The sequence below is a fragment of the Neopelma chrysocephalum genome, unplaced genomic scaffold (assembly GCF_003984885.1).
Source record: "Neopelma chrysocephalum unplaced genomic scaffold, ASM398488v2 Primary Assembly neopelma1_91, whole genome shotgun sequence".
NCBI lineage: Eukaryota > Metazoa > Chordata > Aves > Passeriformes > Pipridae > Neopelma > Neopelma chrysocephalum.
In genome coordinates, this window is record NW_020897753.1 from 3,858,702 (window position 1) to 4,002,880 (window position 144,179).

Consider the following 144,179-nt stretch of genomic DNA (forward strand, 5'->3'; position numbering starts at 1 on the left):
TTTAACTACTGGATAGAAAACCCATATCCTGGTGGCTCGACTGTCCAGATCATGTTAAATTTCAGTGGAAGAAAATAAGTAAATGCAAAGAAGAAAATGCCAAAGAAAATGCAACGAGGGAAGAAAAAGTGATGTAAGTTGGCCAAGAAGTCAGTTCCACGTCTTGGCCCAGGCTCTGCGGTGGTGTAAATCATTGGGGTGGCCATTCCACTTCACCACAGCTTTCAGCTTGACCTGTTGTCAACTTCCAGCAACAATGATAACAGTCCAAAGCACAGCAGTCCCACAGCAATTTTGTCCATTTCTGTGTGCTGATCTTCACCCTCGGGCGCTGTTTTTGTGCCAGTCCTCAGCACTGGGGTGACTGTCAATGCAAACTGAGGTCATGGGAGTGATGCCATTGCTGAAGGTTGGGCTGGGGAGGAAGGCACACCTGGGGCGGGTCTTGTCCCGCTAAGTATCAACTGAGCTAAGTATCAACTCCTCTGCTGGAGAAGGATTTCTTGAGGACAGCTAGCAAGGAGAGGTTTAAGGGGTAGTCAGCAGGCTGTTCTTGTTGCTTTGGAATACTCCAGCTGGGCCTCTGGAGATGTTTTGGGGAGCCGCTCTTTGGAGCTTGTGCAGCTCACCTGAGTTCAGGCCAGCGCATGCAACCCCTGGCTAGAGTAGGCTGGAAAGGCAACCTGCTATGGGTCAGCCTTGACACTACCTTTTGCTTTATTGTGCTCTTTTATGGCCGTTTTGGGTTTGGCTTCAGGTGACAATGGCACCATTTACCACCCAGCACCTCATGCTGCTGCTCACCCTCCAAACATCTCAAGTGTTCTCTGGTCAGTGGCACAAGAAACTGTGTTTACATCTTCTCTGAGAGACATCCAGAGCTGAGCGGGAAAAAAATGGCCAGAACAGCTCAGTGCTTTTGGCTTATTGTTTGAATATTTAAAGACATTGCATCTGGAAAGTATTCCATTAATTTGTGGCTAGCACCCATATATCAAATTCATGAGCTTCCAAGTAAACAGCTGTCACTGGAGCTGCCACGGAGGGAAATTGGCACTGGTGGCTTGTGGTGAGCAGAGAGGGAACACGCTGGTACAGACTAATCCAAGGAGGAAACATTAACCCAGATGTGTAGAGGACAATGAATGAATTGTTCCTCAGAGCTCCTCAACTTCTCAGCTGTAGTAACACGAGACACAATTAAGGCTTCGCACTGTTATATCCACTCCCACACATCCACAGAACTGTGCCCACCATCACAGCCAGAAGGATGGGGCTGCATCCCATAGCTGTGCACCGTAAAGCAGCCTCCGAGTCATCCCCACGCACGTGGGAAGGGGCACTTGTGTTTGAGGGAGAGAGGAGGAGACTGTCATGTTGGTGGCCAGTCTGTCTTCGGGCTGGCTGGGTCGTGTGGCTGTCATTTGATGTTTGCCCAGCTGGAAACACCAATGTCCATGGCATCCTCAAGGAAGACGCCGTAGAGCCGGACCCATCCAGGCCTTGGTGCAGCAGGGAGTGCATGAGGTGCTTGCCACAAAACTTCAGATACTTTGGGACTGTTGGCGGTGCTGGGGGCCTCAGCTGGAGCTGTGATTTCCCATACAAGCAACTCAGAGCAATGCAGGAAGTTCCACCTGACTCCAGGTGAAGTGCCGAGGTGAGGGCTCGGCCTCGGTTCCCGACGCTGCAGGTGTTGGCAGAGCTGTTTGTTGTGCGGCTCAGGGCAGGGGGTGGGGGCCTGGTGTCCTCAACTGCTTATTTGACCCGTCTGGTTTCCATGTGGTGCTCAGGTAAATGAACCAATTTAATTGTGTACGTGGAAGTGGGACAGAGATGATATCACTATTTATGTTTTCTTGGGAGGGGCGTTATGGAAGTGCTGAAAAACCCCGTGGCGAGATCGGGGTCTCTGGGGTGGGTGTGATGGGGCATCTGGGGAGGTTCCAGCTGAAATGGAGGAAGGGCAGCTTCCCATCCTCTTTCCAGAAGGGAGAATCTGAGGCTTAGGGAGATGAGGTGAGTCCCCTGAGGAGTTGGCCACGTCAATCCCAGGGGACGCATGGATGACACAGGAAGGAAGAGAAAGCACTTTCCCCCTGCTGCTCTGGCATGTGCTGTCAGTGCTCTGGCACTCCACTGGGCTCGGGATTTACCTTCTGTTTACTAACCAACCCAAAGTGGGTTTGAACTGGTGACCTAAAGGTGAAAGGCTCTGGATCTTATTAGAATTACTGTGAGCTGCTCGATGAGTCCCCCATGGCAGTTAAGATTTGATTATGGTTCTAGAAAATGTTCAGCTTTTACAATTAGTGTCAAAGCAGTGGTAAGCCCCTCTTTGATTCCTGGGTGTAGGCTCGTGCTTTTCTTAACCTCACACATATGCTGGCATATTTACAGTAAGTGCTCAGGGGTTTGTTTTTTTTAATTATTATTTTTTTTTATTTTTGAATTAAAAATGAAAGTCCCCCAGGGAAATTATGCAATGGGAAATAGCTACTTCAATAAACTCGACTCACACATTTTATTGATTATGGTAAATTTAATTATTCCATTTAAACTTTGCTTACACACACACACAAAAAAAAACCTTATCCTTTTCTTCCTGCATGTTTTTTCCTGGTTTTGTATCCCTCTCTACAGACCAAAACTGTACTATATGTTGTTTTAAACTTTTTAGAGAAGAAATACTCAAGGCTAAGCTTCTTCCCCTAATTAGAAATTAAAAATTAGAAAACATACCATAAATCTTATTCAAAACATCTTCAAATAGAACTACTAATTGTTAAACTGCAGTAATTATGGCTTTTAATACAGCTCTTTTGCCTCTGCCATAAATGACGTGCACCGTTTTTGCTAAGGGAGACAATTATTCAAGTGCAAAGGATGTTAAAAAAACCAAACCAACAACAAAGCATGGGCTAAAATAGGCATTTCTCTTATTCAGGACTTCATTAGGTGATACTGTTCATTTTCTTGATACTCAGATATTACCCAGAGGTTTTGATCTTGTTTGGAGACCTTTGCACTGAGGTTTTTAGAGGCTGCTGCCACAAGGCAGTGAAAGAGCTTCTGGTCCCTGGGTCATCCCTGGGTCTGGAACCTTATTTCCATAGAAACCACTGCTAGTGGAGTTTTTTTCTTTCTCTTTCAGGGAGCTGCTGCTGCTGCTTCTGACCTACTGAACTACATTCAACCCAGGTAATCACCTTTTCTCTTCTTAAACTTACTTCCTGGGGAAATGCATTGATTCGCTACCTTGTGACTCCTCCCATGAACTGAGAATGTTCCTGTGGATACAAGTCTGTGGGACTGAGGTCAAAACAACTCACCATGGCTAGAAATTAGGATGTGGGAAGCAGAATTGTCACTAGAGATGAAGAATCAGCAGTAATTCCCAAAGTCTGTGCTCCCTCTTGCGTGGGGGTCTATTCAGAGCCAGCCCATCCCTGCACTGAGGTAAATCATGGTTGGGCTTCCTCCTTGAAGCTGCAAAATTCAATCTGGTAAAAGGCTATTTGGGGTTCTGGAAGCTGAGGCTGACCACTTTTGAAAGGTGAGGAAGGACCCAGGGTTTGTTCAAAGCTTTGTTGCTTCCAGATGCATCTTTCATCCAAGTTCTTTCGTGAGACTGTCAGAGCAGGGCTTGTCCGAATACCACAGCCAAATCCTCATCTGGAAAAATCTGAAAGGGCTCCATTGCTTTCAAGGGAGCTGCACCCCTTCGGTCAGTGGGGGGAGCCTGGAAGAAGCCTAGCACCCTTCTGGATATCCCTTCTTGGAACAGGATGGACTGGGCAATACTCCGCTGAGACCTTGACACTGTTTTTCACATCTTTGGGTTTCCTGCATTACAATGTAAGTGATTCAGCATGGGGGATACCTGTCCTATGGCTTCAAAAAAAAACCAAACCAAAACTCTGGGATACTCTGTGTCCTGGTAGGTTTCGTATTTATTTGCTTTACTCAAGAAGTATAGCTGGAAATAAGTATTTACGTATTTCTAAATGACCTACAGTTAAATATAACCACAATCTGATGTAAACTGGCAAGGCTCCCTTGAATTAAATGGATTCACTCCAGCTTGCACCAGATGAGGATTAGGCCCCAAGATTCATGCAAGCCCAGTTGTGATGACTGTGAAAAGAACTCAGATTAAAGATGGGTTTGGAAGCAATCAAACCAAATCGTGAGCCTGGCTGATTTCATTTGTTTCCCTGTCAAGTCCTAGATTTCTGAGAATGCCACCTTGCTGCAATATGTATTACACCAAATCCTTCCCTCAGTGAGCCCATCGCCACAGCTGTCACTGTCTGTGCCGTACCTCCCCAGAACATTCCAGTTCCCGCCCCAGAACTGTCACCACACTTACTCTGGCTGCTGGGGCGAGGGAACTTCGCCATGTAGCTGATCCCAGACTCAGCTTTTGGCCCGGAGAATTATTCTGCAGATAGGCCAACCTAGGACACGTGTTCCCGCCTGGATCGGCCTCCGCTCCCCCCTCGCTGCCTCCTTAATGAGAGAGAGCGCTTGGACCAACAAACAGCTCCTCACATGGCAACAAAAGACTCCTTGTCATTACCCAGGCTGGCTCCAAACCGAGTAGAAAAGGGGATTTTTTTGGCAGGGCTGCGGATCACAGAGTCACAATATACAGCTCATCAGTGGTGCTGCCAGTGATGCTCTTTGGTAGGTTATAAAAATCACTTCCTTGCTCCTTGCCTCAGTTCCCAGAGCTGTGGGCCGTGGGCTCTGGGAGGATTGGCACACCAGGAGATGTGATGGGTGTTGATATGAGCAGTGCTCCAAATGGAACCCCTGACAAGAAGGAATTTGGAAATCTGACTTAGGAGTGTAAGAATCACCCCAGAAGAAAAATTCCTCATCCACCTTTCCTCCTGAAAAGTGAGCCCGAGTCTGTTGTCTCCATTCCTGCTTTTCGCGGTCTTGCATAACAATCTACATGAAGACTTGAGGGTGGCAAAGCCAAATGCCTCATGTTGTAAATTTTGAAATGGCACAACTGGAGTGCTCTTGGCATTTTTGTTTTTCCGCTGGATGTTTTCCTCTCAAAGCAAAGTGCACTCTAAAAGGATTCTGCCTTTGCTAAGTGATCCCCTTTTGGTAAAACAGCATGTTTCAAAGGAAGAGATGTGTATTCCTTATATTTAGCCCGTTAACCACATACATATATGGTTGTTCTGAAGTTTTACCAACCATCTCTATTTACTGCTGCTTCAAAGAAAGCAGAATCCAAGTGCCCTGTGGATTCCTTGCTGTCCCAACACACACAGACCTCATGGTTGGAAGGAAGTTGCAGTATTATTTCTTCCCTGCCCTATTATTATTATCCCCATTACGAGTGGCAATGACAAGTGCTGATCCAGTGAGGTGCTGCACACCTTGAGCTCCCATGGAGTCTCTGACAGGAACAAGAATTTCCGTAAAAGGGTGGATGTACAGGCACCGTGGTCAATCCTGGCTGCCTTCCAGCCCATCTCCAAACACAGGAGGAGGAAGGGTATTGCCACAGAGGGAGACCCCGGAGGTTAAGGTGCTCCTGCCAGGGTGCTTTGGGAGCAGGCTTGAGTGGAACATTTTTTGTAGTGCCTTAATCCTGGTTGGTGCTGAAGATGCCCAGGCACAGTGTGCTGATCACCTGCTTCTTTTCACAGCATCACTCTTGCATTTCTCTGACAATAAGTAATTCCTTCCCCTCTCTTTACAAGACTCCCATGATTTCATGGGGGTATAAAAGTCTTGATTTTTGCGCACCTATTCCTCTTCCTTTAGCCTGTTTGATTCACTGGTTCATTTTGTACACTGGAAAATGCATTCAATTTTTAAGTTGTATGTATTTCCCTTTCTCTGTTTCTTTTTGTTGCTATTAGTTACCTCCAGAAGGAGCTGCCTGGGTGCCTTATCTGCCCAAAGGCACGGGCGTGTGGGTTTCTTGCTTTGCCACCCCTCCACAAGATTTCCTTACATTTGCCTAGAATTTAATCTGTAACACGCGCTGCCAAGGAAAAAAGGCTCAACACATGACATCCTCTCTCTTCAGATCCTGTTTCCTTCTGCGCAGCCCCCACGTGCTGGGCTGGCAGGATGGGTCCCCCCGCTGTGCTGGTTTGACATCATCGCTGTGGTGCCACGGAGCAACATGTGGCAGACAGCTTTGTCACCCAGGACAGCCCAGCAAGCTGGGATGAGCAAACAGCAGCTTCCAGCAGGAATGCTCCTCCTCTTTCTAAGCTGGTCTTTCTTGGAGAGTTGGAAAATAGGAGATTGGGGTGTTTTTTTCCCCTCCGTGTGATTTGTGATGTTTGCTGTGGCACAGAGGGACACCAGAAATACGATTTAAAAAGGGTCCTCCAGGGGTATCCTGATGATTTTTTATGACTGAAAAGGCCCAAGGAAGCTTCAGAGTCCAGCATCAGTGGCTGATCTGCAGCAAACCCGGTGAGGACAACCCCATGCCCCGAGAGCTCTCACCCAGCCCCCTTGGCCACGGAGCCATCGCGGCTCATTTTTCGCTTGGCCAGAAGCCCCGTCCGTGTCGCTGCAGAGCCCAGGCTTGCCCTGAGACAGGACCAACTAGTCATGCCCCATCTATCTTACATGCTCTTCCTGAGCACCTCCCAGACTGTACTACATTTATCCTCTTAGCACCTCTGTAATTATCTCCCTTGTAACAGATGAGAAACAGGAGAACATGGAGGTTTTGCAATTTGAGCGGAGCCACGCGGGAGCTCTTTGGCAGAAGAGTCGGCCTCCCGAGGGGTGAGTAATGTCCTTTTGACAATCCCATTAGACTCCTGTTTGTATCCTTACATCCCGACCCACAGGCACAAAGTCACTGCTTGAACCTGACCCTCCTGGGGCTGATGGCAGCCGTTTCCCACTGTCCTTCCCAGTCCCCAGCACAATTCCCAGACAACAGATCCGCAAAGCAGTTCCACTCTGATTCAGTTCGAAGGCTCAAGTCTCATTTATGCCAGCAATGTAAACATAATTTTAGCTTGGTAAATATACAGAAAATTCTCAACAGCTGCAGTGTCCTGCAGAATCATTTTGCCCCAAAGCACGAATGCACTTACAGCTATATGTGAAGCAGTGTGACTGGAAAAGTGAATCAGGTGGCACTTGGCTTTGAATATATGTGTATGGTCAGCTCTGCTAACCAGATAAATGGTTGAGAACTTTACCAGGAACCTGACTATGGCTTTAAACCCTGAATGGGCAGCAGCAGTTGAGTGGAAGCAGACAGACAGGGTAAATTCAGGGAGGCACATGCTGAGCTGAGCAGAGGACTCTGTAAAACAGAGCAGAGCAGTGGAAGCAGATCAGCCAGACTTTGTCTGGCTGCTGAACATCCTTCCTGGGGAGTGAGTCAGCAGCAGGTTAATTAGGCATAGCTAGGCAGGGAGCAGCACTTCTGACAGGAGAGGCTTTAATTGATAGGATCATTTTCAGCACAATAATATTAATTAGTAATTGCGATAGGGAACATGAAGGCAGGTGGAGCACTTTCTGTCAAGGTATTTTTATAAGGAATTAGGCTGTATAAACACCCATTGTAAATACATTGTCCTTGTCAGGTGTAATAACTGCCTTGGCACATAGAGTCTCTGCTCACAATGGAGAGATAATTAAAGACACAACTGCACACTACGGTGCTTCTCCCAGCTGCTAATTGTGTCACCAGAGAGATCTAAACAATTATATTAGGAAAACACTTGGGCTCTGTTAATAGCAATTTCCAAAATGAGGACAATAAATAGATTGAGAAAATGCTATGAGCATGGAGACAGCCTTGGAAAAAGCTAGAGGAAAAACTCTATTTCTGATGCGAACATGGAAATTTGAAATGGGAGTAAGGTGCCTAAACATCTTGGAGGAACTTAGTCCCTGAGCTTTCTGGATCCAAATCCCACCCTAGCCTACAAATAATTTCATATTTCACAGCCTTCACACTTTCCTCAGATGTATGTTCTTGTACAAGGAGGGCCGAATCCCAAAGACATTACTTAAGGGAAATTTCGATTCATGTCGCTGAACAGTCACAACTGATAATCCCGGTAATAATTCCCACGAAAAACTGTGTTATATTACATGCTGTAATTTATGATGTATAGCAAGTATAATATGTTGTATAACTCTGTATTACAGGTCTACATTACATACCTGTAATGTTATGTTCTGGTAATTAAACCAATTAAAGTGCAGTTATGAGCTCATTAAGCCCAAGAAATATGAGATGTCAATCAGTTCGGGTTTTATCAAGATAAAATCTTATCAAAGTCAAGTGAGTCACTCCTTCAAACCAAGTGTTCATTTGTGTCTGCATTTATGACACATGGACAACATGATCCAGAAAATGCCTGTATGGACAGATGTGACCTGCACTCCCAGTCCCTATTGCTGAGCAAACTGCTCCTGGACATTTTTACCCCTTTGGTTTCCCATGATTCATCTGAGTGGGATATTCTTTTGCAGTTGTAGCATTTTAAATATTTAATACCATCACACGGTTCTTTACAGGTCTGATATAAGCAACGCACAGCCCCCAGTCAGGTATGTGGGTTTTATCCCTCAGAGAATGCCAGAATGACTTAGACACTCCAAATTGTCCTGCTGTGGTCAAATGCCTTTTCCCGGGTGCTGCAGTTCCTAAACTGGTCCTTGCAGAGTCAGCAGGTCCAGCTCTCCCTCTCGGCTCAGCGGTGATCCTGACTTAGCTCTTTTGAAGTCACCTGGGACTGGTGCCTGCCTGCCTGGAGCAGAACATTACACTCTGGAATAAATATACTCGGGGCAGAAATCTTCTTCCCACTCACGTTCTCCCATGGCTTTTATGGTGGGGACAAGATTTTGGGCAGAACCTCAGTGCCATCCTAGTCAGTTGCTGGGAGCTGAGCTATGGTAATCGTGGACTTTGTGCCATGGAAGAGGGATTTGGGACAGCCATGCTGGTGATCAGCAGAGGCTGCAGAAGGGAGAGTTCAAATCCTGCAGAAAGGCAGCAGAGGAATGGCAGTGACACAGGGTTAATGGAACTGGGTCCTGGCTCTCACGCTGCCTGCACTGCTCAGATCCATCTCAGGCTGTTGAGGGCAAGGACTGCCTTCATGTTATGTTTGTACAGCATCTGAACAGTCATCAGGCCTTGATCCTGACTGTCATCCCTGAGGGGGCTCTGACATCAGCAACAGTAACACTGATGATGGTGCTAATGAAAGCCTGATGGTAGTTACTTTTTCACATGGTCCAGAAAAGCCCCACACCTCAGGTTCAGCTCCTCCAGAGCAGAGAAGCTGTTTATGTTTGTATTGTTTTTCTGGTGGGAGGAGAGTGTTTGTGCCCAGAAATCAAGTCCGCGGGGAGAAAAGAGAATTATGGAATGATTTTTCTATTGTGCCTGACGAGATTATGATCAGAAAAAGGAGGAGGGAGAGAGGAAAATGTGGATGATGTTGTTATTACCAAAATGAAAGAATTTGGATATAATCATAGCTGTTAGGGAAATGTGTTTTTAAAGACCTTGAGAGAGGTCATAATGAGAGTTTACTTTGTAGATCTAATCACAGTTTACAAGACCATATGCCAGTTCCCAGTGGTGTCCATAGTGAACAGCAGGACACCAGTAGTTTTCCAGATGTGGCTTCCCCCCTAGAAGGAGAACAAAACCAGTGAGAAGAACTGGAGTGACCCAGCACTGGGGGAGCCTCTGAACTCCTTTTGACTGGGACGCCCTCACGAGTAGTTTGGTTGTTGCCTGGTAACATTGGCCTAAATTCTTCTACAGAGCAACTGAGCCCACAAGAGTAAAGGACAAACTCGGAGAGGGATCAGAGGTTCTAATTTTATGGAAATATCCTCATAAAACAGAGCTGAAGCACAACGTCTGTCCCAGGTACCTGATGAGCGTTTGGAGTCACGTCAGTAGTGCGGGAGACGGAAGGAGGTTTGGTGCCAGCAGGGCATTACTACCTTGTGAAATGTGCTAGTACGGGGAAGGTCACAATCTCAGCTTCTGCCCTAAGCAAACACTTGCAAACACTCACTTATTTGACCCCCTTTGGTCAGATCCTTCCATCACCCACCCCTGGGTCTCGGCATTGCCCCAGTGCCACTGCAGCACAAGCACTTTCCAGGTCACAGCAGTGGGAGAGCTCACGGGGGACTGTGACATCACTGGATCTTCTCCCGTTTTTGCTTGGAGAGAGTCATGTTTGTGGATGCCTTGCTTTTGGAGGAGTGGACCTGGAAAAGATACCTCAACGGAGGAGAAAAAATGATGTTCCACAGGACAGGAATGTGGAAGCATTTGATCTCTTCTGGAGGTTGTTCTTGCAGCCTGGCACCCTTGCTCCAGGTTGCTCTTCACCTCTGCCTTGTGTGCATTGTCCCCCTGTTCTGTGACTGACATGAGCTCAGGGAAAGGAGTTGTCATGAGACAGCGGTTTCTGATGTCACCCCTAACTCATTCATAGCTTTCTCTGGAAGATTAGGGAACAGTCAGAGATCCACAGGAAGCAGCCAAGTGCCTGCACAGTACCTTCAGCTACATAAGTTCTTGCTGAGGTCTGGGCATTGCTTGCACTCTTGGTCACAGTGAACACACTGTCGTTTCCAAAGAAAAACGACGGATTTTGATTCTCACACCATTCTGTGGGAGGAAGGAGGGGAGTTTCCTAAGGAGCTGGAGATGGAAGGAGGGAATTGCAGTCAGCAGCTGTTCATCTCAGGGCAGTGGCACATCAGAAGGTGCTTGGCCAAGTGAGCACTGTGTGCCCTCGCTGCCGGCACGGCAGGAGCTGCTGAGCCGAACGGGAGAGAGGCTCCAGCCAGGGCTGTGCCAAGGAGCAGTGTGCTGCTCTCCACGTTGCTGAGGATTGGTCCAAAGACTTGGAGAAGAAAGGGAAAAAGCTCTCGTGGGAGATGGTCTGTTTTAATGAGCCCAAACCTCTTCCACAAATTAAGTGAAATATTTTAAAAGGAAACAATATTACTTTGGTTTTATTTGTTTCAGCTACTTAGTTACAGCTCCACGTGGACACAATTAATGGAGGAAATAGAGTATTTTATAAGCCCAGGACTCTGAGATAGATATTTTGTGACCATGTGAAATTCTTTGCCCTAATCACCACACATTCCTTGGGAGAAGGTTGTATATTGCTGAAGATTATTAACCTTGGTTCCAAAAATGTGTCTAGTCATTGAATGGCAAAGGTCAAGAAATTGTCATGGCATTACTCAGTGACAAATTTTGGCCTCCACTTTTCGTTAAAGTCCCTGCTGTCCCTCTCTGGCCCAGGTCTGTCCTAATTCTGTTCGAAGTATTCCCCAGCAAGAAGGAGAAAAATGACCTTTCCACTGGAGCTAGTTTTATTTCCCAGATCCCTTTCAGACTCCCTCTGGGACTTCATGTAAACCACTTGGACCTTCAGCACCTCTTTTCTCCGTGTTTCTTATTAATAGAAAGAATATGATTTCCCCTTTATATTTTCATGGCAGTGATTCATCTTGTTTTGGTGGTATTTAGCACCAGCCTCTCTGTTCTTTGCTGGTCAGAGAATAAAAACGGATTGAGGTAAAACATGGGGGTGAATGTTGTTTAGATGAAGAGTTTCATTTTTGCTTTACTCTGCTTTCTTGACAATAGGCAACAACCAAGAAGTCACCCTTAGGAAAAAAAATATTGTTTTTTGATTATTCTGGGGCTGACAAACATCAGAGATGGGACCCCTAAAATACCAGGACTTTCTAGCAGGAGCGAGTGTGGCAGCAAGGTGTGATTTCTGGATGGGCACAACTGGTCAGTTCCTCACATGATACAGGTGATACAGGTCTGTGTACCCCATTGATCAGCCAGATTCCACTTCTCCCAGACAGACCTGAATATTCTCCTTTTTAGCTGGCAGAGCAGTACTGCTGAGCAGATCTCACAGCAACAGGCCCTACACGGAGGTAAACAACGCCTCGTTGGTTCAGTAATCTGTGCAGATGTCCCAGCAGTGGAGTAAATAAACAAACAGCCCCACTGCCCCTTCCCCTCTGCCACAACAGTAAATTTGGTTTACTGTACACATCACTCCGGGCCGTGCAGGGATGGTGTGAATCCATTAGTAGGGCAAGGGTGAGTGACTTCTGACTTCAGCGACCCTTAAAGTTAATCCAGCATTGTAGGGGCAGAATTAAATGTGATGAGCTCAGAAAGTGTGATAAAACCAGATTTAAGTGCACAGCTGGGCAGCAACCTATAAAGGCAGAATTTAAAACTGTAATAAAAACTTTGTAATCTAATTACGACGGTGGAGTTAAAGGTGAGGTATTTGCAGCATGATTCACATGCACCACAGCTAACCTCTGACATCTTGAATATATTATGTGGTTTCTTCTCTACAGGAGTAATTTTTGAGCTACTCTCTCACACTACGTGGTTCCCTATGTTTTATTCTCGTGCACTGTCTTTGGAGGTTGCAGGACAGGTCAAAACTGCACATCAAAAAGGACGTTGCAAAGCAGCTGCTTTCCTGTACTTCTTGCTTGAGGTGTCTCAGAGCTGCTCCTCTCCCTGTTCTGGACACTCAGCACCCGGGTACAAGGCAGGGCTTGGGGCAGGTGCACAACACTTCCAAAAAATTGCAGCTTCTAAGAGAGTCTGAGGAGAAACCACAGCAGGAGTAGCCGTGTCTCGAGCTGGTTTTAGCCTAACTAGTCTTAATACTAGCAGGAGGGAGGATGCAAGGCAGGTTATAGCTTGGATGCAGGATACAATCCCAGCCAGCTCCTGCTGAAGCCCACTTTATCCTGTGTTCATTGCAGTTGGCACCTAATTAACACCACCTCTGATAGCAGTGATCTCTCTGATTTCAGTGCTGGCTTGTCCAAGCACCAAAGTGATGGGAAAAACCAGCCCATGAACCCTGACTTTCCTGGACTGCTCGGCTTTCCTGGCTGGTGGGGTTGGGAGTGCTCTCACCGGGATGGACACTGTCAAGTGTGACAACAACCTCAGATACAAGTCTGACATCTTCCAGAAGGGCCACAGAGGGGTTATACACTAAGCAGAGCTCTTTTTCCTGTGTCCCCTTAAGTATTGTCCAAGATCCCTGCATGTATGGGGGGTGTAGTGGTGGGATCTGAACAAGTTTGCTCAGCTTGGTAACAGCTGGGCAGTTCTCTATAGGAAAAGCAGCTGAAGAGATCTCCCTTCCTTCAGCCAGCCTATGTCAAGACAGAAATTTCAATTAGAAATCTACCTCGTGATAGTTCTGATTTTTTTCTGCATTTCAGCAATTCAAAAAATGGAGCAGAAACATGAGAAGAAAATCCTTCTATATGAAGTCTGTAAACTTCTATTTGTTATTTTTTTGACCTGAAATAACTTTGTGGCATTTCTGAAATCAAATTGCATTTTCATTTCCTTCCGTTGGAATTTAGCCAGAAAGCTTCCTTTTAAGTCTGATTGACACAAGGTATATACCTATGGCATAATGCTCATGGGAGAGGCTGAGGACAGCCTTGCTTGTGGAACCAGCATCCCAAAATAAACTACATCCTCCCTCAAAGCAGTGTGTACCCAGCTGATCGATCTCCACAAGTGTTGTTCTTAAACTGATGAAATATTTACGTGCTTGGGAAATCAAACTGAAACAGATCTGTTGCTTAGGTTTTCCCAGGGGGTAATCCAGTAATGTTTTTCCTCAAGGAAATTAATAATTTTTAAGATGCTGTGTTATAGAATATGTCTCTTTTATGAAGCTTGGAGGGGAACAGCAGAGCCATGAAGGACACCCTGTGATGTTCTCTCATGGGAAGAGAAGGGTGTGAGAGCCATGGGCTAAAATGGGTGATGGATATCAGCAGTGGGTGGGAAGGAGGTGGGGGTGTTCTTGGAAAGGGATTGCTCAGTTTCCAAGGGGAGTTTGCCTTTGTGACCACGGGCCTCTCTCAGTATTGATATTTAGAGAGACAGAGATCTGCTTTTTATTTTATTGAGAAAAAAGTCATGTGCATGTATTGAGATGCCATAGACACTTCTGCTATTGCTGAGATAACTCCATCCCAAACTGTCCTCCTCTTCCTAGAGCTGAACAACAGCTACAGCAGGAGAGAACCCTGCACAGGAGACAAGAACTTCTAAAATGCCATCAGGGACTACCAGAAAGCACCACAACAAACACCCCAAAACACAGGAAGGAGCTGCAGAAAGCCAGTGTGAGGATCAAAAGAACAACATCCCAGGTACAAACAGGGTGAGATCCCACAGAGCTCAGGCCAGCAGCCACCCACTGTGTGCTCCAGTGGGTTTAGAATCCCATCCTGTAGGGCAGCTCCCACATACTCCAGCTGCCTGTACTGCAGGGAGAAGAGGGGAGCATTTAACACCCTGAGTCTGCAAGGCACAGACAGGAGGTGGTAAATACCTTGATAAGGAAACTGGAGTGAAAATACCAGCTTTAGGCAATCCAGATTTTATCAGGGAAGTATGCAGGAATGAGTAAGTACCTGACATGCAGATGTGCCTCTGCACAGTGCCAGCAGCCTGCCAGTCCCCACAGCTGGCCTCAGGCAACAGTCCTGTTTCCAAACTCATGATTTCAGGGGTACATTGGCAAGGTATTTTTGCATGGGATTCTCACTTTTGCAGTGGCAGTGCCCACAATGAATCTGCAGCTCTATGCTTGGAACAATCTCTAGATTTAGCACCGGGGGCTTGTTTTTCTGCTGTAAGAAGCTGCTTGGCTTCTCAGCAAAGGCTGTTGCTCGGCTTAGCGATGACATGCATGTCACAGCATGGGAATCCATGTGTGCCAGTTGGAAAAAAGATCCTGGAATCCAAGGGCTTGGCAGAGTCATAAAGAAATGAATGTCATGTATTGCTCGGTGATTGGATGGCGTCTCATGGACCATTGCTCTGTCTGTCACTGGGGGACCTAGAGAGGGCTTGTGCCTGGTCCTGTCTTAGTCTCTGCAAAGTGAATCACGGATTTGGTGAGAGTGGAGATGGAAGTGCTGTGAACTGGCACAGTGTCTGCATTTACACTTGAGAAGATACAGGGATGGTGGGAGAAGAACCTCAGGGAAGTGGTAACAGCACCAAGCCTGTCAGAGATCAAGGAGTGTCTGGACGATGCTTGTAGTCATATGGTTCAGTTTTAAGTAGTCCTGTGAGGAGCTGGAGAGTTGGACTCAATGAACCTTCTGGGTCTCACCCAACTGAAGATATTCTATGGTCTTACATAGACAGTTTGAAGAATGAATCTCTTACTCTAGCTCTGGACTCCAGTATGAGATGAAGGAGCTGCTTTTGGCTATTCTCCCTCGTACTCTGGATCTCCAGGGAAGTCATTGCCTGAACTGTCATTAGCCAAGGTGGGAGATGCCTGTTCAGAGAGCTCTTGGACCTTGCTGTCTAGATTTGGCATTGATTCTTCACCAGGTTTACAATAGAAGAGAAGGCACAACCTGCCCTCTACTTGGTGAGGAGGGGAGAGTAGGAAGAGCTTGGCAGCTCCAAGGGATGTCTTGGAAACCTGAACAAAGAGAGAGGAGAGTCCTTGCTGGGATGATAAGGGGTTGGGGCAGCACTCATTGCTATGCCATGCCAAGGGATTGGCTGCCATGGGGCACAGATGGTCTCTCTGGGGGTGGTGCTTAGTGTGGTTAATGACAACCATAAGTAGGAAAAATATGGATGCTATTGGAGAGAGAGGCCCAGGAATGGATAAAGAATAAATTGGCTGTGCTGTGTACAGAGAGGGCCAAACAGATGTTGGGCCTGATCCAGAGCCCATTGAGTTAATGGAAAGGCTCCCTTTGGTTTCGTTGGATGCTGTCTCAGACCCATTACAGCTTCACAGGAAGCAGTGGAGACCAAGAGTAATAACTTGTGGTGACTGGAGTGCTGTGTGTTGCATAGGTGTGGGCTGTGAGGTTTTTATGGTGAAAACAGATGGGTCTTGCAGATCCATTCGTTTGGCCTGGGTAACCCCCCTGTCCCACTTCCCCCACCTGACAGTAAGCAGCCTCGTGTGGTTCTGGCCCTCTGGCCAACATTTTGGCATGATTCTGCACAAAAGTGCCCTTCTGCCTTCTGATTTGCCCTCTTACTCAACGAGATTCTAGTGTGATCTCGTGGTGGCCCAGGATTCAGAAACCAGTGGTTTGAGGCATCCACACAGAAGGAAGAAAGGTCTGCTGAGAACTGTTGACCAGGGAGGAATTTTGTTGTGGACCAGCAAGAAAATTAATGTAAAGCAGGTGTTTCTGCAATCGTGAGGCATTTGTAAAGCCAGCGGTGTCCAACAAGTCTCCCACTCACATTCCCATCCCCGTGACATGGCAGGGTCTGACCGAAGGACCGCAAACAGAAAACATCTCTCTGTACCAGTTGGCGTCTGACCTGCACTAGGGCCTCTCTCCCCTTCTGCTCCCTGTGCTGCTCTGTTTATTTAGGTGTGTGTCTTTGTTTCTGTTTTTACACTTAGCACAAGTGGAGAGGAAATGGGATTTCATATGGCTTGGGAGGCTGGAGCTCGCCGTGCTTTGGAGCACGGGCCTTTGCTTGTCCTCACACCACAGGTACAGGTGTTCACAGGCCAGGTCCTCATGGTACAAACTGCCCCGGGCTCCAGGAGCTTCCTCCTTTTAGCTGGCCCGTTTGAGGAGGCCTCTGATATTCAGAGATGCAGGCACAGGCCATGCTCAGGCCAAGCTTCTCTCATGTTTAGGACTGAGAACTGGAAGCTGAGGATCATCCATTTTCTCTAGGTGATGGCATCGGAAGGAATGGATCAACCATTGCATGACAAGATGCATCAACAAACAGCAGATGCTGTTTCGCTCAGGGTCATGGATTTTTTGGCAATGTAATTTGAGGAGTAGTTTAACTTAGTTGTATTTAGGCCAACTTGGGGAGGGACAAGGTAGTAAGTTATAAGGGTAAGGTCAAGGCTCTTCTCAGACTCCCTTTGCAGATATTCCCCTATCCACGCATGTACACACATCAGGGCCAGTCGTGGCTTGGGTTGAGCTGGATTTTAGGTACTTAATGGGTTTAATTCAGGACCCTACAACACCCAATCTCCAAAATATAATCGCTTGCTCTTATTAACAGCAGTGCACTTCTAGCCCTGTGTGAAAAGAGCCGATACTGGGAGAAGCCGCTGAACTTTCCGAGTGAGGTGAGAGTCAGTTTACGGTGGATGAACTGCCCGGCAGACAGGTTGGGTGGCAGCTTGGCAATCCCACCGGAACACAGCTGGAGGAGAACAGCCGAGCCCTGACTTCCAGCCCTCCTTTTAACCATGCTGGCTTGTTTACATTTGGGTGGTAGATGGGTGGAGCCGTTATTCCAATTTTTGGCTCGTATCCGTCCACTTGGATGTCAATGCAAACTGCTGCAATTATATCGTAATCCTGTCCCGCTATTGGAAATGATTAGTCCACTCATTTTCCATAAATATTGGCTGGCTGGCTTCACCTGGCAGCGGCTGGGAATTGTCATGAAAGAGAGATGAAAGCCCAGAGAATATTAGGATTCATAACTCCATGAGAGCTACGGTGTTTTCCAGGTGGCAAAATCTAACAAGACTATTGGATTTGGACATAACCGGGACACTGGAGGAGAAGTTCTGGCTTTCAGACTGGGGTTCGGGCAGCAGTAGAGAGAGCACAGGTATTTCAAAGCAAGGGCACTCTTGCTGTGCTATTTTACTCAGAAAGTGAATTTCTTATTAAAATAAGTCCCAAACTAGTGGGGGGAACTTCTATATTTCAGGGGAAAGTTCAAAAATATCCAGGCTTTATAATTAAGTAGCACTTCCCATTCCTACATCTCCACTATGGCAGCCCTTTCTCTTCCATACCCACCAGTTCCAGTGTGCAGAACCACATGTAAAATGTAGCCATGTATTAACTTCAAGGCTAGTTATTCTACAGATGAGCTCCAATTCCAAATAACACCGATGCCAACCAGGTTTTTTTCCCCCCAGCACTTGGGCATCCAACACACTTTCCACTTTTGGAGCTCATCATTCCGTAACTCCAGAAATTGCAATATAAACCTTGGCTACTATGCACACTTCAACTTGAAAACACAGCAGTGATCTGGGATTTTAATTCGAGCAAATTTGAAAGTGGATTAGAAATAGGATCCAGATGAATCTCTAATAGTAAAAAGAAAAATTAGCAGAACATTGGAGCAGAAATGAACTCTGTCTCTCTTTGAGCTTTTTTCCTGCCTTCTGCTTTACAAGAGGAATTACATAGACCTAAAGCACCATAATTAAATTGTCATTTGTTCCTTGCCTTGGTAGCAGCTCTGCCCAGCTGAACACATCTCAGTTTCCATCCTGAGCATTTACCTACAGCACAGGGCTGGGGGAGGGGGGCGGTTTATTACTTGTTTTAAGAAATTAGAAATCAGAGGCATGCACAGTGTGTCTGGTAGAGTCTTCAGCGAGGGAGCTGCCAGGCTCTGCAGGTTATACATCATTAGCACACGGAGTGTCCAGGAGAGAGCCCAGAGCTTGTGCAGGTGTGTTGGCAAAGCTCACACCACTTCCCTCCCTCCTCCCTCTCCGTGGCACTTCCAGCAAGCTGATACTTGAAACTCCAGATCACGGAGAGCTCCTCTCGAGGCTGTCAGCTCCCAGCTCACCCAGCAGACGTGACTATGGGATGGCGCGTGGAACCTGGAAGGGACTCTCTGGAAAAACAAAACCATTGAGTCAAAAGCTTAGTGTGTTTTTCCATGATTGTATGAAAAAAACTTTGTGTGTGTTTTTTTAAGCACTTTCAGATATTAGAAGTTTAGTGAACACAGAGACAGCTGTTTTGGGTTTTTTTCCCCCCCTCTTTTTCCCCTGCCCTTGAACTTTCGGAATGACTATAGGGAATATATTCCAGGCTGTTTTCAATGACCCATTCACATGGTGGGTTTATTTCAGCTTTTCCCAAAAGGGAGCGAGCTTCATTTGACCTCTGCTCTGGCATTAGCTGCCAGTATTTGTGCATCCTACTCAGCTAATCAATAAAGTGGATGGCATCTGAAAATAATTATACACACAGCTCTTCCCCAGCTTCCAGAACGAAGACAGAAGCTGGGAAAGGAGCCTTTGCATATTCAGCACTTGTTAAAGGAATGAAATATAGAGCTGTCTGTTATTCGTGTTGAATCCTGAATCCTGGGCACTCAGCAGCAGTTCCTTTTGGCATTGTGTAACACTCTGGCCACATGCACCTGATCACAAAACTCATCAGCTTTCCCACCTTTCCTGACTTTGCTGGAAAAGTTGTCCTTTCTGCTCATGTGGCATGCCAGAGGACAAGAACTGCCTTTGGGAGGAAGGATCAGGCTGGTTCAGTGCCCTCTTTTCTTTAGGGCACACCAGCACAGTTGCATTCTTACAGCCAGATGTCCTGGTCCCAAGCTAATGTGTGGTGACAAGTGAGTGGCCAGTGCAAGGCGTGGTGTCTCTGTAGCATGGGATGAGTTTTTCCAGCCAAAATCATGTTAAAATGGCAAGGCTCTGTCTCTGTACAGCTCACGGCAAAGTCCCCTTTGGATGTCCATGAGGCTGTCACTGCCTACTGGAGAACCTGATTCAGGTTCTCCATCACCTGACAAAGTCCTACCAGCCAGGAAAGTGTGTGAGTCATCTTGTATTAGGAGGAGACATTTAATGTCTATTTTAGGAGGTTTGCAGCCTCAGCCTCCCTTCAGGCAATGGCCACGATGAGCCGTTGGCGTGAACCTGAACATTCCCACTGCAGCCTCCCGGAACAGCAGCACCAGGTGCCAGTGTGGGGCCTCTGAACTGAGCAGGTGGTAGGAAAAGGAGAGGCACGGAGTTTGCCAGGACAAGCTGTAACTGCAGAGTAAGGCTTGGTCCTGTTCCCCCTGCAGCTCTGGAAAGCTTCGTGCAGCACTGTCACAGTGGGGACTGGATCAGAGGGATGGTCTTCCCTCAGAGTCTGTTCATGGTCTCCATTGAAGACAGGAAGGGAGGTGAGGTGGAGCAGTTGTATGACCCAGTGTGGCCATTCCCGCGTGTTTCATTTATACCTTTGTCACTTGAACTGCAGAACCAGGAGGAATTCCATGGCTGTACAGACTGGAAAGTCCTGTGATGCCTGCAAAGAGCTGGACACTGAGGACATCCAGAGCTGCCTCCCTGGAAAGAGCTAAGGACACTAAACAACCTGTTGCTCCCAGTGGGTGTCCCAGGGCTATTTCACATATCTGGACAGCAACAGTTACAGGGGAGCAATTATTTTGGGCCACTGCTATGGGGTCTCTGCTATCTCCTGATCTAAGGCAGCAAGCGGGAGTGTTTGCTGATGGCCTGCTCCATTGTCCATCCCCAGCTTTTCTCCGTGGTGGTACATTGTTTGCAGTGCTCTTTAAATCCTCCTGCCAGCCCCAACAATGCCTCCCCACAACCCTGGCGTGTCAGGAGCTTCCAGGACTCGGAAAAAGCGATCCCGCTCAGCCCAGCTCTGTTTGTGGCAAAGTGTTTGCTTAGCGATTACCTCCTGCGCGGACACACACAGCCACAAATCTCTAGGTTGTCTCACAGCCCTTTCATTCAATTAAGTCTGTTGACTTAGTCTCATTTTGAGCAGTAACTGGATTTAGATAAGGCAGTGGAAACCCAAACATCAATTGTGTGATTCCTGGCCCAGCTGGTATGTTGATCCGAAGGGAATGTTTGTGCGGGCAATAACTGAGGCAGTGCAGTGATTAAGACAAAGTCATTTGGTGCAAAGACTTCTGTGGACTAAAAATGCTCTGTGTTAAGTGCAAGCCCTGGCCAGAGGAAGCAAAGGGAGCTGCCTGACTCCGCATACTCCCTCTTGGCCTCACTTACATGTCGTGCTGTGAACAGCAGCTGGTGATGGAGAGGTCCTGGTCCCTCTGGAGGAGGAATCACAGTGGGACTGGAGCTGGGAGATCCCACCAGGTGCTGGAGCCCAACTGCTAGAACCATAACTGCTGCTCTGAAGCCAGCAAAGCTATTCAGGGTTGTAATCATCTGGGATTTAGCCAGTCAGCAACAAAATTATTCTGGGATAGTTTCTCCCCACGAGCTCTAGGGCATGAATTTACAGTCAGTTCCTCAGGGCCTTGATTTGCCCAACATCCCTGGGAAGAAGAGATGCAGGTGACACACCCTCAGCATTCACTCCTTAGAATACAGGTGGCCCAGGTGGAAAAACCCTCACTAGTACAATAAATGTTGTCTCCCTGTGTAAGCAAGACAAAAGAAAGCTCTCTTATTTGCAAGCAAACTTTTTTGTGATGCGCTCCTGTGTCTGCTACTGCTTTCACTTTGTAATCAGAAAACATATCAGGGAGACATAGATTGTTACATATTTGTCAGAATTGCATTTCAGTGCATGACTTGTTTGGTCACCTTGTTTTCCAGGTTAGGCTAATAGGGAGCATTCCTGACATCCTGCAAATCTTCAGCATGGAAGAAGAGTACAGGAAAAGACAGCGACAAGACATTACATCCTACATTAACTCATGATAAGGTACATCATTGGAAGATAGCAGATGTATCACTGACTTTTCCTTTTTTCTCATACTAGGCGAGATTTCTTCGTCCAATTATAATTTGTTTTCTTCTGTGACATGAAATGTATGACATAGAGAGGTTGCTATAGCCGGTTGCCATTTGAGAACTGCTGGTGGACAGTGAAAGAGGTCAAGTATGTTGTGGGTGGTTTGCCACGATGGGCCACGTGCAGCCCCAGGAACAGAGGGCTTCACCTCTGGAGGAAAAGGGAAAGTGTTACCTCAAAGGACTTTTCTTCCCATCTCCTCCCACCTGGTTGTTTCCCTTTTGGGCCGTGCAGTGCTTGTTATGGAGGTGACACTGGCAGCAGTGTAAATGTGGTGTTTATCAAGTGCCCACGGGGTGGTGATGGGGATTCACCATCGTGTTTCACATCGCCCTTCACATCATCACTCCTGGTCTGGAATGGGAATGACACCAACCAGCCCAAGCAGTAATACACTGCCCTGTGCACTTACAGCTCTGCTCCTCAAGGGACCTTTGTCTCTGGAGCACGCCAGTGGGGACAGTGTTTTTGAGCTCACTCAGACACTCAGCATTCCGTCAGTGGCTTGGACAGGGGGGAGTTTATGGCTTCCTTGCCCCAGGACATTGCAGGAGTGGTGGAAGGGCCCCACACACTGCAGACTCCCAGCTGAACCCGGGGCAGCAGAGCTGTGCCCAGCACTGCCCCGGCACAGTGTGCAGCTCCTGGGACAGGAGCAGTGGCTGTGCTGTCTGTACACACACAAACACTTAACTGTTGGCACCTTAACATGTATTAAACGCTTCTGGTGGCGATGAAAGGTGGCATCCTCCCAGAGGTTTGCATACCTGTGAGCTAATCGGCCCTTTGTGTGAGCGTAGGTGGGGACTCTTCTAACAATACGAGGTTCATTAGCTCATCATCTTGGCTGTAGGGCCATACTGATGTGCCCATCCTGCTTTCAGAGCTGTGAATAATCCAGCTTTGCTGCTGTCCTCTTACAAAGAAGGAGAGTGTAGTTTCAGGTACTCAAGCCTGTTTCTGGGTACAGGTGGTGAGTAGGGATTCACCAGTGTATTATTCACTCGTATCGCTCTTGGCTTCAGGTCTCCTTCGGGCAGCCCTTGGTATCAGACATGATACCTACCAGAAATAATTGCTATTTTTCAGCCATCAGTTGTAATAACACCCTTGAAGATTAGGCAGGTGTGATTCACTGTCAGAGTGAGAGGACCATCAACAGAAGGCTGTGCTGCTCGTGGTTCATTTAAATCTCTGTTAACAGTCTGCATGGTGCAGCAGACAGGGCTCTTACAGTAGGTTAAACCAACAAAATAGTCTGGGAAACCCGAAATTTGGGAGGAGAATTGATTTTAAATGTTCTGAATGCACTTTAGAAATAGCCTTAGGTGAAAAAAGGGAAATGCTTAATTAAAATACACCTAAGGAACCAGGTCAGGGTCCTGGCAATGTGCCAGGGGAGCTGGTGGAGGACAAGCACCAATCTAAGTCTAGCATGTGATGCTGTGGCCAGAAGGATACTTGTTATTAGAAGAGGTAACAAGAGCACTCTTTGCAAGGACGTCATTGTGGTGCTGGAGAGGCCCAGGCCTCAGATCCGCACTCCACACTTCAAATAGAGATGTAAACTCTGGAGGAAGTCTGGAGGAGAGCAACAGCACTGATAAGGGATTTCAAAAAGCATGACCTGTAAGGAATTTTCTTTTTAAATTAGATTGTTTAGTCTAGAAAAGACAGAGGAGAGCTATGACACACTTGACACGTGAAGACAGTAGCTGAAAGGGGTGTGGTAAGAGAGTACAGTGATCACTGGGTCTGTTTGCATGGGGAAGGACAAGACCTACTTGGGTTTATTTTCAGCAAAACAAAGGAGGTGGGAGTTTAGGAAAGCTCCATCAGTAATAGGAGGGAGATGCTGGAAGTGATGACGCAGAGAGGCTTTGGATCTCCATCCCTGGGTGTTTCTAAGAGTTTAAACTAATGCACCACATGAGTGGCATAGGCACGGGCACAGAAAGGTGCAGGAGGGTCTCTCCATGTCTACCTGGGCTTGCTTAAATCAGTTCTGTGGGGCTTATTGCTTTGTTGGCATGTGGGACTTCAGTTTGGTGCCTAAAACGGAAAACACGCTGTTAGGTGGGTATGTTTGCACAGAAAATGTTGATAAGACAGGAAAAATGATATCGCTGTCAGAAACAATCGCCAAAAGTCTTAGAAGTTCTGCTTCAGAAAAGTGTATTTAAGGAAAGCAGGTCCTTTGGCAAAACGGTCTTTCGTTAAACAAAAGATTGAGATGGAAAGTTTTGCAATGAGCTCTGCAGATCAGGAGCCCAGCACAACCCCAGGATATCTGAAGTGTAATTACTGATCCTGCAAACGGTTCTCTTCCCCATTTGACATTCAGCAGAGATGACATAAGACCTCTCTGTGCAGTGGGAAGGTGGGCAGAGAGACTGTCAGGGAAGCCAGAGAGGAGCTTCACCTGCAGAAAAGGCTGTGCAGGAATAAGGATCCAGAAAGACTCGGCGCAGTAACTTGCCAAACGAGGAGGGAAATGGTATCTGTCCCAGAATCGAGGAAGGGCTGCGGTTCAGGGATGAGAGTCAGAAACTCAGCGCTCAGAAACTGCTGGTTCTCACAAAGCCTGCACTTATGTGTGTTCAGTCCAGGAAACTGGTTAGTGGGATGTGAAACTACCATATGTTTTTGCAGATGCTCCAAGTATGTGTGCTCCCCTTATGTATATATGCTTTAGGCCCAGTTTGGAAAATGGGTCAAAGTCTTCCAGAGCTCCGGGAGGAAAACTCTTGAGAATTTACAGATCTGAGATGCTGCGATTAATGTTTCTGGACAGCAATTGCACTTTCCCCTGTTGAGGCTTGGAAAAACAGAGGAGAGTGCAAGAGGAGATCCACACCAAAGATCAAGGCAGACACATCTGCCTGGCTGTCAGATTCCATGCCAGCAAATTGGAAGAAAATTAAAAAATCCAAAATCAGATCTGGTCCTTGCTCTGGGAATGCAAAGAGGTCTGAAAGGCTCCTACACAGATATTTATACCTGGCATAAAACCACCACAGAAACTCCTGTGTTTCTCTGGTTTTGCCATCCCTTTAAGAGGAATATGTCAAGGGAATATGAAGGAATGAGATTTTCTTGTTAAAATAGTCATGAATTGGTGTCACTTCACTTAAGAGGAGGGTGGAGTGTGCAACCTCTGCCCACCACAGCTCAACAGCTGCCCTTCCAAACACTTCGAGTTGCAGGCTTACATCTTAAAGGAAGAGTCCTGCAAGTGTGGGAGACAGGGGACCATGAACTCTCAAAAGAGTGGATTTTTGCCTCCAAAGTTCTTGGTAGATCTGTACCCTGAGACACCATCCTTCTGCCAGGCATGGAGGGTGATCACCCTTCATCATCGAGTTGCTCTTAAGCTTTAATTTCCTGCACAAATAGCCCCAAACCCCTCTGGAGTGGGGGCAGTATGACACTGCCAGATGATTACACATTGCCTCTTAATACAAAGCCGATTGTGTTCATACTCCATTACTCAGTTCCAAATTACAAGCCTTATCTCAGGGGAAGCTTGGGATGGCTCTGTAGTTTCAGAAACCTCATGGTAAAAGGGCCATTTTTTAAATACAGTGTTTTCCAGAAAGACCATCTTAAAAATATAGTGCTGTTCAAATCCTCTGCTTCCTTTAATGCTATTTTCAGGTTGTTGGTTGTTTTTTTTTTTCAAATTAGGTTTAGCAACACGCAGGAGATGTTAGATTAAAGGGACAAGGCTGGGGTTTTCCGTGTCTATACAGAAATAGCTATTCCCTGGGTGGGCCAGGTGAAGTTAAGCAAAGTTATTGTTGCATGACTTCCCCCAGCTTTCTGGGTGGAGGAGACAGAGATGTGACTGGCTGCTTGCAGAAAAGTCTGGCCAAAAGCATTGGGCCACATCCTTTGTGGAGGTAAATCAACATCGTCTGGGTGGCGTTTCTGGAACCATGACTATTTTCATCAGGATCAGGCCTCTTCCATATGGTGAGGAAGTGGTAAAGATCACAAAGGGAGGGAAAGCTATCCATGCATGGCAATAATTGCAAAGATCTATGGGGTTTTCCTATGTAGGTGGTGTCATTTTCTCTAAAGAATTAAAGGGTGGCTTTCCCGGCGCGCTTCCCCTTTAAGGAGACAGGCTGAGCAGCGATAAGACAACAAGCCCAGATGCCCAGAGGAAGAGCAGCGTTGTTGTGAAGACACAGCCCCAAAAGGCAAAATGTCTGGATTTTATTTGCAGCTCTGCCACAAACTTCCTGGATGATCGTGGCCAAGTCAAGCAGGTCCGTTTTCCAGCAGCGTCTGTGCCCTCGTGCATATGCATGAACGGTGCTTTCGCTCGGGGCTCTGCGTTGAGGTCCAACAAATGCAGAGCTGTGAAGAACCAGCCGCCCACACGCTGCCCTGCTTTCCCCAGGCGAAGCGGGGTAAGCTGGGGAAGCCACTGGATCCCCGCCAGCAGGGATTCAGATCCACAAACAGGGGCTGTGCTGCTCCGGATCAAAGCCCACCTTGCCCGATGGCCCGTTGGAAGTGGGCGCCCGGGGAGGAAAACAAAATCAGGGTGAGCAGAGCTGGACTTCCAGAGCTGGGAGTGGTTCGTGCGAACTTAGCAACCCTCAAAGGATTTCTAAACCTGGGAGCATGAGTAGTCCAGGATGAGGTCTCAGGGCACCTGGGGATTTTTGGCTTCCTTGGAGCAGGACTCATCTCTCCAGCCCTACGTCAGACTGGCTGGGTCACACAGGGCTTTTGTAGCTCCTACAAAGGACGGCCTTCCCATGGCTGTGTCAGCTCCCACGAGGAAGTGATGCTGCCTGCCAGGGAATTGAGGCTAAATGCACTGGTGTTTCCTCATGCCTTGGAAGGGAAGAGAAGTCTGGAGAGAATGATTGTTGTGACGTATAGGAGCTTTGCCAGTACAGTGCCCTGTAATAACAGCTAGTCTGCCTTCAGGTCATTAACTTACCCATTTTTTAGTACTCTTGCTCATGACAAATAGGTCTTGAGTTTAGAGATGCGTTCCTTCTCTTTCCTTTTTCCTGACTTACTACGTATATTTTGGATATTTTCTTTTTTTTTTTTTTTATGGTGGTGTATCCAAATATCCCTGTTTAAGCGTCATCTTCCAAAGCTCTCCTCCAGGGATCCATAAGGCTGTAACCAGATAACCAACACATTTTTTCAGCTATGCCTCCATGGCTCAGTGAGAACTAAAGCATGAGGAAAATACTCTCAGGGGCACTACAGATGATGAAAATGGATTTAGAACAAAAAAAGTCTCTCTGCTCTCAGAGACAGTCTCACATCTGCTTTGTCGGCGCCTCGTGACCAAGCTACACCCTGAAAGCCACAGGGTTGAGTTAGAGGGGTGGTGGGTTGAGCTTTCAGCCCAGCTTGTGGTGGGGTTCCTACGCCTGGGCTCAGGATGGTGTGAACATGGCTACACACCTTCCACCTGGAGATGGCTTTTGTCCAGTTGGCTGCGAAGGGGGCTGGAGTGACAGGCAGCTGTTTGTCGGCCAGTGTAGACATGCCCAAATTCTCCTGATGCACTACTGGAGGGTACTCAGATATTACAGAGATGAGGGCAGTCTGGGAACCTGTTTAGACCAGAATATGGGTTTCAGTGGCAGTTTTCTGGCTGATTAATTGGGTGACTTTGTGCGAGTCTCAACTTGCCGTTGCCCTATCCAATAAATGGGAATAGCAGCATTTGTCTTCCTTTGTAAAACACTTTGAGGTCTACGGATAATCCTCCTCCTTTTTCCCACCCATCATTATGGGACCAAGTGGAATCTTACGACACATTGAGTTTCTGTGGTCTGGCGTTTGCCAAGCATTTGAGAATGACTCTTTGGCTTGAGTTTGCAACGTCTGTGACTGCCACGTGATTTGTCATGGCAGCTCCTCGTTGAAATCAGGTCACCATTCCACTGGGAATGCAGGAGATGAGGAGAGAAGCTGCAGTGAGGAGTGTACAGACCCTGGGGCAGCCTGTGAGCAGTCGCCACACACATCATAATCCATCAATAACCTACCACACTCTGTGGTTCAGGGGTCTGCAGATATTTAGGAGTGGAAAACTCTATAAACAAGATTCCTCTGGACCACCACGCTCTTTCTGGTGCCCTGGAAAGCAGTAGGCAGCGCTAGGGAAAGACAGTCACTGGGCATTCAGAGGTGTTCCCACAACACAATGAGCACCAGTTTGAATTCAAGGACCTTGTGCTGCTGTGGACAACTGATAGCTTAGGACACAGCCTCTTCTTTCCCTGGATTGTCCTGAGAATCATAGAATCATAGAATGGTTTGGGCTGGAAGGGACCTTAAGGATCATCTAGTTCCAACCCACCTGCTATGGGCAGGGATGCCACCCACTAGGTCAGGTTGCTCAGGGCCCCATCCAGCCTGGCATTGGCCAGGGATGTTTTCTCCTGGGCTGGAATGTAAGTCCATTCTGAGATTCATCCCTAACAGGTACCAAAGGGATGTTACTGAGGTTGTGCTCTTTCTTACAGTGACCTGAAAGAAAACCTAAATCACTGCAAGTAAACCTTTAGAATTGACTTGGGAACTGAATAAGGGAGTGAATAGTTAAGAAATCAGGTCACTGATGCACAGAGATCTTCCCAAAGAACATTGCAAGGCTGTAGGAGTCTTGAAGAGCCAGGAAATCAGCAGAGATCGGTATCGGGCAGCAATGAGCTTACAGGAGAGAGGTTTGGAGAGAGGCTTGATCGCAATCTCCAAGTACTCACAAGAGGAAGAGAAATGTGGAAATGAGGCAGATGTATCCAGAAATCTTATGGCTGAAACTTGAGGGTGAACATTTTTTCCTTTCTGTGATAGTGGGGATGAAGCAGGAGCCATGTGTGACTGCAGAGCAGTGCTCCAAGGCTCCTCTCATAACTCCTGAAGTCCCCGGCTGGCTGGGGGCAGGTGTTTAGAAAAATAAGCTGTAGTTCCAAAAGGAATGAGCTGGGGGGTGTCTGATGGCCTTTGCTGTGTAAGGGAGCAGATTAGGTGATCCTCCTGAGTCCTTCAGATCAGGAACCACTGTTTTGGATTTCTTCAGCCACAGTAACAAAAAAGACAGCTCCATCTTCTCTTCTTGTCAAGCACTGAGCAGGATCAGTGAGGGTAAAGCATTGGAGAGGGAATAAAACATCATTTGAAACTCAACTCCAAACAGCATGAGCTGTTTGGACCAGCTTGAGCTACCTCTTTTCTTGTCCTTGGCCTCCACCGTTTCATGACAGGATGACAACATCAGAATTACCTGCTAGCATTTCTCCCTTTAAATCAGGAAAAAAACCCCAACCAAGCAATAGACAGGGAGCCCATCAGTGATGCAAATAAAAGGCTGCAGTTTCCCAGAGGAGCACTTGGGGTCTGCTCCTCAGACCGAGGTGTGAGGGACTCAACACCTGGCTGGGCTGGACCCAGTGGCTGTGTGTTTCATGGGGCCCATCAGATATGGTCTGTCCGTACACAAACCGTGTTTTACTTATAAAGTAAATTGCATTACATGGGCTATAATGTACATTTTCAAAGGGGACCCACCTTAAAAACATTTTGTTTAATAAAATAACTTAATTAGAAGAGAGCTTCTGGCTGATGTGGTTGAGGCTGTGATAATTTTTCCTTCTCAAATCATTTTCTCTGTTTATTATACTTAATTATAGTGTAATTATGTATTCATCCTCTAGGCAAATTATGCAATCAGAAAATGTGAGTGGTTCATTTGCCACTGCTGTTGGGACCAGTGTTTACATCCCTGCTATAAAATACGAGCATAATTTCTATTATTTATGGTATTACGTATATACATATATATAAAAGCTGTTTCACACAGAATGAAGAATTGGTGTAAATATTTTATTGGCACTCATTTTTGCATCATCCACTCCATTCATTTGTGGCCTGCTAATAATGAAACCATCCAAAGCTCAGATAGGTAAAATCTTTACACCCTACCAGGATTTTCTCAAACACAAAACATACAGGGCTGAGGAACGTGGAAGCTCCACAGCTGAGCTTTAATTTTGGAAGGAGGATTATTATTACTTTTAAGAGCTTTTTTTTTTTTCATTTTTCTTCCTAATATTCTGCCCAGAATTTCTTAGCACAACAAGAGAGAAAGGAACCCCCCAATATCCAGTTATGGAGCGTGGATTTGTGTTCATGTCATGGGTTCAAACTAACCTATTTTTATCCATGTGCTTCATGTACTTTTTAGCCATGGCAGCCCTGACTTCTAAAGACTGGGCTGTTTTTTCTTCCTCTTGTTTTTCCTGATGGGAGTAGACAGATTGTGTTTGAACATACCGAAACATGAAGCCAAATCTTGAAAACCCTTCTGAGACGGATGTTTTCTCCTTCTTTGGCCAGCTCTGGGTGTGAATACAAACTGAATTCCCACTTGGCAGTTCCAGCTTCTCTGTGTGTGCTTCCTCTGCAGAGCTGAAGCCACTTGCAGCAGCAGAGCCAGTGGGGCAGACGACGCCTGTCCTGGTGGAACTCGGCCGCAGCTGCTGAGGAGGTGAGCCATCCATGCACAATGACAAGCTTACCTCAGTGTCCCCTGGCCAGCCCCACAGCTGCTGGAAACCTGGGTAACTGTTCCTCTAACCCATTTTTCCCTCACTGAGGAGCTGGCCCTGCCCTTCACTGTCCCTCAGCTGCCTGGTGCTCCCCACGAGTGCCTTGCAAACACGCCTTTGCAGGAAATGAGAGGCCCCAGTGTGGTCTAGCTCCCACCCTGCTCCCTGCAGGCAGGACAGTATTTGTATGAAGAGCCCACACTTCTCATCCACATGGACAAAACTGAATTTTGCCACACCACAGCTGAAGGGACTCGCCTGGGGAGCAGTAGAGGGGTTGGTGGAGAGCTGGGGTGGCACGGCGGCATAGGGAGAGCCAGGAATGTGGGATCTGGGGAGGGAGGCAGTGGAAGAACCAGCAGTGTGGTCCCCCAGATGGAGTTAGCCACCCAGGGAAGGAGAAAGAAGATGATTGCTGATCATCCTCGCCACTCCTGCAGCTGCCCCATGCAAAGAGTGGCCTCAAACAGCCTTTCCCTCTCCCCACCCTCAAAACGCAACCGCTGCCCCATCCCTCCCTCTCCCTGAGAGGAGAGCTGTCAGTTGTGGTCTCTGAGGGAAAGGCACTGCCCCAGCCAGCCTGGGATAAAGCTACAGAGTGGAGAATCAAAGCCCAGATCCAGGCAGATACTTTGTGGTAACCTAAGATCCAATGGAAATCTGGGGAGATTTTTCAAAGGAGCCAGAGAATACTCCCAGGTAGGTGCTGTTGCTCCATCCTGACCTGCTGACCCACGGGGGAGGCTGCTGCTGTGTTCACACACACACAGGTGGGCCAAACCAGCCGAAACAGGGTGGAAATAGCCAAGCCACTGGTTCCCAGCGCTGGCTCCAAAGTCCTCACGCGCAGCAGGTAGGACGGGACGTGCCAACAGCCCCAAGCCTGCGAGCACAGAGCAGCTCCACGGAGAGCTGAAGGACCACAAGACCAGGAGCTGACTCAGAGCACAGCAAGGAGGCATCTGCCCAGAGTGGGATGAGATGGGAGCAGTAGGTACGTAAGATGTTTTTGTTTTTTCCTGATGTTATCCCCATTTTCCCAGGTCCCAGCTTCAGACAGCCGTCTGCCACCCGCTTTGGCCAGACACTGAGACGCTGCGAGTTGGCTAGTGTTGCTGTCATGAGCAAAGGTACAGTGCCATGGATTGTCTGGGCTGTGCCAGCCTGTTCCCGCAGTGATTTTGCATGGTGGGAAGTAGGTTGGGACTGGGCAAAGGGTGCTCTGACTCTGGCCCACTGCCAGAGGAGGAATTGTCCATTATAGTCTCACTTGCTCTTGGGGTGTGGCCTGAAAGGGAGCGTTGGAGCCAATGTTTATTGGGGGTTTTCCACACTTTGTTATGAAACCCTTGGTTTTTCCATGCCTTGAATTTGGGAGTAGATACCTTAGTAAAGAGTATTACAAGTGCCTGGCTCCAGGGGGATGCGTCTCTCCTGTTGGTCTGTAAATGCTGTAGAAAGAATGGTGTATGTAACTGTATTTGAGCAGTGGTGCAGTTTACCTGAGGTCAGGCAGCAGTCTGAAGGAAGGGCTTGGAGCAGGAGTCAGACTGCCAAGTCCCTGAGCAGTGTACCAGGCTGGAGCAGGGCTCCTCCATCCCTTCTATCCTTTCCTGGTTTTGTTCCCCCTTGCATTCCTAGGAAAAATGAAAGAGAGGAAAATTAAATACAAATTATAAGCTCCAGCATCTTTGCTAGGGGAATCTGCAAGTGGATGAGTTGGATTCAGTATTGGCCACTGATTCTTAAAGAGCTACTTCTGCCAGAGGGAGCTGGTTCAGAAACCAGCCCAGGAGCTGATACCCACAGCTCTGAGTGAGAACAAGGGCCACCCTTCCTAATCCGAGACTTAATCAGTTGAATTTCAGTTATCAAGAAGCCATAAGGGAAGCCTGACCTATTTTTATATCCTGGAGCCTCCCTGGAAGAGCCAGCCCCAGCAATGTGGTGCAGCACTGCACAATGGTGCCGGGGCAGCATTGCACCCATATCTGAACTGTCGGGAGCTAAAGCCAGCAGAAGGAGCTTTCCTTTCACACCTTCAGTTTCCATGTCTACATGCCAGAATGACATGAGGCAGCAGATGGATGCAGACCAGGAAGAATATTTGGACATATTAGGCAATGGGGATCGGGTCCCTTTAGCTCACACATCTCCAGCTGAGAGATCACGAGGCAGCGGCCGCAGCTGCAAAGGACCAAACCGAAAGCTTCTCGTAAGTGAGAAGTAAAATGGGCTTTACCCAGGTTTATTGAACATTTTTTTAAGCCACCACCTCCTGTCCCAGTCTGCAAAACCTAAACCCTGCCCTTATAAATTGCTAACAGAATTACCTAATTCCGATTGGGTTCACAGCCTTTCTGCTCCCTCCCTGAGCTGATACCCTTTCCTTCTGGGGAGGGGTTGAACAACAGGCATTCAGATAAAATCCTATGTCACCAAACACACTTTTTAGTCACCAGTGCTTCCCAAATGCTCTGGTATCTCCAGTCCCCTCTACTGTGTCTATGGAACTGTTACTTTGCATAATAGAAGGGATCCACCCTGCGACCATCTGGAAGGAACGCCATGTGTTATTTAGGTGCTTCACTTGCTCTCCCATCAGTAACAGGAATGTGGCTTCCTCCTCATTTCCCTTCATCTCTTAGCCGTGTGCTAGAGAGGTCAGGTTAGAAGCAGCCATGGGGGAGTGAACTGTACCCTGAACTGTGTTTCAGAGTTTTGAAGGAAGTGGAAGTCTCTGCTTCACAACCAGATCATTTCCCAATTCAGTGTGAGCAAAGGGATAAAGAAGTTGAGAGAGAACACTGGGTGTCATCATATATGCAGATGCCCCATTCACCTCCCAGAGGAACCTGGATCCCCTTCAGCAAAGCCTGGAGACAGGGATCACATCAGCTGGGCGTTGTGCTCTGGAGAATCACCACCAAAGGTCAGTGTCTCTGCAGCCAGCTAAGCAGCCCCACACGTGCATCCAATGGGATGATCCTGAGGGAGGTGGCTCAGCCCACTCACATCCAGCATGGAGAGAGCTCCTGGGGGAGGGCAGAGGAGCTCCATCATCCCTGAGGGACCCCTCATCTTGAGGACCAAGCCACGTTTCCATCCCCATTGCTGCTTCTCTTGGACGGAAACCGGGGAAACTACCATTTGCTGCTATTCCTTTATGTCCAGAGGAGTATCTTGTGTCCATCCAGACCTGTACTCCTGTCTGTCTGCTCTTGGTGAGCACAGACAGATGGTTAAGGCCTCGATGCTGAAGTTTATGACTTAAATCAATGGGATTATTCATGAGTGGAGAGATAACCATGTGCTTTTATGCTTGGCTGGAGTGGCGTCCCAAGCTCCCAGCTGGGAATCAAAGCTCTGAGTCACCAGGTCCCTCCTCTCCTTCCTGTGTGACCAGTCTCCCTGTGTCTGCTTCCTTGCCTGCCGCATAAGGAGGATGACAATCGCTTTTATCTGATGGTTACTTTCAAATGGCCCTAAAGGCCTCTTCTGGTCTGATGAAAATTCAGTAGAAGCTGGACTAGCGTGGAAAGACGGGAGGACATTTAACTAATGAAAGCGCTGGAACTCGGGAAGGCAATTACATCCTTTCTTCCGCCCCACATTCCCACACAGGCTGTTTGGCTGTGGCTGCAAAATCTTTCAGGCCAGAGAGGAGTGGGAGGCCATGAAAAGGCTGAGACAAGGGGGAAGGTGGTGGTTGGGGTGACCAGCACAGCAGGTTCCCAGCAGTAGTCGCACCTTAAAAGACCCCCCTTTCAGTTAAAAACTGTGACCTCGATTCTGCAAGTCTCTGCTTTACATATGGACTTTGTAAAACAAAAACTAGAGAGAAGGAAAGATACATGGGCCAGTTGCATATGTTTTATGCCCCAATATACACTAAGTCCCCAGAGAAGTGGGGCTTTCCATATTTGGCATGTACCCCTCTGAATAAAAGATAATCTTAAATAGACTCCCATCAATTCTTCTGCTGGTGACCGGTGCCTTTGCCTGGTCAAACTGTTCCTTTGCCACCATTCCTGGGAGGAGAAGTTGCTCTTTCAGTCCTGCTTCAGTACACCCCTGTTTTTGGGGGAAGCTGGCCTTGGCATGCCTGTAAGATGGACTATTCTGCACCTCCCTGTTGGTTAGCAAGTCAAATAGGGTAGTGTGAGAAACCCTGTGCGGCTACAGCTGCTGTGTCCATGAGAATGTACAGGCTGAAACCCTGCAGAGGAGCTGTGGGCGTCCTCCCAGCTGCCCCGTGCTTTTGCAGGCATTTGTAAATACAACTGCTCTCACTTTCCATTGATAGACATCAAAAAGCAATTAAGAATCAAGCTCTTCAAATTGATAGGTCTCCTGAATTTGAAGCATTTTTCATTCTTTGGCTGGTATCACTTCCTAGATTAGATTATTTTTTTAAAGGGAAGATTAAAATAAACAGTATTTATGGTTTAATTATTTGAATGACTAAGAAGCTCTAGCTTTATTTTAACTTCACAGAGGACGGGGAGATGTTTTTAATGATATGTTTTACTCACACAGGGTCTTTCATCCAAGGATCTCAAACTGCTTTTCAAATAATTAATTATTCCTTGTACCTCTCCATGAGACAGTTATTATCTCTGATATTCCTGATGGGTAAACAAAGGCACAAAGACGTCAAGGCACAAAGTGCTTTCCAAATATTAATTAACTAATTCTCACACCACTCCATGAGACTGTTACTATCTCTGCCATTACCAAGGGTAAATTGAGGCACAAATATGCAAGTAACTCCCCTGAGGCCATGCAGGTGAGTCAGGAGCAGAGCTGAGAATAGTGTATGACCAGTCCCTTGGCTAATTGTTTCCAGCAAGTCCTCCACCATATTCCTGACAATGGGCAGCTCATTCCCCTAAGTGAAGCACAGCTGAAACCCTTTGTCGTCATCCATCAGGGATCGTGTTTGCCCACGTCAGTCTGCAGCTTCTTTTGAACTTGCCCTGCCTGGAGGAAGCCAATGGAGCTGTGATGAGAAAGGGTTGGTTTGAAGGCTCTGGGGAGCTTTGAGATGCTCAGGTGCTGGGGGCTGTCCAGCAGCACACAGTTTCTTAGAGTTCATCCCTGTACCCATATTTTTAATGGTCCATGCAAGAGAATGTAGGGAAAGGTGGGGACCTTGCAAGCCAGGGCCCCTCAGCAGCCAAACCCACCTTGCCCCTTGCACAGGGGCAGCTCAGGCCCAGCGTGGGTTTATTTTCTGTCCTCTGCAGGAGCAAGAGGGAAAGGCAGGAAGCTGAAGGCTCTCTCTGCCCTCAGGAAGGGTCCAGCTGGAGGGATTCTCTGCACAGGCACCTGAACCCTCACCAGGAGCACATCCCAGCTGAGCTATTTCAAACATGGGCTTGGCCTCATCAGATGCATTCTCATTTCCACATGAAAGGGCTGGAGGAATATGAAGCCAGCTCATCTGTATTGATAAGAATTTGGCATTACTTTCCCCCAGTTATCTCAGTTTTCTGTGTACATTAATCACAATACAAAAAACAGGAGTGAGGAGGGAGGGATGGATCTTCTCAGCTGTCTTTCTGGGAGTGGGTTTTTTATGGGGTTGGATTTTTTTCCTAAACATCCTTTTTCCAGTTTCACTGTGCTGGAGTCTGATTGCTCCCTCCCCTCTGCAATTTGGATGCCTCACTCTGCTTGCTGCAGCTCTGATGCAAGCGCTCCGCTGCCGTGTTTGCCAAACCTGAGCTCGTCTAGACACAGTCTAACTGTAGCACTAATGTTAGGGTTCAACAGACTGATCTCAGCTTTGTCATAGCTCTGCCCACGGTCAGCACTTTGATCTTTATCCTTGAAAACCACAGCCATTGACAAAGGTAAAATGAATTTCTGACTTTGAAAGACTTTGATGGCATTCCCTTGTTTTGGTTTATGTTTTGTTTTTTTCTCCTCTCCTTTGCTCTTCCAGCTGAACTTCATCACACAGCTTCTGATTACAGCTGCAGCTCCAGGACCAGAGAGAGGTCATGCTGTCTTGCTTTCTGCTGTTTTAAAATCAGAAGGGGAAACCCTGGGATGCTTCTGGGGCAGACTGTGAGTGTAATGCAAACTGTCATGGGAATTGGAGATAGAGAGAGGGCCCTCAGGATTTGGTCTTGTACCTTCTTAAAAAAAACCACCAAACCAAACCAAAATCATCATGAATGGGGCCAAGTGCCAATAGCAGGAGAGAATGAGAACTATTTGGTGTTAGATTTCTAGCTGGAAATCTGCAGCCTGCCAAGTCCTACTGTTTGCCTTCGTGTAGTACGAGAGGTTGAGCTGAGACAAGGGCCTTCCAGTAGACATTGCACAGACACGTTGTGAGGGATTGCCCTGCCTGGAGGAGTTCACCTTCTAAATAAACATGAGGAGCAAATCAAGTGTTGCTGCTCCATCTTCCAGATGGGAAGTGAAGGCAGGGAGCACCTTGTCCAGGTCACACAGGGCACCTGAATTCATTTCAGGGCTCCAGGTTGCCTTCATCCGTAAAAGTCTTCCAAGGACTGGGAGTGAAATCCAGGTTCTCTGAAGGCAATGGGATTTTTGCCCCAGATTGCCAGGGGGGGAAGCTTTTTCCCTAAGCACCTGCCCGGAGGTGTCCAGAGGCCTTTAGCGATGGCAGTGACTCTGGAAGCACCAACAGCAATGGCCAACCCCAAATGTCCCAGAGTGGCTTTTGGGGTGTCCAGCTCCTGGCTAGGAGAGGCCACTGGTCAAAATGGGCCTTGTTAAACAGCCAAGCAAAAACCAAATCTGCTCTCAAGGTGGCTCAAAGCTGGAGCTGGCTGAACATTTTCCTGTTGTATGTAAGTACCACATATGCACACATTCACAGTTGGCGAGGAAAACTTTATATATAGGTAGTGTGTCTGTTTTAGATAGAAAGATGGATGCATTTTATGTGTATTAACTCACATAGCTATATATTCCTAACATCCAAAACATTGTCTTTTCCTGGTTTTTCCAAACACTTCACCAGCTGATTCACAGATGCCAAATGTTGACACAATATGTTAAATAGAAATGTTGACAGTTTCCCATGGAGAGTTTTCTGCAGTCCTGGAGAAGCTCTACTCAACATTTCTTTTGAGATTTGAAGGAATTTGATTAACATTTTGCTGTTGCCCATTCCTGACTACTCTGAGTTGAGCTGGGACCGGAGGAGCACTTGATGAGTAAGGCTCTTCTGTTATTTACAGCCTCGTTGAAACGATGAAGTAGCAGGAATCTCCTTGGAGAGCAATGGATCACAGCACTTGTCAAGATGATTTCCAAATCAAAGATGAATTCCAAGAAGCAGCAAGGGTATAATTTTAGAGCCCATCAAGCCAATGGCAAAAATCCCAATTTTTGCACAATATTCTTAATGGAGTCTCTGAAATTTTGGAGCTTCATGTATTATATATTATATACTATATTATATATTATATTGTGGCTAAGAGGTCCTGTCCAAATTCAGCATCTGTGTGCCTTACAGAGGAATGACCCTAAAAAGGAGTGATGAAAAAGGTCAGTCTAGTTTAAAAACAAATACCGTGTTTATAACGAGACCGAAGGGACAATGAAGAATTCAGTGCTCAATACTGACACCTGCCACTTGCAAAATATCTCCACCACTAGGAACAAATATTTTGTGAGAGTTTGGAAAATTTTGGTCACTCATTTTTTCCTCCTTTGTTTCCATTTCAGTCACTGTGCAATAACAGCACTGACGTTGCTAAATGTCACGAAGTGAAGCTGATGAAGTTGCTTCATGTGCTTGTTCCAGGTGAGATGGCAACAGGAGCAGTTATAATTCTTACCCAAACAAAACAAGACAAAAGAAGTATTTGCTAATGTTTTTGGATATAGATGTTAGGTCCCAGTTGCAGAGATTAGTCAGAGTACCCATAAATATCACTGTCACTGAACTCTGATTTCCAAGGTCTTCTCTCCCAAACAGCAAAGGAAAACCCAGCCGAGCTCTGGCCACTGGGCTATGGACTCCTACTGGGATTTGCCCAGTTCTTGGTCCCCATCAGTGCAATTGGGAGAGCAAGGAGGGGAAGCCAGGGGCACATCCCATACAGTGGATGTCCAGGTAGGAAAATGCCCCTCTTGTAAATCATATGGCACAGGTGACCCCTCGAGCTTCATTCCTGATGTCACAGCTTCCAGTCACATCGTTTGGGAGGGATCAGCCTGTCAAGCTAGACACAGTCTTGGTCCCAGTAAATATGACAGTTCTGGCACTGTCATTTAAAAAAATCCAGTTTCCCAGAGAAAAGCTCAGACAACAGAACCAATCCAAGGTATTTATCACTTCACACTGTGCTAATGCAAACAAAAACATCGCACGCTTCAATAAATCCATTGCTGAGTCTCACCAGTTTTGCTATTAATATTCTTTTGTAATGGAGAAGGCATTTTTCAATTGAATGAAAATTTTTGTCTCCAAAAATGTCCACTTCCACTGAAAGATGTAGAGGTTTCAATAAGAAAAAACTAAGACCAGTAATTCAGTGATTGCCTGAGTGAAAGATTTCTTCTCCCCACCACCTCAAAAAAATCAAAAAGTAAAATATTAAGTGAAGGAACCAAATCCATCCATGCCATCAACATTTTTCATGGGGGAGAGTTCCTGGCTACTTCCATCGTTCACTTTGCAATAATGGTGTATTTAGGGCCAACCTATTTAACCCCAAAATTAGCTCAGCTGAGCTGGAATTGCCAACCTCAGTTCTCTTAGACATATATGAGAGGACTGGGTGCAGTCAGACACAGGGTGGGCCAACCAGGAGAAAGTCCACTGGGTTTGCAGAGGCAAACAGAGCTCAGCATTTTGGGGTGGACAAAAAGCCTGGCTGAATGGCACCATTGAAGCCTCAAAGGAGAGCCCAAGTGCCAGCCAGCACAAGGAGATAAGGAGCACCCCGGGAGAAGGGTACAAAGGTAGCACTGATGAGCAGGGCTTGGCCTTGCTCCCACAGAGGTCACAGCTGGGTCCTCTATTAAATTTTTCTCAACACAGCAGTATTGAGAATTATACCAAGCTACTGGCTAGTAATGCCTCCCTCCCACAGACCTTTCAGAATATACAAGTCTTTGACAGTCCTGGCATAAGCAAAGACAGTCAAAGGCTCTGTTATCTTCTTTTACAAACTGGGGAATTTGGCTGTGAGGAGACAAAGGTCCCTGTCCTGAAAAGCATCACAAGTATCACTCTTGTGAGTAAAGTGGTACCTTTGCCTGAGCAGATCTCTGAAGGTGCATCCTGGGCTTAGAAACAAGAGCCTTCATCTTGAAATACAAGTGAACAGTAAAAATGTGTCCATTCTGAATTTTTAAAAACAATCTGTTGTACTTAAGGGATAAACTCTTTGTTTCTGTTCCATTACCAGTGTCCCTTTGGAGCTGGAGTCCCTGTGTGCACAGGCATCATCCAGCTTCATCAGACAGCCAAATCTTCAGCATGGCAAAGTTGTTCCCAGTCATTTCTCTGTTTATTTTCAGTTTCCCATCCTATCAGCTCGAACTAAGGTGGGAGGAGGTAAAGCAACTAGAAGGGGCAGTTTTTAAGGCTGCAACTGAGTATAAGGTAAGAAAATATAATAAATTTTATTTCATGCCTTCTTGCCAATTGTTAGAAATGTGCAGTCCATATGAATTCATATAACAAGGAGGGAATGTTGGGAAAACCAATAAAGATTTTGTGGTCTTAACTATAATGAATGTAGTTTGATATAGAGTCTGTTTTTCACTGCATGGCAAAATGAATCATAAAATACTGGACCTTGAAACTCCTGCATTTTTTAACAATAGCCTGGGGACAGTTTACAGTGTAATGAATTGTAATTAACCCACCTTCAAAATCTTTTATGAGTATTTTGCCAATTAGCTTCGCATGCTTGCTAATGACTCATGGCCAGCGCATGTCTTTGCAGAGCCGGGTTTTACAGAGCAGGGTTTTACAGCGCACGCCGGCCTGTTCAGTCAGCGCAGGGACGCAGGACGGGGAGGCAGGCACAGGTAAGACCCAGCCAGCCCCAGCAACCTACATATTTCAACACTCCCAGAGCCTTTGCTGCTCCCTCAGACCCAAAATAACTGCAATAATGTATAGCGACGTCAAAAGGCTTTGGTTTCCCAAGGATTGCGAGGAATGCAAAGGGCTCAAGTCCTGACATCTGTTGTTACTTAGTACTAACATATATAATGCTGCTAATTGCTGAGCCATCTTTGTTTTCCTTACTTAGCACTAGGGTTAGAATTATTTTATTTTTGTGGTTCATGGCTTCCTGCCACTTGCAACACAAAGTCCACTCTAAAGAAAATAAAACAACTACCAGGCTGACTACTAACAGTGTGTGGAGGGCTGGGGTGGTTTCTTCCCCCTCTCCTGTTTTAGGCTGTGTTTTTGTTGGGTTTTATTTTAATTAAGGTAAGAAGAGACAGCAGAGGTGGGACCTGAGCGGTGTCACACCAAAAGGCCACATGGGCCAGTATCCCATCTCCCAGTATTCCATGTCCCAGCATAGCCAGGAGGCGATGCAGGAGGAGGAAACTCCTGGAGGAGGCTCAGCAATCCCTCCCCTGCTGTACCCTCCTCGCTCCAGGCAATCCGTGGTTTATGGACTTCCCAAAGCAGAGGCTGCCTCCAGACCAGTGTGTTTTAACAGCCACCCATGGATCTATCCTCCTCAAATGTTTTTGATCCCTTTCTCAAGCCATTTATAACTTTTGGCCTCCGCAACATCCTGTGGCAATGAGTTCCACAATTTAATTATGCTTTGTATGAAAAAGTACTTCCTTCTGTTGGTTTAAACCTCCTTGTGTGACAGCACCACCAGGTCCCCTCTAATTCTTAGGAGGAGCAGTGAACAGCCAGTTCCTATTTGATTTTTTCTATGTCAGTCATGATCTGAGAGGCCTTTACTGAACCTCCTGCTTCTGTCAGCCCTTTCCATCTTGAGGGCTCCTCATCTCCTTGTTTTTCCATCTTTGTTGAAGCTGTTGCCCATCTCTCCTCATCCTGAATGCTTTCCTTCCTGTGCTTTCCAGTTCAGCTCAGCTCTTCTGGAGTTTGATGGCCAGGAAACACGCTGCCATGGAGCTGCAGTTTCACTGAGCAGTGCTGTAATGATGTTTTCTGATTTGTTCCTGTCTCTTTGCCAACTCATTCCTAACGTGATAGTCGCCTCTTCTGATGGACTTTAAATGATATTTGCAGAGGCCTCCCAGCTCTCTTTGCTAAGTGTTATTTTTAGGGCTTGTCTGTGTTGAGGTACAGAGAGGGTGAGTTCTCTGCACGTGCTCTGCCTCTGTTGACACTGCACTGCATCAGCCATTTTACTGCAGTGCTTTGTGGCCACATTTGCATCGTCTGCAAAATTTCCCATCTCACTATTCATCCTTTTTACTGGAATGTTTATTAATATGAACACTATCAAATGAGTATTTCAGCAACTCAGTTCTAAGTAACGCACAAAACCTTCCCTCTCACACAAAGATGTGTGGCAGACCCCACCCCAAGGCCTTGAGGGGACCCACGATAGTGAACCTTCAGAGCTTTATACCCACCATCCAGAAAGACAGCTTTTAACTCCTTATAACTTCAGGAACAACTTTCTTCTCTCACCTCTTATCACGAAGCCTCATTGCAGACAGTTTTTAGGCATTTGTGTTTATTGGCACGACTCTACAGACTCCTCTGAGCACGTTATCAGTATTGAGTGGGTAAGCTGGAGAAATCAGTGATAAGAGGGCCCATCTGGTGTGTCAAGTATTTCATTCCACAGCCAGGGATATGTCATTTGTCGGCTTATTATTTTTAATAACTATCAGTCTGTCCCTGCTGGTCATGGTTTCTCCATAATCCATGCAGACCGTGAAACACAGGGATCTCAGGTTGGTAGGAAAGACTCAGCTACAACAGTGCCTTTGGTTGCCAGATACAGATGAGCTGCACACCTTCTGTACTGAATTCCTGTAGTTCATCAGCAAAACCCCACAGAATCTGTCCTTAATGCCCTATTGCAAGAGACCTCAGCATCCCAAATTGGTTTGGTGTGGCTGGGCAGTACCTGCTGCTGCTCCCAGCTGCCCTCCTCTTGGGGAATTCGCATCTACACCAAGACCTCAGTTCCTCTGGAATGGCCTGTTTGCACTTGCCAGCTGAAGAGATTTTCTCTTTGCCACACCATGGTACAGAACCCGGAGGATGAGCCCTCACGGCAGTGTGAGATCCCAAGGGGCAGTTAGCATTGGCAAGCCATTTCCTTGTTTCACAGAACACCACCACTTCTCTGCTGTCCTGGATCGTTCTCACTCCCCCGTCAGTCAGGTGTCCCCATGGAATGGCAGGAAGGGCCAAACCTGTGATAAACTTAACCTGGCACTCCACTTGTGCCTCATCCTGGAAAGCCCTGTGTTTGGGAAGCATCCCTGAGCACTGTGACTCAGGTCTCCCCTGGCTCTGTTGTGGTGCAGGACCTGCCACATGAAGTTATCATGAGTTTCTGAGCGTTACCCCTCTGGGTGTTGTTCCGTGCACCACTTTGCACCTGGAAAACCTGTTTGCTGGACATGCAGATAATCCACTGCAGAAAACTGTGTCACAAACATGAGAGCCCGGTGCTTGTAGAGATCCTAATTGGAAGGGGAGCCAAGCTTTACTGCTGGAATTATACACTTCTTGAGCAGCATGTTTGGACCACAACTTTTTCCAAAGAAAAACTGCAACATCTACAGATTTCCCAACCACACTGATCCTGCTGCACTGACCTCAATTGCAATCACAAATCTTCAACCTGTTTTTTTCTCTTCTTAATTCAGTGGGAGCTTTGCCTGTGCTGTGCAGGACTGGACCATCTGTGTACATCCAGGTCATGGAAAAATATTATTTCTGTACCAGAAGAGATCAGTGTGTCCCCAGTGCAGAGTGCATTTACAGTCCTATGCTTCTACACATCGTGTGGACTTTTCCTCACTGGGGCTCTAACGCTGAATCAGTTCAGTCAGTGGGAATGGTGGCATTAAATTTACTCAGAGCAGGATTATATGTGTTATTTTAGCCAATCTAACGTGTCACAAAAATGTGTTGAATTTATTTTTTTTTTAAGAGGAAAATAAAACATATGTTGAGATAATCAGTGGGAATCATTGGACACCTACACAGGAGAGTTGCAAGCATGGAAATATATACATATTTGAAGTTACAACACAGTTTTCTTGGGTGGTTTTTTTTTTCCCTGCTACGCTGTGTGTGGACAAATAAATTGGATGTTGATCACTCGGGTGCTTGTAATCTGAAATCCTGTCACCCCTGCTGCAAACAGAAGTGCAGGAGAGAACATTTCCTTGCAGTCCCACCCAGCTGGGGTGTTTCACTGCAGGCAACACCATCGCCTGTAACCCAGCAGAGCACGTGTGGGGGGGGTTATGCATTGGAATTATTGCTCTTCTGCCAAAGAGCTAAGGCAGCACTAGTTCTTCTTTACTTTTTTTTCCTTCTCATTGACACCAAAGTATAAAAGCCAGCAGTGTTCCTGCACTGCAGTAGGAACTGCACGTGTGACACCAGCACACTGCCATGCTTGGAGCTGTTATTGCTGTGCACAGAAAGGGAGGTCTAACGTGTCTGGATGGGACGTGATGGAGGTGCAAAGGAATTCCACACTGGCCAGCTGTATTTTCCCAGCAGATCTATTCTGCTGCTGTGCCTGCCTTTCACGAGCTGGACAGTGATCTGAGGGCTGAAGCCAGTCCAGGTGTACTGAAGGTGGGCTAATGCTTACATCCTGTCACAGGACCATTTAGGTTGGAAAAGACCTCTGAGATCAGCGGGTCCAACCTTTGACTCATCACCCCCTTGTCAACTAGAGCATGGCATTAAGTGTCACATCCAGTCATTTCTTGAACACCTCCAGGGATGGGGACTCCACCACCTCCCTGGGCAGTCCAATCTGGTGTTTAACAGCCCTTTCCATGACATTCCTCCTGATGTCCAGCCTGAACCTATCAAAACTCTCAGGGCAGATGCAATCCCATCGCTGATTAGCATCTCTCTTTTTTATCTTCTTTAGCACTTAGCTTCTAAAACTTTGTGGAAATTTGAAAGGCTGGAAGTGGCTGCTGCACCCTTGGGTAAAATGCTGTCCATTTTACAAGGGGCCAATTCATGCATTTGTCTGTAAATTCCACAGTGGCTCTTTGTTTAAATGCTTGCTCCTTATTTAGGATTATTCACTAAGGTCTTTTATTCTTGACATCAACCACAGTTTAAAAAAAACTCTTTCTCCGTGTCGACAAGCTGTGTATGAAGCAGCTCCTTAAGCCAGGGCAGCTCAGCGGCTTCCCTTGGATCCGTAACACTGAACTAAGGACAGATTTTTTTGGGGAGGTCTTTGTGGTTACCTGCATTATCTTGGTCTAAGCATTCATTTATTAGGCAGAGACATGATTTTTATATTTTTTAGTAACGTTACCCAATGTTGCAGTAATTTTCAGAAGCCATGGGGTCTCTGCTCCAGAAGAGCCAGGACTTCACCACTTGACACCAGCTGAAGAACCAGCTCTCAGCGTTCAATACATTAGGGGGGAAAGAAAAAAGTAGCAAAATAAAGCACCATACTCTAAGTTACAGAACTACCAACCAACCCAGGGACTTGTGCCAACTTGGAAACGAGATATGAACTGGAGTGTTTCTATTTTTGTGTTAAAATGGAAACAGGTGGGAAGGACGCGTGGAATTTATCAAGCCAAAGAAATTCTTTTTTCACATTAAAATTCGATTGGAATGGAAATTACAATCTTCCAGTGTTACTGCAGAGCTGCAATATTGGGTTTCTCCTTACTCAGCCTTTAGCAGTAAGGAACCAGCTGCAGTGGAGATGGAGGTTTGGAATTTGCTTCCTAACCCCATCTAACTCTCTCCCGGGTCTGCCCTTTTTTGAGTTATTGCACCACCTGGCACAGAGGATGTTACTGACTCCAGAGAGAAGAGTCAAGTTTTGCAATAATTTTTTTTATAGATTGCTAACTGAAGAATAAGAACAAAAATGAGCTGCTGGATAGCAGAAACCAGTGGTTTTCCCTATTCCTGCCTAATTTATTGCAGTGAACCTCCGCTCCCACACTGAGTAAGGCACTTTGGCTCAGCTCAGGTATTTACTGTGTGTCAGCACTGAGCCAGTGGGGTGGTGGAGAGACCAGAGCCACACCAAAGCTCTGCATTTTGAACCAAATTTCTCCCACTCCCTTCCTACCTCCACCTTGGAACAAAACCTGAGAGCGGTGCTGGAGTGTGTTCCTAGATGACTTACTAAAGTAAAAACCACATCCAGAAATATTTTTAAAAATTATGACATAGTATAAATGGGACAAACTTTACCAAAGCACTTGGTTACCCATTGCCTGGAGGGTGGGACCAGCTGCATCACTGGTTGGACAAACATGTAATAAAATGGGTGGACAGACAATCTAAAAGGCTTGGAACTGCCTTCACTTATCTTAGTTAACTGTTTCCAGTAAATAGCCCTGACTCTGTCGTTACTTTAGAGCAGGAAAATATTGATCCATGTCCTAAAAATGTTGCCATCAGCCCTGCCATAGACTTCTTTGTCCAGTGGAATCCCCGTGGACTCACATGGATTTGTCCAACTGCATCCATTCAGCTCAGCAAACAGCCATGACCATGACCATGGGCTGTACTTAGTCAAATGTCCTGTGTGGCTCATTCCATGGGACTGTGGAATGTCTGCTGTGCTCCAGGCATCAGGACAAGAGGCTACTGGCAGTAAGCTCCTGGTCTAAATGAGCTTAAACATGGATTCAAACATTTCTCCTCTTATTAAACTTCTAGAAGCCACTTTTTTGCATTTTTAATTTGAATTAAGAACACTGTTCTGTTATGTTAAGGTTTGGAGGGTTTAGGGGGATTTATGTGTATTGGTTTTATATTATTTTTTAATTTTATTTTTTCATGCTTCTCTATGTTACTTGCTTACAGACAGAAACCCAGAGAGCAAAGTATTTTGCAGAAGCTGTGTGGTTGGAAGGTCTTTGAACTCCTTAACACCAGGAGGAGATGAAAAGCTCACAGGACAGGTTGTTCTCTGGAGGCTCTCAGCCCAATCTGCAGGAGCTGAGGCAGGTTGAATGCATTCAGGGGGATGGACTGAGGGAGGAAACATTCAGGTACTTTTCAACTATGCAACCAAACCATTTGTCACTTGTCTAGACGCATGTTTCAGAAGGGAATAAAATAAAAGAAAGAAAAATACCGTGTCTGGGAATTCTTCCCTGGTGACTGTTGTGCAGCCGAAGAACTGGGTAATTCCCTTCAACTGAATAAACATCGGAGGGAGTCTGAGAGCAATTTGGCTCCAGAGCAAATATTGTTACCAAATTCTTTGCACCTGCAGTGGTCAGGGAAATGATAGTACACCCTCTCCATGTCTTCCTGCCCCCCTTCCACTTTGGGAAAGAGCCCTGTAGCATCTCAGCTCTGCTACAGCACAAACATTTGTGTGGGCAGAGCTTCAGGTGAGACCCCGCTGGTACAGCCACAGCCCCGTCCCACCAAACCCACTCTGCTCTCCAGGGAAAGGGAAGGATTGATGTCAGACTCACAGGGAGGAGCTGCCTGTCACTGGTGGCCTCCTTGGACAGGGATTCCAGGACAAAGCAAATGGAAAGAAGCCATGAGATGTGGATAATGGTTTCTGCTGTTCCCAGCTCAGGCACAGGAACACAGCAGTAGCTGACGCCCCTGTGAGCCCATCAGCACCGGGGCTGCTCAGCTAACAGAGCCTCAAGACAGATAAAAAAATAGAGGGGAAACTGTAATATTTGTAATACTTTTAAATGCTTCTGCTGTAAAAGTATTTTTTCACGGGAAGTATCTTGGGCAGAAATGTAATTGCCTTATGAAGAGTTCTTGCATCACACTTGGAATGTAATTCTGTCCTGAATCACAAGTTACTGGGCTTGTGCTACTACCTGAAGATATTTGACTGTATTTCCCTTAATTTTTAGTAAATTTGGTAAATTTAGTAAAATTGCTGTTCTTCTTTCTTATGTAGAGAACTTTTCAAGTCATTTATATTTACCAATCACAGAGAAAAATGGGCAAGCTCTGTGTTGCAGTGGAATGGTTCATCCTCAGTACATCAAACTGTTGGCATCATAATTTGCCACCCTGCATCAAACTAGCCATAGCACTCATTTAGTCCTGTACAAAGCCCAATAATTTGCATTTTAAATATACAATAAACAAATAATGTATTTATTTATTTATTTGTTATATAAAGCATACGTAGTTCAACAGCCTGATACTGAGTTGGCTTTGCTCACTCACAGCCCCAAACTCCTGCACAGTAACAAGGAGTGTGCCATAGCCTCAGGAAGTTTTGGAGTGTCAGGAACTCAGCAGGCAGGTTTAAGAACAAGTACTTAGGGCTGTCTCTGGGAAATAAATGCTGTGTAAAGAGGAGAAAGTTTCACCACAATGTGAAGACAGTGATCAGATGATTAGGAAAGAGAACAAAAAAGAGACAACACTGAGTTACAACAAAGGAATTCAAAGGAATTACGCCAATTTCTGTTAGCTAAGTAGCTGTAAAGACTACCAAATATTCCTTATGATTCCTAAGCATATTAACTGATAGTTATTCATATCTGTCCATGAAAATGAACCCCCTACAACAGCACGATTTAATCACTGCAAATTCAGATTGGCAGAAAAAGTGCTCTGGGTTTTGTATCACTTGACTGAGCTTAGCAAATGAAAACACAGGAGATTTGGTTGATCCTCCACAAAGCTTTTGGGATGTGACAAGATCCGAAAGGAACAAGACAGTCTTGTGATTAGGTTTGGATTGCAAGACAGTGCCGTGCACTGAGCTGGGCCTGTGAGCTGTGCTGCTTCTGAGCCCAGCTGTGCCCTGCTGTGGGGGGTGAGGACACCTCAGGATGAACGTGATTTGTCTTTGCCAGTTTTGTCCATTTGGACAAGGAGGAGGATCTGCCCTGGCAATGCATGAATGTAGTTCCTGCAGCACACAAGTAATTCAGGAACAAGTAATTCAGGAACATTTTCTGCTCAAATAAGGGTGACATGGAAGGCTCCCCCAAACCCCAGCGCATCAGAAAATGTTCTCTCACCACACTACCAGCCCCAGTCAGCCCCAGTAACCTCATCCACCCCGGTAAACCCAACCATTAGCTCCTGCTGAAGACATATTCCCACAGAGGCACAGGGAATGGCTGGAGCATCCCATGCCAGCACCGCACCGCTGCCCTGAAGCAGAGCCTCTGTTAGATTCAACCCAGACTTCCTCACAGTATCACGTCATAAAACCATCGTGCATCTGGCCCAAATTTAAGGCACAGTTGGCAGCATTTGATACAAGAAAGAAACCAAGGACTGAATTAGTATCCCACGAGGTTGGTTTGTTTTTCAAGCCCCAGATGAAGTGCGGAGCCATGTGGAGAAGTCCTTGGTCTGCCTCCGAGCCCTTCCCAAAGGAAAGAAACGCTCTCTAGGTTTTATGCTCTTTGAAAACACCACTTCATTACCTGCCCTTTTTTTGTTGCCAGGAGAGGTTAACAAAATTACCGAGGGATGAAACATTCTTGAAACATTCTTTCTGGATCATCAAACAGGATTAGCGTATGAATTACACTGGGTGGTGCAGCTCACCTAAAGGAGAGGGGCCATGGGGCTGCACCTTGTCCTCCTCTTCCAGGAGTCACTGCAGTCCTTGGGGTGTGCACACACAGGACACGTGGCCTGGTGGGTTTGGAGGGGAGGGAAAGGGATAAACCTGAGAGCTGCTGTTGCTCTTTGCTGTGCCTCAGCACATACACCGAGCCTTGGTTTTGGCACGTGCTTGGCCGGTGTTGCTCCAGTCACTCCATGAGTGTGGCACAGACGGCTGGAAATCCTTCCCAACACCTGCCCACATGGACTTGCTCGGCTGCAGCAGAGCCAGGTAAGCCAGCAGGGCAGAGCTACACACTGTGGGAAAGCTCAGCTCCCTCTGAGCCTTTATCTCCGTGCTGGGTGTGCTCCTTTGTGCACACAGACGTGACAACCAAGTGGTTACAACCCCCAGCAGGGAATGGCTTGGTCTGTCTTACACAGAAAAGTGCTGTGTAAGACTCCATACCAAACACTCTTCCTACAGAATTTTTTTTAACCCATGGATAAACTGCACAGGTACACAAGACCCTCCACATTTTATTTTGCTCAGGGCCTTTGCTCCTCCAACAGCCTGAGCTGCATCCCTGACTGGTACCAGTGTTCTCTGGGTGTTTGTTCCCTCTGTTTGTCTTTACTTTTGATCTGTCGCCACCAGTGGGTTACAAAACTAAAGCTCTGATGTCCCTTGCCTATTACAATTATTTAGGTGGCACTGGCAGCCCAAAACTTTTAATGGTTCTTGTAATTTAAATTTCTTTGTTGTAGTCTTCAGAATCTCCTGAAAACAGAAATTAAAACTACTGGGAAACACAAATGTTTTATAGATTATATGCATGTCTTTTAGAGGTAGTAGTCAGCTAAGCAAAAGGTAAGGGGAAAAAGCAAGAGGTCAATATATAGGTGAGGACAAATGCTGGACATCAGCCCACACTGTCAAGTCCCAGGCATCCCACAAGAGAAAGAAGGGGAGCAAAAAGGAATTTATTTTTTTTTAAGGAGAAATACTGGCCTTTTCAAACACCACATGTTATGAGGGGGGGAAAAAAAGATTTTTTGGAAATACTATAGCTCCATTCCATCTGTTTCTAGGGCAACTGTTATCAGCTGCTAATTTTACAGGTGCTTCATTACTTGTGCCGCTGGCTTGTGGTTCTCCTTCAATCCCAGCCTCACCTCCTGCTTGCTGCTCCCCAGTGCAGGTCTCACCTACTCTGGGCACAAAAGACTAAGCCCTACATTCTGCTCATTCCCAAAAAAACCAAACCATTCCCCGTCCCTTTCCTCCAGAGCATCCAGGCTCCTGTGTTTCCATCCATGGGGGTCACCAGCAGCAGGACCTGTTTGCACTCTGTAGGCTCCTCTCTCTCCATTTAATAATCTATGGGCATGAGAGCTCTGTTTTTAGGTCCCAAGCATTCATAATAATATAATAATATAATATTATTATTATATTATATAACCCCAGCAGCAAGGGAAGGTGAGTTTATGGTTCCTGCAGGCAGGGCAGCATCAGGACCCCGGCCGTGGCTCTGGGGAAGGGTGCAGGGTATCAGAGCAAGCAGAGGCACAGCCCAGCACCAGCCCACGCCTCTGCCGTGCCCAGCTCTCTGCCTGCAGTTGAAAGCAGCATCAAATGCCAGCGCTGGCCTTTCAGGTGAGAAGACAGCAGCCACAGCCATTTAAGACTGAGGTTAATGCTTCACTGAAGTCATGGCCTTAGGCTGCATTTTTTTCAAAAGCAGCAGCATTACTTTAAAAGCTTCACTTTCAGAAGTAACTTAAGCACTTAAATAGTAAGTCTTACTGGCTCCAAGTAAGGTTTACACCCTTAACTGCCTTGAGTTACCCTTGAAATAGGCTCCAGCCTCCAGCCAGTTTGCTGCTTGTCTGGCTGAGCTACCAGGTCTTCAGGACAGGGACTGCTGTCTCTCACTCCATGAGGTTGGGTTTTTAAGTCCATACCTAAATCACTGGCGTTTTTGGGTGCCAACTTGTTCAGAATAATAGCTGGTCTTTTTATTGTGGGGCTGACCCTGCATTCCTCGTGGAGTCAAAGCTCCCTTTGCTTTTGGAAGGTGCAAAGAAAAGCAGCCCACCATCTTGTTGCCAAATCGTTTTCCATGGGAGATTTGATTTGAAACACAAAATACCAGGATTTATGAGAGGAACTGGCCACAATGTGATCATAAGAACATACCAACATTGTAGTTCCCCACCCTTTGATCTTGGCACTTTAATGATTAATTAGTGCTAAAGTACTGGAAAAATACCACACTTGAGGCAGTTTAAAGCTTCTCTTTGTATAGATACAAACTCTGACTCACATGAAAGGATAACCCAGAACTGCAAGAGGGTGAGATTAACACACAAGCCTCTGGTCACACGCAGATGTTTGCCCAACTGGACAAATTGGAGAATCTCCTCAGTTTTGGGGACTGTTTCCATTAAGCTGCCTATATTTTCCAGCCCTGCAAGAAAGGCTAAGTGTCAACTTGGAGGGAAATCTGTCCCTTAGAAAGAGACACATGTGTTTAAGGAGGCGTGAGCTTTAAAGAAGCATCACATCCTATGGCAATTTGCAGAAAGCAAATCCTCGCCTCAGGCAGTTGAAGAGAAGCCACTTCCCCCTTCCCCTGTCACAGCTGTGGGTTTAAATGCTTCCAAATATGCTTTGGGATGTAAGTCCCAGTACCACCAGTGCTCAGGACAAAGCATGACGTGAGAGGGAGAGCTTTTCCTTGCTTAATCCTGCAGTTTACATGTGCAGCACCAAAAATCTGGTGCTGACCTTGTACACTGACAGCCCTGGCTCTCACCCTCCTCCTTTGGCGGCCCATCCCTGTGAATGGAACCACTCCGGGATGCAGAAGAGGACAAAAGCACTCGATCTAACCAGACATGGTTGATGTGCCTCCTCAGCCAAAAAATGACTGCAATGTGGAGAGCCCAGAGCCAAAGCTGACTGTAACTTGTATTTTCCTAATGAGCTATGGGCCAAGTCCCACCAGCACTGGGCTGGAGCAGGGCAGTGCCTCCAGGCTGGACTCCCACCTCTCCCTGCTGGTGGGAGCAGTCCCAGCCTCCCAGAGAGGGACCTGTGTGCAGAGGCTGAACGTGGCCTAATAAACCAGGAGACCCTGCCAAAATATAGTGAGTAATGCACAGCCCCTTCCTTAACCTGATTCCAGCTGAGTGCTGCAAACACCTTCTGATTTATGTCAGATTTGTGACTGCACATGGAGACTCCCGCTTGCAACCTGCACGTAGAGTTGACTTTGCTCAGGGACAAATTTCAGGAGAGGTTTGCTTGGGGCTTTTTTTCTATCTGGGAAATTTAACACAAAGTATTTAACTGGAGTCACCATAGCAATAAAGACTGTTTGTTGAGGATGCCATAACACCAGTAAAAGCTTGGATCCTTCACACCTCCATCACCCCTGAGTGCAGCCTGGGACCCCAGAACCAGCACCATCCAGTTGGCCAGTGAACTTAGGCTTCGTTTCTCCATGCATTTGATGTTTCCATCCATAGCATGGGTGTGGGATAACCCTTAATTGATTTGCTTTGAGATCATCACATCAAAGGTGCCCTTGAAGTACGGATCATTAGTGTTTTATTGGCTGTAAGTAGATTTTAATATTAACTGGCAGAGTTGCTGCAAGTGCTCTTGGTAGAACCTGAAAGGCAGAAGCATGGGCTGGACTGTGTGTTTGTTATAAGAATTGAAGCTGAGCTCAAGTCCAGTGAAAGGGCAGCTGAAGCTCTGAGGTGGAGCCTGGCCCCTGAGGGGCAAGGCCACAGGGATTGTTATACATCCATGTCCCATGAAACAGGAGAATTGTTTGCTGGGTTTGACATCCAAAACCACTTGGCCTCAGATATATTCCACTCAATCCCCAAATTGAATGAGAATCTGAGGTAGGAATACAGAATTCCTGGCCTGTGTAACGACAGATCCTGGTGCCTCGATCCTGCCCTGGTTAAAGCGGAAGGGAAAGGTGGATAATAAATGGCATTAGGTAGAAAATCAGAACTCCAGCCAGGAGGATTTCTGAGCATGCAACATTAGTTGTGCTGTTAATAATTGGAGAGAGCAAGGAGCCCCTCTTCCCTCAAAACACGGAATTTGCCTGGGAGAGGTAGGAACCCAAGGGCAAGTCACTGATCTCAGCCAAGCAGGGTCATTGTTTGGACCCTGAATCCCCACATAACCAAGAGTGTCTAGGACTGGTACACACAGAAATATGGGATATTGTGTCTATTTGTCTGTCTCTATCCCTTCTTTTCCTCTCCTCCCTCAATTCCATCTTGGACTAAAGACCTTATCCCTCCAAACAACCTGTTAGAAACTAAACTACTTCTGGGTAAAATTCCAGCTTGAATGATGAAAATTTCAGCATTTTCAAAACACAAGAGAAAGATTCTTAAAAAGTCTAGGAATAAATATTTGAAATCCCTATTATTATGTACACAACAGCAGCTGCTGGAGCACAACTTTATCCCGTGGCTTTGTTATCTCCCTCATCACAGACAAGGAGCTCTGTCACTCACCAAGGAAGCTACACAAGAAACAGCCACCTCCATGCCCGATAACAAACACCAGGAGATGCCTGTGCAGAGCAGACGAAGCTTTTCCCATTGGAGGAGGAGAGCAAGGATAAGGGACACCCACAGAGGCACAGGGGTGTGCAGGGTGTGCTCACCTTGTCCTGACAGCTCACGGCTGCTGGGAATTGTCAGGAGAGGCCACCACCTGGATCCGCTTTCATCTCTTCAAGGGGCTGACCGGGGATGCCTCCTGGCCAGGAGTTGGCCTTTGGGGCAGGGCTGTGGATGGAGCCCTGAGTCAATCATTGCTTGTTGTGTGCTCTTCCAAGCCATCCATTCCCATCTCCCTGTGGCAGCTCCTTCATTGAGTGTGATCTGAGCTTTGGGTCTGGAGTGAAACCCAAAGTCTTGGCAAATTCCTCATTCCTCTGGATTTTAAAGAGGACATCTCTGCAGGTCTGGGAGTCCATTCTGAACACTGGCCACTGCTAACAGACATGAGCACTTTGGCCTAAAAATAGTTAGCTGCGAATAAAGGACTGGAGTAACCAGAGACAACGCTTCTGAATTCAGCTCTGAGCACTGTTTACCCCTTAGGATATCCAGTAATGTTTCCTTCCAGGAGTAACTACCAGGAGATATCCACACATCTGCCTGGCTTGCAAGGATGTCAGGAGAAAAGCTCTCAACAAAGAGCTGTGTCTTACATCACACCCCAGATGCAGGAGGCCTCGGGGCTTTGGCATACCTTTGTGAGGAGCAAATTCCTGAGTCAAGGGCTCTCTCTTCTCAGGAACACCCTATCCTCCAGCACCAACACTCTTAATCCACAGCCCCATCAGGCAGAACTTCCCACCACCCACAATTCCTGGGTGATGGAGTGAATTCTGTTTATACCCAGATACACCACTGGCAACCAATTAACTACTTCGGCTTAGCCCAGAAGCAAAAGTAGTGGGGTGAGAGTCAAAGAGCCATTTCTCAGGGCTGAGTTCCCAATATCTCTCTCTCAAAAGAAGAAAAGGAAAAATAAAAAGACTAAGAAAATAAAAAATAATAAGAAAAAAAATAAGAAAAAAGAAAAAAAATATAAGAAAAAGAAAAAGGAAGAAAAACAAAAAGGAAAAGGAAAAGGAAAAGAAAAAGAAAAAGGAAGAAAAACAAAAAGGAAAAGGAAAAGAAAAAGAAAAAGAAAAAGAAAAAGAAAAAGAAAAAGAAAAAGAAAAAGAAAAAGAAAAAGAAAAAGAAAAAGAAAAAGAAAAAGAAAAAGAAAAAGAAAAAGAAAGAAAGAGGAAAAAGAAATAGAAAAAGATAAGGAAAAGAAGAAGAGATTGCATGCTTAGCACACTGAAGTGCTCTAATACTCATAATTAAAAGCCTGGATCCACTCATTATTTGCCTTTTCAGAACTGAATAAACTGGGATCTGCCATTATTTCCAGACACAAAATGCAAACTGTGAGTCTTTATTTTGCAGCCCTGGTATTTCAGATTCTCTAGGTGTTCTTGTGTATTGCCCTGTTATAATTTCAACTGAATAGTCCCATTTTTTTCTGTCCTGGTTATCTTTAAGAGATTTATCAGAACTATCCAGATTGGTTTTGTGACTTTAGGTGCATATTGGTGACGCAAGACAGCATTTCAGCTGGACACAATTTTTAGAAGAGGGAGACTCCATTTTCACTTATTTTTTTAGGCTCATCCCCAAAAGAAAGCCAACCCCTGCCCTATTTTGGGCAGGTGGAGGAGAAAAATAGATATAACGGGCATGTACCAAAAGATGTGCTGCAGAACCAGGCTCATTTTGTCTGGCAGGAGGGGCCGGAGCGTCTGAAAAAAACAGAAGGAAAGACCCCCAGACCAACCAAGAACAAACTCAGGCAAACCCAAAAAGGCCAAACTGAAAGGCAAGAGGTGAATTAGGAGCACTGCTGCCCTGTCCCACCAGCCAGAGCCCATTCCCTGTGTGGAACAGCCCGTGTTCAGGTGTCAGCTGGGAGGAGTGAGCTCCCTTTGGGATGTGGCAGCCAGACTGGTGTGGTGACTGTGGCATTTGCCTTTCCCTGGCCCCCACATGCCAGGTGCTGCCCCTCACAATCCTAATCCATCCCCGTGCTGCAGTGCCCTGTCCTGCCTTCCCGCACAGCACCACAAGCAGCTGCTGGGTTTCCATTATGATCAAGAGAAAGAAGATGATCTTATGGCCACAGGTCAGGATCAGAGGCTGGAATCTGTGCTCTATTTCAGCCAAGGCTGTTGGGGGAATTATCTAAGATGAGGACATTATCATACTTCCTTCCCCCTTGGAATTAAATATCTGTCCATTCTTTGTGAGATGCCAAGGGATCAAAATCCCACACACTGCAGATACTTTTGGCTGGATTTTATACCTAGACGGTCCCACTGCTTTTCTGTGTCCTGTCATCAAAGCTGCGTCAAAAAAAGTGGATTTCTCTGTGTGTTCACCTAAAACACGAAGCCTGTACCTGGATGTGGCTCTGCTCATCCCGTTTTAGCCCTTTTAGTTCAGCCAACAAAATCACTCTTGGTTCAACTTACTCCTGGAAGCGTGTGGGGCACTGACCCAAATATCTCAAAGCAAAGTCACCACTGTTTTGCAAAACCTGGGATCATTTTTTCCGACCAGTGTCCCATTTCAGCAGCAGAAAATTGCTGTCTCAAGGTGCAAATACCATTTTTCATCAGTGTAACAACAAACAATGCAGGGCTGTAGCTCATTTAATTAAGGAGCCTAATTTCCCTCAATTGTCCGCTAAGGCATCACACAGGTGTTCCATTTCAGAGGCATTAAGGACATGGTGCTCTAAGCCTAAAAGCTAATTTTTAACTTAACCTAATAATGTCAGTAATAACGACCTGTGATTACTGCCTTGTGAATCAGAACCTATGATACTTAAAATAATTAGCATCAAAGCCTAACTAGTAGCTTGCTAAATTCATTATCAGCCATAAACCATCAGTGCTGAATAGAACTTTAAACTGAAGGTTGGCCAGGGCTCCCCTCTACCCCATTTCAACAAACCTGATTTGGAAATGCAGTTAAAAGTTTTGGTCACCAATCCTCTCTTGAAAGAAGAAACTGTGGTATTAGTATAAAATACAATTTGATTAAAAACCACGGGCTATTTTATGTGGTCCCTGTCATGTTTGGAGCATGTGTTCCCCCAGACTGTGGAACTGCTGCAGGAATTACTACACCGACCCAAACCCTCGGACAATGAAGCCCATAAAGCTCTTAGTGGACATCTCTGGGGGCTTCAGAGGGTGACAACAAACCAGCTGGCTTAGGGAAAGGAGGCTTGGGTAAACCTTAACACAGAAGATTCCTCAGTGCCTCTCCACCCCAAGAGGGTATTTATCCTCATAGTTTCTCCATCTCTTTATGACAGTCAGCCTTCCTTCCAAGGTCAGATGGAGACTCAACTGCCCTCTGTCTCTGGGAAGGAGTTGCCTGTTCCGTAGGAGTGACCGGTCACTCCTGTGAGCCGGCGAAACATAAACCTTCCTCAAAACACACTCCACAGCAGAGGAGGAGAGAGAAAGGCTTTGAAGTGCAGCTCTTCCCCTTGGATGCAGCGGGAAGAGGTGGGATCCCAGCGAGTGCCTGTGAGCAGCCCGTAATTATGGACATGAAAGCGGGATGACTCGGCGGAGGTCGGGCTCCCTCAGCAGCGCGTGGTCCGTCGGCCGTTCCCCAGGGACCCTCCGGCTGGCCCGTAACCCTCTCATTTTGTGGCTAACGCGCCTGCTGCTAATAACTGCAACTCTGAGCTGCTGCTCTGCAGCTCCCACCGCAGCGGAGGGCTCGGGAGCCGCACCCTGACAGGCACACGCACACAGCCCGGGCTGGTGGCTGCAGCACCCCTGGCAGCAGCTCCGCCTGGGAACCAGAGCACAAACCAGAGGGGAAAGAAAGCTGCTGGGACTGGCTGGAATCACTTATCCTGATATGTACCACGGAGCAGAACAACCAGAGCACCGGTCCCTGAGTAATAAACAATATTTCAGGTATTGGGAGAGCGGCGCTGATGAAAGATTTGTAGTTGTTATTAATATCTGTTGAGTCCAAGCTGAGACCTGAAGCTCAGTCTGCTCTTGAACATTCTCCAGGTGCTCAGATTTCCTGATGTGGATCTGCCTGACAAAATAACCAACAACAACAACAACAAAGACCTGAAAACATGCCGTTGATTTGGGGGAGAATTTCCTCCTCGCATCCAGGAAAGTTCAGAGAAGAAATCTCTCCACGGGGATGCAGAGCTGTTAATACCTTCTCACAAGCTTTCCCACCCACAGAATGAAAAGCAAAAACCAGTTGGCTTTGGGGTATCAACCAAATTAGAAACAGGGAAGGGAAACCTACCAAGTACCCACAAGGAGTTTGGCTAAAGAACTGTGATGCTTCTGAACATTTGACTTGATGTTCTCCCACAGAAAATCAGAGGGAGGCCAAAGCCTAAACATTCAATTACTTTTAAAAATGCTACTTTAAGCCAGTTTGGGAGATTTTGCAAATTTTGTCCTGATGCAATTAAAAAAATATATATATCTCCAGTTCTAATCCCATTGGAAGTCATATATCCTAAATGTCCTTTCTTTTCTTATTTATCCCAGCCGCCACATTATCACAGCCCAACGTGAGCGAGTCTCTCTAAGACCAATCATGGTCTGTACACGTGAGGATGAACCTTAAGAAAAAAAATTCGTGGACTGAAGAAGTTAGGAAATGTTTTTGGGGATTTATAAAGATCCTGTAGATCATTTCAGGTTTTGTTAGAACATAACATTGCTTTGGGAGGCTCTGGCTGTGCTGGAAAAGGCTCTCTGTGTGTTCACAAAAGATCCCAGAGGAGGTTCTATATGATTATGAACATTACAGCCAATATTCCCCTGCACTATTAGACTTTTATTTTGTTTTTATTATTAATTACATTAATTACTAGCTGTGTCCAGGGCTTCCAGCCTGAGCCTCCTGCACAGCCCTGGCTGCTCCAAGGTTTCCTTCCCTCCAGAACTGTCTTCTGCAAAGCCTCTTGGCCAAGCAGATCCTCCACTCCCTCACTCCTAGGTGGAGTTTGGAGCACTTCACCTGCCCTTACAAGTCAGCCAGCAGTAAGTCTGCAGCTCCCTGCAGGGCTCCAAAACCTCCTGCCAGGGTGGAGCAGGAAGAGGCTCCTGCAGTTCCCCTGCCAGCTCTCGGGAAAGATGTGCAGCACAAGGAATGGCAGTTGGGCACCCACCAACTCCTCTGTATCTCCACAAGTGGATTTCCATGTAGAAATCTTGGCATCCTCCCCATACAAAGCCACGCTGTGAGTTACATGCAGGACTCCTGGACACACACACACTTCACAACCCCATTCCTTTTCCTCCCAACAACGGGATGTAACCAAAATGTTATTCATTGCAGCTTCATGGGATTTGACTCAGCATGGAATGAAAATAATTTGACAGAAATGTAATAGTTTCCATCACTTAGAGAAACTGCCCATGGAGACCACTTTTTGGGGGTTTGCTTTCTGGGCACCAGAGAAAGAGGCTGGGGTCTGGGGAGAAGAAATCACTCTCCACAAGGGTTGCTGTCATGGTGCTAATCTTCATCTTCCAACTCATCTTTGGACAGCAGCGTGGGAGAAACTGAAACACAGGGCAAAGACTCACATCTAAGCAAATAACATCAACAGCTGAGGCTTTTACACCGCATTGGGCACTGGCCACCAATTAAGGATTTCACTGCAGCCACAAACCTGTTGTTCCACCTCCCTCCATACACACATGTGTGCACAAATACACACAGACTTTGGGGGCCAGCTCTTGCAGGTCAGCCTTTCCACCTGCCCACAGTGCTTGGTGGCTCCAGCTGCTGTGTCAAGGAAAAAGAGGATGAGGCTGCAGCTCTCTGGGCTATGCCTCCCTCTCAAGATTGCCTTGAAGTGTTGTGGCACCCCTCTGCCTTTAACCTGCCAGCACTGGATCAACATTCCCTCTGCCTGGGGCCCAGATCCTCAGGGAGTGGGAGCTGTTGCCGCCTTGCTGGAGAACTGCTGTGGTGGCTCTGTGCCGTCCTGGTGGTGCAAACAGTCCTTTGAGAATCCTTTCAGGTGCTTTATTAATTACCAGGGAAACCCGTAGATAGATTTTCATTGCATAACACAGCCAGCCTTAGGACCAAACCAGCATGGAGGTGTTTCACCAGAGCAGTCCCCTCGAGTTTCCAGGTCCAGGAGCTGAGCCAGACCTACATCTGAGCTCTGTGTCTCTCAGCTCTGATGCTTGGTGAGCCGAAGGGACTTGGGAGGTTCTCCATATTGCTTACCAGCATCCACCAAAACAACTGTAAATGAGTTGTGTTTCAAGTATGCAAGAACTTGCTTCTCCATGCCAAAAAACGATTAGTGTTCTCAGGCTTCCAGCAATGCAAAGCAGTCTGAAACGTCCTGATGAGAGATAGATGCATTTCCTCTTAGACAATTAATATTAGGGGTGGGTTTTATTGCTATTCTTTTTTATGTTGTTAACATCCTGCCCTCTTTCCTGGTTCCTCCCAAAGAGCTACAATGCAATTTGCAAAACTCCCCTTTGTAAGATGTAAACATTTACTAAACATTGTCTTTCCACTTTGTATTATGACAAAAGAATAGAAGTCGAGATGTTAAATATATTTCTGTATTTGCATCTGAAAGCCCCAGGCCTTCCTGAACATGCTTGCAGATAACTTCCATTGTTTGCAGCACGTTACCTTTTCTGTAGATCATCAGCTCCATGGAAATCCAAGGGCGAGGTCTTTGCTGAAGCACGGACGGCACAGGACCCGCTCACCACCCAGTGCCTTACGAATGATGATCATCCGTGTCATTCCAGCTCATCATTTCATTGGGACATACACAGCCCAGCTCACGACCACACTGCTGGGCTTTGGAAACAAGAACCTTGTTCTCCAGTGCACTTGCAGCTAAACCAGAGGTTGCAGCAGTGTCTGCAGTGGACATTCCTAGAGCTGCCGTGCCTTTGACAGCAAAGCCTTGGGTGGCTGGAGTGATCTGGCTGTCCCTGTGGGATGGATCTCACAGGGCTTGTGTCTCACAGGACAAACCAGGAGCTGCCCAAGCCTCCCAGGAGGGCAGCAAGTGCTGACGAACCCCAAGTGTAGCGCACAAACCACCGGCGAGCCAAAAATTCTCCCGAGTTTTCTCTGAAGCCAGAAACACCTGGAAACACTTCAATCACCTCCCTCACGTCTCCACTCGATAGAAGAAATCCAGTGGCTCCATCAACACTGCCTTTGCCAAAAGCCTTTGCAATGAAAACAGGACCTTAGACCTGGTTTTGGACGAAGTGTGGAGTGCCCAGAGCCTCCTTCCCCAGCCTCCTTAAACCCCGTTCTGTGCCCCGAGCACACCTTGGCCCCCTTGGCCACAGCAGCAGCAGAGTCATCCTGGTCTTGTTTTCTCTCCTCCTGTCTTTGCTTCTCTTTCTGATTGCCATAAACACAACCCTGTGTTTCACAGGTGGTAAGAGGTGGCACTACACTCACCGATGTTGTAACGTCCTCCAAGGGTGTAAAATAAAACTAGTTTTCAGAACTGCGTTTCATATCCCTAAGCAAATGCTTTTCCTTTCCCTTTCTTCCTTGTTATTTTGTGCATGTGTGTGCACATGCATTTTTCAGGACTAAAGAGCATAATTTACCCCACTATACACGCACACACACACACACATTCTTTAAGCGCGATTATTTGGAAAATTTCCAGGTAAAATTCCTACTAAATAAGTAAACATAATTTAAAGAAGAGCTGCTTAGAGTCACTTGGTATTCTTTTTTTTAAATAGTATGAAATTCCAAAATGTGGTGGTGTAGGAAGAGATGCCCAGACTGACTCCCTGAGACAGATGTGACTTTGGGATATGAGTTTGCAAAACTGATTGAGACGAAGGAGCAAAGACTAATTTTTTTTCTAGAGCTACAGGAACAGTTTCAGAGCAATCCTGCTTAAATCTTTTTAAAAATCACACCACAACCACAGGGGCCATCTTCACGAAATTTTTGGAGGGAGGTGGGGCTGTTTGTTTGTTTTAAATAGCCTGTTAACCTCATCTTCTGCTGCAGACAAAGCCTTAGGCCAATCCTGCAAACACCTCTGGTATTGTTCAGAGCAGTTGCTTTTGCACCTGCCAGGAAATTTGTAAGATCAGAGACGAAGATCCACCTCCTGCAACCTCTTTGCCTTCCTGGAAACTCCCCCAGAATAGCTGACTGGGTAGGATTAGGCTCTTGCTTTGGAAGTTGATTATGTGATCTCTGTTTCTTCCAGCCTTGCCAGCCAGGGCTTACCTCCAGATGAGTATTTCAGCACGTGCTTAACCTTAAGCAATGAGATACTCATGCTTATAGTTAAGTACAGGCTTAAAAATTTTGTTGGAAGCAAATCACAAGCACACTCTTACATACTTCTCTGGGCTGGGCCTAACCAGAGTTCTCCTGTTAAAACAGTCTTTTTTTCTTTTTTTTTTCCTCCCGACACTTATCCCATCACTGTAATTTCCCTCTTCAACCTCCCTCTCCCAACTGCTTCATTCCAGTGAAACCAAGGGGAAATGGCATTTTCTTCTACAGCAAGTAAATCATAATGGACAACAACTGTTAGATTGTGCATGAATTCTCAGGAAGAGGTAATATTATTTATTTAGATCAACCCAGGGTCTGTCCAAGATCTGGCTCTCCCTAAAACATTGCCTTTCATATAACTTGTTCTCTCATTGCACTGCACGACTCCACGGTACACACCGAGGTTTTATGGGATGGGGGAAGCTGCCTACCCTGTTAAGAATCCAGGAAAACAGAAGGAATGCAGCGCTGCTCCTGCCTAGCAGAGAGTTAATATCCTTGCACATGAGCCATTTCACCTACAGCAAGAAGTGAAAGCATGCGACTACACCCAGCAAATGATCACAGAGCACCCTGCAGGGAATCTGCTTCCATTTCAAAGGGAGAGATCAAAACCCACAAAGAAGAGGAGGGGAAAAAAAAAAGGAAAGAAAGAAAGAAAGAAAGATGCTCCCAGCCTGTGCATGAGATCAATGTTGGGCCCAACCTCAGAAGTTTTCAGAGAGGAAGGGAGAGATAGGGACAGAAGAATCACAGTGCCTGATTATTTATGTGCTGGGGGTTTGATCCTACACACCAAAATAAATGGGAGGTTTGCCACCAACTTCAATGGAAGCAGAAACAAGTCCTATCACCTTGAGGTTTATTGGCTGTCTGCAGAAAGTTTTAAAAATTTATATAGAAATTAAACAGAGGATAATTTGACAGTTTAATGGTGACGTCGTGGTTTTTACATTAAAAGAGACACAAATTTATCCTTTGGGTTTTATGATTATTTTTTCCTGCCTGTTTTTTTTTTTTAAAGAAGAATTCTCATGTTTCAAGGGAAGACTGATAAAACTGGGACATTCCTGTGCATGAGAAAAAAAAAGAACTCCCAGCTCAGGCCAGCCCTACATGCCTCACTCGAGGCTCAGTAGCTTAAAGCAGCTGGCATCAGTGGGAGCAGAGAATTAGCCATCCTGTAAGTGCTCCACTCCTCTGCCAAAACCAGGAAAGACTGTCCTAGTTTGAACTATGCCAAATAGGGCATTTGACCATGAAAAATGACTTTAAAGAGCTGGGGGGGGGGGGGGGAAATTGCTGTAATCAAATCCTGTATTTGGCACCCATCAGCTCGTCCAAAAAAGTGAGGAATCTGCCCTGGGCGACAGAACTCAGGACTCCCTGCAGCTCCAGCTCCTCAGGAAGTCCAGACCCATGTGGAAAAGCCTAAGTAAATGACTGCCTAACCCCTTGGTTACTTAATCATTAATTATTAAATTGATCTACTCACTGAAGGCAGTCAATGCCAGTGCAATGAGCTGGTCCACCCTGACTGAGTTTGGGCTCAGAAGGCTGATGGAAAATATTAAAAGTAAGAACAACGATAGCATTTCCATCAATCTGAAGCTTCTTAAAATCTTCCATCTCCAGCTGGTTTGGTTCATTTTGCTGGAAATCCAAAGTCCTGTGAGTGGCAGCTCCTCATCTCCAAGCAGAACGGGACAGAACCCAGACTCTGCTCAGGATGTGACAGTCCAGCTGCAAAGGATGGGGAAGGCAGATGGGAAACGACGGAGCTGGTGAGCAACAGGAGAAATGCAGGAGCACAGCAGCCACCCAACACCACCTGCCACCTTAAGGAGCCCTTTTCTCTCCCTTTTCATGAGACGGTTGGATAAAGATCCAGGGATAGGATAGGGGATGCAAGCGGGATGGGAGGAAATCTCTGAGGTTCACCCAGGAATGAAAGATCTCTGGTTCTTCCTTCTCCTACTGAGAGATTCCACCCCCTAGGACTGTATTATTTCTTAGGAATATACAAGAGAATCCTTGGTCTGGGCAACAACAACAAACTTTAAAATCAACTGTGAAAAATACATCATGACTAAAACTATTTGAATTTGTGCCATGTTCTGTGATGAGTTTTTTGGGTTTGGTTTTTTTTTTTGGATTGCTGGTTTGGGGGAGGAGGGAAGAGGAAGAACAGCGAAAACATTTCAAACCAACCTGAAAGGATTTTTTTTATTTTCCCTGTCCCGAGGTTTTTCCACTTCAGTCAGTGCGCTGGAGAAATGGCTCACTCCTACAGCCCTGCCACTTCCAGCCCCCTGGCTGGAACACTGAGGGTTTTCCAACAAGGAATGGCTGGAGCAGATATCAGCCCTGGGGTAGCGGGGCTGGAGTTTCCCTCCATGGGCCACCTGGACACCACATTTGGCCTCGGAATTCCCCTGCTGGACCCGGACAGCTTGGGCAGGGAGCTCCGGCCGGTGGCTGCTCTGGAGAGGAGACAAGCCTCTGCTGCTGGATGCATAATCTCCAATTTATACACAGCTTTGAAAGGCATCCAACGGTCTAATTGGGAGGCCCTTAAATTAAAGTGGGGATGGGATTTGGAATCCACTTTAGAGCCTGCGGTTTGGAGGGAAGCATGGGGATCCATTTCATCTGTGTTGATATCAAGGGAGCCCAATATAAATGTTTTCTGGCGCTTTTATTCCTCCAGCCCTGGGGTTTACATGAGGGTTGGCTTTTTGTTCAGGTTTTTTCTTTCCCTGTTGTTGTTTTTTTGCACTCTGAAGCCTCTTCCAAGTGTAATTTTGGAAGAGGTGTGTTATCAGTGTCTGGGGCACCAGTGTTTTCTCTCAGGTCTGGCTGCTGGACCACGGCCCTGTCCCACGGCTGTCACCTCACTGGTGACACCTTCCCTGCCCAGGTGGGACATTGGCACAGTTCTGTTCAGGCCAGAGCCTGGGACTGTCTCCATGTTCCCAAAGTGATGCCATCTGGGGAAGGGGATGTGCTGCCAGGGAGTGGAGGGTGAGGGAAGCTGTGCCCATCGCAGCAGCCTTGGGGCTGCTCTAGGGATGGCTCTCTCTCCACAAGCCTCACTCAGGCATTTCCACAGTTGCACAGTGCCATGGCCTCTGGCCTGGGGCTTGGGAGACCTCTGGAATGGCTTTATTGCCTGCCCTCAGCAGGAAAGATCTGCTGGCCTGAGCCACAGCCTCGGAGGCTGATGCTGGGGGCAGGAGTGAGGAGGTGGACGGGACATGATCCTCCTTTGCACATCTGCTTTTAATTGGACTCTGCTGGAAAACTGCTGGAATATTGCAGCCATTTTGCATCAGTCCAAATCTGGCCCAGTGACAAGGACCCCGTGTCCCATCACACTTCACTCCCAGCACAAACCAGCATTTTTCATTCCCTAGCCCAAGAAATATGGATATTTCTATTTATGGGATCCAGAAGCCAAAGGGGGCACACATTTCCAACTCATCCCACTATCACGAGTGACACGCTTAAGGTGAGGGACTGCGAGGTAAAAACTCACCACCCGACATGCTTTTTGCTTGTAGAGCTGAGAGATAACCTCCAGCACAGCAGGAGAGGAGGGCTCCACATGCTCTTCTCCACAAGCCCCCTCCCCAGTGCCAAAGCCCAGCCCGGCTGCAGCAAGGCTGGGCTGATTTACGGCCCTTCGGAGCTGACCTCGGCACACCGAGAGCGCTGGAACGTGTCAGCAGCTGCTAAATGTGGCCACTTCTGCCTCTAATCTTCTAATAAAATATTCAGCAAGCAACCAGAAGGAAAATGATTTGAGGGAGTGGGAGTTTTCCTAACTTTGTGTTTTTACTGCCAGAACAGAGCGTTATTCCTCCTTGCCGCTTGAAGTGGTTTATGTTCACAAAAGCCCTGCAACAACAATGCCGTGCGTGCGCAGGAAATTCCCTTCACATCCCAGTGACACGAGGAGGAGGAACGGGGAGTGTACAATGCATGGAAAAATATAAACACAAGAAATGACCTCATCTGTGCCAATGTTCTGAATGATTGTATAGGTTTGTGGCCAGAATTTCTCCCGTTGGCCTTATTTTTGCTGTGCCCCCAGTGTGCTGTGTGCTCTGATCAAAAAACAGGATAGTGATACTAAATGAGACTTGGCCTTGTGTCATGTGCTTTCCCTCCAACTAACTCCTAAACCTCCTCCCTGGCCAAGTTCCACAGTCACTCCCATTCTCCTGGAGCTGGGAGTGCAGGTCAACTTTGGCCCTGTCCCCACAGGGAGCAACTGTGCGCGTTGGATGCTCTGGTAGAAATTCCCTGGTGGGAATTACACACATGTATGAAAATGAGGGATAAGCTTGAGGCTAAAGTCCTGGCATGAGATGCAGAAAAACTCGCCCTCAGCTCCCAGTTCTCCCTCAGTGACACCTGGCTAATCCTGGGAGCACACAGATTACCTCCATCCTGCAGCTGCAGCACGCCAAAGTGTTCCTGGTGTTTCTCACCCCTCCAGAAAAGCAGGTTGGGACACTCCATCCCCCTTTCCTGTGAGTGACCCCAGAGCTGTGCATCACTCAGGATGATCCACTGGTGAACACACCTTAGCCCTACGCCAGCTCTTCCTGGCCAGTGAGTCACAAATCCACGGACATCCCAACCAGAGCAGAGGTGGCTGAACTGCCACACTTTATTTTGCAAGAAGCTGTGACATTTTGTGAGTTTCTCTGCATGGGATCAGCTGCAGAAAGACAATTTGCCACAGAAAGAAAATTACTCAGAATGTTTTGTTGCATTTTAAGGGGGAAAAAAATGTGAAACCCTTCCACAGGGTTTGTTTCCTTGTGAAACAAATATCTGGCTCCTTTGACACCTGAGTACCTGCCACTTTACCCTGCCCTGGGGTCACAATAAACATCAGGGACCCTGAGAGCAGACTGGTGAAATCCCAGGATGTCAGGCCTTGGAGCAGGGCACAGAGTATGGGATGCCACCACTCCAATGGTTTCCTGCCCAGGGGCAGCAGAGGTGAAAGCTTCCCCTGGAGCTACATCCCATCAATCTTTGTACCTGGAAAAAAAAGTGCCCAAGAGGTTACCCTGAAACTATTGCCTTGAGGGGCCCTGGTTGTTCAGCTCAGGCACTTGGCTCTGGAGAGCCTCAATCCAAGCACCAAATGTTGGCCAACGACCTCCACATGCTCCTGGCTCCTCATCCAGGATCATTCCTGCCCGTGGAGTGCACAGCACCCATCTGCCTGCACCGCACAGCTGTCCCATCCTCCCAGGAAAAGGTGTCTGTCCTTTGGTTTCCTGCCTCCTGCTCCTCTGCCAGTCCCCTCCTTCATTAAATTAACACCTCGTTATAAAATGCAAGCTGCTTTGTTCCTGCAAATGGTGCTGGAGGGTGTTTACTTTTTTAATGAATATCCTGTGTAGAATGGAAATCTGTCCCTGGCAGTCCTTAACAAGTGCTTCATTAAGCTGTTTGAAAAAATGTTCCTTTCTGTTCTCCTTTGAACAGGTTATGCTTTGCTCTTTTAAGCTGGTTTTTGGCTGCTTCCCCATACCTGAGAGGATGGGTGGAGAGGTGGCCATCTGCTCCCAGAGCAAGCAGCTTTTTTTTAATCCTCAGCAACAGGAAATGTTCTGATAGACAGTGCAGCCTCTCCACCAGGTAAAACAGCATCCCTGTGCTCACAGGAACAGTCTGGCACCACGGCAGTGCCCAGTTCAGCACAGAGAGAGAGCAGCACTCACCTGCCAGTGGAGCTGTGGGGTTCACACTCTCACAGGACTAGTACAAAACTAGGGGGTTCAACAGCAAAGTAGAAATGTGAAAGGTGGGGTGTGGTGGATGTAGGGGCCTGATGACCAAAGGGATGTAATTTCTGCTTGGAATTAGGCATCAACTTCAAATAAAAAAAAAAGTCTTGAGGGTAAAACTCTCAAGAGCAGAGCGTCAGGTTTAAATGGATTTTGTCTTGTTAGCAATGACAACTGAAATTGCTTATAATTCTTTTGAACAGAGCTCAGTTTGAAAAGTGAAAGCTTTGGGATAAAAGTGGGTTTGGTGAAGCTTCTTCCCTAATCAATAATGGAAGTAGGTACAACACATATTGTCTTTCACCCAAAACCTAAGGAAAGCTCACAGAAGGACAGAAAGCACAAGGAGCATCCTTACAGGGCAGGTCCCTCTTTTAGGAGACCTAAACATCTTTCAGTGCAGAGATGCCAATACAATGCAGGTCTGACAAAAGCACAGAAAATCCACATTTCAGCAAGTGTGTTGTCACTGCCACTGGTGGCTTGGCCCTTGGTATCTTCACCACACAGCTCAGCACCAGCCACACAGCCTTGGCCTTGGAGGGCAGGGCTTGAACTCTCTCTGCCCTTCAGATGTTTGCTTTGCCCAGCACACAGCTTAAAACCTGAGAGGAAATGTTTGCTCTGTATTGGACCCTCCAACAGCATTTAAACCAAATGTTTTAAAGGAATGGGGGGGTTGTGTGTGCGTTTTGGGGTGTTTTTGTGGGTTGAGGTGTTTTTTCCGTCCAGTGTTATCTGACAGTGGTTTCAGAGATAACACTGGACAATGGGCTGTTTGGAAAGGTGGGTAAAGTGGAAAGAAGTACTGGAAAGTTTGCATGAAAAAAATAATGGCACTATTCAGATGCTAAGCTACTAAATTCAACTGCTCCACATAAATACTCATTTGACTTGGAAAGTTTTCCTTACAGAGGATACAGTGAGTTTGATGGAAAGACTGGTATTCCAGCAGTGGCTCCACTTTCCCTTTGCTCCATCCATTAGTTAGTTCAAAAGAGAGAAAAAGGAATTCATCTGCCACTGGCCATTGAAAGGAAGTGGCATTTAGAAACCACAATGTTGAAAGCAGAGGAAAAATAGCTGAAGTGCCCCAAAAGACCGGAGTCAGAGCAAGGTGGATCACATCAAGCATTTCTCTTAGCAAACCTTGAATCCCATTTCTCTTAGTGAAACCTGAATCCAAATTCCAGCCACCAATATGGGAGAGGGATTGTTCCAAACCAAGATGAAACAAAAAGTTGTCTGGGAGAAACAAATTTCTAGAATAAATACATAAGTCCAGTCTCAAATATGCAAGCCTGTCCTAAATCTGAGAATCTCTGTTTTCCCTGTGGCCAGATGAGTCCAGCTGGTACATCCACAGGGACCTCAAGCACTCAGACTGAACGAGCACTGCCATTATCTATTAATATATGGACCAGGATTAAATACTTATAAAACAGGATGGCCTTCACCCTGCCCTAGGTGACCCACAGCCATTAGGAATAGCTTTCCCAAAACCACTGGAATCACATCTCTTGTAACTGAGATTGGAATCTGATGTGGCACATCTGAAGACTTTTTTGTTGCTCTCCACTTTATACAAGCTAATAAGGGGCCTCTATCATAAACTTGGACAAATGTGTAACCCAACAATTGTGTTTGCATCTCTACCTATTGTACCTCTATTGGGTCAAAAATGGCAAGTTTGACTTCCTGACTATACATACACTCAAAAGAGGGTGAGAGGATTACATTAAGACTTGCTTAAAAATGCTACTTTTAGGATTTTTTTTCCTCTGTTTATCAGCCCCACGTGCTGTGGCAATAAAGGTAAAAAGTGCCATCTGGATTCAAAAGGTTGTCCTTTACACACATGTTGCTCTTACTCTGTAGTGTAAGGTTAGACAGGGAGCAGGACAGGGCAGAGATGGGACTGTCCTCCTTCCCACCAGTCCTGCGAACCCACCCATGTCAGAATGTGAGCCTGAGCACTATTTAATACACATTAAAAAACCAGCTTCAAAGGCAGGCAGGAAGCAGAACTTATCAACCCTGTTCCTGAAGAGGAAGGGAAGGCAGGACATCATGAAGAACCTTTTGCTCCCTATTCCTGCGTGCCTTTCAAAACAAGATCTGGAATAGGTTTTATTGGACCTCTGCACATCTCTTCAAGGTTGGGCTAATGAAGCACAGCTATTGCCAGAGGCATCGGCAGAAAACTTGTCAACCTGCCTCACATTTTGTTCTCTTGCCATAAATTTTGGGGGGAAAAAAAGTGGAATAGTGCATGCAAAGGTCTCTCCGAGGTTTTGGAAATTCATACACTCTCCTCACCCAGCCAGGCTTGCAGGAACTTCACAGTAATTACATTAAAGAAATCCTCTGTGACCCCTCAGCAGCAAAGTTCACTTAGTCAAGCTCCCCCCAGGACTGTGACTGGGAGCTGTCCTGGCATCACAGAGACCTCCAAGGCCAGTGGGATCAGCACTGCCATGGCCAGTGCTGCTCCTCTGGGCGTGCCAAGAGCCATGATCTCCAGGAATTCATGCCAGGGAGTCTGCCACCTCCCTGTTTATTCCAGCTGGGCAAATCAAACCACACAGAGTTTGTAGTTTGAAATAAGCCCTCGTTCACCAGGCTATCATCAGAGTCAACAACCGTGTGGAGCTTTGTAGCTGTATCCTATTTGGAAATACCTGGGTGCTCCTCATGGGGAGAGAGAGGGAAGAGGAGTTTTTCTTAAGCCAAGTGAAAAAATGGTACAAGAAGGGAAAGAATCAAGGAGGCAGACAAGCAATAAGCTCATCAAGAAACAGAACTGATAAAAGAAACCCAGAGTTGTCCTCACTGACAGCAGAGGAGTCCAAACATCACCCCAGCATGTTTACATCAGCAGAGAAAAAGGAGCACAGTAATGGCTCTGTGAGCCCCCTTTCCTTAACTGAATTCCTACTGACTTCCTGCACTTGGGTGGAAAAGGCATGGTGAATAGGGCAGACCCCAGCATCTCCTACAGAGAATGACAAAAACTTGAGGCACTCAGGAAACTGGAAAAGCAGGATACGGGATGGTGAGGGAGAAAAAGTGTAAGCTCATGATAGCTCTCTCTGGCCCTTCCTACACCCTATTCCCTTTCCCCAACACATCATCATCTCACCCCTCTTTCAGCTTCTCAAAAACATTGATCAGAAAGTCCACCTGCTAGTTTTCTACATAATTTTGTAGAAAAGCACAAGGACAAAACCCAGCAGGTTTTCCTGCGCTGCTGCAGAACAACCCCACTATTGCAAGTCAGCTTTCACGAGGCTCATAACGTGGGATGAACTTGTCCCTTTGCTCACACCACTGCGGCTCAAATCCTGCCCCCAGCTCTGAGGGCTGCCCTTCAGGGCCTCCCCTGGGGCCCTGGGTTTCACCTGGAGACAGGAACAGTGTGTTGCCACCCCTGGAGGGAGAGGGCTGCTGGCACAGCAGGGACACCTGCCCCAGGGGTGCTGTTCTCAGTCAGAGCTACAGTGATGCCAGAAAGTCCCAAATCCTTCTTTCAGCTTTTATTTTCCCTCCCTTCCCCTTGCTGTGGATCTTTTTTCAGTCAAATCGTTCCAAGGAACTCTTATTTTTGCAAGAACTCTGATATCATTCCTATTTGATGATAAACATTTATAAGCCAAAGCATAATTCCAAATACTTAGCCCTTAGTTAAACACTAGAAAGTAAAGGTCAAACTGTAAACATCAGTATTTTTGTAAAGATTGTGCACATTCATGTTTGGAATTCTTGTTTTCCTTAAGTAAACCCCAGGCAAGAGATAACAGATGCCTAATTTCAAAGATCCTGAAACTTCTAATTTGGCACGCAATGGCATGGCTGTGATGACGTTCACAGAAGCTCTCCCTGAAGCCTTCACACATGAAAAATTAAAGTGGAGAGAGTTGTTTTATTTAAATCAAACCTATTTTCAGCAACCTTTTATCCAGCCATAAACTGCTGTGCAGCAAAAGATCAACATCCAAGTTTTCCTCCTAATAACAAGCCACTAATGCAGTTCTGCCTCAAAGGGCCATTAGGAAAGTATTTTTTTGCTGGGGGACATTTGCTGCTCACAAAACAGATAAAGGTGACTTGATGTTCTTGCAAAGGTGAGAAAAAGGCAGAATTATGGGAAATGGAGCAATTTTACCTCCCCTCACACATTAGCATGATGACACAGCCTGTAGGGATGTGACCACACTCCCGTTTTCCCGGCAGGGTGCTCACCCTGGCCTTGGCCATGGGGACAGTGCAACCAGGCATGCCAAAGACTTTTCATTTTCCAGAGCTCTACAGTGGTATTTTCTACACTTCAGCTCTCCTGAGCTTCTGTTGCACATGGGACTGCTCAGGTTTTCAGGTCAGTACCCTGGGTCTCGAGTCAGACACCCAGAATACCAGGAACATTTAAATGAGTGACCACCCATGAAGAGTTTGGTTTAAGTAACTTGCCTGGAATCACTCCGGCAGAAGCACTGAAAGTGCTAATTCCCTAGTGAACATCTGAACAGCCTTTAATACTTTTTCCTCTTTCCACAAACCCCCACCTCACTCACCATCCATCTTCCCACTCCTGCCAGAAACGGGGCAGAGATCCTTGGACAATGGTGTCTTTTACCACGCAACCCTGATTCATTCCCCAAGCAGGTCTGTAATTGTAGTGGTCTAATTAAAGACTGTATCATAACACAGAAGATGGGAGCAGGGCTGGGAAGAGAATTAAAGTCGCAAGATAATTTTGGTACATCCTCAATGTTTTTAAATACAGTTTGCACACACACACACGTGTGTGTGTGCGTGATGTCCTTGGCTTCAAAAAAAAAAAAAAAATCAAAATGAAGCTACTAAAATCCACTGCATGGCTGGAAGCAACTTCCAGCAGGGCTGGGACCCTTGGAGTTGCTGAAGAGACTCTCAGTAGTTCAAGCTCACCAAGTACCTGTGTGAAGGAGAGCACGTGGCCTTTGCTGCGTAGACAAGAGGGGGCTGAGCACACACTTTGGGGACTTTGCAGAAGGGCAAAATGCAGGAGTTGCCAAATCCACTTCAGGAATCTGGAAGGAAACATGCTGAACACACACTCCTCTACCCCCTCCCCAAAACACAGAGGTCTCTTGCTCTCTTTTCTGCTCTATTCCATATGTATCTCTCCATGGAGGGGATGAGGAGCTATTTGCAAACATCTCTCCCCTCCTGCAAGCACCGAGGGAGATCCTCAACCAGACACGCAGGCGTTCCTGAGGTTCCTCCCACCCTGGAAATACAGCTGGAATTACAACACAATCCCTCTCTCATCTGTCCCGAGGGACAGACCCCTCCTGGGTGGGGGCAGCAGGAGGAGCCCCCGCCGGCTCTGCAAAGACCAGATTTTCCCCTCAAACACCAGCCGAGCACGTGCAAGTGGAGAGGTTCGAAATGTTCATTAAGTGGCCGAGCTTGGCAGGAAAACAAAGTGAAAGTCACTCTCCTGCCAAATCTCAACAGCACGGTGGTGCTAGAGCTGCTCAAATTGGTGGGTATCTCACTGTTTCAAGGCAAGAAAAGCTTCTTTTTTCCTTTTTTCCAAAAGCTGGCGGTGCCAGTCCCACATCAGCCACACGCCACACACACACGTGCATAAACACCCACACAGAGCAGCACTGCCACTGCAACTGCTGCACCATCAAGTGAAGAGATGGGTTAGCCCTGATTTACAGCAAATGTCTGGGAGGTTTTAGATTTCAGATCCACCCATCGTAATAACAGAAAACCCCACAATGGCTGAAATTCCTTCCTGTAATGTTTCAAAAAGTATTTCCACCATATTTGTCCACATGCCACCAATAAAGATTACTTTCGTACCAGTCTAGTCATGGGTGTGTGCTTGGGTTTTTTAATATTATTACTTCTGATCAGCTGTCAGCAAGAGGTTGGGGTTTTGTCTACTTTTTTTTTTTACTTTTCCCTCACTGGATTGAACAGCTCATCACCTGCCTGCTTTCATTTTAGACTCACACAGTTGCCTACATTTTCTCTGCAGACCCACTGTAAGTAATAGGCAAGTAACAAATGTGCTAAAAAAAGCTGCAAGTGGATTAATTTGGAATAGACACAGTAGACAAGAGTACAGGCCTTTGTGTTTAAGCTGTTAGGAACAAATATCCATCTTGTTAAATACGATGTACATCCAAAAGCAAATTAACTGTCCATATTTGGTTCTACAAAAGGAAGCCACCTCGGAGACTGGGTCTACCAGCAGAATCTGGTTTTACTGGTCTCATGTTGGACAGCAAAGTTGGCAGCAGCTGCCAAAGCTGAGACTTCAAAGAACAGAGGATTTGCTGGAAAAGATTCAGCCAAGTCCATTCCAGAAGCTCTTCCCTGACCCTACACAGCACCAGCTACACGAGAGGGAGGAGAAAAAAAACTATTCTTCCTGCCTACTACGTACACTTTTTGGCTTGAGAGTACAATTATTTTCCTGAATAATTATAAAATTAGTGACTAATATACACACTTTTGTTAATTCGGACTAATTGCTTTTCACAGTTGTGTTTAAGCTCTCAGCAAAGACTGTCCACAGATGTCTCTTTTCTCCCTGGGATACGACTAAAGAACAAAGAAATTGAACCGGATATGATTAAACAATGGCAAAGGAGTGTACAGCTTTACCAGACAGAAACATTAATAAATAATGGTATTTCTCTCCCTCTTTTCTATCAAAGGATTTTTTTAGGGCTAGACAGAAACCAGCTCTTTTTCGGAAAGCTTTAAGAAAAAACCTCAGGACATTTGCACCTCAATTGCCATTCAAATATTACAAATATACCCTGAAAGTCATGAAACTTTTACCTTTAGTGACTGCTTGAACAGATCACTAGAGCAGCATAAAATGGAAATGCTTTCAGGAAATGGGTAAGAAACTAACAAACAGCAAAGAAAAAAAACAGGGGGTTCCACGTAAAATACGCTATCAGTTGAAATAATTCCAGGGGAAAATTCTCATTCAGTTCTGCATTCAGCTCTCCCAGCGCCTTCCTCCTTTCTCAAAACAAGTATTTCCACTTCAAGCAAAGGTAAAACAGAAAACAAGAGGCAACATAAATGAGCCTGATTTTCCAGAAGATCCAAATCGTGGCCAGTCAAAGAAATTCCTCCTGGAGCCATGTCCACCTAGAAACCCAAACCTCGAGACACTCAGTGTTGCTATTCAGATCTGAAGTGCCGGCCAAGGTTTTCATTTCACTCGATGATTATTATTCTGAGGCAGCAAATCATGCTTGTACAACCACCTGGAAATCCATGGATCCCTGCTGGCTTGAGAGTCTGGTGGGGAGAGGGGAGCAACCAAGCTTTGTGATTAACACATTTTGGAGTTTACAGATCTTCCCCCAGAAGTCTGGGGGGAAACGTTTGGCTGTTTGCTCCGGCACACACTGCTGCAGGATGGGTTTGTGACAAAAGCCATGAATGTTGCACATCCCAGGCTGGAGTTGTGACCTCCCAGAGCTCAGTTACACGTTAAGTACGAGAACAATCCCGAGGTGCTTTGGGTTTCCCCATATTTGGCTGGAATGAACCAAAACCAATCCAAAGGCTGTCCCGGTGTGAGCCGGTCCCAGCTGGATTGAGCACTCCTGCAGCCGACGTTCCCCTTCAGCGTCACTGGAGTTTGGGAGGTTTGCTTGGGTGACCTGTGGCCTTTCTTTCTTCCCACCCGCCTCATTCTTTCTTTCTTTGCTATGTATGTTAATTTGGGGAAAATCATAGCCTAGGGCAACACACCTGACTGCTTCCCACCCCAAAATCATTTACCATTTAATGCACGGTTACATTCATTCTTCTGCCTTTATAGTTCCCTAATGAGCTTGAACTGCAATTAACAAAATGATTGTGTTCACTTTAGTACAATGCACCTGCAAATACCAGGATGGGAAGTCATATTTAAAACACAAAAATACACCCAGTACATATTCCAGCAGAAGCCTGATATTCCAGCGTGGGCTTGTATTTTAACAGGTGCCAGTGGCTGCCAAATACTTTGCTGTCTTTTTAAAAGATTTTAATTGGTCAAAGATGTCCTTGTATCATCTTCTTGACCATTTGGTGAGAAAAAAAAAACAACAACTTTATTTCTCTACTGAAATAATTTCCTATCCTGTACTGAACAATTTTTGTTGTAAAAGTTCAGGTTAAAGTTACCTTTAAGGTCTCTCCTGTACACACAGATACTTTTTAACCCATTGTTAGGATTCATGCAAAACTGATATTTATGAGGAAAAAAAAAATGCCTGCCAGAAATAAATGATCAGTTATTATTTACATTATTTCACTGATATTGGACAAAGTTTCTACAAGTAAATGACACTGATCTGCGTAATGAGTACATCTCTTGCCTATACATTTTTTAATGATTTGGGGGAGCAGAAAAAAAATAACTAGGTTTTCTCTTTTTCTTTGCTTGCCAAACAGAGCACAAACTGGAAATACCATAGTATACACAGGAACAAGAACCCACTACATTGACATTGCTGCATCCACTGCTCTTCCTCAGTGTTTTTTCTCTATGTCAAATGCTAAACCGCTGCTGCTGTGAAGAATTTTTTCCTTATATTCAGTCAGATAACCCCTTACTATAATCTGGGGCAGTTCCTTCTCTCCCTGCACTGTGCAGCTCTGAGAAGAGTCTGACTCCATCCCCTCTGCACCCTCCTTGTGAGTCATGGCAGGGTGCTAAATCAGTCAGGGTTCCCCACCCCTCCCCTCACGTGCCACCAGCCCAGCTGCCAACCCACCACAGCTGCTCTGAGCTCTCCCCACTTTGCCAGTATTTCCACCCAAGAGTCCCAAACTGGATGCAGTACTCCAGTGGTATCCTAACAAGCACAAAGAGAGGGGAACAGTCAGACCACTCCAGGCAATCCAGCACACAGCTGGCTGTCTTTCCCGCAGGAGCCAAGTTGCTGACACATTGGATGTGGGTCCATCAGGATTCCTAGCTCCCCGGGTGAGGAGAGGTTACCCCTGCACCTGAGCACAGGGTGTTTCTGGACCTTGCATTCATCTCTTGAACTTGCAGAGATTTTTGTTGGCCCATCCTTCCATCTCACTTCTCCAATGGTTCAGGGGTCGACTGATGAAGATGTTGCACAGCACCAGCCCCTCAGCAGCCCCTGGATCTGCCCTGACCAGCCCCAGGGGCTTGTAGGTGCCCCATTTACCTACGAGATCTTTAATTCCTTAATGCACGTCCCACCTCTTCCCTCAAGCTCTGCCACCACGCACAGAGAGCTGGCAGCAGATCTTGCTCATGGAAACCATTGAACACTTGAGCCTTTCCCATGCTTTTCACCACCTGCCACATTCAGCAGAAGGCCCACATCTTCCCTGGCCTCCCTTGTGTTACATGCAGAAACAACCTGTTTACACTCCAAAAGCCTCATCAGTTCCAACTCCAGCTGAGCTTCAACTTTCCTAACTCTGTTCCTACATGCCCAGGCAATGTTTCTGTATTCCTCTTTGGTTGCTTGTCCCTGCTTCCACCTCCATACTCTTCCCTTTTGCATGTGAAATCAGTCAGGAGTTCCCCGTTCCGTCAAGCTGGCCTCCTGCTATACCTGCTCAGCATCCTGAACATCAGGATGGACTGTTCCTGTGCTTTGAGGAGGCTGCCCTTGAAGATCAAGCAACTTTCATGGGTCTCTCTGCCCTCCAGGGCAGACTCCCAGGAGATGCTGCTTACCAGTTCCTTGAAGAAGCCAAAGTCCACATGCTTGAAGTTTTGAGTGATTATTACATTACTTGCCTTTCCCACTTCCCTCATGTTCTTAATCAACCATCTCATGACACTGCAGCCAAATCACCCCAAAACAGTTCTTCCTTGTTCAGGAGCAGCAGGTCCAGCCCAGTGTTTCCATCAATCAGCTCATCCAGCATCAGCATCAAAATGTTGTGCCTCACCTATTCCATAGGTTTCCCAAATTTCTTATGCCCCAGCACATGCCCTTCCAGGAGGTGTGGGAGGGGTCGTGGTTACCCTGAAAGGGTTTGGCCAACAGTCAGAAAAATGAACCCACTTCTTGATAACCAGCCTGTTGTGTGAGTTAACAGCAGAATATTCCTACTGGGGCTTTATAAGCCGAGGTCTGCCATCGTAAGCACACTGGAGGGTCACAGCTGGAATCCATACCATGTAAATCACAAACACCTTTGAAAGAGGTCCATTTTGACAAATCCCATGGTCTCGCTTGTGGAGGATGCCTGGAGTGCTTTACACAGTGTAGAAATACAGGCAGTGCAACCCAGAGGTGTTCACTGACAGCCAGTTTGGGGCTGCAGCTGAGCAACACTGGCTCATTTTGGGACCTGGTAAGAAGAGGCATAACATGACCTACCTGAATGATGAAAGCTCCAAAGCCAGACAGTCCAGAGGGCAAGGCCAGGAAATGAGTAAAGCAAGAAACATTTCTGTACCTTGTGGGCCCAATCCCAGCATCAGTCAATTCCAGTGACTGCCAGGAACTTCAATCCTTTTAAAAATGACAGGATCTGCCCAATTGCAGATGAATAGCATCAGGAACCTGACACTGTCTTTTTAATGAACCTGGATACTGGCTGCACCTTTGCTGGTCTATAAATCAGGAGGCAAGTAGCTTTTTGACTTTTAGCCAAATTCCCACTGATGATCTTCCAACCCCCTGAAAGCAGAACACGCAAAAGGCAAACCTGGCTTTCAGTATGAACTGGAGCCTGCAGTTTGCCTGGTGATGTAAATGAGTGCCTGCTTTGACTGTGACTCACTCACCCTGTCAGACAGCCCTAATGACTGGCCTGCCCTGGCTCTTCAGCAACAAGGAACTCAGAACTTCTGCCATCCATGCACCGGCTATTAAGACATTCATATCTCTGGGTCATCGACCTCCTTCCTGCACATCAGACGCTCTCGACTCCCCTTCCAACACCACCACTGCCACCATCCTTATATGAGCACCTGATGAATGTTCCTGAACTTATCTTCACAACTGCCACATGGGACGGATTTCCTCCACGTTCATGATAAAGCAATGATGGGACAGTAAAGGCCAGATTTTTTTTTAATGGAATTTGGTTTGAGTTCATGCAATAAAGTTCAATAAAGCTTTACTTTGCCTTTGAGCTCACAAGCCGTGATTTTGCTTAGTGCTCCTGGAGCTGTCAGAGTTCAGGCCATGCAAAAGTGCCAAGTTTCACACTGTTTTGCACATGAAACCATAAATCCCTGTCCAGAACCCCAGGGGCATGAGGGGGGTCGCTGCTCAAAAGGTTCATGAACTTGGATAAAGTCGGGCAGGTATCAGAGTTTGTAACAATGTACTAAATTAAGTTCTCTGCAAAAGTTTTTCATGGGCCAAGAATACAAAATAGCTAATAAGAACATGAAGGTTTTGCTGAATCAGGCCATTCTTAAAAAAAAAAAAAAAAGGCAGCTTTACCATATTTTGTTCTTTATCTTTTTTCAGTTAATTCACTGCATTATTTTCCCCTGGAAAATCCAGAGGTCATAAAGCAGTTGATATTCTGCAAAATCTTTACAGATGATATTTGTTTGCAGACAATATGAAGTAATAATTTGACGGTATTTCTTACCTGCTCACTTTCAGTAAAACATTAAATCAAAGTAACAGGAAAATCTTTAGAAATTACAGCTACCACCTCAAATTCTTTACAGTTCTTGATTGTTGGTTTTCAGTGAAAACCACAACCAGAGTTTTCACTGTGTCATTCCTCCGAAGTTTTAGAGCAAAATTTGCCAGTGAACATTCAGAATGCTCAGAATACAGAATTTAGAATAAAATTGAGGAATAGTTGGTCACCTGCCCTGCAAGCACACAGACAGCACAGTAAAGAAGTCCTTGGCTCATGGTTGCTTCAAATACCAAATTTCAAGGGAAAAGCATACCTTGATGGGCAGATTGGAGAGTTAGTTATGATAAATAACAAGTTACTCCAATGGGAAAGTCAGATTTTCCTGTTTACAGAGCAGGCACTATAAGAAGTCAATGGACAAAGGAGTGGAAATGACTCTGGTTTGATTCATACCAAAGTCACGGATGCGACTGATTCCACAGAAGCTGTTTGGAGCAGCAGCCATCTCTTTCCTTCATATTTAAATATGAAACCTCGTTTCACCATATATTTACCACAGACATATCAATAAGTTTCGTAACAAGCAGGATGAGATGTTGTGACAGTAACACTTGAGTGTTTTGCAGGCAGTTTACAAAGCCCTTTACTCACTGGGTGATGGTCATCCCAGGCCAGTGAGGAACCCAATCCCAGGGCCTTGGAAACATTTCTCTGCCCTGGCAGACATTCTTTTGGGGAAAAGCAGTCCCCTCTGGACAGGTATGTCCCTGAGATTCATCACTGGGCTCTGGGAGCAGCACCAACAGTTGCTGAGCACATATTTCCCTCTCCTGCCTGCCCAGCACACACAACTGACATGACTAAAGAATAGTGAAAAAATGTAAAATCTGAAGGAACCTTTAATCTCTTCAGTTAAAAAGAAAAAAAAAAAGCAACCACTTACTAATGGAATGTTAAGATTGTGTATTAAACCCACAAAAGTCAGAAAAGGAAGGAATTAAAGACTCCCTTGGCTCTTTTAACCCTTCCCTCTGCCTGTGTGCAATCCAGGCTTTTCATTACAGTCACATAACACCAGGCAAAGGGACATAACCGTAGGTGATGTTAAAGGGGGAGCAGGGCTTGTTATGAAGCACAGAAATGGAAATGTTAATAACTACTCACTTTATCTTGTAAAAGTTTAAGGTTCACGATTAAAGAATGGCAAGACACAAAAGAAACAGCAGCGTGTTGTTATGGAAGTAAATGAAATATTGAAGAAATGAGCTGTTCCTCTCTGTAAATATTTTGGTTGCAGTGGTATTTATCTCCCATGAACTAAAATGAAGGTAATATATCAGAGTCTCTGCTCACATGTAACAGGTTGTTTGTCCTGCATAGAGCACCCATATCTGAATTTAAAACCCACCCCTGAAAAACTCAACATGCTCCCCCTCATTAAGCTTGGAAGCTCTGTACCTGCTGCATTCTGAGTAGCTGCACACTTCCCAATCCTTAATGCACACATCCCAATCCCTAACACACACATCCCAATCCTTAACACACACATCCTCTTCATGAGCAAGGAAATATTATTATCCTGGTTTTACAAATGAGAATTCTAGGCACAGAGAGATTAAAGCTGAGCATTTCAAAGCATCCCAGTTAATTAAAATGACTGGAAAATGGGTGTCCAAATTGTTTAGATACCTTTGAAGTCTCAGAATAATTATATTGCTCAAGGTCACACAGGGAGTTTATGGCTGACCCACAACTTGAACCCAGATTTCCAGCGTCCCACTCCAGCACCTTAATCACAAAGGCATCTTTGCTTTCCAATTTAATACTGGCCAGACCTGGTCCACATGCAAAGTGGTTCCCAATGGATGAAACCTGTCATTATGCCATATAATGTAGCCATCTATCTCTACCCTACAGGATAAACAGCAGTGCATTTAGGCATCTCCAAGTTCTTTAAGGTACATATCATTACAAAACACTTGGGAGGCAGGAAGAGCTATTTGAGAATTAGCACACAAGGACAGCGAGGGACTTTTCCACTGGCACATGGCTGAACAGTTTGCTGTCTCTCCTGTCCTCAGTCTGGTGGCCCCATTCCTCTTTTTCCTGATGCAGTGTTTGACTGCAGCATTTCCTGTTAAACAGTTTTACCCACCAAAGCTCTCAGCCTGGCTCTGAATTCCACTACCTTTCATGACCTGACCCACTTGACACCACAGCACCAGTGATGCTGGTTTTTGCCATCAGGCTTGGTAAACTACAGCACAAAACAAGTCCTCAAAGTTACTCAGAGCAGCTTAGAAACTTCAGCAACAGAGCATATGGTCCTCTCCCAAAGAAAAAACTCAGAAAGGACCTGTTGGACAGACCTCCCCACATAAAGCAGAATGACACCCACTGGCCTCCCACGCCTCTGGGATTGTTGCATATAGAAGGGCTGTACTTCACAAGCCAGTTTTGATATGCATTAAAAACCCTGGTCCCAATTTCTCCTGAGCACACACTCCAATTAAACACTCCTCTCATTTGGAGCTGCAAGTCAGAAAGCTGCGTTTTCCAAATGCTGATTCCTATCGTTGGCACAAAGTCTTCAGGCCTTGGTATGAACAGATGCAGTCACATGAAGCAAAACTTCCCGGATAGGATTCAGTCTCGGGTTCTCCCCAGACACACCAACACCCTCCAGGATGTGGAATGCAATGGAAGACAAAGATCAACATAAAACACACACACACTAACACGCTGACTTTTTATCACGGAGGTTGCTAATTTCCCATGCTAAGAACAACCTTTGGAACCAAAATGAATTATGCGTCTCATTCCGAGTGCATCAAAGAGCAGACAGCCTTTTTAAAGGAGTCAAGATCACCTCAGCTGTGCTTTTGTTATCTAGCCCAAGGTTAAGGATTTGGCCTTGGGCTAACAATTGGCTCAGAAAACCAGGATCATGTAATGAGAGTTCCAGGAAGAGAGAAAAACCAAAGCTTGGTAAAGGCACACTCTTCAAAGTGTCCCAGTACTTGACCTTCTTTCCCTTCCCCCCTCAGATGAATGAGGTAAAGAAGAGAGGAACGGAGCCTGAAACCCTGAAGGAAGTACTCACATACAGGAGGAGCTGGAAAGACCTTTCCAGATTCTTCCCAGACACTCACAGAGAAAGGCAACAAATTTTCCTCACCACTTCGATGGAAAAGGAGGCAGTAACCCACTGAGCTCAGCGGGCTCATGGGGAGAAAGCTCTTGCAAGGGGCAACACCTGGTTTATTTTCTTTGATATAAAACAAAAGTTAAGCTGCTTCTATTTGAAAATTAAACATAAACATTAAAAAAAGGCTAAGACCCTCCAGCAGGCGAGAGCTGCAGTGGCTCCCTGCCAGCAGCGTGGCCTGCTGGGTTGTAGGGAGCTCTCTGCAAAATATGGATTTTTGGGGGTTTTCTAATGGATTTTGGTTGGTTGGGTTTTTCTCTCAGGACATGCACAGGAGTCACAGACCACTTTCTTAATTTTTGCTGCTGACAAAAGCCAGAAGGCTCCACCCATGCTCCCAACACCATTTTCCCAGGGCTTGGTCCCTCTCTCCAAGGAACTGGCAGTGGGCACGCTCCAGTAAGCCAGCAGGTGTGCAGGAGCTCTCTCTAAATGACTCTGCCCTCTAGGGTACATTTAGGTTATGTTTTCAAAGATGAAAATCTTTTCATCTGCAAACCTGGGAGACTTCTTTACCCAACACGTCAAGAAGTAGTTAACAATTAACTATTTCCAAAAAAAAAAAAAAAGAAAAGGCAAAAAAAAAAAAATCACCAGACCAGGAAATATGAATCAATTAGTCTTTGATCCTCCCCTCAGTAATAACATCTAGAACATGGGTTACTGCTAATCCTAAGTAACCAAAAATGTTGATGAACTTTAAAAATACTAGTGGTTAAGAAAAGGAGAACTTCAGTTCTCAGGTGGAATTCTGAGGCCTCTCCCCAGAGAACGTGAAGAAGTTTTCTTTTTAAGAATCTCAGGCTCCCTGGTGTCCTCAGGAGATTCCAGCTTCACAGTAATCCTGCTGTAAGTCTGTACACTAAAAGCACTATAATGACATTATATTTGTCATTTGTACAACAGGAATAAAAGTGTAACAATAATGTCAGTATTCTGCAGGACAAAAGTGCTCATTTTTTCACTTAAAGCTACTGGGCCCACCTTTTATTTACAGTGTCAGACCTGGGAAAACATATTCCATGTGCATTCAGAATTGGTCCAATAGCAACAGCCTGTGACATCAAAACTGCCTTCATGTTAACATTATGGTGTCAACTAGAAGATCGGGATTCTTCAGGAAAATGAACCAAAAAAGATCTTAAAATGAGAATCTGCTTGTAAGTACTTTTTTCATTCAAAGTAAGAGAAAATGCAAGCAGAAAGGTTGTGTCAGAATTGTCCTAAAAGTAGAATAATTTAAACACAAAGCCAGAGTGATGTTTATAAGAAATAATACAAACCCTGACCATCTTCCTAATTCCTAAGGAGCCAATAACTTCTTTGGTCTATGAAGTCCCATATGAAGTTATCAATAAGTCATGAGAAAAATGCAAAAGTCAAGTTTATCATGAAATGAATCATTGTTTCTGGCTGTAAAGCAGAGGCTTTTGGTGCAGTTGTAGTCAGATAGCCCTCCTCCCTTCCTCCTCCCATCACCACTGGCCTTGCAATTAAGCTTCAATATGCCTGTGTGTATATTATTGATGTGGAAACAGCTATTTCCATCACGCCGCAGACATTCTATACTTTTGAAGTCTGTGGTTACAGAGTCATTATTCCATACAACACTTTCCCATCACTGGGGTGTGCAGAATGCCATAAAAAGTGGTTTGTGCAAGTTCCAAGCTACTGGAGTTATGTCAATGGTTACCTTAAATCCATTATTTTCTGTCCGTGGTCACCCTGCCCTCTGAGGATTTGCTTTAATAAAAAGGACTGGATTGTCTGAGAACCAAGTCAGGAGAGCTGTGCTGATTTGCAGGTCTGGTGGATATTTCCATCTTTTAATCTGCATATTGTTTCCAGGATGATGATGATAGTAATAATAATAGTAGTAGTAGTAATAATAAAAAATAATAATAATAATTTGCTTCTCTTTGTAGTGAAACTGCTGGAGTTGAAGGCTCTGTTTTAATGAGACACACTGAATGAAACAGTGTCCTGCAGTGCAAGAAGTACATGTCAGCTCTCCACTGCCTTGGCATTGTAAGCCAAGCTACAGCACAATATTCATAATTTTCTTGGTGATCTCCCAGAAAAACCTTCTTAATTTAATCTCTAATGGGATTATCAGCCTCATTAAATTGTAAATCTTCCACAGTCCAGCCGTTGTGGGAACCTGAACTTTCATAATGTTATCAATTCACTGCTCTGATCTTTCTACCTGAAGTCCCCTTAGAAGCTTTTAACACTTTGAGCTTCAAAAGCCCGTGGAGTCCTTCCCCACTTCCCTCACCTACCACTTTTTCCCATGAAAAGCCCTGCCTTTTTTTGAACTAAAACCACACGGATCTGCTTCTTCCCGCCGCAGCCCTGCTCTCATTTCTGTGTGGGCAGCCAAGCATGTGTTGCAGAAGCCCCAGGTGTGAAGAGCAAACCCACCTCCCAGGAGATGAGAGTCAGGCTGGCCCACTGCAGATTCCCTACCCCTGGAGAAGTCCAAGAGCTCTCAGCCTCTGTTCATCCATCGAGGGCAGCACAAGCCCAGGCAGGTATTGCAGCCGAGTGCCTTCACAGCACTATGGAAATACAGATGCAAATGAGCTCTGGCCCTCAGACTTCTGGCAAGTTACAGACACAGTCCCTGGTGTTACGGGGTGTCTCCTGCTGCAGCCAGGGGTGCAAGCCTCCAGACCCTTCCCAAACTAAGATCCTGCTGAAGGCTGGGACAAACTGTCTCTGTAAAGGACACAGAACCAGGACAAAACCAGTGTACCTGCTTTTCTAAGTGACCACTGCTCAAGGCTCGCGGACGGAACGTTGCTAAATCCTGGAGGGCACTGACACGTGACTAGATTCCAAAAAGAGAGGAAACTCCACCTTAGGAAACCATTACTGCTTGTTGCAGGCAAGGCTGTCAGGAATACAGGTAAGGAAGGATTAGTACTGGAGAGACAGGAAAGAAGTAATCTTAAAATACTTTTTGAATTCTTTTTGCGCCCAAGCAAGGCAAAAGTAGTAGACACACACAGTTACTCTGGCACACATCTGCAAAATCTCTTAGGAGAAATAAACAAAAAAATTTGGAGTACAGCAGAGTAAGGTTATGTTCTGAAGGAGCTGGGACTTCTTCCTTGTATACAGTAGTCTAACAAAATAAAACACTGTTGCTTGTATCCAACACACTCCTTACAGCAGTAACACGTACAGTCCAAGTGTCCTTCTGAACTTAGCTTCTTGTTTCTTTCCTATGTAACTAAAAACCAAAGTGGTTTGTGCCTGTAACAATCTTTAAAAGTACATTTTAATGCCTTTGGCTTTTCATCATTATTTTGAGCAGCTTAAGTCAACTGGAACAAGATTTGTGGTTCTCTTGTTGTAAGATCACTACACATCAAGATCTCACAGCAGCAGTCTGCCCTACCAAAAGGGGTTGCCTTAATGTAAAGGAGAAGCTAAACATTCCAGATCCATAATTAGATAAATAATACTTCAGGCAAGATATGGCACCTTTAAAAGTGCCTTTTCAGTCTTGGATTTTTCTCTGCTTGTTACTACAGAAACCATCTAGCAACCAAAATCTAACACAGACTCCACCCAAAACAGAGAAAAACAATATAGGCAGAGTAGGCTTTTTCTCCCCCTTTTCCCCCCCTTCCCCCTCCTTTTTTTTTTTCTTTGAAAGGGTGGGTGAGTGCTAAGGAAAAGTATCTTACTGTGCAAAGCAGAGGAGCATTTTGCATGCAGTTGAAACAGTAAAGCTCTGATTACAGATGGCAGCAATGAAAGCAGGAATGAGTAATGAGCAATGAGAAATGCGTAATGCGGGATGAGGATATAATTTCCACACATCGGCTAAAGAAAGGTTTACACTCTTAAGCAATAAAAACAAACCATTAAGCCAGACCTGCACTGTCAGGAAGTATAAAACAGTTCTTGAAACTCTGCAGTTACTATACAAAAGCTTTTCATAAACTTTTGTTTCCTGATCTTCATAAAACATTAACATCAAGCTGCCATATGGCAATTAGCTGCCTCCTGAAATCAATAAAAAAACAACCCAAAAACCCCCCCAAAAATCTACAATTTAGGAATAGCTATACAATAAAATAGTTCAATAATTATCCTCTTCTAATAGTGTAGCAAAGTGGGTCTAGTATAAATGCAGTCCAGATGAGCTCCTTCTCCAAAGGTGAGAGTACAATAAATCATGTTCCTCTCCAAGCCTCACGGAATGGATGCGAGATCTCAGCTGCCTGGCAGGGGGGAGCAGGTGATGGTCTGTGGCCACCCAAACCCCAGATGATCAGGAAAGGCCTGGTGCCTGGTTGTGGAGAGCCCAGGTGAGCAGCAGAGCAGCCCCTGCTCGCTGGGAACGGGCAATGCTCTCGGGAGAGCTTACCTCAGCTGGCGATCCTCCCGCGTCATTTTTTAGGGTGCTGACCACAGAAGTCCAACTGAATTCTGCGCAAAAATTATCAAGCCACTCGACAAAGCTGCTACTGACTCTCAAAAGGACAAGGAGAGATGCTGATCACATTTGTGTTTAGAGAGATGCTTATCTGAAATGCACAAAGGGTGACATTATCTATCACAATCTCTCCCTAGATTATATAAGTGCCTAGAAGCAAAATGTTTAGGGGCTATAAGGTAACAAAGGCAGTTTTGCCTTCAAAATCTTTTGCTTTTTCTCCTCTTAAGAGGAAAAAAAAAGCACATATCTCCTTGTAGATTACTCTAACACTAGTAAGTACTAAATAACTAAAGTAAGTACTGGAGTGCTGTGGTTACAGCATACCATTAGTATTTAGAGTTATTTAGCAGTCATTACCAGACTTTTAAAAGATGTCAGAAAGCCCAAACCTTTGAGAAGGGCTGTCTACCTAAAAGGATTCAGGAACCCAATTCATCTCTAAGAGAATTTTCTACTACTCATCTATGAAAGTTTGTTTTGTTTCTTTCACCTTGAATCCTAAACAAAGTCTTTAGGGCAGCACTCTCAAGTCTCCAATGTAGAGAGCAAGCCTAAAGGTTAAGGACTTAAAGATACAAAACCGACTCTGCAGAAATGTACTGACGTGCTGAGCCTGACACAATGCATATTTCCTCCTCAAAATCAGCGTGGAACTGATGATTCTGTGACTAACACTATTCAGTTATAGAAATGCTTACGAGAGCAGGTCTTAATAGGTTTACAACTCTACACTGGCATCACAGTGTATTTGACTAAGGATGAGAATCTTTGTCAAGCAACAGGAGGTTTAACTTCGCAAGGAATGCAGCATCACGCCATGACCAGCTACTGCTCATGCATAGACAAGTGCCACAGCCAAGTTTTTGGAAATAAGATTAGCACCAACGTGTTCTCATGCCTTACAGGACAAGTCAAGCAGTCACCACTCTGTAAAAAGCCTCCCTCAGTCTCGCTACACATGAAGGAGCTGTGAAACTTGAGCCTTGTAACACCGGAGTTGAGGATCTGGTTGGAAGTGTTGTGGGTTCTTTACAGTTTCCAGCGGGTTTGGGATCATACCTTCCCTGCTCATCATCACATTTTCAGCACTTTACACCCAGCTTTCACAGGCTTAGGTTTTACAGTGCACTAACACAGCTGTGACTTGACTGGCACAGCCACACACCACAATGAACAAATTCTCACATCTTGGGACCGACACCCTCGCCAAAGCAACAGCCATAAACTCATCCATCACCAGGAAAGGTGGAAGCAAGGAAAGGCAAACTAAACTTCCCCATAGATGCTGCTTCCCCACTAAAAACTTCAGCCACCAGAACAGCACCAGAAAAACCACCTGGAGGTTGTCCACTCAGTCAACGTAGTATCAGCACGACCAACATCAGCTACCTCTCAAAAACAAGCAGAGCCAAACTGCAGAGTGGTGGACTGTTCTCTAATAGCTGTTAAAAATACTGCTGGTACAAACAAATACGTAAGTTTTTATCTTCCCACAGCACCTTACAGCCCAAGGTATTTTTAAGCTCACAAGATAAAAAGTGGAGGAAATCAGATTTTCCCTCCTATCCTCTGCACCCACTGATTTTTGTGATGATTAGCAGTAGAGAGCTGTTCTACAAGAAGACCTGCTGACCAAGTTAGCCTTTCTGATCATCTCATCTATTTAGTACCTTCACTGCAGCCCAGATGATTCTGGTAAAAAAAAAGGAAAGATTCTGGGGAGAGCCATGAGAAAGAAAAGGGTTTTGTTAATAAGAAGTAAGAGGCCCAAATCAGAGATCCCCAGAGTTGACTTAGAGAGGTCTCTAAAGGGCCCATTGTACACATGGCTTTAGGACTTGCTGCCTCAGTTCACCAAACCCAGAAGTGGATCCACACCAAGAGCTCAAGGGGATGACCAAGAAGCCCATTTAAGCCACTTTCCCCCTCTGCTACTTCAGCTCAGCTTCCCCAGTGACCTGACTGCCAGACCAGGCTTGTACCACACAACAGGCACCGTCAGGAGCAGCTTTAATGCTGCGTCTGCCAACTGCAAATCACGCCTTTGTCCCTCACAGGAAGGATTTAAAAAGCAAAAAGATGCAACCACAAGTTGCTCCTGCTATGGCTGCACAAGTGAACCGGTTTTTTTATAGGCTGGACTTTTCAGAAAGAAATAGAGTTCTACGATTTATTATCTACAATAGATTTAAACATTCAGGAAAAAAAAAAAGGTTTCAAACACAAAACCCTGGAAATGAAGAGATGCTAATCTGCCAAAGAGCAAACCCATCAGCTGAGGTTTGAGAGGAGGTTGCACATGACAACAGCTCACTGTATGCAGGGCAAAAATTGCAGATTAATTTCACTATAACACTCCACAGAAGTGAGCTCTCCTCTGAGGTGAGGAAGTATGCAATGCTTTTCCAACTGTTAAAGACAAGGGCTGGTACAAATAAGGTTAAGTAGTCCTCTTTAGCATAGATAATCACAGGAAAAAAAGCATGACATTTTAGCTTTTATTATTTTATATTTGGCCAGGACTTTTAAAGGAAGGACTTTTAAAGGAAACATCAAACATTCACTTTTCTGTAGGTCTAGAAAGGATTCAGACTTCCCCCACCCCCGCCTCCCATAGGATTTCTATTGGCCCTTCTTATATTCACGCCGCAAATTAGTTGGGAATAGCAGTATTTATACTAGATCGGCAACGTCTGGTTCTTATCCAAATGTTCCACCTAAAGAGGATGCCAGTTCTCATGGATTGGACAGCCCACCCTGCAGCATTCCTGAGAATTGTACAATATAATCTTGAAAGTCAGCAGAGTGGATTATCCACTTTTTTCTGGACTTGAACTTGTGACCTTAACAGTAGCACAGCAGAAAGCAAATGTGCTATGCACTTTGCCATAGTAACCTTCCATGTATTCTTTTCAACTTAAATACACACAATTGAAACAGCTACAATTTTGGAAAATTATGTACAAACCCTATATTTTTTTCTTTTTTGATTACATATAAATACAAATTAGCTATTCTTCTAAAAAGTGGTTATAATAGTAAATAAATACAAAATAAGAATCTGACCATTATACTTCATGTGCTGGGGTTAAACCCATATAAAATGTACAACTAAAATACATTTAAAATCTTTAAAGGAATATTTCTCTGATTAAAATATTTGTTTTCCCAACTTTTTCGTAGACATAAATATATTTTCAAAATAGTTGTGTTTTTTTTTCTTTCCATTTCATTACATAAATAAAGTCTTCATTGGGAAATATTAAAGTGTCAGCTATTTCTTTTTTTTTTTTTTTTTTTTTGCATTTGTCTAATATATTTGCTGTGTCAGCGGCACCCACAACCCTCCACGACCATATCTTGGTAGTTCTTTAATACAACTTTTTCATTTTCATCAAGGTAGAGCATGGAAATAGCACTCAGTTCTGTCGGCACACAGCAAGCCTTGGGGATTTTGGAATTCACTGAATTGACCAAAGTCTGAACAATGGCATGGTTTGTTGAGTTTAGATGGTCTGCCAGTGGAAAAGGACATTCCCCATGGCAGTAAAAGGCACTATACCCCGGCGGGGCCACAATCCAGTCATTCCACCCCACATCATTGAAGTCCACATACAACGGATGCCTTTTGCAACTGTATTTGTGGCGTTTACGCTGTTTGTGTTTCGCTTGACGCTTTTCTCTTTTATGGAGCGGGTGTCCCTTGCCATCATGCCCAAACGTTACTAACAATGGCCTGAGCTGAGACCAGCTATCTTCATCCTGATGTAAAGACCTGCTAATCCTAACGTGCCTCTTGGAGGCACTGTTCTCTTTGTCCAAGTGAACCACCTCTACCACAAACCCATGATTAGGTTGTCCATGTGCAATCCACCTCAAAACAGCGGGCGTTACATCAAAACTTTCCCATTTACTTGCATTATGATGCACCAACCTGGTGTCCAAAAGTCTTGTGACAGGGTCCTTAGAGGTGGCTGTGGCTGGCTTTATAATTTCATAAATATTAATACGGTGATGGTAGCTGCTGTTGTTCTCAAAGGCTCCGTGCACCTGTTTCCGAAAAATCTGGAGTTCAGCTGAGGTGATAGACTCCTCATGAGGGATGGAAGTTAAATTAAAGAAGAAACGCCGTGATGTTTTCCCACTCGTTTCTGGCAGTTCTTCCAAAACTTCTAATGTGATTAAACAGGGAAAATAAAAAAAAAAAAAAGAAGAGAGAAAAAAAGGAAAAAAAATCAGGAACTGAGACAAGCAACCAAACCCCCTCAAGACAAGTTGCTGTTGGCAGCTTCCAAATGACAGCTAACACGTGGCACACAAGATCTGAAAGACTTTGAAGCAGAAAATACCATCTCCCTTGTCTTTCTGTTTGTTTTACAAGCACATAGAGCATCAAGTCAAAAATGCTCCATTCATTGTTACGCATTTGGATTGAATACTGGTGTCCTTTGCATTCCACGTGCTTATGATAAGTGGCAAGAAATTTTGAATTAATTTGGAATTCAAGGATGGGGAGACAAAACCCAAGCCCTATAGTTAGTGGAGAACCATTAAAAACAGTTGAGGGCTTTGGGTAACTATTGCATTTCTGCTTTTTTCAAGAATAGAGCTCTAACATCAATCCCTTAACTCCATTCTGAAAAACATTACTCCGCAATTTAGGTGACTTACAAATCTAAACTTATGGATTTTTGTATCTTTAGTTAGAGGCTGTAAACTCAGCATCTGTAACGGTACTTTACAAAGTACACCCTAGTATTTACCCAAAAGGGCCATAAAGAACAGCAGGAAGATTCAACTACTAAAAAAAAAAAAAGAGGTGGATGGTAAAGGGATAACGAAACAAGCCACCTCCAAACAACAAGTTTTCAAAACCACCAAAAACAAAAATTCAAGAAGTCACTAAACCCCAGGCCATTCTCACCTTTGAGTCAACAAATTACTGAATGGAGCTCCAGAGGGAGTAAAACATACCTAGGGCTGCTAAGAAATACATTGTTGCTACAGACATTGAAGAAATTAGAAGTATTTGCCAAAACAAAGCTCCCTCAAGTCATGGTTTTTAATTATGGTGCTAAGCATGCTGGAGAAAAGAAAAAAAATCACTTTCTAAGGGGAAGGCATAACTGCTGTCAGCAGTTCTTAGTCATGCAACCATTCCCCATTGAAACCACTACAACTTTTTGCATAAGGTAAGACTCAACCTTAGTATTTCAGGACCAGAGCAATATCTGTAAATATGCAGATGTCTTGAATGGTCACTAGACAAACTTATGCTTTCAAGAAGCCGCTAATAAAGAGTGAGAACTCAGTGAGAAAATGGGAGCCACGCTTTCTAAACTCTGTGAAAGTTATAAAATTGCTTTCCTAACAAAACCAGCCCCTGCTGTAACAGTATGACTACTTCAAACTGCAGATTTTTACTTTTGCCTAAACATTATCAACTTTGCCCTTTCAGCTCTTCTCTGGCTCAGCCCCTTGCCTACCATACTTGGGTTTAATGGGAATGACCCACACACTGGCTTTTCCCCATTTACTGCCAGGTGTTTACTTCCCATGCAGGGAAACATGGAAGAGGAGAGGTTAGATTTCATCATTCATCTCCTTTCTCGTGACAAGGCTTTCCATTAAACAGCACATCCACTTCTCCGAGGCCACCTCCTTCATCCATCAGAAACTGAAATACTAATGGATTTCTTTTCTTGACACAGTTTCATGCTAAAAGCATGGGAAAACTGCACTTTCATTACTTTTGCAGCAGGCCCACTGCATGCCAACACCGGAGGCCAGCAGCCAGGAACAATTACAACCCGGGGAAATGTTTCCCAAAAAGCACGTGAGCGACACGTGCCCCACCAGCTCCACGGGCCTACCTGTGCCGTGGCTGATGCCACAGCCACTATTTTGGCTACAAGAGCCAGAAAACGCACCCAAAATGCTGAGTGGGGCCTTTTCAGAGGGTCGGCTGCCTCGGTGGGCTGCGGGTGACGAGGGGCTGCAGAGGTGCTGCGGGAGGCACCGCAGATGAGAGCCAAACCCCGGGGAGCCGTAGCGTGGGTCCGGCTACATCGCTCCTCGACGGCAGCGCCGGAGGAGGTCGCGATTGATTGTCTCATTGATCTCTCACGGGGATTAGATAAGGATTAGAAACCTCCGCAGCGGCCCGGCTCAGCCGCGCATTAGGGCGCCTTTGCTGCTTTCCAGCCTCGCAGGAGAGCGGCGCTCTGTGGGAACGCTTAACGCGGAGCGGGTTTAGCGGGAAAAGCCAATAAACGGGAGCGCCCCGTCGGGCGGAGGGTGGGGAGAAGGGAGGCAAAAGCTCCTCAGCAGAGCCCGTCGGGCATCGCGCCCGTCCGGGAGCGCCCGTGCCTCGCTGCACCGCGCGAACCCCGCGGTACCGGCGGGAGGAATCCGCCCCCCGCTCCTCCTCCAGCCCTGCCCTGCCCTCCGCTCCCGCAGCCCGCCGCGCCCTCGCCCGCCCGTACCTTCGTGGTGGAAGCTGCGGACGGTGTTGGCGCGGCTCGCCGCCCGCTCCAGCGGGAAGCCGAGCGCCGGCGGCTGCCCCAGCTGCTGCCCCGCGTGCAGGCGGTAGAGGTCCAGCATGTAGGGCGGGATGACGACGTCCTTGCCGGGGCTGGGCCGCCGCTTCAGCCCGAACATGTGGAGCAGGCGCAGCTCGAACTCGCTGAGCAGGTCCTCGGGGCGCTGCGCGGCCGAGGCGGCGCGGCCCGGCTCCATGAAGCGCCGCCGACCCACCTCCGGCATGAGCCCGGCCGCGCCGCCCAGCAGCGCCTGGCACAGCAGCAGCGCCAGGAGGGAGCGGGTCACGGCAACCATGATCAACCTGCGCGGAGGAGGAGGAGGAGGCGATGGGAGCCAGTCAGCGCGGACACCGCGCCGGGGGAGTGGGGGGACGGGCGGGCTCGGTCCGCAGGTGGGACCCAGCCCGGCGCCGGGCCATGGCCGGCGGAGCCCCCCCAGGGGCCGCTTCAGGTGCGCGGCGGCACCGAAAGCCCCGTGGCAGGAGATCAAAGCGAGCGCGGCGGCCAGGCCGGGCCGGGGAGCGGAGCGGGGCGCTCCGCAACAAAGAAGCGCGGAGGTGAAGGGGAGGAGGGGGCGCAGGTGTGCCCCGGGCCGGGCCCGGCACCGCTCCGGCGGCAGGGGAAGGGGCGGCTGCCCAGCCCAGCAAAGCGACCTCCCCGCTGCGCTCCCGTCCCGACCCCCGGGCTCCCCCCGACGCCCCGCCGAGCCGAGCCGCGGGGGCTCGGGGCCGGCTCCGCTCCTCCCGCGGCGGGGCAGCGGCTTCCCCCAACGGAGGGAAAAGGAAAGTTGTTTTCCCTCCGTGGAGTGAAAAAAGGGGAAGGAGGAAAGTAAAAATCCTGCTACGTCCTCAGCCAAACCCACAGGCTGACATTCTCCCCCGTGAAAATCTGGGCTGGATTATTATAATAACAATAATAGTAGTTATGATTAGTGTCCCGTCCCCCCTCTCTCTTCCAGAGCGCTAGCACCTCCGCCGTGGCCCACGGAGTCATCCTGCGGAGAAGGCTTTCAGCGGATCTGCGACCGCCGGAGCTATACCTGTGTGCAGCAGCAGGGGTTGTGTCTGCAGGAGGGTGTTCTGCTCTCGGGGTGTTTTTCCCGCATCACTTGGTGTTACTCCAAACTTCGCTGCTGCTCCTCTACAGCTGCCGAGCAGAAAACAGAAGTTCCCTGAAGTACAGTCCGCCTCGGAAACATACTTTTAGCAGCTGGTTGAGGAGGCAGAAGGCAAGTCCCAGCCAGGGAAAAGGCTTCTCCCTTTTAAAAGCAGCGATCGAAAAGTTGTTGCTTCTTCTTTTTCTTCCTCCTCCTCCTCGCCTGTGTGCGTGTGCCTGCCCGTGAATGGGTCCCTATGTGTCTACGGAGTTAAAAGGCTCCTTTTAAAAAATGTCCTTCGCATCACGCTTATCAGACAGATGATCATTTACCGAGATTCCCGCAGTAACATCAAGATGAAGTTTGACTTGTCTCCGCTCCCTTAAAAAAGAAAGGAAAAAGGAGGGAGGAGGGTAAATAAAAGGGGAAAAAAAAAAAACAGGGTGGGGAGCCGCCCGCCGCCGTCCCGCGTGGAGCGGCCGCGTTAGGGCAGCGCGCCGGGCTCCCCGCCGGCCCCGCACCGCACCATGGCCGGGGGTGGCCGCCCGCCGCCGCCGCCGGGGCTTTTTGTTGCGCGGCGATGTCACGACCCCGGAGGCTCGGGGGCCCGCGCCAATCACAGCCGCCCTGTGGGAGCGGGCTGCGGCCCCGCACGGCTTTTAAAGGAGACGCCGCCTCCCTCCCTCGCTCCTTCCCTCCCTCCTCCCTCGCCCGCTCCCTCCCTCGCCGCGGCTGCCGCCCGCGCCCGGGTCGCAGTGCCGCCGGGACGAGGGATGGGGCGGGCGGCTGTCCCGTTAAACCGCGGTACCGGCGGCTGATCCGATGCGGGAAGACCCCCAGCCGGGCCGGTCCCTTGCCCCGCTCCGTGCGGCCGTGCCGGAGCGGGACGCGGGACCGGGCCGGGTCGAACAATGACCCATTGTAGAGCCCCGAGTGCTCCGCCGCCGCAAATCGGATTAGCGCCGTGCCCCGGACTGCCGGGGTGGTAAGGTGTGAAGGTCACATAAGGTACCGGGAGAATCCCGGTGCTTTAAAACCACTTTAAGTATATATATCTCCTTATTTATTATTCTCCTTTCACCAGCGCGCGGAGCCCGCTGCCCGAGCCGGGGGCGAAGGCTGGAAACCCGGGGGGTTTCCTCGCTCTCTCGTCCCCTCAAGAGAAGCGCCCGGGCTCGGGAGGAGCCTCTTCCCGCAGCGCTGCTGCGGCGCACCCGTTGCGGGCTCAGCCCCGGGCGGGCGGCGGAGGGTTAGGTTGAGTTGGGTGGTGGTTTTTTTTTTAAGATGTGGCTGCCCTCCAGTGGTGGAACGGCGGCGGATCGCCGGCCCCGGCACGGCAACCTCGGCACAAACCACCCGCCGCCGCCCCGCACCTGCCCGGGGCTGAGCCGCGCTCTCTGCGGGGCTGGGCCCTCCCGTGCCCACGCCGGTGCTCCCCGGGCTGCAGCCCCGACCGCCCGTGGTGGGCCCGGCATCGCACAGCGGTAGCATGGGTGAAGAAGGCAGGTCCTGCTCGGTGGGATCTGGCTTCTAGTCCCAGCTGCACACCTCGCTCCCTTTCCTGATATCGCAAATATCCTGATACAATGGGTAGCTCAGTGGGGACGCGTCCCTCGCCCCATCCCTTGTTTGTCTGCTCGGGCTCTGCAGCAGGGCCTGGCCTATGCGGTACCCAGCAATTTAGGGTCCTCATCAAAGCCACAGCCATAGGCACACCGTCATTAGCCGGGGTCCTGGCGCCCTCCCGGCAAGGCGAGTGGTCTGCACTTCACCTCCTCTTCCCAACACCTCGTGGGGGCTTCGTTTGCAAAAGACACAGCCAGCCTGTGACACCTTGAATTCCAGCGGAGGAGGACTTAAAATAGTAACAACTGAGACAGCTCCATTACCAGCTCCTCCTTTGGGAGCGGCCCTTTCCCTCCACTTTCAGCCTAGGAAAACCACTGATCCGAGGCAGGAATTCAGCACATTTGAACTGGAATAATTCCTCCCGTGGACCTTCTTCCCTTGGCTTTCCTGTCACATTAGAGTGATTTCAGCTATTCTGGTGAAACATCACTGCAGGATGAGGAGCTCACCCCAGGAGTTACACACCAGAGTAATTAAAGAGCTGGTAAAGCTCCTTCACACCAACAGCTCCCAACACTTGCTAATCTGATTTTCACTCATGGTGGGAGAGGGGACATAGAGTGAGGTGAAATCCTTCAGAAGTTTAGTTATTTTTCCGTTGCATTCCAGCACAGATAATGTTTAATTTTATGACTTCCTGCAAGTCTTTAGCATGAACTGAAAGTTCGTGCAGTGTGACTTCAGGGTATGCCAATTATGTAAATCAGCACTAAAATAACAATGGAAACGTAGTTTACACATCACTGACATTAAATGAGCACTTCAACTTCTAATTGCCATTCCAGTTCAATCTTAGTGGGTCATGCCAGGAAAAAGTCATTTCTTGCCTCAACACTTACTCCCTGTGCCTGGAGCATAGGCTGTACTGTATGCCCAGCTCTGCATTATCTCCAGGAGCTTTCTATATTAGGATGACGAGCCTTAGAAGGGAGAAATGTGTTTGTGGTTGTTCTGGAAGCCCACATATCCTCTGATCTGATATCAACAGGGTCTTGTAGGTTTGCCCCTCTCTGATTTCAAATATAAATAGGCTCTCACAGTCTTTCTCTTGGCCACAAAACACATTTCCCTTCTACTTTGCCATCTCTCAGTCTATCTACATCGGGAGCTGCTGGGACAGCAATTCTACCTTCCCATCTGTTTCCCTGAGGTCCCAAAAGACACCACCAAAGCACCTACAAGATGGTCCCTGAATGCACTGGCACCCACACCAAAGCCTCAGCCATGCCCCACCACGCAAAGATTACTCACCAAGGCAGATCTGGTTCCTTTCCAGCCTGTACCCTGGTGAATATGGGGAATAAGGCCCTCAATATATCATCCGGGAAGGTCTGGTTCATGCCTCCTCACTGACTAAATACTGCCTTTGACTATTGTGCTCAGGCCTGTTGTGCTACTTCACCCCAGCACACCTGAGCTCACCAGCTGAGAAGCATCTTCATCATGACAGAGAGTGTTAGACACAGGTGTATGTAGGTACACTGAACACAGCACTGGCTCTGCAGAGCCAAACATGTCTGGAAGTGCCCACCCAGACTTACAGCTCCTCAAATGAGCCCTTGTCTCCTTCCCACCCCTAGAGCTGTACAGCAGCACCTGAGATAAAGAAACCAAAGCTCAGCCTCCTTTGCTGGTGCTGTAATTCCTCACAAGCTCCGTGAAACCAAGGAGTTGAGCGGTACCTCAGCTAAAGATCCAGCCCCAGCACAGTGGGCTCCTACAATGTCATTTCCTTTTGCAGAGTTACTTTCAGATCAATCCTGCTCTTCAGCTCAACTCCTGCCAGGGAGACAAACCACCATTTACGCTGAAAAGATCTAGTTTGGGGAAACCCGAGTGTGCATATTTGATAATGTCCTTTGTGAAACTTTGCTTCCCTGCTCCTGAACTTTGTATAGGTAACTACACTGATTCATCTCTTTCTTCTTTTCCATGTGCGCTCTATTTTTATTTGGTTTATATTTCTTTTTCAGTGTTTTTTTTTTTTCAGGGGTGTTTAGCCAGTAAATACTCAATTAGCAGCACCTGCTGCTAATATGCTGCTAATGATTCAGATCCAGGTGTTCCTGTCCAGGACCCAAACACAGCTGAAAGGTATCAACTTCAGTTGTTGTTGGGGTTTCTTAGTAAAATGATTAAAAAGTATCTAAATAAGGTTCGGTTTTATAACGTGGTGAGTTCCTTTTTCAATAGTAGGGAAATCTTTCTTCCCTCAGCATTTTTTCTTACAAATCCTATACCAAATCACATTTATACACTGCTATCCTGTAGTGGGTTTTTTCCAACCTGGTTAAATTGCAACCATCATTGCTGACGGGCAGAACACTTCAGCTGGAATACCTAGATGAGAAAGTCTCACTGGGGTTGGTACCCACAACTTGTGACCCTTAACAAAACTACCTAATTTCTGGTCTAGTTAGAGACACAGATCTGCAGAAACACATCACTCTCTGCACATTGATGCTCAACAGTTTCCCTCCTCACTTCCACAGCTCCGTTAGACCAACGCTGAGCACTTCTGAGAATTCCCAGTTTAGCCCACTGTCCCCTGGATATGATAAGTATGTGAGACGTGAAATATTAATAGTAGTGAGGGTTTTTTATAGATTTTGCACATTTTAGTGAATAAACCTCTTGATAAAACTCTGTGCTGAAGTATGAAACATATACATGGTACGGCATTGAGGGCGACTGCTGAGAGTGAGTTAAGATGTGTTAGTGATGTTGAGGTTTTGCCTTTGTAACGGGTGGAGATTATCTGAAGGCTTTTCTGTTCCTGAGCTGTGCTTCCTGTTGGCATCTGTGTGAATATGATGTGTGGCCATTCTTTAAAACATTACTTAATACTGTTTTCTGAAGACATATTTGTCTTCTGGTGGTTTGTCTTTTAACATCTATCAGCAGCCCGTGCTGCACAGCCTGTCTCCTGTTCTGTGAAGGATGGATTCTCACCCGAGAAGATGATTTACAAGAGGTTGATTTGTTTTTGAAGAGGGGAAAGGCAGCTTATTCAGAAATGTCTATTTCTTTCTTATTCACCTTTGCTGAAATCTGGCAGCTCTTCAAAGCTATTGCTCTGAGTCTCAATTTCATTCATCAAATCTCAGCTCTTTCCATCATAGAGGCAGGAAAATTGGAATTTATCAGGAAATACAATGCAGGCCCAGGATTTTCTACATTTCCAGTATGTCTCCACTGCTTGTGAATGATAACAGTTCCTCCCAAGTTTGTTAGATCTGCAAATAAAGGCTCCAGCAACCAGCTCACGTGGCTGTGCAGCTTTGACAAATTCCTACAATTTGTAATAGAATTACTGGGGAAAGAAGAAAAAGGGAGCCTAATATGATAACCTTTTCCTTTACTGTTTTCCCATTGATGCTATAAAGTTCCAGCTTCCAAAATCCACTATTTGACATGTGGCTTTCATCATTAAGTGGTGAAAATGCCATAACACATTGGTACAGGGGATGCCAACTATTCTGGTCAGAAAATTCAGAGCAAAGCAGGATTTTTTAATTATATAAGTCTTGTTAGGAAGACCCCCCCCAAAAAATGGAAATGGCTGCGTCACAGATGGTCCACTTCAGGAGCTTAGAATTTCATCACTGCAGAGATGACGTCAAGCAAAATGGAGGATAAAATAAAGTTACGCATATTGCCTTAAGAAGTGCATATTTTAGCAGTGAAACTGGATAATGTTTTGCAATTAAAATAAAATAAAGGCAAGCGTGACGTTCTGTTTAAGCAGATTGTCTGTATGAAGGCTTTATTGTAGCTGCAGATTTAGGGCATATGAAAAGGTTTTCTGTGCTCAGTTGCAGGATGAAAAACATTGCATCATCGGGCATTCTTGTTCTCTAACACTCCTTTGCCTTTGATAATGAATGCCTGCAGTTTTATTTTCTGGTGTCAAGTCATGTTTTCTCAGGTCATTATCATTCCAATTTTTAAATATCCTCTTAAAGCGAGGCAGAACCACAGACAGCAATAGTGGAGCTTTGTGCCTGCCCTGTGGCGTGTGCTGGGCACAGCAACCAGCTGCTGCACCTGCTTCACGCCGGGAGCGAGGCCGTTTGCAAGTTGCTTTCAATGCCATCCCTTGTTCCCAGCTCCCAGGGAAGCTCCCATGGGCACAGGTCTCTGCTCAAACACCACTTTTATTTGGTGCTCCAAACTTTACTGACTGGGAGGGGTCTTAGGAGGGCAGCATCCTTTGGCCCTTCCCAGCGCTCCCTCTGTGGTGTCCCAGAAGGCACGTTCCAAACTGCAGAAGCACCCACTGAACTGCTTCAAGGTACTGTTTATCCTCAGAACACCTGCAGCCTCCAAGTCATGGTGCCATAGTCAAAGCCATCTCCCTGTATTCGGCCTCCACATTCCTCTCCAAGAGGAGCAAGGACCACTGTCTCCATTTTACAGAAGGGAGAAAGGGGCAGACAGTGAAGAAAGGCTGTTTTTTGTGAAAGACACCCAGGGGCCCAAAGATCTACAGAGGTCACAATGAGATTTGCAATGATGCATAAGCAGTTTAGACAGAGTTTTTGGGTTAAAATCCCAAAACTTCAAGTGAGATGTTCAGCACTCAGCTCATGGAGACATTTTTGAAGAGCCCAATACCAGATCCTTTACCCAATAGTTTCCTGACAAATTCCCACAATGCCTTGTCCACGGTTCTTACCACAACCCACAAATCCTAGCAAGAGTATGATAATCTTATTCAACAACAGAGAAAAGCTCTGATCTTGTAGGAGTCTGTCTGTGCTGAAGAGAGAGGAGTTTTCACAAGCCAGGAAAATAAAGATGCTGGTCAGAGTATCGACGTAGAGATTCGTTCCCAACCGGATCAGTTGCCATATCCGAGGTTCACAGTGAATTCCCTCACTTGCTGTGCCATCACCTCCCCCCTTTGCCTTTCTTCAGGCCCCACTGCAGGATAGGTGTTGTACAGCCAGTCTGAGCACTTTGGGAAAGCCTGGACCAACCTTTACCTTCCTTAATACCTTTAACTCCCTTCCCTCACCACACCTCGGCTTCCTGCTTTTTTCTGATATTTGCAGTGGCCTACCTGTCCTCAGTTTATGTGCTTGTAAAAGTAAGCACATCCATCAGCCTGCTCAGGATTAGCTGGGAAAAGCAGTACCATAAAACATTCATGATGTGCAGCACTGTCCAATTACTAATTCCATTATTCCCATCAATTCTGCGTTCCCTACCTGGACTTACACAGCCTTACTGTAGGAGATTTGCCCTTCCTTACATTTTCTGTTTCCTGTACAGTATTCCTGTGTAGAGACTTGGCAAACATTCCCATCCACTCAAGGTGGGTGTACTAAACATTGCATAGATTCCTTTAGTCAGCCATGGAATAAACTTCTTTCAAATAAATCAAAATACTAAACAAACAAACAAGCTGGGGAACCATGGAATAACCCTCATTTATTTTGTACCTCTGTCTCCCTTGCTCTCCGCTCCCCTGTGTGCATCCCAAGCCCCCTGCAGCCACTGGGTGTTGGAAAAAGAACTGCCCCAAAATTTCTCCTGCCCCTCTTTGCCAGAAAAGGCAGCCAACACATGGATCAAGGAAGAAGCAAAATCACCCCAAGCCCCAAATTAATACCTCAGATAATTTTAAACTGGCTGAATGGATTCTGTAAGTTCTCGTTCGGATGCTCACAAGGCCCAGGAAGAACCCTGAGGACCTAAAACTCAAGTTTGTGAATAAATCCTTGAAAAATCAGGGCTACTCTCTCCATACCAGTGGAAAATTGAAATTCCAAGTTGCACAATCAAATGTGACATTCATTTCTGCAGCTGGTGGGAAAATAGTTTCCTTACAAAATAAATTTAATAAAAAGTAGACTGTTTTGTATCTCTTTTTTTTTTCCCTAAGCAACTTCTAAAATGTCAGACATTAATTTTAAGGAACTTTGATAGATTAAAAAAATACACCACTGAAATAATATATAAATATTATTTTTTCCTTTCTTCCTTTAATTCATTTACAATATTGGACACTTTCTGACAAAACAAGCTGAATTTTCTGGGACTGAAACTGTGAAAAAGCTTTTCTACAAACTCTCCAAAGGAATATCTACATCTGTGATAAAATATAGGTTTGTTTCCCTTGAGCTGAAGTGATATCACTGCTATCCCAACTGAGTGCCACTTGAAATGGTATTTTTCAATGTCCCTCAAGAGGGAAATGGGGGATCAGGGGGCAGAGTATCTCTGGTTTCTTCGCAGTTTGCCAAAACTGCAAAAGTTTTCCTTCATGTGTGTGGAAGGCACTATTCACACCCCCTCAGGGTGTTAACCAGCAGCCCAGGTGCAGCAATACCACAGGGACCTGTTCTATCACTGCCCAATCTCAAAGCCGCGACAAAAAATGTATCTTATTCCCCACTTCCTTCCCTTCCCACAGCTCCATGTTCCTCCTGAGCCCACTGCATTTTCAGAGGAGCAAAATCTTCTTCTTCCAAAGCCCAGGGCAAAATTCCATGGGAGCAAGCTAGACCCACAGCTCTGTTTGTATCTCTTGCTCTGAGGCTCCATCTCTACGAGCAAATCAAGTGTGCCTGGGAACATTCCTGGGCACGGAGGCCAGCTGGCAGGGAAAAGCCTGCTTCCCTGCTAGCTTCCACACCGGGATGGCTGCATGCAAACTGCTGCTTGGGGATGGTCCCAGGAATGTTAGAACAAACCACAGGGAGAAACCAGTTGGGAGAGAGCTTCCTGGCCTGGCCCAAAAGCACTCTGCAGGTCACAGGGCCCAGCTGTGTTCCCAGTTCACTAGTTGGGAACCAGTGCAGGTGCAGCCCAAGGCCATTCCCACCTCTGCCTGCCTGGAACCACAGGGAGGATGTGGGACCTGGATTAAGAGTGTCACCACTTCAGTCAGCTGGTGAGGATTTCATCCGCTCGCTGATGAACTTTTATCTGTACAGGAGCTGTTGATAAGGGATCCTTTAAAGGTGCCTAGAGGGGAAACCACTTGAAAGCGGAGCTGCAGTGATCCCGGGAGCAGCTCTGGGGCAAGCCTGCATGGAAACAGGGTGGGATCCCAGGGAGCCAGAGCTGGGCTGAGGCAAAATGACTCCTGAGGACTCCTGAGGGGCCCTGGCCAGTGCTCAGCCATTCCCACAGAGGCGCTGAAGGGTATTTGCCACAGACTGTGCCCGAGTTTGCCAGGATCTGTGGAGCTCTGCACTGGCACAATAACAGCAGGTACCACAACATGGCTTTGATCCACAAACTGGCACCCAACTTGTGACTGCCATCCTCTTTATCAGGGTATTACACTGTAGCCATGAAGCTGTTCTGGCTGCAGGGAGCAGGGAAAGGGATCACCTTTTCCTCCCACATCCTCACTGAGTGCTGGTGCCTCCTCCCCTTCACATGCACAACCATTCCCTATCTCAGGTCTCTCCAAATTAGGATGAAACTTCTCTGGACATTTAAGTTAAATCTGACTGTTTTCTCCAGCCCAGGCTGGGGAGTAACTAATTGTATGTTCTGCTGGCAGGTGAAAAGGGAGAAGCAATTCTGGGGAGGAGAGGAGCAGGGATGAGCGGTGGGGTTGTCAAAAAGTGCTGCTGCCAGGTGAGGGAGGATGTGTGACCAACACCTCTTTGGGCAGGTTTTTATTTCAGGCTTTTTTAAGAAAACAGCTCTCAGTGATGGGAATGAAGATGTTTTCATCCAGTTCACCAGATGAACTCATGGTCCCAAATTCCTCCCCAAAAGCAATCTGTCCTAGAGACAACTATTCAGTCCAACCTCATTCGAGTTTTATTCCTTCACTATGGAGTCATAAAGTGGGCAGGAGGTATCAGTGATCACTTAACCATGCCTGGGGTTTCTGCACAACCACAGTGAAGCCACTTCTCCTACTCATGCTGCAGCTCAATAACCCCTTGTTTGGGATCAGGCTTGGCATTTTCCATGGCAAATCTATCCCAGAGATAAAGGACCCTTCCCTCCTCACACCGTCTGCCCTCTGTCAAGAACAGGAACTTTGTGAAGCAATCCTGGCTGCCGAGGACAGAGTCCCAAACAACTCAGCGGAGCAAACCACATGCTGCCACCATCCCTCCCAGCAGATTCCTCCTTCCCAGCCCCAGCCCTGCTCCATCTCTTCTGCCAAAAGCAGTGCAATAAACAGGTTCAAAGAGCTGGTTTGTCTGAAAAGTAATCCCTTCTTTGAGCACGTGCACAGCACTTCGCTCAGCGGGGTCCTGATCTCGGTTGGAACTTCTATATTACAAACACATTCTTCCTCCTTACATTTACATGAAATGTAAATTCATTTAATAAGTAAATCTCAGTTCAAATCTTTAACTTGTAAGCCAGGATTTAAAAATCTATAGGAGCCACGTTCCCTCCCCTGCCATAGCTGAAGGTACAGTAGCTAATGTTGCAGTTAAAGTTATTTTGTTCAAAATCAAATGAGGTTCACATTAAGCCTACAAAAGGAAATCATGATTGATGATCTGCCCTACCCGGCTACAATGCTTTTAGTAACAAAAATATTTTGTAAGTTCATTTATTATTGAGATCAAGCAATGAGTTTGGAGCTACATAAAATGGTTCCAATTAGATTCAAGTAATTGCCATTTTGAGTGAACTTAAGCTTTTCTGGATTAAAAAAAAGGGCAATAAAAGCTCAAGTAAGCTCACATCTGAGATTCAAAGCCTTCAAAGCTTTTTTTTGGTCTTTTTTTTCCTCCTCTTTTTTTTTTTTAGTGTGAGAGAGACACACATACGCGAGGACGGGGGGAGGAGGAACAAGGATGTAGGAAAAAAAGAGGAGTGATTTTCCCAAGCTGATTTCTCTTCCTAGGTGACCCAGTCTCCCTGGGAATGCTGCCCATGTGATCTGCACCAACTGGATCAGCAACAGCACGAGAATTAAGAGCTTCTGCAGCACCATTAAAATAAGCAGCAAAGGGAGAAAAGCCAGCAAAGCACAAATTTCAGAATCTCGCTGAAGAAATCCTTGGGAAGACCGGGAGTAATCAAGGAGTTATTAGTGAGGGAAGATGGATTGCTTCTGGTTTTAAGACATTAGTTTCTTCTTTTTATTGCCCAGATGTCATCATTATATATTTAATTTCCTGTGCCCACCCAAAGGTCTACAAAGGTTCTCTACTGCCTCTACAAATGGTTTAATCTCTAGAGTGCATTTTGGTCATAATTACAATCAGATCATAAATACAGATTCACATTTTTATGTAGCTTCTTTGGGTCTGAATATGTACCAATGTAACACAGGACACTTTTTGCTTTAGCTCAGCTTTGGTTTGCAACTTTTCAGTGTTCCTGTTTGAAGTCTTGGAGAGGAATACCAAGTCAAAATCCAGTGAATTTGTAAAGCTCAGCTGAAACTGTGTGTACTCAACATAGCTTAAGACTAAGCCCTTCCTAAAACCAGTTGTTACAATATCTTGTTATTTCTGGGACTAGTCCCTGACTGAACATGACAAAACACCAAATATCTTTTCCTTAAAGACAGTCTTCCATGATTCCCATGTGGGCTCTAGCTTTAGATTTTCTTCTAACCTTGTAAATATTTTTCCTTAACAATGATTCAAGAACAAAAACTGTACCAGGCAGGAAATGTCAATATTTGGCAGGCAAGTGCAGCCACCCAAAGCACTGCTCTGGACACTTCCAACCACAGCTCCATCTTCCTCAGACAGCTGCTCCCCAGGGCTGTGGGAATGAACCTGGGAGTGGCATCACACGAGTGCCAGTCCTGTGCCAGAACACGGTGCTACACGTCGGTCTGGTCCATGGAGCCTTTGGGGGCCACACAGAGGAGTAGCTGCAAGGCCTGGGCCCTGATCAGATAATTCCTGGCCTGGCACTGGGAACCAAAAGCCAAGCTCACAGCTCCCCTTGTTTGATTTTCCCTCTGCCACAGGAGACCGGGGCTCCATTTCCTTGCGGTTCCACTCCTTGCAAACACGAGCTGCAGTTCCACAAGACCAGGGCTGCTGAAACCCCTCCAAATTAAAAATAACTGACTCCTTCCCACCCCTCAAGGACTGAGCTGGTGCCTTCCAGGCATTCCCTAGAATTCTAAGCCTACAGGCAGCACCAAGGGGTCTGGTGTATGGGGCCACTCTCTAAACACCATCTTTTGCTACAGAAACTCATCCAGTGAATAGTTCCCCAAACTTAGGAATGACAAATTCACACTGCTCTGCAGTAAACTCTGGATTACCTACAATAAAATGCAGATTTCCTCTGACACAGGCTAATAGGACCAATCCACAGATTTCAAACGTTTGATGACCCCTCTTCTTTTTTTGAGATTAAAAAAAAAACCAAACCAAGCCAAACCAACCAACCAAACAAAAAAACAAAACAAAACAAAAAAACAAACAAACAAGGAAAAGGCAAACCACACGTTTTCTTCTTAAAAGCACCCTAAACAGTGCATGGAGAATGGAAAACTCATTGCCCTGGTTGGCAGGAATTGAGGCACAGGGAGGTTTAAGCCGTGCTTTCCCTTGGATTAATGTCCTTTGGTTGTCCCTCTTATCCAGGCGAAAAGAAAGCTCTGAATGCAGTTGGGCTGTCTGCTCCACCAAAGTTAAAGTCAATTTACTGTGCTGGGGAGTCTCAAATGTTTTCTTTCCTCATAAATTACCTTCATTAGCTATGTAAATAGAACCCTAATGAGATACTAATTGGCTGTGAAGATTTCAATCTCAAATAACAAAAACAGTTGTGCAGTAACACACCATTTGTGTTTGCAGTGCGAGAGCACCACGGGCCGTGGACCTGCAAACAACACCCCACTCCTGCCGTGGCTCCCGCTGTGCCCTGCACACACAGGCTTGGATATGTCCTGGAGGTGAGCAGGGTTCGATCAATACCTGCAGCCTTCTCCTCAAGGTCGCGTGGCTGCTCCTAAAGGGTTTGTGAGGCTACACCCTCGGATGAGCTCATTTCCCCTGCCTCTCAGGCTTCCGGAAGCTTTCCTTGCAGTCAGTTTTATTAGGAGAACTGAAGGAGAGCGAAGCACAGGGCGTTCACGCCTAAAGGAGGATTTCATAGGATCACAGAATAATTTGGGTTGGAAGGCTCCCTTAAGGGCCATCTGGTACAATCCCCCCACAATGAGCAGGGACATTTTCAACTGGATCAGGTTGCTCGGAGCCCTGTCTAACATGACCTTGTATGTGTGCAGGGATGGGGCACCCACCACCTCTCTGGGTAACCTATGCCAATGTTTCACACCCCATAAAAAGAATTGTTTCCTTATTCCTAATCCAAATCTACCCTCTTTCAGTTTAAAACCGTTACCCCTTTCCTTATCATAATGGGCCCTGATAAAAAGTCTGTCCCCATCTTCCTTTAAGTACTGAAAGACTGCAATAGGCTGAACAACCCCAACTCTCCCAGCCTGGAGAGAAGCCCCAAACCCTCTGATCACCTTTGTAGCCCTAAATTTTTCACTGGTACCAACACAAGTGGAATTAGCCCACGGATAGATGCCCAAGAGCAGCTGACATGGATGTCTATCTAACTAAAATGAAGTATCAATAACCCAGCTCACACTCGATGAAAGAGCCACTCTGAATTATTTACTGTATGTCATACTTCAGGTTTTAATTTCAATATATGGTGAGATGTGCAATAAATTATTCAGAAGTGTGACAAATTAAAATGCAGTTTCAAGTCCCCCTGCATTTTCTCCTCTTAGGTGAGCAGCCCAGTTTGCAATGATGGTTTGCTAATCTATTTTTGCAAACAGTTTTTCAACTAGAGAGGCACAGAGGCACACAAATTTTCCATTGCAGCAAATCTTATCCAGCTTGAATCATTTAACAGCCCATCCTCCTTGAGATGTACTAATGAAATACAGCTTGGGCAAGGGGGTCAAATGTACCTGCAGCAGGTTAGCCCGGGAGTCTGGGGTTTGTTTGCTCCAGCTTCTCCCGGGGGATTTGTAAGGGTGGGAGGGCTCTTGTCCTCCCACTTATATTATTGTTTTGTGTGTCAAACAGCTTCTCAGGAAGACGTATTTTATTTGGCTTTCTAACTTTTTTCCTCTCTTTATTCATGGTCAGGCTTTTTGCATTGGGATGTCAGGGAATAATGTTTCTTCTACTCTGAACAGTCATGGCTTCAATAAAGGGGTTGTTGTTTTGTCTCGCAACTCATTTTTTTGACCAGCCCTGCGAAGTTCTTCATGCCCACTTGTCAAGATATTTTTTCATCCTCTTTTTGGCAAACGGAGTAAGGAAATAGATGTCAATATTCCTCCTTGGGACCTCCTTGGAGACAGCTCTTTAGACATAAGCCCAGGTGACAGTGATTCAAGTTTTGTTCCTGAATGGGTAACACCTCCTCAAAATTACAACCTTCTGAGCAATAGAACATGCAACATTCAGTCTTGCAAGAGTGATAAGTTTAAGATCCAATATTTCCTGACTCATCAGAGCTCACAATGGAAATCTTTGTACTGTCTGAGGGGAGACATTCCAAGTTTCTGTCCATGAAAGAGCCTAAGTTCTTTAAAAATCATGACATGTTTGTGCAGAGTAGAACAATTTTAGGTCAATTTAGGACATTCCGTCCCTCTGAAATCTGCACTGCTGAACTTGTGTCCAGATGATAGGAAATCTATATGTTGTAACAAGAATGTTTTCCAAAACCCAACTATATTTCAAACAAAATCTTTGGAGCCTTTGACACACACCCAGTGCTTTGTACAATGGTCTGCAAACAAAACCTTGTTTGTGGTTTTGTTTATAACTCGTGGCTTGTCTGTTCCAAAATCCTGGGACTACCCCAGAGGTTTGGTGATGCAAACTGCTCCCTGTTGAAAGGCTCTCTGTGGAAACCAAGTTCCGTCAGACACAATCGGTCAAGGAACCTTGACAACATTTAATCTGAAATATCCTGCATCTGATTCACTTTTGCCCCATCAAAGGCAAAGCAAGGATTTGGAAAGAGCCCTGGCTGTGTTGCTGAAATACCTGGAAGCAGCAGATGATGTGTGTGACCCTGAAATGGGCACCCTCTGCCCTGTGCCCCAGCAGGGAAGCAGTGGAAGCTCCCTGTAGCTCCAAGGAACGCTGGGATCAGCAGGGAGATCCCATCACCCAGCCCAGGGTGCAGCCACAAAAACACCACTGGCAACACCAATGAAAGGCTGTCCCACTGCTGTGCAGGGATGGAACCGGGAACCAAAGGGCAGTGGGGGGATCAGGAGTACAGGAACTTCTCCCTCAGAGGCAGAAAGGCTCCAAAGCACAGCTCAGTGAAATTGCTGCAGAAGGCAAACTGAGCAGCTGCCACATCCCAGAGCTGCTGCTTTACCTGAAGTTAAAAAAAGGAAAGGAAAAATAGTTTCTTTAGGTTTCTGGAGAATCAGAAACCCTGAATTTCTGCCAGCCTTAAGAGAACCCCCTACATGAACCTTTACATATAGATATGTGTCTGTATGGATGCCTTATCTGTGAGAACTCTCCAGCTGAAAAAGCCTGGCTGAAAGGCTTTTTAATACTGGTCCCCCAGGTGAGATGACCAGAAATCAGTTTGTTTCTTCCTTAACAACAGTAAGGCTACAGCAAAGGGAATCTCGAGGTGGCTGGACTTCTATTTCAGGGAAACATCCCAGTTAGGTACTGAGCCTACAACAGGTTGCATTAGGAACCGTGGGCAAATCATTCCTTGCACTGTGCCTCAGTTTCTATTCCTGAAATCCTAAGTTAAAGAGCTACCAGGCATTGCAGAACCCAATGTATGTATTTGAGGATGTGCTGACGTGCCATATTGCCTGAGCACTTGGTCAGAAAAAGTAACAAACATTATTGATATTACAATAATGCTCACAAATTATAGACAATCTGCAATTACATTAAATTAAAAACTGGTGTGGTTCACAACAGTCAGATGGGGCAGCATGAAACAGGAACTCTATTACAATCAAACTGTTTCAGCTTAAATGTTTGAGGTTTGGGGCATTTGGAATTAAAAATTAAAAGCTCAAACGTTACTTTTCACGAAAAAACAGTTTCAATGGCAGATTTTGCCAGAGTCAAGCCTGTGGTGCTGTGACATGGTTTGTCAGGCTTATCTCCCTGCTGCTGCTGGTGTTGCTTTGGAGCACAGTTCAGAACTGGAATCTGGTTCCTTGCTGTCCAGCAGTCGTTCATTAGGGTACATACCTTCTTTTCCAGCCAAAGCTGGGATTGCAGCATGAACCAGTTGTGTTGGCTGTTATGTGCAAGAAACAGAGAAGCAGCATCAGCATCAGCCTGAAGTTACCGCTCGGAGCTTAATTAATACCAGGGTTTTTCACCCTCGTATTAATACTTTCCTCTTGAATTGAATGGGACTTGACCTTGTCACAACAAGATCAGGGCAAGTCTGGGAAAACAATGTTATGACATCAAAGCCAAAACAAAGGAATGTCATCGCATGTGTCAGAGGAGGATGTGATGGGCTTCTCTTACAGTAGCAGAATAATGTCACTGTGAATCCCAAACACCTTCTCAGCTACTAAGTCTCTCCATGAAAAGGAAGAGCAATGGGAGAACCTGGCAGGTGGCAATTTCTTTAAATACCAGGAGATGTGGATGCTGGAATAAAGAGGCTCTGCTGACTTTAATGGGGCTGGACAGATTCACATCTGTAGGAGATCTGGTCCACTGCAACCAAACTGTGGAAAGGATGTATAAATTAACATACCTCCTCACGGAAGGGCAAATAAATTCATCACCAGCGTGCTCGGGCACTGCTCCCCGGCCCTCAGCGTGGAAATAAGGCCACATCACTTTCATTTGTGGGTAGGAGCTCTCAGTGCCTCGTGCCCCTCTGCAGCGTGAAAACCCCCACTTAGGGCTGGTTACTTTTCCGCCTGATGCTCGGCTGGAAGAGCCACACTGTGAAATCCCTGTTCCCGGCAGCTCCCGCCTCGCGGGGGGGGAGTTCCCCTGTGCCCCCTCCCCTCCAAGACTCAACAGTGCAGCCTTAGAGAGGGGATTTTCCAGCACAAACAGAGCGAAGCCAAACTCTTCTCCTGGCCTCTCCGTGCCCCAGCCCATATTTGCCCCACATATAATTACCTGTGGATTTCACCCAGAAGACAGAGGATTTCACTCATAGCCCCAAATAGGCAGCTCTGACGTAATGGCAGCCTGAGGAATATAGGTCAGGGAGGTGGCCTGGCCACTGGAAATGAATCTCTGAAGCAGAATGAGCAACCTTGTTAGAGGGGAAGATAGTAATCAGCAGTGGTCCTTGGATCTAAACATTTCACCTCCAGCACTCTGGGAGCTACAGCCCTCATCTGTTTCACTTTCCTATTTTAAGTTCCTGACTCACATCCTAAATATTGACTTCTATTTTTCTATTAGCACTGGATTTTCAGCCTCCATATTGACTTTGACTGTACCTATGGTTGATACTAAGCCTCTCAGGTCAACAAACTTTTATAGCTGTTAGCTGCTCAAACCACATTGGGCAGGAACTGGCACTATAGAGCAGTAGCTAGAAGCAATATTATTGGGAATTATAAATTATTCCTCTGCCTGAACTTTTCCTCTTATTCACATAGCTACATTCATTTTTAAACATGTGGCAAATGAATCGCGCAGCCAGGACAATTGGCACTCTGTGATTTTGGGAGCACCCGCCGCCACTGGCAGGGATGGATTCTCCCCTGGGAACAGTGGAGTAATGCCGGAGTCATGGCAGGGGTACAGCAGCATAATCTGGGCCAGTAATACCTCTGAGGACAGACACCAGAGGATCAGAAGCCCCAAATCCATCTTAGCTGCACACACAGACTCCTGATCACCTCCTTTGGCCAACGTTTTAGCACCACATGTAACTGAGCTGTTGCAACCAAACATCAGAGAGACTCGGCCATCCATCATTTAGAAAACACTTAATGTATGTAAGAAACAATAACAACATTAAAAGAACATTATGGCAGTGACAAAGCCAAACCTAAAAAGTGAGGAAACGCAGCAATTAAGACTAACTTATGCCTCACAGTATAACATTTTTCTGCAGACCACATACTATTTTTTGGGAAGCCAACCAGGGAAGGTCCAGCCAGCATGAGCTATGTCAAGTATTTTATTGACACAGGATGAGTGCAGCATCTAGGTGTGAGAGGAATTGTACAAAGCTGCATCCCTTAAGAGATGCCCCTTTGGGCCCTGCTGCCCCCGAGGACTTGCCCAGCACGTGTCCCTGCACAAAGAGCCCACAGAAAAGGCTGGTTTCCTGCCATCCCCCCTCTGCCACTCAACCTCACACACAGCCAAAATGTCACCTGGATTTATCTGAAATTGTAAGTCCGTGCCATGTTCAGTTTAATGCTTTCTAAAAAGTTGTTATCACTGAGGAAATGATTCCTGGGATGATAAGCTATGAATGACTTATTCATGCAGTATATTCAGTCCTTCATCAGTCTACTAGATCTTGTGCTTATGTTCCAGTCCTTCACATACTGATTAATTTTTCATGTGCTACCAGGCCTTCTTCGAGAAAAGACTGCCAAACTAATGCAATCTGGCCATTTAGTAAGCTGTTCCTTTCCTTTTTTTGTTTTTCTTACCCCATGCCTGGAGTACAAGCCTGTGGAAGGAAGGAAGGGTCTGTCAGAGAACTTGTATGATATTTGTGATTTATTATTAATTGCTGGCACAGCAGTCCCTGCAGGTCACAGGCCCCTGTGCCTGTGCTAGGCAACGCCTGGATGCTGTGCTGGGCAATGTATTGACTAGGAAGAGGGCTTTTCCCAGCCCTTTTAAGTAGGCAGAGGTAGTTTTCCCCTCCTACGTAATGGGAAGGGCAATAAAATGCTGGCTGATCAAGTGCAAGGGGGGGCCAGGGTGCAACAGAAACTGGGCAAGTGTCTGGAGCTGATCCCTCCACAGCAAACCCAGGGAACATGCTTTTCCCTTGCCTAAAGTCTGCAGAACTACAGTTTTCAAGGATTTACCACTTAATGGCAAAATTCTGGCCCACAATTACCCTGTGTCTCTCTGCCAAAGCACATACATGAGTTGTAATCAGAGAGCGGTTTTTTTCCCATCCTCCCTCCAACTTTGCCATGAGGTGGAAGAAGCTGTGATGGGTTGCTGTGCCAGGAATGACACGTGCCTCATCCCAAAAAGCTGCAGCTCAAATCCTGTTGCAGAGAAAGCACCAGGGGCTTGCAGCACGCAGCCCATGGCCCCATCAAAATCCGTGGGCATTTTCCACCCACACCCTATGGCAGGAAGCAGGACAAGAAGTAGAGGCCATGGAAAGCGAGCAGAACATTAAATAAGTTGGTGTTTTTCAGATAAAGGCTTTTCCTCACCATCTCCTTGATACCCAGGTGCTTTGAGATTCTTAGACTGATGTCAACTAGATGTAATGAGAATGTAACATTTACTCTATTCTAAATAATTCAGTTTCATTTGCAATCCAAAAAATGGTGTCTTGAGTGGGATCATCAGTTATTTTACCTCTTGTGGAAGGTCCAAACTCTTCTCCCAGCGTTGCTGTGAGAATATGCCAGAGTCAGAAGCAACACAGACCCTGTGAGCACAAATGCCCTCAGGGAAGGGTCCAGCACCAGTGCTCAGAGTGAGAACCTGACTCTGTTTGACTCCCTGTACAACTGCAGCCAAGGCTCTGGGTATTTGATACTTTGATTTCTCATCTGTACAACAAGGAAAAGGTAACCCTGCCTTCAGCAGAGCACTCTGAGGATGGCTGTGCTGGGTTTTGGAAGGGACTCCGATGCCCAACATGCAGAATGACCCTCAGACACCTAAACCCGATCCTTCTGATGGAAACATTTATATCCCTGTGGTTCCTAATTCCAGCTATATGTTACCACACCAGCAAGATGGAGCAAGGTAAGCCTGTTGTCTCCCCCAGCTCTCCCCCAGCTGATCAGCTGGCATTTTGGCTGTGCTAAGCAGCACACCTGCTGCCCTGCTGCCCTCCTGTCCTGCAAGCAATGCAATTATCAGGCATTTGTAAAAAAAGACACACACACACACAAAGCAGTGCTTGGTGAACTACCTGCTGCCATCAGGGTCCCCAGGGGCCCAGCCCAGCTCTGCCATCACCATGGCCTGTGTGCTCTGAACAGCTTGTCCTTACCCCATCACTCCACACATGGGACACTATCCCCTCATTGCCCTCACCCAGGGCCTGACCTCAATTATTAACTGCGTTTAGCAAGGACATTATTAAACCTGACTCTCTGCTCCCAGATGAGCTATCAAGTGTCTCTCTTTAACCCAGCAGGAACCTTTTTCTCACCCCATGCCCTTCTTATTACCCTTTAATGTGCCCTGAAGCCTCTGGAGCAACACCATCCATCCCAGATAATATCATTTCTAGAAGGAGAGGGGGGAAAAAGGAAAAAAAAAAAAAAAAAGAAAAGTCCATTCCTGAAGATTTTTTCCTAACTGGCTCCAAAACATCTTTCCATTTCCTTTCTATTTTAATCATCCATCTCTAATAACAAATTCTAAAAACCAGCAGGTCTATCCAGTCACAGAAAACTGCTCAGCTGTGGATTAAAGCACGTTACAGTTTTTAGCAGGACACTGGTTCTTTATACCTGTGAAAACTGATCGCAGCTGTCTATTATGATTAAAAAGCAAGTAGATATTAATAACTAACTACTAATTAGCTCGCATTTTAGTCACGGCTTTCATGCCAAACAAAACCAGGAGTGCCACTGAAACATAATATAAAATGTCAGCAAATGTCTCCACTTTTGTGCTTGGCAAATGCAACGTGCTGATGACACCAGGGCACGGAAGGGCATTGGGCAACACTCCGTGCTCCTCTTGGGCTCTGGCACAGGAATGCTCCAGGCTGTGGCTGGGGCATAACCCTGGTGTAAGGCAGAGCAGTCCGAAGGCAGCTTTGCTTCTGGAGCCCAGTGGAAGCTGTTCCTGCAGCTGAACCGAGACCTCAGCAGCCTCCAACCCGGTTTCCTACTGCCTTGCTCCTCTGGTAGACAGTGGGATGTGTCAGGGTTCATCTCACCTCTGTGCCACCCTCAAAGCCCACAGGTGTGTGGTTAACTGGGCTAACTGGGAGCCTCAGCTGGTCACAGCTATCAGCAGATCCCAGCACCTCCCAGATGCTGCAGCCTTTGTGCAAGGTCTCCAGCAGAGCCTGCCAGGCAGCAGGGCAGCTCTCCCACCTCCCCAGTTCCCAGTGCCACACGCCACACACTGTGCCAGCAGCTGCAGTGCCCCATGGCCTCACCTGACACACCTCATGCCAGTGCTGCCTGCCTTGCTCCATCCACCCAGACAGGCACCCTCACACCACCTTGTGCGAGAAAACCCCCTCTGGGGCTGTGCTTCTGAGCACAACCACCCCACTTTTCATTTCCAGTACTGTCCTCTGCTCCACGTCCATACGGTGCCCAGCATCCCGAGGCCCTCATCTCCTCCAGAGCCCCTAGGGGCTGCTAGATTGCAAAAAATACACACCAAAGAACAGCTGGAGAGCACGCAAACATTCCTCAAACCTATCCTTTGGCTTATGGCAAGCAGCTGAAAAACGCAGCAGCCTTCAAATAAAACTCTATGACTGAATATTGCAAGCACCACGAAGGTTTTATGGATGAGAATGGTCCCTCCCCTCAAAATATTTGTTTTCAATACCCACAAAGTAGTATAATGTCATTTAGCGAGGAAAATTCTGGCAGTGGATGCACAGCCTGGCAGAGCTACAAGTCCTGTTGGTGTTATGATACACACACAACATGTTTTACAAATAGAAAGTGGTTTCCAGAGTTCTTTAATATATTCTAATTTCTCCCACCTCTGCCCAAAAAAGCTGCAGTTATGAAAATACTGTTGCATACTGAAATATTGAAGTCGAAATCTGAAGAGAGTTGTTTTTTTTAAAAGCTCTCTTTTCAGCTATTCCTTCTTCTCTCTTTTTTTTTTTTTTAAAGTCAGGTATGTTTTTAGCAACTTAAACAGGTTGGGTTACCCACAAGAAGTAGTAATTTTTCCACCTAGCAGATTGAGGTATTCATACTCTCTTCAAACATTTCTAAATTTATTCTCCAGTATTATTCAAATAGAAATATTTGCATGTACACCCTGAATCGGATAAAACCCTTTTAGTACCAACCCGTGGGTAGAAACCACACAAATGAAGAAGATTAACAAAATGCACCTTCTTTGAATCCAAAGAGCCTTTGGAAGAAATCCTTCAAAAAAATCCATCTTGTCTCAATTGGTGATTAATGTTATTTCTACATTTTGCAGGAGAATCCTGCTCCAGAGCAAACCTAGCACCTGTACAACATGCAGTGAGATAAACCCCTCACCTGAAGGACTTGCTGGCCAGCAGCCACATGGGTGAGCAGTTATCAGCCTAATTTACAGGTGGGACACCAAAGGAAGGAGAGAGCAAGTGAACTTCTCAAGGCCACCTGAGACAACTGTGGCAGTTTTGTTGCACACAGGTCAGCACAGCTCTGGGTCAGTGCTTCAGTCAGCACTCACTGCACAGGGCACGTCCACATGGGAGAGATACGTCAGGAGTGTTGTCTGGGAACATGGATGAATGGGCAGGTGTCTGATGGTGACAAAAAAGTGTCCTTGCAGTTTCATTGGTATTTTCTTAATCCAAATGAAGATGTTTCTAGTTTGTCTCGGATGATCATCCCTGGGAAATGCACTGCTCTCAATTCACTCACTTGTGATGGGGGATTAGCAACCAGGCAGTGAGTTCCCCTATAGGGAGAAGAGCGAGGTGGAGGAAAGCTGCAGCCTGCGATCGGGTTTGGCAGGCTGTGCTACCCAGGGAACGGGAGAACCTCAGGGAGCAGGACCTGGAAACTACTGGGGTTTCTCAGGTTTCGTGAACTGTTTATTCCCACACCCTACTGTGTTCAGTCCACTACATCTGTTCTACAAAGAAGAGCAGCCTTTCCCGTTGTAAGCATGGAACATCTCCCAGACATCTTTTAATTGCTACACATGAAGCAACCATGAGGCTCAATGTAGGTTGTGATGAGGGAGCAGCTCTTATGCTGCTGAAGAGGGGATGAGATGATGCTGAGAACAGGGCTAGAGCAGTGTGGTACCTGTGCATCAGCTGCAGATCACGACCACAAGGTCTGTCTGTAGCCTGAGGGCAAACACTGAGAGAATAAGTTGGTGCAAATTGCATGAATTACCTAAATAATGCTTGTCAGAAAATTACATCCCCGCTGTGCCACCCGTTAGTCTGCAAGTAGCTCCCGAGACAGCAGAGGAGCTAACACTGAAGGAAAACATTACTCAGCAAAAGGTGGGGCTGAATGATTGTGCCTGTAGCATTTCTCACCTGTTTGCAAATAGACTCCCACCTTTACAACTCTATGTATTGGGCCAGATCCTCTGAGGTGAACTCAACAGTGCTGATTTAGGCTGGCTCTGAATCCCCGATTTACAGGCATAGCTACTGCAGCCTGTAGTCCATCTCCAGTTGTTTGCTAAATTCCATAGCATGGCCTGCGGTATTTCCACCTCCTGCTGCTGCACAGGCGCCCCAAGGTCATGAATGGTGAGCCCAGGTTTGCAGAACCCATCAAGCCATTTGTGAAAGGCTTTTTAACCTGGTTCTTCCCCTTCAAAATCAAACCTGGGAGACACAACCCTGACCATCAGTCCAGTCTCCAGTGGAGGTGAGTCCCAACCCAGAAGACCATGTGGCTGAGTCCTGAGGGACTTAAGCATGTGCTTAAGTTCTCTGCTGGATCAGTGCCTTTGCAACCAGTCCGACTGCTTTGTTAGCAGTGCTGAGCACCAGGGCTGAGCTCCAACAGGAAATAGCAGCTTCCCTTTGAAGTCCTGCCACTGATGTTCACGTAGGTGGGACTTCAAAGAAGAGCCACCGCTTCCCCTCCCAGTATCGGAGGCCCCAGTGTTGGAGAAGCAGTACTGCTGGTTTTAATTGCATTAAGGGATGCTTTAGGGCGGACGATTCAGCCCTTCTCAGAAAAAGGACAACTTGAAAAGGTTCCCACCTGCTGGCAAGAGACCCAAGGAAAGGTGAACTGACACCCCAAAATACCCTTTGAAACAAAGGTCTGTGGAGAGAAATCTCATTCCCTTCTGCTTTCCATAGTGCCACTGGAAACTACCTTGTGTACCTTGTGAGCATCTGGTTTACTCTAGAGCTGTACTCCTGGTCATCGTAAGGGCCCCTCGCCAACTGGGATGAGGATGAGGAATGGCCAACCTCAGCTCCCAGAACAGAGATCACTGGAAAAACTGACTTCAACAACGGCCACACTGAGCCAACACGAAGAAACACCCCCACAGGCAACCTACATGGCTGATTCTGCTGCTGACTGACAGTGCAATCACACACAGGAGCTCCTGTAATTTCTCTGTATCTCTTTTCCTTCAGGGAAAACAAAACAGAGAAGTCCACATCCTAAACGGTGTCCATAATCTCAGCTGATATCAAACATGGCTCCACCTTTTCTCTTCCTAGTCTTGCAGATTGCCAGGATCCATCACTTCTCTCAGTCACCCAGAAGCAAGACCCAGTCAGATGGGAGAGAAGACCCCGAGGACCCCTGAATGCACTAGAGAAGCAGCCAGCCGGCCCAGGGAACGAGAGAAACAGTGCAGGGTTTACAGGGATTTGTGAAGCTCTTCCATGTTCATATTGCTTGTTTTTCTCTTCCCCGAATTCCCTTCATGTACCCAGATTCCACACATTTCTCCATGCAAAAGCCAGCTGCCCAAGCAGGCATGGATTTTGAAGGAAGGTGAACAGTTCTGTAATTATTCCAGGACTGAGTCCTTTGTGACCTCACTACGCAGAGTTCAGCTGAGCTCTGCTGTTCTTGTCACCGACTTCCCATAAGCTGGCCATCCCAGCTGGCCACTCCATGGTTTGTACCTCCACACACAACACTGGCACACTGCCTGCAGAACAAACCCGAGTCAGCAGGAAAGCAGAGTGTGCCAGTGGGGATTAATAAGAGCAGGAATTCTAACCCCAGTAAAACCAGCTAAGCAAAGATGTGCCCCAAAAATGCAGAGAGCTCTTGCTGCCAGACCCTGAGGGGTTGAGAGCAGTAGCAGTACAGTGTGACAAGACTGGACTTGACCACTCAGATGATCCCAGCCCAAACCCTGATGTCTGATCTGGTGTGGAGAATGACCAAAAAGCTGAACTGAAACCATTTCTAGCTCAGGAATTAAAAATGAGTATGGAAAGTCCTTCATGTGTCTCTCAGTAGCCATGGCTTTGCTCAACCAACTCAACAGCAGAACAACTTGCATAGAAATGCTTGAAAAAATTTCTCTTTTTATCAACAGAAAAGTGATTTTTTTCAAGACATTTCTCTTAGAGTTCTGAGCTTCTACCAAAAAAAGTGCCAATGTGCATTCTCAGGCAAAATTATGCAACTATTCCATATTCAGCAGTTTTCCATTAAAGATTCTTAGGATTTATGAGGCTGGGGGCTTTAATTGCTATTTTTTTCTGAATATTTAATCAACATTTTCCACTGAAGGAGAAAAAATATTCTGGTCAAGTGTTGGTTTCTTTGCAAGGTTGAGAAGGGCAAGGGGGAGGAGGGGTCACTGTATTTTTCCTTAAAGACACAAATATTCTCTTATAACTGAAGCCACCACCGCACTTGTGAGCCCGACAAATTTAGAGGACTCAAAATCAATCAATAAAGAAAGAGCTTGACCACAAAGGAAGTTCTGGTCAACCCTTCAGCTTTGCATCACAGGCAACATTAATTTTATCACAGCCTTAAAAAATTAAAATAGAAAAATGCATCTTCTTGGAAAACAGCAGTTATTTTCTTCCCCCACTCAGATATTTTTATAAGCCCGGTTCCACCAGCCTCACTCCTGTTGAGAATCACCTTACCCTGCAGGGCAGACCAGAGGTGAGATATTATGTCCCAAGCAGGACACTAAGATGCCTCCACCCAACAAAAACTCTACTGTGCAGCTGAGCTGGACCAGCCTAAATCCCGGGTCCAAGTCTGGTTTGAAGCATTACCCATCCTGTCTGGATACTGGCCTCTATAAACAAACAGGCCAGAAGGTTTGGAGAAGAGGTGAAGCCTTTCTCATTAGCTGTGAGCAAGGAAGGAAGTTGTAGCTTACCAAAGACTGCGGGAATTCTCAAGTCCCTCCTTCCCTTAATAGCAGTGCTGGAGGCAGAGAGGAGCCGGGCAGAGCCTCACAGGGATGGTCCAGCAAAATGGTTGAGACAACCTGGGAAATGAAACACTGCACATGAGTAAGGGTGGCAGAACTCGCCTGACAGATACCTTTCTTGCTGGCTAATCAGAACCACAATTTATAGCTCTTTCCATTAAATCTTAGCTAAAGGACACAGCGGCACAGAGATCGCCCTGAGTTGCTGGCAAACATATGTCTGAACCCTTATTTGCTCCGAGAATTGGTTCTGATAGGTCGTTGTCGCCCCTCAACTTGTTTTTCTGCTTTTTCAACATCAGCTTCAGCAAAACTTCCACTGGGAAAAGGTTTCTCTGGCCCAGGAGGAATCTTCTGGTCAAAACACACATAAACAAACCTGGCCAGAGCAGCCAACAGTTTCAGCAGTCAGAAGATGCACTTCTGAAGGCCTGATAGGGATTAGGGAGTTAAACTTGGATCTCCTAAATCCGAGAGGGACATCTTAACTCCCAAGGCAAGAGGCCATTCTTGGATGTTGCTTTCCTATGGGAGTCACTTCATACTGGCTGTAAGTCATAAAGTATTTGCTGGTAACAGCGAGCCCAGTTCTGCAGAGCAGAGAACCAGAAGGAGCAGGAACATGACGCTGGATCTCCCGAGCACCAAGCGAGTGACTTGGCTGTCCAGTGGTTTATTGCAGTGATCAGGAAAAACAAACCCTTCACAGATCCCGTGTCTGGATGGAAATGGAATGGAAAAAACTTGCAATCTCCCAACATCTTGTGCAACAGGAGAACCGTTTCCTACCCGCTGTTACGGGGGGCAGATCTGCAGAGTTTATCACCTCTTGTCGCCAGAGTCAGGATCTGGCCTGCTGCCTTCCCCCTCATTCAGAATGCACTTTCATCTCTAGTATAAACACCCAGAAATATCAAAAGCCCTGTTGACAGTGCTGCTCTCATTTTCTGCTTTAAGAAGTTGCCAAAATGTACAAAATCAAGCTCCCCAAGTCACAGTGGGCTGTTTTGTCAGTTTATCCAATCGGTAACGTAATACTATCACAACCTCTATCATTCTCGCTCTTTTCTTTTTTTCTTCCCCCACCCCCCTCCTTTCTTTCTTACACAAGAATTTCCCCTGGAAGGGAACACAGTTCCACCAAAAATCAAATCACAGCATCAAATTTCAAGCCTGCAAATATCAATCAATCATGGTCCTGATGGAATATCACTGTCCACGTGCTGCACAAGCATTGTCTGGGCCATGGGAGGTAGACTACGGATATTATTGTACGAAAGGAGCCTCTCTGGGAATTTTCTCTGAGATTGCAGGAGTCAGAAAGAGGAATGCCTTGCTGTCCCTTCCCTACTACCTCAAAGAGCACGTTTGAGGACTGGCCCTGTATTTTTTCTTGTCTTCCTACTTCCCTTCAAAACTAGTGGGAAAATCTGGGCCTCACAAAATATAGAATCGGGTTCTTTCTTATTTCATTAAGGAAAACAAGAGCAAAATGAGCAGCACCGTTTAGCAAACAGCAACTCCGTGGAAAACTTCTAGGAAAACAGGAGCAATGCCAAATGTTTCTGTAGCTCCGGAGTTCCTAAGCAGGGAAACACATCCCCACAGCAAGGCATGCGTGACATTTGCAAATGACCTTCACTTGAAATCAAGGTGTAACACACACACATTACCTCGGTACATCATTCACTCTTAATCTATTAACAATATGACTCATTAACATATTAGTAGCAGTCGTGGTGTTAATAGGAGTAATACTAACACTACTGTCATCGTGGAGCTCGCAGGTTCCAACATGCCAGCTTTACAGGCATCCAACAGAAGGATTTGTGACCCAGCATCAGGAAGGTGGTGAGACAAGGTTTGATAACGCTACCACAGTTACTTCATGGGATGTGTGCTATTATCTCTTGTTATCTCCCCGAGGAATCACGGAGATCTAACTGTGCAATCATAAGGATTGTTCAGCGGTAAGATCCCTGATGGTATCTTTGCTGGACATGGGATTAAACCCTAAAGAATGGTGGTTTTTTCATATTCTTTAAATGTTTCTGTTAGTACTCAATCAGGTGTGAAATGCCTGCTGAGCTCTTGCAGAGATTTCTGCTTCTGCAGGGTGCAAGAACACTCTCACCTCAGGGAAAGGTTTTATGAAGTAATTTTGCAGAACTTGTCAAGAACTGCTGGGGAGGAAAAACACACAGCCTAAGAAATGCTGTTGCACATTTCTTTTTCTGCCCTTGATTTCCCTGCTTGGCAATCTCATCTGAAAGGACTTGAGGAATGACCCCGTTAGTTTGGGATTTCCAGAAGCACAGTTCCCCTGGCGTTGAGGGAACGTCCCCACATGTCTGAGCCCACCCACGAGGCTCAGCCAGCTCTGCCACACAGCCAGAAACCCCCAGAGCCCAACAAAAGCGCTCTGACCCACAGCCCTGCTCCTCCAGAGGAGTGTCAGACTCAGGATGGTTGTGTTCTGCAGAGGGAAGGTGTTTGCACAGGACAATTAAAGTTATTGAATGATTCCTGATGGTATGACATAGATCTGATTTATCAGAAGTGCAAACACTGCTCACAAGATTTAGGGTGAAACCGAAGTTCAGGTTTCAAGTATCCTTAAAAATCTGACAGTCTAAGAATCCAGCTTTGGGGACTTGGCTCTAGAAAACTGATTATGAAGACTGGAGAATATCCCTGGCTTCACACACAGACCAAATCTGCAGACACAGGTCTGCCTCTGAGGCCGTGGCACAGGGGAAACGAGCCATTCTGTGATACCCTGCCACGTAACCCTGAGTCTGTGGATTTAAATCCACACTAGAATGGAAGGTGAGACTAGGCAGGCTGGGACCCACAGCTGGGGTGGGAAATATCCACAGTGGCTTTATATAAGAACAATAAAAAGCAAGCCTATAATTACCTTCACCATGCTGCGATGAAGTCTCTGCCATTAACATCTCATCTATATACAAAGGTAGAGCATCTTTGAGTGTATTAGAACAGGGAAAGCACTGCAGCTCTCTTTTGGCAAAGAAAAGTTCTATGGTACAAGTCACTTTGACACCAAAATCACTGCATTCACATGAGGCCTTGTCCTATTTTAACCAGTGGTAAAAAAAAGACACCTGTTGAGGTTTGTCTGATGACAATGTTCTTCTCTCTTAACTCAAGGGAACTCTCTGGCCCCAAGAGCAGATTGAGATGGGACTCCAACCCCACAGCTAAGGCTGCCACAGCCCTGCCAAAGATGGCTGGGGCCATCTGAGGAGTTGTCCATGTTTACCTTCCCAACTGGTTTATCTGGCTCCCACCTGCTGGCTTTTCAGAGCCCCCAAACTATTATTATCAAGAAAATTGTATTAACTACTACGTGCCCAAGTGAGTGAGTAGACAGGCTCAGCCACTGGGAATGGGAAAACAAATTCTCAAAGGGAGCTTTCTCCTCCTCCCTTTCCTCAGGCTTCCTTTTATTTTTAAAGACAGAATTAAAACCAGCCCAGATCACCCCACTCCAGGCAGGAGGGACAAGGCACCAGGATCCTTCTTGCCTGTTTTTAGCCTTTTTCAGGGTTCCAGCCAGGTGTCCCAGCTAACGGGGAGAACCCTGCTAATTGTGCACTTGCTGGAACAGCCACAGCTCTCTGCCTTTCTGCTCCAAGCTAAACATCCCCCTGCAATCTCTGCTGGGGTGAAGTACAGCAAGGGACATCCCCTTCCTCAACATCCCGAAAAGAGGAAAAGCTCCCTGATGCCTCTCTCCCACTGTACTGCTGACTTGATAATCTGTCCTGTGCAGAGAATATATGAACAGCAGGGGAAATACACAACCAGGCTCAGTGATCCAACAATACACAACCAGGCTCAGTGATCCAACAACTTCTCTGTGAGATCTGCAGAGGTGTGAGCTTCACCTTTGCAGCACTTTTGTGAAGCCTCCACTGCTGAGCCGTGCTCCCCTTTAGAGGTGGGGACAGCCTTCCCAGCACTTCTGCTCTGTAAGAACATGGACTTTCTATCCAGACTGCCTTTATGGAGGCTTTGAGAGGAGAGCTCCTAAATTGAAACCACATTGCCCAGCCTGAGCCAGAGCCTGCTGCATGAGCCCTGTCTACTCCCCGGGTGTTTCCAGTGCTGATCGCTTCCCGGCGAGAGCACAGAACAGTAGGGCTTACAGCTCCCGGGAATCTGCCAGCATGGAAACTGTGCTGGACTAACAGCTCACAAACCTCCACCAGAGCTCTGGGACTGTCTTTCGTCTTTCCAGGGTCTTGGTGGGCTCAGAGTGGTCTGAACAGCTCTTTGTGCCTGGAGCTGCTACAAGAGAAACACCTTTCCTCTTTTTTTTTTTCCAGAAGAGAAGCTGTTGGGACGTGCTCAGCATCTCGCTCTGTTCCGATAACCCTTTCGGCATCCCTCCATTTTCTGGTTATTCATTTGTTACCCCTGAAATCTGATTCCTGATCTCAGCCCTCTCTTATCAGCCCCTTTCGCTGAGGAGTTCCAAAGTTAGTTTTAATCTTTGCGCTCTTTCTCTGTCCCTGAGGCCTCGTTTGCTGGGGGAGGAGGTGAGTGACAGGACTGACATTCTGGGGGGAAGGGGCTGCCCTCCATTAACTCGCTGTTATCTGTCTATTCATCTGCCCACAAAACAAAGGTGTGATTGTTGCTCCAGCTCACAGACCTGCACTGGCTTCACTCCAGCTCCCGTGGGTCAGAGGAGCAGAGGGGACATGGAGGCATGGCCTGAGCAAGCCCAGCAACCAGAGGGTTGCTGTGCTGAGGTCCATACAGCCACATCCTGCCCAGCACCTCTGAGTGGGAATGATCCCATCGTAGCCACAGCCTGCCTCCCTTTGGATGTACAAACCTGCCCATGAAACACAGGTTGGATTCTGCACCACCCCAGCATCTGGCAAACCCGTTCTGGGCTGTGCTCTTATAGCAATTATATAGGATATAGGGTGCTAGAACATGAGTTCCTTTATCTCTGTTTCCCACATTACACCCTCTCCTAAGGCAAATTGATGCAGCCCCATTGAAGCCGAGGCACTGATTGACACCAGTGGAAGATCTGGCCCCGATTCTGCCGTGCTTTGCCTCTGGGTAGTCATTTACACCTGTTCAGAGTGCAAAAGGCAACAGCAGCAACCGCTGGAGCTGCAAAGCACTGAGGTCCCATCACAGCCCTTCAGAGCCCGACATGCCACGCACAGATCAGTGGCACAGGGCCCAGTTCCCTTTGCATCTAAGTTGGTTTTGGCGTTGCACATAGGCATCCTCTCTTCAGCTTCTAGTAAACCTTGAGATCCCTGCCAAGATTCATGAAAGAAAAAGTTGTGACCCAGTTCCTGGAGGGTGATTTAGTGTAAATAACTCTCAGTGGCATGATGACACCCTCATGAAATCCAGCAGTGCATTGGTCAGTCCATGAAATACAGAGCTAAGAACCAGTCCTAATCCAACCTTACATGTGAATATCTTTTCCTTTCCTTGCACATACAAAATCCCTGGCAATTTCCGGAAGAACTGCAGTTGTGCAAGCCAAACAGGGCTTGGCTTACTTTCTGAATCATCAAAATAATGCCAGTTTGCACGGACAACATCAGCTTTTGAGCAAAGCTTGCCAACACCGAAAAAACCTTGATGTCTCAATTAGACCCCAGCTGAGTGCAGCTATGGGCTTGCCTGAGCTGTCCCTTCAGCCAGCTTTAACCGTGTGGCCAAAGAGTCTTCCAGGGACTGGGCAGACCAGTCTCCACTCACTGCTTGCCATACACCTGCAGGAACTGAGGCTGAACTTTTCTTTGTCATTTTACTGCTCTCAGTGATACCCTGTTACTGTTTGGTGGCCTGTACAAACAATGGTAAAGCTGGACAGTCACCGACACACATCTTCAGAAGCTCGGTTTTTCTTGGAGAATTCCAGCCTCTTCTTGTTTTTGACATTGCCACCCACAACCCACTGAGATTACTGCAAGGCCTCCAGAACCGATTTCAAACAAGATGGACCCAGCATTTAAACTAAGGCACCATGTTTATATCTCTGGGTTGCTCTGGGCTTCTAATTTCCATGGGGATTTGCATAATAAAATACAATAATAGGCTGGGTGAGTACATTGAGCAGTGGCTGTCAGCCAGGAGCTAATGAGCTCCATTGCAGACTGTTTAGCCCTGGACAAGTCACTTGACCTTCCAAAGTCACATCATCCCCACCTGTGAAATGGGGATGGCAATACTTGCCTCACAGGAGTGTTGTGAGGATTAATTAGTTGCTGCTTGTACATCACTTTGATGATGTCAAAAACTACATGCCTGCTAAGTATTGTTATTGTATCATGGCTGAGAAGATATTGCATTTAGGGCTAAATCCTGCCCTTGGAAAAGGATGTGTCTTTCCCCACATCTTGTGCAAGCAGCATTTATATAACGTTGGTACCAAACATCAACACGCACCTTGTACCTCTGAGGTTGCCAAATCCCTGGAACAACAGCCTGCTGGGAGTCATGTGATGCCCCATCCCACCACAAACAGCTTTGGGCAGAAGCCCAACTGCAAACTCTTTCTCTCTCTTCCCCCATGAATTGAGATTAGTAAATGTTTCCATCAGGGATTTCAGCAGTGACCTCAGGTCTGGGGCTCCGTGTGCCACATAAAGCCCAGGCAGCACATGCTGCTGAGGAAACCCTGCCTGGCACAGGGTGCCAGGGACAGCCAAGCACATTCCTGCACACGGGAAAGCCATGATGGCTGCAGTGAGCTTGGATGGCAGCAGGAAGACATGGATACATGCAGAGCACAGACAGACAAAGGTAGGCTGGGATGGCATCAGTAAGACATGGATACATGCACGAGCACAGACAGATAAAGGTAGGCTGGGATGGCAACAGGAAGATATGGACACATGCACAAGCACAGACAGATAAAGGTGAGCTCCCCTTGTCTAAACTCTAAGCCTTAGGTGGGTGCTCCCTCTCCCATATGCTTCCCTGAGAGGAAGACCTTCCACCTTGGCATTTGGGCCTGGATGCTGCCAAACTGCACAAAGAAAAGAATCCCAGTGGCTGCAATGGGCTACAGCTCCAGATCATTAATAGTCTCAAAACACAGCATCCAGCCCGCTCAAGGCACACATGGGAGTTATGCATCCAAATTTCAGTGACATTTAGTGGAAGTCGGCCAAATGGCTGCCTTTGATTCTTTTGAAGTTTGAGCCATATCTGTCACTGTACCTCAGACGTGTGAACTGCTCTGAGAAGTGTCCCATATAGACCAGACTGGGATCAAACGGTTCCACTAAACTGAATTTGATGAAGATGGAGGTTGGGGTGAGGCTGATTGGCACCAGTGTTATCTGAAAACACACAAACCCCAAAGCCAGCAGTTTGAAAGGGTTAAAGGAGAAGCTTGTTTGGGTAGCTGGTGTACACTAACTATCATTTTCAGTCAGCAAGCAATGACTAGTTAGCAGGGCTTATCATCCCCAGCTATGTGAGGAATTACAATAAATGCCTGAAATGCAGGCAGGTTTCCGGCTTAGGTAGGTAAATAATGGAAGTCACTATTTTTGTCTGAGTTGCAAGAATTCCCTGTGCACACGGGCTCCCCACCCCCTCCCCACTGTAACACAGCAAACTCCACTCCCTGGTGCTTGGCAAAATGAAGTCCTTTCATGCATCCTTGGGACTTCTGCTTTGTCTGCAGAAGTAGCTGACTCATGATGTCCTTTTTGGTGGAAAGCGAGAGGTTACATTTTCTGCATTCATTTGTTTTAAATACTCCCAGAACGTAATGACCTAAGGATGAGCAGAAGGAGATATGAGCTGCTCTGAGACAGGGACTGTGTGATTTGTAGGGAAAAAGTAACAAAAGAAGAAACAAGAGCATAATTCTGGTGTTCCCAAAATCTGCTAGCAATCCTCCCATTGCCTTCAGTTGACACGAGGCTTCACCTCTGCAGCACCATCCCAAAACACTCCCAAATTATTCAGTGATTCAGCTGCTATTCCAACAGCCACTGGAGAAAACTTCTGGCTGCATCTGCAGGATAGAAGTAGGATAAACTTTGGATAGCACTTAGTAGTAAATAGGGAATAAAGTCATTACAGTTGATTCTCATTTAGCCCAAGGCCCTTCTCCCTGCCCTGGCATCCCCAGGCACGTGCCTGACCTGGCCTCTCTCGGAGGCCCCTTTGAGGTTTGCGTGAATGCCGGCTGAAGGAAACACCGGGAGGGGAATCAGGGTGGGATCCTGAGCCTTGAGAAGTCCCATGTTGACCTGGCCAGGCTCCAGGCTGGTCCAGGAGCGCCTCAGCCCCGGTGAATGCACGCACTGTTTGTGGAGCACTGCTGGGGGAAGCCCGGCGGAGCCTGGAGACGGTGGGGCCAGGGAAGGGTTAAGCAGCGGCAGGGCTGGAAGGGTGTCCTCCCTCCGTGCTCCACACATGCCGTATTCCTTAGCAAAGTGAACATATTAACACTGGCATGCTCCCACACACCGCCTGGCTCTGCTCCAGGAAATCATAACCCAGCTATTTGGCACACAAGGCCACAATTTTATTTACACAATCAACTTCTTGATAAACACAAAACTTACAAAATATACCACGCCCTTAAAATAAAAAATGAAAAAGTGTTGGGGAGAACGTCAGTAACCTGACCTTCTCAGCCAGAAGGGCCAACCTGCCTCGATTTGATACCCCCATCCCAAGGAAACCACCTGTGGATCCATGAGGGTTTGCCCTCCCAGGGTCCTGCTTGGGGGACACAATGGGGTGCTCTGTGGGGATGGGAGCTGCCAGAGGGATCGGGGCTGACCCAGGCAGGTTTCCTCCTCCTGGACCCCCATCCTCACCTCCTTGCCTGGTGCCACCAGAACCCCTGGCTAATGTAGCTGTCCTCTTGGGAAGGGAAGAAGGCCCCACTCCACCAGTAACCCCAAAACAGCAGAAGCCAGCCTCCTTTACTGCCCTTCTCCTCTTCCTGGCATGAATCTTGTCAGAGGGGTCTCTCTGTCCCTATGAACATCATAATTTTCAACTCTATGTCCCCCAGTCACCAACTGCAAGTGAAAGTTGTAGGTTTTATTTTGGGAGGAAAAAAATTCCAATTTAATGTGGCAGCCAGATTTTCTGGAGACATATCCCACTTTGCCAGAGCACCAGTCAGTTCAGCTGGGAAGCAGGGAAGGTGGGAAGCCTAAACCTTCAGCAGCCCCCCAGGGCACCCACTGCCTCGGGTGAAGTTCTAAATGTGAGATAAGCTGCCTCAGCCTTGCAATGAACTGAGAGGCACAGGTATGCACATTACTGGTATCTGGGGTCACCTGAACTCAGCTCCACCACCTTCTGCTTCACCTTTTGAGCTACATGTCTCCACTGACCCTTCAAAGCAATTGTCTTACTTGGCTACTCGACAAAAGGCTCCCATCCGCAATCCATCGACTCTGTAGGCCCTGGAGACCAGGGTGGTACCCAGTGCAAGCTCTCCAAGGGCCAGAGCTAATGGTTGTTCTGCTGAGCTTTACACTGGACACATGAAAACAAGAAGATGCTTAAATATTGACTAAATCCCACTTGAGAGAAACTACATGAGAAAAAGTAATGGGCCAAGGGAATTAAATTGATTTATACTGGCTGAGGGTCTGGACATATCTGCTTTCTTCCTTGCAGATAAAAAGATCTGCCTGAGGCTAATAAGCTTTTGATAGTTTGGGAAACAAAGATTGATTTTTTTTTTATTTTTCCCACAAATAGGAAGAACCACCTTCAAATACCTAAGACACACTGCAATCATTTAGAGAGATAAACATCTTGATTCCTAGAGATAACAGGAGTTGAATGGTTGGCCTCAAAACCAAGCATTCGTGACAACTCTTGAAACAAGAACATTATTACTCTCCATTTCCACAACAATTTACATACAACTGCAAAGAAAACCCTTCTGCCTCTGCAGCTGGAAAATGCACTGTAAACACATTAGCCAAAGCCTTGCCACAGTTCCTGAACACCTGGAGGTGGATGGGTGAGCAGGTACCCTGGGCCATTCTGCTGGAAGCAGCTCAGACTGGTTGCTTTAGATGACCTGGCCGACATTGATACAACCATCTGAGATGTGAAGGAAGGACCCCTCCCAGGAAAGGACAGCAACACTGGAGAACTGAGCCAAGGCCAAGGGAAGAGAGTATGCAGGACTTGAGCAAAAGGCACTTCCAGGGAGTTTCTGAAATAACCTAGTTGTTATCTGCCAGGCATTTTGTCTCTCTTCACAGGTTGGGAAAGGAGAACACAGGTCCACCCAAGCAGATCCCGAGTGTGATGGAAATTTCCCAGGTTCTTCACTACAAAACAACTGCCATGCATTCACTCCTCTCTCTTCCTCTCCAAAAAGGAGCAGCTGAAATAAGCCACCAAGATCTGTCAGAGGAGATCTTATTTTTGCCTCATCCACCTTGTAAGGGTCTCACACACAGCACTGTAGCAAAACATTTGCAAACAGTAATTTAGATCTGTCTGCTACATATTCAGCTGCACATGAACAAAAGGCTGCCCTTGTATTGTGAATAATTTCCTCAAAGACCAGATGTTGCCTGATTTCTCCAGAATGTCCAACACCTACGATTTTATAGTGAGTGGTACTACATACAGTGGCTTTGCACTAAGATAATTTTCATACCTAAGGACCTCATCTCTCCTTCAAAGTCAGTTTTTATGCTCTGAATACAAGGAGCTGTGTCTCTGATGCAAAAACCAGGAGGCAACATTCACCCAGCTCAGCCTACATAAATCTGAAGCCAGTCTCAAGATTACACAGTTCTGGATGGTAACGTGACTACTGTCATATAAGAAAGAAACAGGGAGAGTGAGAGCCCAAACTAGAAGTATCTCAGCTCTGCCAGCAAGGACATGGACCCTCAAGCTGAGGGACCTTTCCAAGAGCAGCACTGATGATTTCTCAGGAATGGGCCCCAAATTAACCTCATCAAGCCTATTTCAGAGCCACAGAGGGCAAGATGTGGAGGAGGAGGAGGACTTCAAGGGTGCTTTCAAACGAACTGAATCAGAGGTTTACCCAACCCCGCTCTTTCAGAAGTGTCTGAATAACGCACCAGCCTGAACCACTGGAAAGAAACAAATAAATGAGTTGGCAACTTTCACAGGGAGGAGCCTTGAAGCCCAGTTCCCAAGACCACGCCAACCAGCTCCGTGTGACAGCATACAGGAATGAAAATAGGTAGGTAACATTAACAGAAATACACTGAAACTTAATAACAGCAGCTTGTCAGGACATGCACCAAAGAGAAGTGGCTCATAACAGCTCCAGCCTGTATTATGAATGTTTCATAGCCACCTGGCTAACAGAGCTGCCTGAACCCAGCTCAGGTGGTGTGTGTGCTGTGCTCTCTCTGCAAGGAGACTGCCCAGCTCAACTTGGGCATCTGTGTTAAAAAGAGACACCGTTCCTCTTGTCAGATTGAAAAATGCCTTAGAATGACAAGGCAGCAATGGACAGAGCTAAAGAGCTAAGCTGTGTCCTCCTTTGGTGTAAATCAGGAAGGTTTGCTCGGGATGAATGGAGTTATCCCGATTTACACCAACTGTAATTGTAGTTGTAAACCCATTGTACCAACCTCTTCTTGTTTCAGTCAGAACTTCCATGTGTCTATCAGTAGCTTAAAGCAAAGGCACAATTTAAAAGCAAAAGTAATTCCCCTGCCTTTCCTCTCCTGATCTGATTCGCATACAAAATGGGCTTCTGAACTCAAAAATTATGGGAGGGATTCGGGGAGGAGGAAAGGGAGACACAAGAGCCCTTTTATTTTGCATCTTATTCACAATGAAAATTGGCACAGAAGCCAACCACATACATTAACATAGTTTGGGCAAGTTTAACTCTCATGAATACATTTCTGTGGAAAAACTATGTGACTATGGAAAAATCCCCTCTTTTTTGCCATTTGAAAAGATAACAGGCTTCTATGTGGAACATACCCAGAACCTGCCTGATTCAGAGACATGGAAACACAAAGATGAATAAGGCTGAGTTTCCCATGCTAGGGGCCCATGGAAACTGAGAGGGGAGGAAGAAGTAAGGAGGCCCATTGACTCGGGAGAAGGACTTTCATCCTACAGGTGAAGGAAGCATTTGAAGGCACCAGTAACATTGCAGGCCTGTTCCAGAGCCCATCTAAGTCACTGACAACATCACATTGACTTCACTGGCACGTGAGTCACAGCTGAACAGTTTTAAAATATAATCCAAGGCTATTTCCATATCACTGTGTAATGAGTGGGATCCAAAACACTTCCAGTGACTTACCTGCCTTTTGTCCATATTTCTGGCTGCTAGTGTGGCTGGTGTTTGGGCTCTAGGTCTCCATATTGCCCTGAGGAAGAGCTGAGCTTGGGACCTTTTGGGAGGTCTGTGTTAGACTGATGTGCACACCAGTGCACCCATGTGCAAGTCAGGCAACCTGGAGGAAGGAAAGCTTTGGCCAAATATACTGGGGCATCAACTGCATCTTTCTCCTCCTCTCCTGTATCTCCATTGCCCCTCTCCAAACTCAGGCTGAGGAGGGCTCTCAGTGGGACCAGTGGGCATATCCACTGGACAAGGTAAGCATTCCTTTGTCTGATGACATAAGTGCACCTGGCACCCAAAATCTGGAATTTAAAGCTAGCCCAGCCACAGGACTTGCTCTGGGATTCTCTGGCCTAACTGCGGTCCAGATGGACCTTAAGACTTCTGCAGAATTTCAGTTACACAAAAATAGTGACTCACTTCATACATCCCTAACTGCAACCTAAGAGCTACTGTCATTGCTGTAAGAAACCCTTCTCGTTTCCTCACTGGAGCTGTACTGTGCTAGTTCTGCTCCAGTGCCACATTCCTGGCAGAGGATGGTAACCTCAGAATGACTATTTTCTTTTGAATGAACCACTTTGCTTTATTATTATTAGCCTATCAGATACAATAGTTTGCATGGCAAGTCCTTCATCAGATCACTTCAGAAGCATGTCGCTGCAGTAGGCCTTTAACATCATGCTAATTTGTTTCATAAATTACTAATTGAACTCTTTAAATGACTCATATTGGTATGGAGAGTCTTGCCATAGAGAAAACTCAGTGATCTCAGAAGAGGGCACATCACAGAACCATCCTCCCCTGCTATGTAACACAAATTAAACAGTGGGGCAGGAGCAGGACGGGGAGCTTTCCTCCCCAATTAGCAGTTCAGAGCCCTTATCACTGTGAGGAATCTGAGTCCCACATCCATAGCACCTGCCTAAACAGGGAGTTTCCGCTGATGTCAGTGCGTGGAAGAAGTGAAGGGTACAGACCCACACATGGAGGGCAAAGCGTCTGCAGAGCAGATCAAAAGGGAATGTTCTTCCTCTGGGACAAGTCCATCTATAGCTCTGGTGTTTTAATGACACCTGACACACATTGCCACTGATGTCATCGCTGAGTTTGCCTCCACTGGACAGATGGGGTTTGGCTGCGACCAGTAAGCAGGATTTTTCCCAAATTGTCCAATGCTGGCCACTTCCAGCCATACAAGATTCTGTCTTTGCTTTTTCCAACGCAACTGCCTCCAAAGACAACCTAGAAACAATGTCACACCTCGCACTGGCTTGGCAGCTGGGGAAGGGTAACTGGTTATCTCAGGACCGGTTCTCCAAAGGCACAACTTTGCTGTACTGGGCTGGGCTGGAGGGAGGTCAGAGGGCTTCAGGCAGGTTTGTCTGACTGACCCCTGTTTTTCCCTCGGAGCCAGCCTCATCACCTCTTGCCTTGCAGCAAAGAATGGTTTTTTCCCTCACCTAAATCCCAACAATGCTGGTATCTACACCTGCTCAACCACATTCACCTCCCACCGGAGTTAATGGAGTGAGTAGTCACTTCTGGGGAGAAAGCCACCTGGCCTACAGCAGATGCCTCCCTTAGGATGAGATCAGTATCACTCCCAGGCAGCTGGGAAGGCCATTTAGCTGTACCTGTCCACATGCAGCCAGAGGAATCCCACCCCAGGTGAGTGGTCACATGATGAGCTGCTGCGTCAAGTGAAAAGCACTGTTGTTTTGCACATCAGACTGGCCTTGTGTGCATCTAAGCTGCATTTTATGACTGAACCTAGGACAGGGAACCTGCTGCTGATCCTGCACCTCCATAAGCAACAAGAACATGAAGACCTCCACGTGTGCTCCAGCACAAAGGCTTGGCACAGAACTGCTCAGCCAGGTCCTTACAGGTAGACATAAAGCCCCAAGAGGGACCTCTGCAAACATCTCTGCTGGTCTCCTGCAGTCCTGGCCAGTGTTTCACCCAGCAGACTTCTGAAATTAGAAAGCTAACGTGGTTCCCTGGTATAATTACAGATAATCCCATCGGATTCAGCACCACTGGTTAACCAAACATGCATTAGCTCCTAAGAGAAAGATGTTATTTATTTTACCCACACAAGGCTTATCTTGTAGTAGCCATCGACTTTCCATGGAAAGATCCCGCTCTGTTGCTACATATCAGTCACTAGAGGCAGCTTCTAAACTTTAATATCTCCAAAGGAACAATAATTCTGACCCTTTCAATATTTTATACTTACGGACAAGCAGAATGAACTCACTGGAGTCAGCAGGTGGTGTATGTTCAGCTGCTCGGAGCAATATTCAGCTTCCCTGTTCCCAGCAAGGGCAGCTGCCATCAGGGAAGCAGTGCCCTGTGAATGTATCATTCAGTGGGTGAAGAGCCCAGAGTTTGTGTGGCAGACATCAAAGGGAACCGTAACATGCAGATGTTTTCCATGCAGAGGCTGAGAAAAGTGATGGCCAAGACTTTGTAAACCCCGTGCTGTGTTTTTTCCTTCGTTTGCTCCCTTACATCCCCCATTCCCTTGCCTTTTCTTACATGGAAGAATGATACCACTAAAAATGATATATATAAATTATATCCTTAGCTGATATAATTTGCTGTGACTCCACAGGGCTCTGGCTGTTTATACAAGTTGCAAATTTCTCCCATCAATTCAGATCTCTACAGATTTACATCATGGGCAATAGCACTATATTTTTTCCCATAGTTAATAAGCTTCTTCAAAAAATAAACAAACCACCCTCGACACCCAGTAAACTTGCATTTGGAGATAAAGACTTCAGAGGACGCCTTCTCCCACCCTATCTCCTGTCCTTCATCCTGCTCCTCAGTTTATGAGAGGATCCTCCCAGTGCCACAAGAGCTGAGCTGAGCTGAGTTACCCAGGATAGAGCCCATGGATGAAGCTGTGGCTGGATCTGCTCCCTTTTCATCTCCCCAAGTAATGCTGTGAGAACAACCCATCCCAAATGTCCCTGAGTCCTGCTGAGGACAGAGCCCTCTTCACTGCCACCCAGGCTCACTCATGGGATGTAGGTTAAAATTCCTGCTCTGTTTCATCCAGGGCAGCAAGTTCAATGCACAAGTCCCTCTGCCCAGGTGAATTCCTTACCCAGCAAGGTAAAAGATGTTTTTAAAAAGTTCTCCTTCCCTTTCATTTTCATTTCTAGAAACATTTCATCTCCCTACGGAATAAAAACACACTCTGAAATGTCACCATTTTCCATACAATTAAATTCTTGTGTTCCCCTTGCCCTCACCAAGCACCACCACGTCTGCAGAACACATTGCATTGTGCTGTGACTGTGCTGTCCTGCAGAGACACACAATGAGTTTCACGTGACATTGCCAAATGACCTACCCCAAAATGTCCCTCCTGTGAGTAAGTGCCAGCCTGTGCACACAGCACACATGGAGACAAACACTTCCCATCAGGAAGCAGTTTGTGGAGCCATCTGGGGAGCTTAAACACTTCTGAGCCCTCCAGAGCAAGAACGCTTTGGCTGGGCAATACGCTGACTGAGCTTGGGTTTGGGATACACTGAATTATCCTGAAGAGTCAGGTGACTCAAGTGCCAAATTCCTGACCACATTTACTAATTTAATTTGACCACTGAAGTTCCCCAGGCTCTTTTGGAAGCCCCAGTTGCGATTCCAGGAAGCAGTATGTCCAAAGCGATCCCACGGGTTGAACGCTGTCATTAAAAGCATGACCTGTTCCTGCTTGAGGCAAATGATGGAGTCCCTGCAGGGGTGCAGTGAATTGGGTGCTGTCTCACCCACCCCAGCAGTGGCTCTGTACGATGGAGCAAGACCCAAAACCACTGGAGATCTCTGAGGCCACAGTAAAAGCCTGACATTTCTTCCCATAAAAGCTGAGCTTAATGCTTCCTGATGACTTGAAAGACATGTTGCAGACACACTTTCTAGATGAATTTAGGAGAGACCAACCAAGATGATCAGGAGTTGGAGCTCATAGTGGCCAAGGAGATACTGATTTGTCCAGCCTTTAGAAGAGAGGATGAAGGAGAGACCTTATTCCTGTCTCAGCTACCTCAGAGCCACCACCAAGAAGGCAGAGCCAGGCTCTTCCTGAGGATGCACAGCTCTGCTTGGCACTGACCCCTTGTGTCTCCTGGAAGGCCCCCAGGAATGCTCTCCTGTAACCCATCCTGTGCACCATCATGTGTACACACCACTCTGAGTGCTGCTTTCCATCTGATCTCCTGCTCCGAGATCAACATTTCCACCCTGTTCCTCTTTCCCCGAGCCTGCTAACTTGCTGGAGGTTACGCTGCCTCTCCAATGGCCCCCATCCCACTTAGCCCGTATCCTGGGATTTTCTTTCATGAAAAAGGCACTGTAAGGGCTGTGGACCCTGTGATTTACACTTTTTCATCTCCTGCAGAAAGCCTGCCGTGGATGTGATGATACCATTCAGCTCCGTTTACCTGAGAACTTAAAAAAATACCATCGGAGGTTGTTTTTTCCATATGGGTAAATAGTAGGGGTGGGAGTATTCCTTATGGGAAACCTGGAACAGTCGCACTCTGTCGGCCTGACATTTCCTGCTGTAATTGAAACTTTTGATGTTAAAAATTCCATTTACACAGGGTCTCTCTAAGCCAGGCAGGGAGGAGGGCAGAGGTGGGCTCAGCGTTAGCACACGGGTTCCCCAACACCCCCCCCCCCCAGTGCAGCCAGTTAAACTATAGCAGGTGAGATGTGGAGATGTAAGGGAAGGAATATGAGGAAGGAAATACCAGCTGAGTTAGGTAATTTGGGTCAGAGGAAGCCAGGCGTAGTTACAGAGGCAGGTACAGATCAAATCAACTGGAGGCTCTGGGTCTCTGCATCTGCCTGTGCCCCTGCAAAGGAGGGCAGGGACAGGGGCTCCCAACGTGCTTCTGTGTTCACGGGGGGTGTTGTGTCTTGACCATCCGGGCTCTGCCCTGAGAGGATGGAAAAACAGCTCCCTCAGAAGTGATGGGGACCAGTGGGGAGAAATAACTTTGCACTCCTGCAGGCTAAAGGATGTTTCGCTGAGTGTCTTTAAAATTCCCATCCAGTGCTGTACAACCTAATTCCCAACAAAATCAGCCAAACAGCCAAATTCTAACCTAAATCCCAGCCTTAGGAGTAAATCCAAGCAGAGCAACCCATTGCTGCCAAACGCAGGCTTATCCCTTCACCAGTTCCAGACCCTGCCACAACCCTACACCTGAGGAGCTGCACTAACCTGCTCCCCACTCAAGCCAGCCCCCCAGCTCCAGCCAGTGTCATCTCAGTTTATCCACAGGGATTCTTCCAGCTGGGGACACAGCTCGTGGCTCCACAGGGGATTCACCCAGCACGACTCGCCCAGTGCTCAAATCCTACCTTACCTCCAGCTCTACCCCACCCCGGGAGCTCCTGTCATTCCCAGCCCTCAAGGAGCCAGATGCCCACCTTGCTCCTGCATGAAACCTCTAGCAGGCTCTCCAAGGGGTGAAGAGCAGCAGCGAGAAACATCAGAACGCCGGGATCAACCCCAGCCCCAGCTCCCACCAACAGCAAATACGGGAATAAGACAAAGTACAGGACAAGATGGAATGCCTGTGAGTAATGGACATAATTACATTAGCTAGGCAAAGTAACTTTATGTTAAGAAATATTTTTGGCATGCCATGAAAAGTTTAAATCCTGTCACACCCCAACAGTTACAAAAGTCAAAGGCAACATAACACAAGCTTTATTTTAACTGTTACATGCATTTGCATAAAAATGCTTCTTCTTCAGAGTGATAATGCAACTGTGCTTCCCTGTTTTGTGTTTTTTGCTGGTTTCCCTTTTGATGCAACTTTCTTGCACCCTCAAAGGCACAAAGGAGAACAGGAAACAGTTCTGCCTGAGACTCTTTCTCAGGCACCATCAAAAATAAAGCTCAATCCTTTGAGCTTCTCTCACATATCACAAGACAGTAAAAAAAAGAATCCAAACAAATACCTAGACTAAGCAATCATTTCTGAAAATCTGGCTTTTCACTGTCAAATGTGACTCTGACCCTCCAGCCATGACAGTGACAAACACAATAACAAGCAAATTACATTCCTCATTATTCTTCCTAGCAATCCCTGGGAGCAATGGGCAGCACAGGGCAAAAAAACTGGGCTGAATGTACAGAAACAGCCATTTCAGCAAGGAAACAAATGAGTTATTGGAGCAGCCACTCAGATTAATTTGCATTTCTAACCCTGTAACTTATGTGACAACTGACTATAAACTCAATCTGCTCCTTGGGTTTCCACAAAACAGTTCATTCAGAAATAGAAGCAGAAAAAAATTTAGGTCCCAGAAATACTAAAATGCATTTTATCCCACTGACTCTTTCAAACCCTGTCACCAATTAGGCAAAACTCTGAAGTTAACAGCTGTTACATTTTGATGTTAGAGCTGATATACAGATGCTCATCTTTATTTAAATATTTAACTTAGATATAGCTGGAGAAAAGTCTGAGTTTCTCCATTCAACAAACTGCTTCACTTTAAAAAAAAACCACTTTATTTTGGTTTCTCCTGCCTTATTTCTGCTTCATGGGCTGGCAGAGCACTGCAGAACTTCAGCAAGTACAAATGTAATGGTCTTCAGCAAATAGCCAGGGGGGACCTAGAAAGATCTTTATCTATCTTGATCTTATATTGATCTTGATTTTTTTTCCAGCTGGAAGAAAGGAGAACTCCCAGTGTGCCACTAGCAGAAGGCACATACCTAGAATTATCAACTGTGAGATAAAGAAAAAAGTCTGAGGAGGAAAAAGAGATACCAGGTAAATAAAAAAAATGGAAAGTGCTGCGAGGAACCAATGGCAACGCTCAGCCTACGAGCTGTTGGAGTGTCTGGTCTACTGCTATGGGTAAACATTTGTCTGAATGACAGTACATGGTGTAAAATCATGTGAGATGGGCCAGAACTAAGTCATGATTGATGAGCCTTGGAAGAGCAGGACCTGGCTCTCCAAGGTTGGTTTTGCAACCTTTGATCTTTATAGCCACGCATTATAAAGCGGTTTCAACTTGTAACTAAATTCCTAACATACTCAGCTGTAAAATCCAGACATATCCTGAGTAATAAAACAAATACATAAACTGGAATCTAGGTGAGAGTCATCTTTTACTGTCACTTCATGCTGGAAACACCTAGAGCTTGTTACACCACATTCAATAGGAAAACATCACTTTAAGAGCAGCGTGAAGGGATTTGGGCTGGAAACAAATTGATTGGGCAGCACAGCTTACATGATTAATCCTATCTGGATCCCTACCTTCCAGTGCCTCCAAAGAGCATCAGGAACAGGCACCTTTCAGGATGTTACCCATACTGTAACTGTACTGCACAATGCTCATGAAATCCTTCTTCTATCAGCTCATGTATCAGAGCCACGGCCCCTCTGCAAAAACGTCATCCTGCCAACTGTGGATATCACCAATAAATCAAGGCAGTTGCACAAGCCACAACTTAGGTGGCATTAATTAGATCAGTGGAAGTTATGATCCAACATAATTATCATTGTTACCCCACCTACGTTTAATTTCAGTGTTTCTTCCTATCTTTGCCCCAGAGGGTCCACAGGAGAGTTAAATACATGCTGTAACAGTGTCAGTCTCCAGAGGCAGCACGAAAGAGCAAGGCCAGGTAATTATATGAGTGCAAGTCAGGGGAAGGGGACTATCATGAGATGTGATCAGATACTGTTCAACAAGGGGAGAGAGAGAGAAATTCACCCTTTGCCCTTCACACATCTCAGAGCTTTGCAGCTGTACATGAGGTTAGGTTTTGTGCTGCCTGATCTGACCTGCCAGTCCCCATTCAGCAGGGTGTGCAAGTAAAGAAATCACCATAAGCACATGGAGAGTCTTAAAAAAAACCTGATTTCCCAAAGTCTTACATGTTGTTGAAAATGGCTTGAACAGCATAGCCCAGGAGAGGGGAAGAAAGGTCAATGTACTGGGATGGGACTTGTGGCATCTCTGACCACATCTACAGCAACAAGAAGCACAGAACAAGAGGCACAGATAGACAGAGAGAAACAGTCAGTGCCGAGGACCTGACATCCACATGGGACATTTCTATTCCACACATTTTCTTCTGACTAGCTGCAGTCTAATGGCAGCAGCAACCAGCATGAGCTGGCCCATGCCAGCATGAGCGGCCCTAAAGCCATTCCAGAGGAATCCAGTTTGATGTCCTCCATGACTGCTCTGTGACATAGACGTGCAGTTCCGTGGGGATCACTGGGAGACTCCTTTCCGAACTATTAGCCAAATAAAATACGAATGCCAGTGTTCCCCTCAGAGGCATCTCCATCCTGGGCAGGGACAAGTGTGTGGGGTTACACATGTGCTGACACCCACCCAAAGCTTCAGGGATTTCTGAGGTGGCTACAGAGGGAGAGCTGCAGCCGTGTGGCCGAGTCGGTGGGACTCTGTGCCCAGGCTATTTTATCCTGGCTGCAATAGCCCAGGTAACACGACCCTGCTGCAGGTCTGCACAGGGTGACACGAGTGTCCCCAGATAGCAGAGAATGGTGTGGCTGCACCAGCACGAGGGCAGCAGCTCCCCTGTGCAGCCTGGGGGTGCTCTCCTTCCTTGTCATTCCCTCCATCTATAGGGCCAATTTTACAGTCCTGTGTCTCTGGGGACTGGGCTTCAGGAAATGAGAGTCACACAAGCACAAAAGCAAATGGGAAACAAAGTGTTTGCAGGACTGAGCCTTGAATCACAGTCTGGGAAAGGGCTGTAATGACAGTACATGGCTGAAGAAGAACTTCTGCCTTTGAACTGGCTGGAATGGCTTTATACAAGAAGGTACCATATCTTTCAGGTCACAGCAGTCCTTTCTGACTGAAGGTTGCATCATTACAGTAGTTGGAAGACAAAGAGGTTTTCTGCCAAGAATCCCCAAAAATGCTCTGTTTTAGCACATCAGTTGTTCTCTCCTTTTTCGTCCTTTCTTCTATGAATCTGCTCTTCCCTACACTTACAACAAAACATTTTCCTTTGACACTGTGCAGGACTCTGCTTAAAAAGAGCTTGGTGTAATCAGGTGTGTTCCTAGTGAGCTCCAGCCTGTGGTACAAAGACCCCACTGTTGTTCAAAAGGCTGTTCACCAGTGTTCACTCAACAGAAGAGACCAACAGTTGGCAATATCCATCAACTCTGCATTTGCTTGTAATTAAAGAAAGGTCAGGAGCTGTGCCTTTCTCAGAATCACACACCTTTGCATGGCCAAAACCCAAACATATACAAATCTCACAATGGAAACATCCAGAAACATGAAACCAGAGACATGAAAAATATTAAACAGCCAGCTGCATGAGTCTATTAAGGTTTGTGAGACCGATTTTCCCCCATGGTTGGGTACAGAACTGCTGAGATAGTATTTGGTACCTAACAGCAAAAGCTGTTGTGTTCCAGCTTTTTCATGCCTCACTGCTACAGAAAGGCCCTGATTCACACCACTTCATTATCTTTCCTCATTTTTATAGGCAGCCAGAGGGCATGCTGGATCCTCAGTTTGTTTGTCTGGATCCACTCGTTAGTGAATTACGTGGAGTGAGCAATGACATGCACCTGGACATTTAGTCTGCGTAGATTCTTTAACATTCAAATTAGTTGTGCTACTTCGGCAAAGAGCAACAGATCTTTCTGAAATGTGATTTTTTTCTTTATGCTTTTGTATTTCTTGGAGCCATAGCATCAGTGGAGAGGAATTGCCAAAGAGCAGGAGTGAAGGGGAAGAAAGAAAAGCGGGAGATTTCTCCCTGGGAAGTGCTGTTAACAATCCCTTTGCTGTGGACACAAGGATCCTGCAGCCAAGACCACGGTCACGTTCTGGTGACAATCTGAGTGGCAGCATTTACAGCTTTTGCTGTACAGCTAGACAAGAAATACCAAAGCAAAACATGGGTAGGTAGATATTGAGCTGGGAAATTTGCAGCAATGTTGAGTGCAAGCCTGGCGTGTGCCTCTGGAAATCTGGAAACAGAAACTACCTAGAAATGTGCTTTTAAGGACCAAGCCTTTAATTCCCACCTGGTTCTCTTGTGGTATAACTACATATAATTTGCTACTGTAATAAAGGGAAAGGGACAGAGAGGGACAGATACAGGAGACAAGCAATGCATGAGGTACTTCTGGCATACACCCCTTGGAGACCACAGACAACTGGTGCAAGAATCAGAGAGACACAGTCCAACACAACCCCTGCTCTGCTTTTCCCATCAGTAGCTGGGTACTGCAGAGAAGGTAGTTAAAAATGTCTTCTAAAATAGCTTTAAGGATTGGAAATCTGATAAGGCAAATACAAGTGGCAAAGCTCCACTGACGTCAGTGAGACTTATATAAGGGAAGATTTTGTAATGGTAAAAGTAATACTGGAACTGAAAAGTCCTGCACACTGAACAAGGAAGTTTTTCAGGTTAACCTCAACACAAGCCACAGATTTGTCCTCAAAACAATTTCTCCCCTGCCCTGAAAATAAAAACTGAATTGGGACTATTTCTGCAAAAACTGTCTCTTTGTGTGTACAATCACAGCAGCATAACTCACTGCAAAGCTACTCATCAATAGGAAAAGGAGATATTAATGCAGAATGATATTTTTAAATGTGAATTTTGAATTTCTACATATGAGAGTTTTAATGAAAAGATGTGACTGTGAAATGCAGTACATTTAGCCAGTCCTGGGACAATATGGTGTGGGAGTCATTCTTCTTTCATACAATTCTTCTTTTCAGGGCCATCGACTAAGTTGGTGTGAATTAACACTGGTCATTTGAAATCAATGGAAAAAAATGGAGCTATGCCAAATGACATCAGTGAAGGATCCAGCTTTTTGACTTCAAGTTATCCTCAGTTAACACTGGCGTAATCAGAAAAAGGCGACATTTACTTCTCTGCCCAATGAAAATAGCCTGGGTATTGGCTACTTTCAGAGAAGTGCCTGAAAACATTCCACAAACCATGAATTATTCACAGTATTAAACAAATAATTGTGACTAGTAAATAAATATTTGAAAGTAATGGCTGGTTCATACACCATTCAAACATAGTGTAAGGGGGAGATATTCATCATATGAATTACCCATTAAGAATTATTGGCCCAGCTCTACTTATAACTGATAAACAGTCATGTGGATAACAAGGCAAGCGTTTGGCACGTCTCCTGCTTTCATTCCCAGCAATATGGCTTCCTTTTCAACACAGACACATAAACTCAATTATTTATCCCCCTTCTTCCAGAGAAACTAAACTGCCTTCCATGCACCTGAAAGGCGAGAGCTGCAGCGCAGTTTCCCCAATCTCTACTTGTCTGGT

The 144,179-nt window shown here is 46.4% G+C and overlaps 1 protein-coding gene and 2 long non-coding RNA genes across 12 annotated transcripts in view; 1 reads left to right on the forward strand and 2 right to left on the reverse strand.

The window, feature by feature from the left end:
- Positions 1 to 17,634: 17,634 nt before the first annotated feature.
- LOC113972343 lies at positions 17,635 to 87,073 on the reverse strand. The gene is made up of 4 exons (XR_003535858.1): positions 86,924 to 87,073; positions 85,298 to 85,435; positions 31,739 to 31,873; positions 17,635 to 18,718 (listed from the first exon to the last, which is right to left on the reverse strand). It is a non-coding gene; the product is annotated as an uncharacterized LOC113972343 (long non-coding RNA).
- LOC113972339 lies at positions 21,441 to 47,293 on the forward strand. Of its 3 annotated transcripts, XR_003535853.1 has the most exons (6): positions 21,441 to 21,549; positions 30,095 to 37,565; positions 37,950 to 38,028; positions 39,641 to 39,837; positions 40,184 to 40,268; positions 46,249 to 47,293. It is a non-coding gene; the product is annotated as an uncharacterized LOC113972339 (long non-coding RNA). The 3 variants fall into 3 exon arrangements; XR_003535852.1 differs by having other exon boundaries at positions 30,095 to 38,028; XR_003535854.1 differs by lacking the exon at positions 46,249 to 47,293 and adding an exon at positions 43,942 to 44,190 and having other exon boundaries at positions 30,095 to 38,028.
- Positions 87,074 to 89,479: 2,406 nt separating the features above from the next.
- The window catches only part of BMP2 (bone morphogenetic protein 2), a 216,395-nt gene continuing 161,695 nt past the window's right edge, over positions 89,480 to 144,179 (reverse strand). For all 8 annotated transcript variants that reach the window (XM_027693286.1, XM_027693288.1, XM_027693290.1 and 5 more), the window contains 4 exons: positions 120,403 to 120,513; positions 94,577 to 95,014; positions 93,481 to 93,839; positions 89,480 to 91,167 (listed from right to left, as the gene is read on the reverse strand). In XM_027693286.1, the coding sequence (XP_027549087.1) occupies positions 90,323 to 91,167; positions 93,481 to 93,832 (1,197 nt within the window). In that variant the 5' untranslated portion in view covers positions 93,833 to 93,839; positions 94,577 to 95,014; positions 120,403 to 120,513 and the 3' untranslated portion in view covers positions 89,480 to 90,322. The remainder of the gene's footprint in view (positions 91,168 to 93,480; positions 93,840 to 94,576; positions 95,015 to 120,402; positions 120,514 to 144,179) is intronic.